At 45.1% G+C, this 103,372-nt stretch overlaps 3 protein-coding genes and 9 pseudogenes across 3 annotated transcripts; all 12 read left to right on the top strand.

The window, feature by feature from the left end:
• Nucleotides 1–4,222: 4,222 nt before the first annotated feature.
• Nucleotides 4,223–4,402, top strand: LOC132224045 (protein CEBPZOS-like). The gene has a single exon (XM_059679121.1). The coding sequence runs from the start codon at nt 4,223–4,225 to the stop codon at nt 4,400–4,402; it is 180 nt and encodes a 59-aa protein (XP_059535104.1).
• Nucleotides 4,403–7,465: 3,063 nt separating this feature from the next.
• Nucleotides 7,466–7,999, top strand: LOC132223728 (histone-lysine N-methyltransferase NSD3-like; annotated as a pseudogene).
• A 12,042-nt stretch (nt 8,000–20,041) lies between these two features.
• On the top strand, nt 20,042–39,318 carry LOC132223727 (OTU domain-containing protein 6A-like; annotated as a pseudogene).
• A 3,475-nt stretch (nt 39,319–42,793) lies between these two features.
• Nucleotides 42,794–43,816, top strand: LOC132223726 (lupus La protein homolog; annotated as a pseudogene).
• A 108-nt stretch (nt 43,817–43,924) lies between these two features.
• On the top strand, nt 43,925–45,087 carry LOC132223887 (stAR-related lipid transfer protein 7, mitochondrial-like; annotated as a pseudogene).
• Nucleotides 45,088–52,015: 6,928 nt separating this feature from the next.
• Nucleotides 52,016–52,318, top strand: LOC132225222 (protein CEBPZOS-like). The gene has a single exon (XM_059680520.1). The coding sequence runs from the start codon at nt 52,016–52,018 to the stop codon at nt 52,193–52,195; it is 180 nt and encodes a 59-aa protein (XP_059536503.1). The 3' UTR covers nt 52,196–52,318.
• Nucleotides 52,319–55,233: 2,915 nt separating this feature from the next.
• On the top strand, nt 55,234–55,767 carry LOC132223725 (histone-lysine N-methyltransferase NSD3-like; annotated as a pseudogene).
• A 10,542-nt stretch (nt 55,768–66,309) lies between these two features.
• On the top strand, nt 66,310–67,281 carry LOC132223724 (OTU domain-containing protein 6A-like; annotated as a pseudogene).
• Nucleotides 67,282–88,471: 21,190 nt separating this feature from the next.
• LOC132223723 (lupus La protein homolog) lies at nt 88,472–89,490 on the top strand (annotated as a pseudogene).
• Nucleotides 89,491–89,598: 108 nt separating this feature from the next.
• On the top strand, nt 89,599–90,762 carry LOC132223873 (stAR-related lipid transfer protein 7, mitochondrial-like; annotated as a pseudogene).
• Nucleotides 90,763–97,686: 6,924 nt separating this feature from the next.
• LOC132225053 (protein CEBPZOS-like) lies at nt 97,687–98,042 on the top strand. Its single transcript, XM_059680263.1, has one exon. It carries the CDS (start codon nt 97,715–97,717, stop codon nt 97,892–97,894), a length of 180 nt encoding a protein of 59 aa, XP_059536246.1. The 5' UTR covers nt 97,687–97,714; the 3' UTR covers nt 97,895–98,042.
• A 2,910-nt stretch (nt 98,043–100,952) lies between these two features.
• LOC132223722 (histone-lysine N-methyltransferase NSD3-like) lies at nt 100,953–101,485 on the top strand (annotated as a pseudogene).
• Nucleotides 101,486–103,372: the final 1,887 nt, after the last annotated feature.

The following is a 103,372-nucleotide window of genomic DNA, read 5'->3' as shown; positions in this document are numbered from 1 at the left end:
GCCTGACTGCCACGTAGATCGCGATCACCTTTCAAGCTGCGTGGGTAAAACCCGTGAGACTGGGTCCTGGCCTCGATGTGCTGCCACGTAGATCTCGGCAGCCAGCAGCCACCTCTTCCCTGCTCCCCGCCCCCCTCCCCCCTCCTCCGACCCCCGTGATCGGAGAAGTACCTGTATTTTTAATAATTTCTTGACATGGTAAAAGAATTTTACATTGCGATCCAAGGGTGGTGGGGTGAGGAGAAGGAGCAGCAAAACAATCCAACAGACAAAAAGGGAAACAGAAATGCATGGTGGAAGGGATTTCAAGGGTGGGTAGGGGCATTGCCCAACTAAAATGCAATTGGTTTGTTACTGAGTACTATTCATGGGAAGACAGCATCCTGACTCCTTCTCTATACAGCATACTGGGAGTAAATATGATGCATCCAGGTGGAAATGTGATTAAGGGTTGGAAGACAGACAGGGAAAGAAGAAGTCAGAAATAGACACTGAGTGAGTTACTGGCTGGCTGGCTGCAAATACTGAGTCTCCAATAGTGATAGAATAAACAAGTGGGGGATATCTCTGGAAGATTCAAGATATAGGGGGCAACTTTTCTATGGTTTTAACTTGCCCAGCAGATTTCCACATACACACGTGTACACGCCTATGTTTGCATGCACACACATATACACATAACTGACTGCCCTCCCTGGAAGCACAGAAGAAGAAGCCACCAGAAGAAGAAGCCGCCCACCCTTGGTCCAGGCGCCAGCACCTGCGGCTGGCTGCAGCCCAGGAGACGGACAAGCCACCCACCCGAGGTCCCAGGCTGCAGCCACCCGGAGAAGCTGCCAGTCCTATGGTCCAGGGCACCAGCACCTGTGGCCAGAGAAATAGGTTCCCTCTTCTCCTACTGCAGTCATTACTTCAATATTCCCCTTCTGAATTTCTCTCCTGTGCTGCAAACCAACTCCACTTTTCATCCGAAGGATACGGAACAGAGAGAGCAGTGTTAAAAGCTTACATTTTTAAGCCTGTAAGGTTGGTACTTAAACATATAAATGGAAAACTAGAGTCCTTCAGGTCACAAAGGCTACAAAGGACTGGGACAGCGCATGACCTATTGTATCCAGCAATCCATATGGGGACTGAAAACTTTGCAATGATGACAATTACTGAAGATTTGAATCAACTAAAATAGTTGACAGAGACAATTCTTCTATCTTTGAAAATATCTACATCAAATCTGTTTAAATAGATTTTCATCTGCATAATATAACACATTCTGACAAGACCACCACCACCACCAATGTGCTCAGTGTTGTACCGATAAATGTTTAGTAACTGAGGGAAACCCCCCTTATCTCCCCCCCCCCACAGTGCACAAATTTTTGTGCACCGGGTTACTAGTATAGAAATAATACCTGATGCTGGATCTGCTCCTGCCAGTGAAAATGGAAGGGGCTGACATGAGAGAGAATTGCAATTCCTCCAGCAGCACAAGAAAAGGAATGTGTTTTCCAAAGATTGCATGTAGACCCTGAAAAGGGGACAATAGTGGGTATTTTCTCCACCCTCACAAAGGAGAGACAAGGATTACTTCTCCCCATGCCTCAAGCAAATGACAAACACCTTCAGAAAGCTTGACATATGTCCCCTGGAGTTAGAGACAGTGGAACCAGTATGTGATTCAATGAAGCTGAGCCTGGGGCAGGAACTGACTGGATCTGACTGTAGAAGAGAGGGCTGGTTTGGAGCAAACAGTACTTCTAACACCTGCTGAAAGAAAGACCGTGTTTTCCATGACTGACATATGGAGTCTGAGAAAGTCAATGGACAAAGACTGTCTTAAAAGGAAAGCATCCGGACAACCAAGATGGCGGCCTAAGGCATATACCTGTACCTCCCGCCCCTCACAACCACGTTAAAACTACAACTAAAAGGCAAAACGGTTATCATCCAGAACCACGGGGAAGCTGGCTGAGTGGAAGTTCTACAACTAGAAGGAAAGAAAAAAGCGCACTAAGGCTGGGTAGGAGGGGCGGAGGCCCGTGAACAGGGCTGCACCTGGGCGTGCGGTTTTTGTCAATCGGGAGATACAAGCTCCCGACTGCACTGACCTCATTTCCAGCGAGTCTCTAGGGACCCAGACTCCTACAGGGAGAAACTGGACTGTCCAGCATCAGGCCAGAAAGTGAGGGTGGCTTTCTTGCAGAACTGCTCGCAGGGATCATTATTACTGTGGGGGCACAGGATGCAGGGACATGGAGACGCCAAGACACGGAGACACCAAGACGCAGAGACAGCTGATGGACAGCCATTGCTGTTTGCTGCACCCTGGTGATTCTCTGAGACCCCACCCCAGCCAATTTACAACCCCACCTAAGCTGTGCGTAGCGGCGCAAATGAATCACCTGTCCTTTTGCAGCCTGACCTAACAAACTGCAGCTGGGTCAGAGAACTGCAAAATTTCCAAACCCCAAACAAAGAGGAAAAATCTGCAGATCTCGCGGTAGCTCCTGCTGGGTGGACTCACACAGTGGTTGAATTTGTACCTCCTTGGAGATCCAGGAGCCAGCATACCTAGTGGTTAGATACCAGATTTCAACTCCTCACATCCCTAAGTACACACTCAAGAGGCAGACTCAGTGAGCACCAAAGCCTCACTGAAGCAAGTCCTGCCCAATAACGGTGTCCCCAGCAGAGCAATTCTTCCACTACAGACACAGAGTGTGCTTGCAGTCAATTGGCCTGGAGATCATTTCCTCCCAGGGATACCAACAGCAATCAAGGCTTAACTACAACAAAACTGTACACCCAGCCCACAAAGGGGTGCACCAAGAGTGTCTACCTCAGGTGATTGGGGAGGCTGAGCCACTGGGCCCAATAGGACACCTACCACACAAAGCCACTCTATCAACACAGGGAAGCAGCCAAAATGCAGAGACAAAGAAACATGCCACAAATGAAAGAAATGAAGGAAAGCAAATTACGGGACTTAGAGCACAAAACCACAGTTATAAGGTTATGCAAGAATCTTCTACAAACCTCCGAGGAACTTAGTCAGACCTTCAAGGATCTTAATGAGAATGCCAAAAAAAAAAAATGGAATAGAACCAGTCAAAAATAAAGCATACACTGACTGAAATAAAGAATAATATACAGAGATCCAACAGAAGACTAGAGGATCCCAAGAATCAAGTCAAAGATTTGAAATACAAGGAAGCAAAAAACACCCATCCGGAAAAGCAAAAAAAAACAACAACAACAAAAAAAAACAATCCAAAAATATGAAGATAGTGTAAGGAGCCTCTGGCACAATTTCAAACGTACCAACATCTGAATTATGGGGGTGCCAGAAGAAGAGGGAGAGCAAAGATACTTAAATCATATTAGAAGAAATAATGACAGAAAAATTCCCGTACCTGATGAAAGAAATAGACTTACAAGTCCAGGAAGCGAACAGAACTCCCAAAAAGAGGAATCCAAAGAGGACCACACCAAGACACATCATAATTAAAATGCCAAGGGCAAAAGACATAGAGAGAATCTTAAAAGCAGCAAGAGAAAAACAGTTAGCTACCTTACAAGGGAGCACCCATACGACTGTCAGCGGATTTCGCAACAGAAACCATGCAGGCCAGAAGGGAGTGGCAAGAAATATTCAAAGTGATGAATACCAAGAATCTACAACCAAGATTACTCTACCAAGCAAAGCTATCATGTAGAGTTGAAGATCAGATAAAGAGCTTCACAGACAAGAAAAAGCTAAAGGAGTTCATCACCACCAAACCAGGATTATGTGAAATGCTAAAGGGTATTCTTTAAGAAGAGGAAGAAGAAAAAGGTAAAGATACAAATTATGAACAACAAAGGGACAACAAATACATATTTATCAACAAATGAATCTAAAAATTAAGTCAATAAAAAAATCTGATGAACAGAATAAACTGGTGAATATAATAAAAGCAGGGGCATAGAAAGGGAGTGGACTGACAATTCTCAGGGGGAAGGGGGTATGAAGGGTGCGGGAAGAAACTGGACAAAAATCTTACACCTATGGATGAGGACAGTGGCAGGGGGTAAGGGCATGGGGTGGGATGGGAACCAGGTGGAGGGGAGCTATGGGGAAAAAAAAGAGGAATATCTGAAATAATCTGAACAATGAATATTTTTATATAAAAAAGGAAAGCATCCAAGGCAAGGTTGATTTGGGCTACCCAGAGTGGGTGTACGGATGGCCCAAATTCTGGAAACACTGGCAAAGAAGATCTTTAAAGGAGTTTTAGTAGCTGAATTGTGGGCATTTTTTTTAGCATATATTTTGTTTAATAAGAAGAACGCAAGTCAGGTTTATTACAAATCCATCAAATATTCTAGAATGTATGGAGTCAGACAGCAAGATCAAGAAAAATGATTGAACAACAAAAGTTAGGAATTTGGTCACTGGTACAGGTGTACCCTATTGCATAGTATCAGCCATGATTAAAATTCCAAAGTTGACATTGATAGATTTTGGAATATGTAAGGCAAAACGTAAATTCCAATTAAGCCAGAGGTTTTGTTCTTTGGACTACCTGTGAAGAAATTATGGAAGGTATGTTGATCATGTTATAAATAAAGTTTTGCTTATACTTTAAAAAGGAACACCCAAGAGTAGCACCCAGGGAGACAGAAAACCCCAACAGAAAAGAGAACAGCAAAGGCCTGGGTATTTAGGGGAGTTTAATGTCCAGACAGAAGCTGCACCCATGGAGCCCTCAGATGAAGGTGGGCATGCTCTCGTACAGCCGAGTGCAAAGTACGGCCCGCGGGCTGGATCCGGCCCGTTCGGCTGTTCTATCCGGCCCACGGAGCCGAAAGAGCGGAGGGTTCTCTTGCTCTCCCCTCCGATCCTTCACCAGCAGCAGTGTTAACATGTATTAGTTCACACAAACACTCCATCCATGCTTTGGTTCCGGCCCCCCGGTCCAGTTTAAGAACCCACTGTGGCCCTCGAGTCAAAAAGTTTGCCCACCCCTGCTCTAGTATGTGGCTCACATAGGAAGAGAAGCTAGGGATGAAGATGCCCTGAAGAGGAAAGGAATGTGTTTCCAAAGTCAATATGTACTAGTACACGCTGAGGAAGCAGTAACGGTGGGAATTTTCTCCACCCCCATGAGGAGAGGACAAGACAAGGATCACCTCCTCCTGACCTTCATCAAATGAAAACAAGCTTGAGAAAGCTTGGCTCCTGTCTTCTTCAGTCAGCTGGACCCCAGAACCACTGCCTGACTCATGCAAATGAAATCGGGAATCGGGGGCTGAAAATGCCTGGCCGGACCACACAATAAGGCTGGACTGAATAAATAGGACCTGCACTTCCACCACATGCAGAGAGGGACTGTGATGGCCATAGTCCACATGAGAGCCCTGCAAAACCAAGTGTCCTCCGTTGTCTGATAAGGAAAGCACAAAGGCAGAGCACCCAGAGAAGCAATGACCCTGACACAAGTGTGGCTCAAGGAGACTAGGAGGTGAGGGGGAGTTCGGTGGCCAGTTAGAAGAACGGCACCCGATGAGACCAGAGCCAGCAGTCTGTGGTCTCTTTAGGAAGTTCAAAATGGACCCATAAGGGCATGGGCTCGGGATTTCCTCTGTTCCCATTACACATTTAATGACCCTGCCAGGGTGTGTTCTTCTCCACGTGCACTTTTCTCCCTGGAACCACATCTGGAGTGGTGGTCAAGTGGAGGAAGGACATGACAAGAGAAAAGGCAAAAAGAAGTACTCCATTCAACCCATACACAGACACACACACCACTAGCAAGACTACAAAATCCATGAAGGGGCCAGTTTCCACTAGACAGAAATTTCCCAGTATTTAGAAGTGTAGGGTTTTGACTGGTACAGGACACTAGGCTACTAACTGCTTCAAAGGGACCACAAGATGACTGGGTATTTAAGAGGGAAAATTTGGCTAAGAGACCTTTTGGAGATTTCCTGCCAGACCAGGGAAGAGTAAATCCCAAAGGCAGCTTTCATGCATAAGTAGAAAGAGACTATGGTTACTTTCTTTTATGCTCACCAAAAGACGCTCAATGAGCCCTAGCCTGTATGGCTCAGTGGATTGAGCACTGGCTCACAGGCTGAAGTGTTCTGCGTTTGATGCTGATCAAGGGCACGTACTCAGTTGCAGGCTTGGTCCCCGGCCCTGGTCGGCGCACACACGAGAGGCGACCAATCGATGTGTCTCTCTCACAGATGTTTCTCTCTGTCTCTCCCCTGCTCCGTTGCCTTTCTCTAAAGTCAATGGGAAAATATCCTCACGTGAGCATTAATAAACAAACAAGAAAACAAAACAAAAGGATACTCAATGAATGGTTGTTAAAGACCTACTCTGCAAGAAAGCCTATCTTTTGGAAAAGTTTCTGCTTTTCCTCCAACAAATGTAATACAACAGTATCAGAAAAGTTACCCGGCCGGTTTGGCTCAGGGGATGGAGCATCAGCCTGCAGACTGAAGGGTCCCGGGTTCGATTCTGGTCAAGGGCACATGCCGGGGTTGCGGGCTTAATCCCCAATAGAGGGTGTGCAGAAGGCAGCCACTCAATGATTCTCTCTTATTGTTGATGTTTCTACCTCTCTCTCCCTCTTTCTTCCTCCCTGATATCAATAAAAGTATGTTGTTGTTGTTTTTAAAAAAAGCTACAACATTCTTAGACAGGGCTGTGCAAATGTGCAAAGGTCACTGTGGGAGAGTCGGGGTGGGAGGACTTTGTGCACAGTGGCAGGAGCAGGCAGTGGTGGCACCAACAGCCAGAAACCAGGTAGAGGCAGAGGGGACTTGTCCACTGGTAGCCATGGACAGGCACGCGAAGGCAAAATGGAGCCTCAAACCGGGAGGACCCTGCCGCCTTGGTCCAGCCACCAGCCACAGGCTACTCTCTGATAGCAGCAGCTGCACTGCGACCCACATTCCTCCACCTCCCCTGCCTATACAACCTCCTACACCAGGGGTGGGAAAACTTTTTGACTCGAAGGCCACAATGGGTTCTTAAACTGGACCGGAGGGCCGGAACAAAAGCATGGATGGAGTGTTTGTGTGAACTAATATAAATTCAAAGTAAACATCATTACATAAAAGGGTAAGGTCTTTTTTTTTTTTTTTTTTAGTTTTATTCATTCCAAACGGGTCTTATCCGGACCTAGGGCCGTAGTTTGCCCACGACTGTCCTACACTCTTCCTCCTCTGGTTTCTAGGCCAGGCCCTGTGCCTGCCGCCATGGCAGAAGCATCTGACATCAGAGAAATCTAGCCCAGAGATTTCCTATGGCCTAGGTTGGTACCATCTCCTCCCCCTGCAGCCCCAGTGGCTGTCTGTACCCAGTGACACTCTGGGCCTCGTGTCTCTCCTGTGATAATACTGACACAGCCAGCAAGTTAGAATGGAACAAACTGAAGACCTGATGAGAGAAAGGGAAAGTTGCTGGAGCAAAACAATGGATTTCCCTTTCTCTTTCAGGCAAGGGATCATGGGGAACACCATTCAGCAAGCTCCTCAACTCATTGGCTCCACCAACATCTGTCAGGAAGATGCCTTTGATGACAACAGTGACAACAGAAGATCTTCCTCCACTCACAAATGGCTTTCCACCATCAGTCGGCATGTATGAAACTCAAACCAAATACCAGTCTTCTAAGCAGTAACCCAATGCATCAGCCAATGGCTTGGGTGCAATTAGAAACTTTAGCCCCGCTATTACCATTCAGAAATCCCAAACACAAGACCACATGAACTTCTGGAAAAACCTTCTCCTCCACAGCTACCACCTCCTCCTTCGGTACTACAAACTGTGACTCCAAAGCAGATTGGCTCACCTGAAATTAAACGGAAAATAACCAAAACTCACCAGGATGTCAGGGAATTGTTTGAGTCTTCCCTCCACGGATACCTTTTCAATTAAGTACAGGCAAGTGAGCACACACAGTCAAACCATGAGCGCAGAAAAGCAGAGGGAAAGCAACAAGCATGACTCTTCTATATTAGAAGAGCACAACTCACGCAAAATCCCCAAATTGGAAACCGAGGAACAATCAAAGGGTTGCTTCTGGGGGGAAAAAACAACAAACACACAAGAGAAGATCCAGCCGGACCGGTTTGGGTCAGTGGATAGAGCGTCAGCCTGCGGTCTAAGGAGTCCCGGGTTCGATTCAGGTCAAGGGCATGTACCATGGTTGCGGGCACATCCTCAGTGGGGAGTGTGCAGGAGGCACCTGGTCGATGTTTCTCTCTCATCAATGTTTCTAACTCTCTATCCCTCTCCCTTCCTCTCTGTAAAAAATCTATAAAATATTTTTTTTAAAAAAAAAGGAGAAGATCCAGTACTAAAAGAGGAAACCTTGGTTTAACCAATATTAACTTCTGTTCCAACAACAGAAGTGCCTGCTGGACAGGGAGCCCCTGCTACCTGTACAGGCACTCCCATGCCAGGAGCGGCTCTGGTGCGGAGCCCATGACATTCTGAAGGGAGGAGCAGTGGAGGCCAGGAGTGCAGCCACAACAACACCCAGGCTGGCCTGAGACAACACGCCAAACCTGAACAGTGAGCCATGTGCCAGCAGTAACTGGCAAAGGACCCCTGCCGCACCCCTGCAGTGAGTGGCGCACTGCCTCACCACGGGCTCCCAGGTGACTGCAGTGAGCACACACCAGAGAGACCACCTCCCTGTCCTGGTTCCAGGATCCAGCGCTCCAGGACTCCGGGCTGTGAGGTCTAGCCACGGGCGCGCCTGCCCAAGACCCAGGACAGGCTGAAAGTGAGACCCAGGGGCAGCCAGCATGGTGCCCTGCCCTGGCCCCAGGACCACACTGAGGTGTGAGCCAGAGGCACCAAGCACCACGCCCAGACCCCAGGACTGTGCTGCCAGTGCGGGCCAGAGGGACATAGGGTGCCACCCTCCCACAGGCGCCGGGGCTGCACAGTGAATTGCATGCCAGAGGGCTCTGGAATCTCACAGGGAGTCGTACACCACAGCAACTATGCATGTGCCCCTACCCACCACAAACATCTGCAGCAGACAACTGAGGGACCAATCCATGGGGGAAGGGAGTACAACTCAGAGCAAAGACAATAAAGGTGTCAGACTCAAGGCAAACCCAGCCTCTGGGCTAAGGAGTCCTGGATCATTGGACCCCTGGGGGCTTCAACTTCACAGACCTCAAGCAGGTTGCCCAGGGCCACAACGAGACAGCAACTCACATTACATACAAACAAACACAAAGGCATTGCAGAAATGTAGCAGGACACAAAATTCACACCCAGAAATCTATGGCATTTTTACACACCAATAATGAACTCACAAAAAGAGAAACTAAAAACGTAATCCCATTTAGCAGTGCAACACAACAATTAAGATACCTAGGAATAAACTTAACTAAGGAGGTAAAAGACCTGTACTCAGAAAACTATAAGATGTTGGAAAAAACAGGTAGAGGAAGATATATACAAGTGGAAGAATATACAGTGTTCATGGATTCGTAGAATCAACATCATTAAAATGTCCATACTACCCAAAGCAATCTATAGATTCAACCTCATTCAAATACCAACGGCATATTGCACAGACCGAGAACTAACTCTCGAAAATTTTATATAAAATTAAAAGGGACCCCCGAATAGCCACAGCCATCCTGATAGAAGAACAAAGTTTGAGGGATCACAATACCAGATAGCAAGTTATATCACAAAGCCACTGTTCTCAAAACAGCCTGGTACTGGCAAAGAAAAACAGACAAAACACCAATGGAACAGAACAGAGAACCCAAAAATTGACCCAAGCTATCATGCTCAATTAGTATTTGACAAAAGAGGCAGGAGCATACAATGGAGTCAAGACAGTCTCTTCAATAAATGGTGCTGGGAAAATTGGTCAGATACATGCAAAAAAAATGAAACTAGACCACCAACTTACACCATACACAAAAATAAATTCAACATGGAAAAAGACTTAAATGTAAGATGGGAAACCATTAAAATCTTAGAAGAATCCACAGGCAACAAAATATCAGTCATATCTAGTGGCAATATGTTTCCTGATACATCTCCTAGGACAATGGAAACTAAGGACAAAATAAATAAATGGGACTACATCAAAATAAAAAGCTTCTGCACAGCAAAAGAAACCACCAACAAAATAATAAGAGAGTCTGCTGCATGGGAGAACATATCTGCCAATGTTAAATCTGACATGGGTTTTATCTCCAAAATTTATAGGGAATTCATACAACCTAACAAAAGGAAAAAAATGGCAAAAGGACACTTCTCAAAAGTGGACATTCAGAAAGCAAAGAGGCATATGAAAAAAACATGCTCAAAGTCACTAGTCATCCAAGAAATGTAAATCAAAATGACCATGAGATATCACCTCACACCTATCAGAATGGCGACCATCAACAAATCAACTAACGACAAGTGCTGGTGATGATGTGAAGAAAAGGGAACCCTCGTATAGTGCTGGTGGGAATGCAGACTGGTGCAGCCTCTGTGGAAAATTATATGGAGTTTCCTAAAAAAATTAAAAATGGAACTCCCATTTGACCCAGTAATACCACTGCTAGGAATATATCCCAAGAAATCAGAAACACCAAACAGAAAAGACAGATGCACGCACCCCTATGTTCCTAGCAGCGCAACATACAATAGCCAAGAATTGCAAACAGCCTAAGTGCCCATCAGCAGATGAATGGATTAAAAAGCAGTGGCACATCTACACAATGGAATATATGCTACTGTACAAAACAAAGAACTCTTACCATTTGCAACAGCATGGATGGACCTGGGGAGCATCACGCTAAGCAAAATGAAACAAGCCAGTCAGAGAAAGATAAGTATCACATGGTCTCACTCATTTGTGGAATATAATGAACATAAACTGACAAACAAAAATAGATGCAGAGACATAGAAGCATCGAACAGACAGTAAACCTCACAGGGAAGGCAGGGGATGTTGGTGGGGTGAGGGTAAGAGATCAACCAAAGGACCTGTATGCATTTAGCATAACCAATGGACACAGACAATAGAGGGGTGAAGGCCTGGGTTGAGGGTCAGGAGCGGGCTGGGAGAGGTCAATGCCGGGGAAACGGAACATATGTTAACACTTTCAACAATAAAGAATTTTTAAAATAAATCAATTAGACAGCCTGGAAAATGGCAGCAGCCAGGATATCTTTACCAGCTTCTATTACAATGCAGGACTGGAGCTTGGATGTGCAGAAGTGTGACATGTCTCCAGTTGTCAAAATTTAGTAAGTGTTAGCTCTTCAGAATGCTACAGAACATGGGAAATTAATCAATCAGTTTGTGTATTCAATGAAGGGAATGGGGAACAAAACGAAACTAAGTGTCAGGGGACAAGACACACATCATTTGTACACCAAACCACAGAAATGAAAAGGTAACTCAGAATGTTATCTTCTACGGAAACAACATCTGGTTCTGCGGGCTCAGAAAAGAAGCAATAGAAAAGGTCAATTAGAACTCGTTGTGAATCAGAGAAATCCACTGTGGATCAAAGAAGAAATTAAAAACATCCTGGAAACTAATGACAATGAAAACACAACAATCCAAAACCTTTGGGACTCAATGAAAGCAGTCCTGAGAGGGAAGTTTATAGCTCTACAGGCCTATCTCAACAAACAAGAAAAAATGGTAGTAAATCATCTAAATCTACAGCTCAAAGAATTAGAAAGAGAGCAAGAAGAAAAGCCCACAGTGAGCAGAAGGAAGGAGATAATAAAGATTAGAGCAGAAATAAATGACATAGAAACCAAAAAAACAATACAGAAAATCAAGGAAACAAAGAGCTGGTTCTTTGAAAGGATAAACAAGATTGACAAACCTCTAGCCAGGCTCACCAAGAAGCAAAGAGAAAGGACCCAAGTCAACAAAATCAGAAATGATAGAGGCGAAATAACAACAGATTCCACAGAAATACAAATGATTGTTAATAAATACTATGGACAACTCTACTCCAACAAACTAGACAACTTGGAGGAAATGGACATATTCCTAGAAAAATACAACATTCCAAAATTTAATCAGGAAGAATCTGAAAATCTAAATAGGCCAATAACTATGGAAGAAATTGAAGCAGTCATCAAAAAGCTTCCATCAAACAAAAGCCCAGGACCAGATGGCTTCACAGGGGAGTTTTACCAAACATTCAAGAACTAAAACCTATCCTCCTCAGACTACTACAAAAAATCCAAGAGGAAGGAACACTTCCAAGCTCATTCTATGAAGCCAGCATCACCCTAATACCAAAACCAGGTAAAGACAACACAATGAAAGAGAATTACAGGCCAATTTCCCTCATGAACATAGATGCCAAAATCCTCAACAAAATCTTACCAAATCGGATCCAGCAGTACATCAGAAAGATCATACACCACGACCAAGTAGGATTTATCCCAGGGATGCAAGGATGGTACAATATCCGCAAATCAATAAACGTGATACATCCCATAAACAAATCGAAAGAAAAAAACCACATAGTCATATCAATAGATGCAGAAAAAGCGTTTGACAAAATTCAACACCCATTTTTGATAAAAACTCTCAGCAAGGTGGGAATTGAAGGATCATACCTCAACATAATAAAAGTCATATATGACGAACCCACAGCCAACGTCATACTCAATGGACAAAAACTAACACCATTTCCCCTAAGAACAGGAACAAGACAGGGGTGCTCACTCTCACCACTCCTGTTCAACATAGTACTGGAAGAATTAGCCACTGCAATTAGACAAGGAGAAGAAATAAAAGGCATCCAAATTGGAAAAGAAGACGTAAAACTGTCCTTATTTGCAGATGACATGATATTATACTTCAAAAACCCTAAAGACTCCATCAATAAACTGTTAGACTTAATAAAAGAATTCGGCAATGTAGCAGGATACAAAATTAACGCCAAGAAATATATGGCATTTCTATACACCAACAGTGAATGTGCAGAAAGAGAGAATAAAAAAGCAATCCCATTTACCATCGCACCAAAAAAATTAAGCTACCTAGGAATAAACTTAACTAAAGAGGCAAAAGACCTCTTCTAGGAAAACTACAGGACGTTGAAAAAAGAGATAGAGGAAGACATAAACAGATGGAAGAACATACCATGTTCTTGGATTGGTAGAATCAACATCATTAAAATGTCCATACTGCCCAAAGCAATCTATAAATTCAACGCTCTTCCCATTAAAATACCAATGGCATATTTCACAGACCTAGAACGGACTCTCCAAAAATTCATCTGGAATAAAAAATGACCCCGAATAGCTGCAGCGATCCTGAGAAAGAACAAAGTAGGTGGGATATCAATACCAGATATCAAGCTGTATTACAAAGCCACTGTTCTCAAAACTGCCTGGTACTGGCACAAGAACAGACATATAGATCAATGGAATAGAATAGAGAGCCCAGAAATCAGCCCCAACCATTACGCTCAATTAATATTTGACAAAGGAGGCAAGAACATACAATGGAGTCAAGATAGTCTCTTCAATAAATGGTGTTGGGAAAATTGGACAGATACATTCAAGAAAATGAAACTAGACCACCAACTTACACCATACACAAAAATAAACTCAAAATGGATAAAGGACTTAAATATACGACGGGAAACCATACAAATACTAGAAGAATCCAAAGGCAACAAAATCTCAGACATATGCCAAAGCAATTTCTTCACCGATACAGCGCCTAGGGCATTGGAAACTAAAGAGAAAATAAACAAATGGGACTACATCAAAATTAAAAGCTTCTGCACAGCAAAAGAAACCATCAACAAAACAACAAGAAAACCCACTGCGTGGTAAAACATATTTGCCAATGTCATATCTGATAAGGAACTAATCTCCAAAATTTATAGGAAACTCATACAACTTAACAAAAGGAAGATAAACAATCCAATCAAAAAATGGGCAAAGGATCTAAATAGACACCTTTCAAAAGAGGACATTCAGAAAGCCAAGAGACATATGAAAATATGCTCAAAGTCACTAGTCATCCGAGAGATGCAAATCAAAACAACAATGAGGTACCATCTCACACCTGTCAGACTGGCTATCATCAACAAATCAACAAACGACAAGTGCTGGAGAGGATGTGGAGAAAAAGGAACACTTGTGCACTGGCTGGAGGGATTGCAGACTGGTGCAGCCACTATGGAAGACAGTATGGAGTTTCCTCAAAAAACTACAAATGGAACTCCCATTTGACCAGGTGATCCCACTTCTAGGAATATATCCCAGGAAACCAGAAACACCAATCAGAAAGGATATATGCACCCCTATGTTCATAGCAGCACAATTCACCATAGCTAAGATCTGGAAACAGCCTAAGTGCCCATCAGTAGATGAATGGATTAGAAAACTGTGGTACATCTACACGATGGAATACTATGCTGCTATAAAAAAGAAGGAACTCTTACCATTTGCAACAGCATGGATGGAACTGGAGAGCATTATGCTAAGTGAAATAAGCCAGTCAATGAAGGAAAAATACCACATGATCTCACTCATTTCTGGATAATACAGACCATTATAAACTTATGAACAAAAATAGATACAGAGGCAGAGCTGCCTCGAACAGACTGTCAAACTACAGCAGGAAGGCCGGGGAGGGTGGGAGGGCAGGAGGGGGGCGGGTAAGAGATCAACCAAAGGACTTGCATGCATGCATATAAGCATAACCAATGGACATAAGACACTGGGGGGTAGGGGAGGCCAGGGGATTGTCAAGGGCAGGGGGAAAAAAAGGAGACATATGTAATACTCTTTGTACTACTTTAAGCAATAATAAAAAAAAAAAAAGAACTCGGTGTGAATCAGAGAAATCCACTGTGGTTGTGCCAAAGAAGAAGACCAAAAGGGAGCAGGTTCAGACAGTTCCTCAGGCTCCATTGAAGACTGGATTACACAAAGGGTCAGTGCACAGGGGAGTGCAGGACTCTGTCAGATTCAACGACAGTGGTGTCTCTGCAGCAACTAAGGAAACTGGACTGAGATTCTTATCCAATTCCATCCCAGAAATTCCAAACTTGTCATCTCCTCCCAAGCTTTCTTTGCTGGCAGCTCTATAAACAGTTTCTTTGTTTCCAATTTTGATTTTGCCAGTCATCATTATTGACATTTTCCTGGATTGTTTCTTTGTCAAAACTCTGAACAATTGGTTCAAAGGATTGTTTTTTGTCTCAGCTGGATAGGTACAGCTTAAATCATGGAGCCAGCCTAAAACCACTCTTTACCTTATGTTGATCAATTTCAACATGGACTATCTTGGTTTTTAAATAAAGTATCAGTAATGCACATCAGCAGAGTTTTGCCAAACTGTATGCATTACAATCATTAAAAGCTTTGGTTTTTAACGTTAGTGTAGTTATGATGGAGCACAGCATAGCAGCTGTCTTTGACAGGCTGTGGTTTTTCTGTCAAAAATTAAAAAGGAACCGCATCTATGAAGCAAGACATGGTAACATCCCACATCACAGCTATGATGCTCAAAGAGAGCATCCAATTTCAGCCTACAGGAAATCACCTGTGTATTCCCAATGGAGCACTGTGACCTTAGCAGCCTCCATGAGGAAGGAGTTCAAAATTCCATGGATCATTCTGTCAAAAGTGTCTGAGAGCTGAAAAGCTTGGGCCAGGGACCACCATGAAGACAATCCACTCCAAAGCGCCTCCACTGCCATGTGTGCAAACTGAGGCTCGGGCTTCCTGGCGTGGCCAGAAGCCCATAGAGCCTGGAGGCCTGGCATTCTGCTTTACAAACAGCAAAAGGGATACAACTGTGAGAAACTAGTGTTCACCAAAATGAAGCGCTGCCTACACTGCCAGCCAGATGGACTAGTCACTAGATGCATGAAGCTGCAGTGAAATCAATAACCAGAAAACACTAAGACTTGTTAAGGGGCCTTTACAAAACAGGCTTCCTGGGAGAACCCAGTAGGCTAACCGCCCAAGACTTGAAAGTGAAGAAACAAAATCACACCAGAAATAATTCAATGTGGAAATTTTCTGAGAACAACCAAGAGAGTTCTGGTCCAGACATATCTGACAGCAGTCAAATATGCGTGGGGTCTCTATGCACTCGAACAACTCCGGTGAGGATGAAAGGAAAACTAGCTTCCCTCACTTTTCCCCAGCACCACTTCCCAATATTCTCTCCTATACCCTCTTTTCTCTCTTTCTCTGGCACCTTCCCCGTTTCCCCACTTCTCTCCTATTCTCACTCATTATGCAAAGGGATGTCTAGAAGAATGGAGTGCTTCTCTGGGTCAGGTAAGAGCCCCCAGGTCTACAAGAGGCCTTTCTTAAGGGTACCTGCACATGGCGTCCTAATGGAATCTATTTTCCCAATTTCATCTTACATATGTAGGTTTTCCTAAAATATATACACCTACAAAGAAACCTGAGCCTTAATTAGGTGTGCCTCCCTCCCTTTTTATAACCAACTTCTATTACAAACTATAAAACCCTTCACATGAAAAACAGTTCTCTTTGCAACCACGTGTTACACATCAGTTTCTTCAGTGTGACACCAAAAGCACAAGCAACCAATGGAAAAGTACTTTAACTGAAAAGTCATCACAATTTAAGAACTTTTGTGTCAAAGGGGAGTGAGTATCTACAAAGTAAAAAGACAATCCACAAAGTGGGAAAATATATTTGCAAATTATATATCTAATAAGGTTGTAGTATCCATAATATACAAAGAACTCTTAAAACTCCACAATCAAAACACAACCATATTAACCCGAGCTGGTATGGTTCAGTTGGATATTGTCCCATACACTAAAGCAGGGGTCCTCAAACTTTTTAAACAGGGGGCCAGTTCACTGTCCCTCAGACCGTTGGAGGGTCGGACTATAGTTTAAAAAAAACTATGAACAAATTCCTATGCACACTGCACATATATGATTTTGAAGTAAAAAAACCGAAACAGAAACAAATACAGTATTTATATTTGCATGTGGCCCACGGGCCGTAGTTGGAGGACCCCTGGTCTAAAGGCTTGCCGGTTCAATTCCCAGTCAGGGCACATGCCTGGTTGCAGACTGATCCCCGGTAGTGGGAATGCAGGAGGCAGCCGATTGATGTTTCTCTCTCTCCCTCTCCCTTCCTCTATCTAAAAATCAATTAAAGATCTTTTTTTAAAAAGACAACCAGCCCTAACCGGTTTGGCTCAGTGGATAGATCCTCGGCCTGTGGACTGACGGGTCCCAGGTTCAATTCTGGTCAAGGGCATGTACCTTGGTTACAGGCACATCCCCAGTAGGGGGTGTGGAGGAGGCAGCTGGTCGATGTTTCTCTCTCATCATTGTTTCTAACTCTCTATCCCTTTCCGTTCCTCTCTGTAAAAAATCAATAACATATTTATATTTTTTTAAAAAAGACAACCAAATTATACAATGGAAAGCATGAACAGATAGTTCTCCCAAGAAGATACACAAATGGCCAAAATGCACATAAAAAAGATGCTCAAAAAAGCTAACCATCATTGTCATAAGACACATGCAAATCAAAACCACAATGAGATTTCACTTCATAACTACAAGGATGGCTATATCAAAAAGACATTAACAAGTGTTGCAGAGGATTTGGAGAAATCAGAACCCTTGTACATAACCAGAATGCAATGGTGCAGTTGCTGTGGAAAACACTTTGACAAGTCTCCAATCGTCAAGCATAGTTACCTATGGTCCAGAAATTCCAGTATAGGTATATATACCCGAGAGAACTGAAAACTTATGTTCACATAAAAACTTATCTTCAAAGGTTCATAGAAGCATTATTCATCATAATAATAAAAAACCTAGAAACAACCCAAATGTCCATCAGCTCATAAATGGGTAAAACAAAATACAGTAGAGAGAAATACCACCCTTCCCCAGCAGCACCACACAGCCGGCCGCAATTCCTCGGTCCCTGCATCTCCAGGAAAACTAGGCCCCTGTATGGGCACCAAGGGGCAGTCAGTGCACAGAGCTCATCAATCGCATCCCAGGAGAGATGGAGGGTGGGCCTGCTGGAAAACCGGCAAAGACGACGAGGAAAGGCGGTGAACTACACAAGTGGGGCCAGTAACACCCAGACGCATGACCTTGCCACTCACCCATCAAGAGGAGTCAAGTTCTCCACCCCCTTGAGTCTGGGTGGACTTGGTGACTTGCTTAAACAAAGGAACGCAGGAGAGGTGACCTGGGACTTCTGAGGAGAGGCTGGGCAAGACCTACAGGTCCCTTATGGGTCATCGGGGATACTGACTCCCTCTTGGAACCAGTGCCTGCTAGAAGAAGGCCAAGCCACATGGAAAGACCAGGTGCAGACACTCTGGTCAACAGCCACGGGAGGGAGCCATCTCACATGTCCAGCCAAAGTGGACAACCGCAGTCCTGCTGTCAGCAACTGCACAACAGACCCAAGAACCACCACTGAGATTCAGCGAATTCAAAGTATTCAATAGAGGAGATCGGGCCACACACATCATGAAGACTGCGAGGTAGGCGACTTTCCAACTCCACGCAGATACATAGCACCCTCTCTAGGCGGTAGGACACGTGGCCTGAGAGGAACTCTACCCGGCCCGGATCCTGGGCCACACAGCCCTGAAATGGAGGAGTGAGTACAAAGCGACTGCTGCACCTGACTACGGCTGGTCCAGACCTATAACCTCCATGATGACGACAAGGAAGTGCCCTCACTCTCCAGGTTCATCGCTGGTTTTTTCAGCACCTGGCATTTATGAAGTTCACAATGCTTCAAAGATGAAAAGCAAGGTCCTTTCACTTCCTACCAGAATCCACAATGTGCCCACCAACCGTTAAAGTCCCCACATTCTCCCTCTGAGCCGTGCCGCCCAGCCGTGGTGCCTGCAGACTCTCAGAGGACAGAGGGCACTGGATCCCTGTGAGCATGTATAGCCTCTAGTGGTGGGTAATGGACCGTGCACAAAGTGTGGGGACAGAAAGAAACACGCTGAAAAAGTCTGCAAAACCACTAGCACCAGCAACAACCTGCTAGGTACCTTTAAGACGGTGATATTCCACGTAAAGCTCTCCACAGCTTTTTGTAGTTCTCACTCCTTCAGACCTTCCCTGGTGCCTACGCTGTGCAGGTGTTCATGCAATTCCATGGCTGAAAGAGACAAAAAGACAAAGTAGATTCCTTCTTCCTCCACTTTGTGCTAAGGAGCCAGCAATATTTCTTTTTCTAGGTATTGCTATGTGATTCCAATCCCGATGGAATTTCGTGGACATGCCCATTTAAGAATGTAATAATGGGGGAAACACTCATAATTCATGGCATCAGCAAGTCGAAAGATATGCCAGAAATCTGTGATTGTTGCACATGGATTTGAAGGGCGAAAAGGACACACGGGTTCATTCTCCTCGTTTCACAGGTGAGGAATCTGGGCTCAGCACGGTACAGAGCTTGATGCCTTTGGAGGGAGCAGGAGGAAGAGCTGGGACGAGAACCCAGGTTTTGGGAATCTCAGAGGCAGATTTCAGCTCTGTTGAGGATGCAATGCCAGCAATTATCTTTTTATTATATTGTTTCTCCACGGACCACCGGTTGGCGAACAAGGTTAGACGACCAAGTCCATTCCCCACCTCACACTTGGAAGCAAGCATTTCTCTGGATTCTACCAGGGGGGGGATATTTAAAGGCCACATCTGTCTTTTATTAAGGGGAAGAGTAAGATCTTGCTAAAGTTCCAATTCAAATTTAAATATACAGGGTTTTCACGTACTACATATATTTTTAAATTTATGCTTATTTCTTATCTGTCATGGGGAAGTCTTAATTCCTAACCGCCTCAACATTACTTTTACTAGTAAAATTGCTGAATCTAATTTAAACTATTTGTTAGCCTTGGAATGTATCTTACTGAGACTGTTGGGTAAAAATACTGTATTCTAGAGCAGCCCGCCACTGGAGGCTGAGATCAGCTACCTGTTGGAGGTTGGAGGAGTTGGGCTGAACTGTGGCGGGTCCTCTCGCTGCCACCAAATGTGGGTTCTCACCAAACACCAGGCAGATCTGCAGCTTGAGTACCAGCGGCTGAAGCGTCGCCATGTCCGCCAGAAAGAAGAGCTGCAGGAACGCATCCAGGCCATGAAGAACGCGGTCCCTAAGAACGACAAGAAGAAAAGAAAGCAGTTGCTCCTTGCCGTGGCCGCCTTGAGGCCGAAATGCAGCAGAAACAGCAGCGGGAGCTGGGGACGTTCACAGAGCTTCCCCCTGCCAGCAGCAACCTCCATTCCCTCACTGAGGGTCTGGCCAAGATGGCTCCTGAGAACCGGCCTCCTTGCCTTCGAGGGTCCACAGAAGGCGCGAAAGCAGGGCCTCGCCGCAGAGAGCGAGCCAAGAGATGGCAGCGGCCGATGCCGAGTGGGGTACCTGGCCAACTATGGCCGGACGAGGAGGAGAAGCTGGCGGTCAGCCTCGAGGCCAAGAACCTGGAGATGGAGATCCCGGCCGACAGCCACTGCATGTGCCGCGCCGTCCAAGACCAGCTGCCCTTCTCCGTGACCGTGGAGAGCCTGCGGGGCCGCACCACCAACTACATGTGCAAGCACGTCCACGAATTCCTGCCCTTCTTCAGCGACCCCGAGACCCGGGAGGTCTACACCCGCGAGGACTTCAGCTACTGCGACAACATGGTGCACCACGCATCCTGGTGAGGCCAACTCGAGCTGAGGGCCCTGTCGCACGTCCTGCAGGGCCCCATCGAGGTGATCTGTAGGGCCCATCGAGGTGATCTGGAGGACATCAAGAAGCCGCTCACCCTCGTCTACAGGCGCTACACCTCCAGCTTTGGCGGGGAGCACTATGACTCGGTGAAGCCACCCGAAGCCGAAGCCGAAGCTGAAGAAGCCGAAGCCGCAGCCGCGGCCGAAGCCGCAGCTGCAGCCGAAGCCGAAGCCGAAGCCGAAGCCGAAGCCGAAGCCGAAGCCGAAGCCGAAGCCGAAGCCGAAGCTTCTGAAGCCGAAGCCGAAGCCGTAGGGGCCTTTGCCCCGTGGTTCTCGTAAGCTGTGGGTGCCCCGCTGCTGTTGCTGTTCCCGCCTGCGCTGGAGCCGCCGCCTGGTCCCCTCAATAGGCTCTGTTATTCCCTTTGCCTTGCTGCTCTGGCTTTTCTTTTCTTTGTCTTGTTCAAAATTGAACAGCCCCGCTTTTCACCTGGTCTTGCTTCCTCCTCCCCCTTTCCGTCTTTGCCTCCTTCACAGGGTGGGGCACATGGACTAGGCACTGGGAAGGGATCTGTATTGTACCGCTTGAGGGGGTCAGTTGGAAAGTGCCAACCGCATCTTGCCCTTAAGGGTTTTTGCCTCCCTGCCCGATGAGAATTGGTTATGTTACAAACAATGTGGGGGTTAAAATGGAAACTGGGATTGATGGCGTTCTTAACTTGGGGAAAAATCAGTTTAGCTCAGCATCTTCAGACTGTCCATGCATATATTGGATTACTTAGATATACTTGGCGTTTATGTACTCGGAATGCCTTGTGAATGCCTTATGCCTTTTGCCTAGTTCTTGGTGGGGGGAGGGATTGTTTCGTGGGCTGTTTGGGGTTTCTTTTTTTCTAACTACTGTACATGTTGACATAATTAATCACCTATCTCGTCTCCAGCTGTAAGTTACAATAATATTGAAGTGCTTCAGGTTCTCTACATATGGTATTACCACTCACTACTGACTTTTGAGATCATCTCCTTTAAGAAGACTTCTATGAACTCCCTGGAGAGGATTCACTCCTCGATGTTTCTGTCACACCCTGTGTGTATCACCATCCCATGTGTCTGTCTCCCTCACCTAGTTGGTAGAGCCTTTGAAGCAGAGTATGCATATTTATATCCCAGCAGCAACCACATAACAGGTTCTCAGTAACTATTTAGTTGACTCAAAAATAAATAAATAAATAAATAAATATACATATATATATAGTATTCTAAGGTCAGTCACAATAATTCTTTTCTCTACATGGTTATGTCAGTAACAAAGTACAACTAGATTCACTTGTTTCTTTTTATTTTTTCATTTGGTGTGGTTTTTTCTGGATGTAATCTGTGCTATAATTGCCTCAAAACTTTATTCCAAAGTCATATTATATACCAAGGTGTATTCAGATAAGTTTTGCCCCCATCCTGGTCTCCTCTACCCTGACCCCTCCCACCCCCTATATAGTTTTATTTGTTCTTATTGTCTTTTTATTATATTGTTTCTCCTCGAAAATATAAGCAAATATTTGTGTACAAATATTTAAAAAATACAATATATCATTACAGTGAAATATTATCTATACTAATGAAAGGCTAATATGCTAATTAGGCCGGGAGACCTTCCAGATATCCATCCAGATAAAGCCATGGCGGCAGGGCTGAGGCAGAGGCGGTTAGGGGCGATCAGGCCAGGAGGGGAGGGCAGTAGGGGGTGATCAGGCCAGCAGGGGAGGACAGCTGAGGGAGAGCAAGCCGGCAGTGAGGTCCAGTTGGGGGCAAACAGTCTAGCGGGGTTGGGGGGGGGGCATTGGGGGATAAGCAGGCGAGCAGTGGGGGAAAGTTGGGAGTGAACAGGCAAGCAGAGGGGGGCAGTTAGAGGCAAGAAGGCCGGCAGGCAAAGTAGTTAGGGGCAATCAGGCAGGCACGTAGGTGAGCGATTAGGAGACAGCAGTTCCGGATTGTGAGAGGGATGTCCGCCTGCCGGTTTAGGCCCAATCCCACAGGGCCATGAGGGATCCCACAGGGACTGGGCCTAAACTGGCACTCAGACATCCCCCGAGGGGTCCCAGATTGGAGAGGGTGCAGGCCGGGTGACGGACAACACTCCCGGTGCATGAATTGCATGGACCAGGCCACTACTACACCTATGAAAAAGAATGCAGGCAGAGCACAGAGGATTTTTAGTGCAGTAAAAATATTCTGTATATTAAATGATGGAAATACAGGGTGGGGGGAAAATAGGTTCACATTTATGAGTACACAAAACAGTTCATTCTTGTATTATTTGTTAACTATTGTTTCTCAAAGGAATAACGGTAAACCTACTTCTGCCCCACCCTGTATGTCAGGATACATTCATCCAAACCCATTCCCTCCACACCAAAAGTGAACCCTAGGTAAACTATGGAATTTGGGTGATAATGATGAGTCAATGTAGGTTCATCCTTGGTTAAAAATGTATCCCTCTGGTTAGTGATGCTGACAGTGGGAGAGGCTATGCATGTGGGAGGGCAGCAGGTATATGGGAGTTCTCTAAACTTCCCCTGGATGTTGAAATGAACCTAGAACTACTCTAAAAGAAAGTCTGTTTTAAAGAAAGAAGAAATGATTGACCTATCCTGCAACACAGATGAACCTTGAAAACATTATGATACCTAAAAGAAATCATTCAAAAAAAAAAAAAGAAAAGGAACACATATTGTGCCCAGCTGGTGTGGCTCTGTGGTTGAGAGTCAACCCATGAACCAAGAGGTCATGGCTCAATTCCCAGTTAGGGCACTGCCTAGGTTGAGGGTTTGATCCCCAGTTGGGGGTGTGCAGGAGGCAGCCGGTCAATAATTCTCTCTCATCACTGATGTCTCTATCTCTCTCTCCCTCTCCCTTCGTCTTTCTTAAAATAATAAAAATATCTTTTTAAAAATCACAAGTTCTATGTTTCCATTTATAGCAAATGTCCACAATAAGCAAATCCTTAGAGTCAGAGAGTAAATTAACAGTTTTTAGGTGATGGGCAGTAGACAGAACTAAGGGTGACTGCTACGAGGTATGGGCTATCATTTTGAAGAGATGGAAATATTCTGGAATGAGACAGTGGCAATGGCTGCATAACAATGAATGTATTAAAGAGCACTGAACTACACACTCTAAAATGGTAATAGTTATGTGTATGAACTGTGTTTCAAAAAAACCTTCAAAATTAGGCAATAATGAACATTTTCCAAACTCACTGTTGGTGTGGGTCGTGAACTCAGGAACTGAGCTAGGTGGTTCTGGTCCAGGAGGTCACATGAGGCTTCAGTTGAGATGTCACCGGGGCGGCAGTCATCACAACTGACTGGAGCTGCAAGCTCTGGTTCCAAAGAGGTGCAGTCACAAGGCTGGCGAGTTGGTGCTGGCGGCTCCTGGGAGGTCTCAGTTTCTTCCCACCGGGGCCTTTCCAGGAGCTGCTTGAGTGTCCTGATCACTTGGTAGATGACTTCTAGAATGAGAGACAAATGTTGCTACCTCAAGCAAATGACAAAAAAGTTTCAGAAAGCTGTGTCTCCTGGTAGGATGAGGAACTAGCATCTGACTCACACAAGTAAAGTCTAGAGACCAGAGTTGGAACTGCCTGTGGCAGAAGGGACAATAAAATGATAGCCGTAGATGTAAACTGAACTGCCAGGAGACGCAGAAAAATATGTGTTTCCGGTGAATAGATAAGGACCCGACAAGAAACAGTAGGCTGAGATTGTCACAGAAGGAGAAAGAGCCAAGCAGGCCACCCAGGGAAGCAGATAAACCCAAATACAGGGGTGGGTCACTAATGGCCTGGGGACTGGGAGGTGGGGGAGTATAATGACCACTCAGGGGGACTAAAAACATAGGTTCACATGAAACCTGTACAAAACCGAATCAGGAAGAATCACAAAACCTGAACAGGCTGAAAACACCTGATGAAACTGAAGCAGTAACCAAAAGACTCCAAGCAGACAAAAGCCCTGACCTGGATGGCTTCACAGGGGAGTTTTACCAAACAGTCAAAAGAGAACTAACACCTATCCTCCTCAAAATATACCAAGACATTCCAGAGAAAGGAACACTTCCATGCTCTTTTTTTTTGCAAGCCTAGCATTATCCTAATTCCAAAACCATATAAAGACATTGCAAAGAAATGGAATTACGGTATAGGCCATACCCCTGATGAGCATAGATGCAAAAATCCTCAACAAAATATTAGCAAATCAGATCCAGCAATATATTAAAAAGATCATACATCATGACCAAGTAGGATTTATTCCAGGGATGTACGGCTGGCACAAAATTTGCAAATCAATAAATGTGATACATCACATAAACAAACTGAAAGACCAAAACACATGATAATATCAATAGACCCAGAAAAACACTTGACAAAATCCAACACCCATTTTTCATTTAAAAACAGCCCTCAGTGCCCGGCCGGCGTGGCTCAATGGTTGAGTGTCAACCTATGAATCAGGAGGTCATGGTTCCATTCCCTGTCAGGGGGCATGCCTGGGATGGGGGTGGATTCCCCAGTAGGGGGCGTGTAGGAGCAACCAATCAGTGATTCTCTCTCATCATTGATGTTTCTCTCTCTCTCTCTCCTTCTCCCATCCTCTCTGAAATCAATAAAAAAAAAAAAAGTTCTTAACAAAGTGGTAACAGAGGAATGATACCTCAGCATATTAAAGGCCATGCATGACAAACCTACAGCCAACATCATAGTCAATGGGCAAAAACTAAAACCATTGCCCCTAAGAACAGGAACAAGACAGGGATGTCCGCTTTCACCACTCTTATTCAACACAGTACTGGGAGTCTTAGCCACAACAATCAGAGAAGAAAACATAAAAGGCATCCAAATTGGGAAGGAGGAAGTAAATCTATCATTATTTTCAGATGATGTGATATTGTACTTAGAAAACATAAAGACTCCAGCAAAAAAAAGAAAAAACTACTAGATTTAATAAATGAATCCAACAATGTGGCAGGATACAAAATTAACTCCCAGAAATCGTTGGCATTATTATACACCAATAATGAACTCACAGAAAGAGAAATTAAAAAATCAATCACATTTGCCATTGCAACAAAAAAATTAACATACTTAGCAATAAACTTAACCGAGGAGGTAAAAGACATGTGCTCAGAAAACTACAGGTCACTGAAAAAAGAGATAGAGGACGATTTAAACAAGTGGGAGAATACACCGTGGTCATGGATTGGTAGACTTAGCACCATTAACATGTCCCAAAAGTAATCTACAGATTCAATGCAATCCCTATTAAAATACTAACGGTATAGTTCACAAATCTAGAACAAATATTCCAAAAAATTTATATGGAGCCCAAAAAGGACCCCAAATAGCTGCAACAATCAAGAGAAAAAAGGACAAAGTTGGAGGGATCACAACTCCAGATATCAAGTTATACTACAAAGCCACTGGCATCAAAACAGCCAGGTACTGGCACAAGAAAAAGCACATAGATCAATGAAACACAACAAGAACCCTAAAATAGACCAAGCCATTACGTTAACCTTTGACAAAGGAGGCAAGAGCATACAATGGAGAAAAGACAGTCTCTTCAATAAATCGGGGGGGAGGGGAGATGGACAGGTACATGCCAAAAAAAAAACACTGGACCAGCACACACAAGAATAAATTCGCCCAAGCTGGTTTGGCTCATTGAATAGAGCACTGGCCCACAGACTGAAGGGTCGCAGGTTTGATTCCAATCCAGGGCACGAAACTCAGTAGAGCAGGCTCGATTCCTACCTAGCCCCAGTTGGGTGCAAGTGGAAAGCAACCAATCAATGTTTCTCTCCTACTCCCTTTCATACTCTCTAAAAATCAATACAAAAATATCCTCAGGTGAGGAGTAAAAAAAAGTATAAAATAAATAAAAGTTTTTAAAAGAATAAGCTTCAAATGCATAAAAGACTTAAATGTCAGTTGGGACCTTAAAAATCCTAGAAGAAACCATAGACGGCAAAATCTCAGACATTTCTCAGAGCAATATGTCTGCCGGTACATTTCCTAGGGCAAGGGAAAGTAACGAGAAAATAAACAAATGGGACTACAGCCAAATAAAAGGCTTCTGCACAGCAAAACAAACAAACAAACAAACAAAAAACCCACATCAACATCCCGGCCATGGTGGGTCAGTGGTTGAGCGTCGACGTATGAATCAGGAGATCACAATTCAATTCCAAGTCAGGGCATATGCCCAGGTTGTGGGCTCGATCCCTGATCCTAAAAGGAGGAAGCCGATCAACAATTCTCTCATCAATGATGTTTCTATATCTCTCTCTCTCTCCTTTCCTCTCTGAAATCAATAAAAACATATTCAAAATAAATCAAGTTATCAACAAAATGAAAACGGAGCCCACTATATATGGGAGAACGTATTTCTCAATGATACTTCTAGTAAGAGGTTAATTTACAAAATATATAAAGAACTCATACAACTTAACAAAAGAAAGACAATCCAATTAAAAAATGGACAAAGAACCTAAGTAAACACTTCTCCAAAGTGAATATACAGATGGCCAAGAGACATATGACAAAATGCTCAAAGTCACTAATCCTCAAAGAGATGCAATTTAAAACCACCATGAGGTATCATCTTACACCTGTCTGAATGGCTGCCATCAACAAATGACAAGCCATGGCGAGGATGTGGAGAAAAGAGAACCCTCGTACACTGCTGGTGGGAATGAAAACTGGTGCAGCCACTGTAGAAAACAGTCTGGAGTTGCCTCAAAAAAATTAAAACTGAAACTGCCATTTGATTCAATGATTCCACTTGGAGGAATATATCCTAATATGAATGCATAAAAACAACTGTGGTACGTTTATACAATAGAATACAATGAAGCTATAGAAAAGAAGGATCTCTTACCCTTGGAGACAGCAGATAGACCTGAAGAGAATTATGTATACTAAGTGAAATAAGTCCATCAGAGTAAAACAAGTACCATATGATCTCACTCATAAGTGGAATCTAATAAACAAAATAAACTGATAATCTGAGTGGATCCAGAGACATGGAAGCAGAGAACAGAGTGTGGAATCTCAGAGGGAAGGTGTGGGAGGGTGGGTGAGGGGAGGTAACCAACCAAAGACCTTGTATGCATATATGCATATCCCTTGGACACAGACAATAGGTAGTGAAGGCCTGGGGCAGGGGGCGGGGGCTGGCTGGAGGGGGGGCAATGGGGGAATGAGGGAGACCTATGTAATACTTTTAACAATAGAGATTTATGAAGAAATAAAAATAAACGTACAAACAAAATAGATCCAGAGACACGGAAGCATGAGACAGAATGATGAATCTCAGAGGGAAGGTGGGGAGGGAGGTGGACAGATTAACCAAAGAACTTATATGTATATATGCATAACCCATGGACGCAGACATTAGTGTGGTGAAGGCCTCCGGGAAGGCGGCGATGGAGGAGGTCAATGGGGAAAAAAGGAGGACTTCTTTCATACTTTCAACAATAAAGATATATTTTTTAAAAACTTGTATGTAACAGGTTCCAAAATGGCGACCAGCAGGAAGGTAGGGAGGGAGAGAGTGTGAGAGTGCAAGGAAGTGATAGAGGAGTGTGTGGACACGTGTCGTGTGGTGTGTGTGTATGAGCTAGGGACAGTTAGATTCTGCAGGTCTTCTAAGGGGCTGCTAAACCGGGCAGTCTTAGGCGGCAGAGTCCCGCTCCCTGCGCGGACACTCCTGGGCGGCCAGCACAGGCATGGCATGTCGACCATGCCATCTTGGGAAACAGAGCTGCTTGAGACTAGGATTCTGGCCTCAGCACCACCCAGTCTGATCTGAGACGCATACCAGGACCCTGCAGCCACTGGGGACAGAGACCTGTGACCACAGCTACAGACCTGCAGACACCAAAAGTTTAGAAATCCCCACAGCAGATCTGTGAGTAACAGAGCCCATCCCCCCTTCCTGCAGGCTTGTGGGAGCACCAGAGTAACTAACTGATAGACCCACCCCTTGACTGGCCTCAGTGCTGCAGGAACTTGAGCCTGGAAGTGCAAAAGCACCTTGGAACTGATCCCGCATAGGGCTGGGTTCAGGAGTCCTGGGCTGGGAGCAAGCACGCGAACACCAGGAACTGATCCTACAGGCACTGCTGGCTTCTGAGCCCTGGGCTGGGAGCAAATGCGTGAACCCCAGGATCTGAGCCCATGCGCAATGCCGGCTTCAGAGCCCTGGGCTGGGGGCAATCACGCGAAAACCATGAATTTGTCCAGCTTAGCACAGGCCCAGGGACCCCGATTCTCTGGTCAGGAGGCAGCACCAAGCACCAGTGACTTGACTGTGTTTCTTATCACCTGTGCCTGAGATCCTGATTTCCTGTGCATTCATACTAAGAGCCAATGACTCCAATTCCTGGTGCAAGGGCACAGAGGGACTCTGATTCTCAAGGCAGGGTCGCGCCAAGCAACAGAGACTCTGATACTGGATTCTGGGGAACTCTGACTCCTGGCGCACGCTAGGGGGCTCTGGTTTTCAAAACGCTTCAGGGGGGTCTCTGTTTCAGCATGGTGCAGGCAGGGTCCCTGATTCTAAGGGCACATATGAGGCCACATTGAGCGCTGACAACACTGACTCTGAGCGAGCCTGGTTCCCACCAACCCACAACAACTACACATCTTAGTGTCAGAGCTCTTCAGTGACACTAGGGTGGTGGGAGGCGCCCACTGCACACGGCCCAGCCCACGCAACTCAACGTTTGAACCATCGGGAGATAATCAGAATGAAGAGACGAAACAACACCCAGAGGAAAGACAATGAGGAGTCGCCAAGAAAGGACATTAATGAAGTTGAAGCATGCAACATGACAGAAAAAGAATTCAGAATAATAGTTGTACAATTCATTCACCGGATGGATGAGAAAATCAACAACCTATGCAAGAATCAGGAAGAAATCAAAAGTGATATAGCTACAATCAAAAGCACCATGGAAAGTTTCAACAGCAGACTAGAAGAAGCAGAGGACCGAATTAGTGAATTAGAAGGTAAGGCAGAGAAACAAGCTCAATCTGAACAGCAACTGGAGAAAAAAATTAAAAAGCAGGAGGAGAGCCTAAGGGAGCTTCGGGACAACATGAAACGAAGTAACATACGCATAATAGGGCCGCAAGAAGGACAAGAAGAGCAGCAAGGATTAGAAAATCTATTTGAAGAAATAATGTCAGAAAACTTCCCAGATATGGGGAAGAAAAAAGTTACACAAGTACAGAGAGTCCCAGGCAAGATGAACCCCAAAAGACCCACACCGAGACACGTCATAATAACGATGGCAAATGTACAAGACAAAGACAGAATCTTAAAGGCTGCAAGAGAGAAACAGAGGGTTACCTACAAAGGATCCCCCATCAGATTATCAAATGATTTCTCAACAGAAACGCATCAGGCCAGAAAAGAATGGACAGAAATTTACAAAGTGATGAAAAGCAAAGGACTGAATCCAAGAATACTCTATCCAGCAAGGCTATCATTCAAAATTGAAGGGGAAATAAGAAGCTTCACAGACCAAAAAAGGCTAAGGGAGTTTATCACCACCAAGCCAGCAAAGCAAGAAATGCTAAAGGGACTGGTGTAAAAAGAAGAACTAAAAAGCCCACAAAGAAAACAGCCACACACAAAAATAGAAATATCTACAAACAAGTACCTTTCAATAATACCTTTAAACGTAAATGGACTAAATGGTACAATCAAAAGACATCGAGTGGCTGAATGGATAAAAAAACATGACCCATATATTTGCTGTCTACAAGAGACCCACCTCATTAGAAGGGTCTCACACAGACTGAAAGTGAAGGGATGGAAAAATATCTTTCAGACAAATGGAAATGAAAAAAAAGCTGGGGTAGCAATACTTATATCAGACAAAATAGACCTCAAAGTGAAGGCCATAACAAGAGATAAGGAAGGCCACTTCATAATACTAAAGGGATCAATACAACAAGAGGATATAACCCTGATAAACATATATGCACCCAATGCAGGAGCACCCACATACATAAGAAAACTCCTGGAAGATATCAGGGGAGAGATCGACAACAATACAATCATAGTAGGGGACTTTAATACACCACTGACATCACTGGATAAATCCGCTAGACAAAAACTAAGCAAAGAAACAGCAATCCTAAATGACTCACTAGATCAGATGGACTTAACTGACATCTTCAGAACACTTCACCCCAAAGCCACAAAATATACATTCACCTCAAGTGCTCATGGGACATCTTCAAAAATAGACCACATATTGGGTCACAAATAAAGTCTCCCCAAATTCAAGAAGATTGAAATATTACCAAGCATCATCTCAGACCACAAGGCCATAATATTACAAGTAAACTACAACAAAAACAACTCAAAATACTCAAACACTTGGAAGCTGAATAGCACGGTATTAAATATTGATTGGGTTACCAATAAGATCAAAGACGAAATTTTAAAAATCCGGGAAACTAATGACAATGAAAACACAACAATCCAAAACCTTTGGGACCCAATGAAAGCAGTCCTGAGAGGGAAGTTTATAGCTCTACAGGCCTATCTCAACAAACAAGAAAAAATGGTACTAAATCATCTAAATCTACAGCTCAAAGAATTAGAAAGAGAGCAAGAAGAAAATCCCAGAGTGAGCAGAAGGAAGGAGATAATAAAGATTAGAGCAGAAATAAATGACATAGAGAACAAAAAAAAAACAATACAGAAAATCAATGAAACCAAGAGCTGGTTCTTGGAAGGGATAAACAAGATTGACAAACCTCTAGCCAGGCTCACCAAGAAGCAAAGAGAAAGGACCCAAATCAACAAAATCAGAAATGATAGAGGCGAAATAACAACAGATCCCACAGAAATACAAATGATTGTTAATAAATACTATGGACAACTCTACTCCAACAAACTAGACAACCTGGAGGAAATGGACATATTCCTAGAAAAATACAACATTCCAAAACTTGATCAGGAAGAATCTAAAAATCTCAATAGGCCAATAACTATGGAAGAAATTGAAGCAGTCATCAAAAAGCTTCCAGGAAACAAAAGCCCAGGACCAGACGGCTTCACAGGGGAGTTTTACCAAACATTCAAGGAATAACTAAAACCTATCCTCCTCAGACTACTACAAAAAATCCAAGAGGAAGGAACACTCCCAAGCTCATTCTATGAAGCCAGCATCACCCTAATACCAAAATCAGGTAAAGACAACACAATGAAAGAGAATTACAAAAAAAGAAAAAGAAAAAAATAGAGAATTACAGGCCAATTTCCCTCATGAACACAGATGCCAAAATCCTCAACAAAATCTTAGCAAATCGGATCCAGCAGTACATCAGAAAGATCATACACCACGACCAAGTAGGATTTATCCCAGGGATGCAAGGATGGTACAATATCCGCAAATCAATAAACGGGATACATCACATAAACCAATTGAAAGAAAAAAACCACATAGTCATATCAATTGATAGAGAAAAAGCATTTGACAAAATTCAACACCCATTTTTGATAAAAACTCTCAGCAAGGTGGGAATTGAAGGATCATACCTCAACATAATAAAAGCCATATATGACAAAACCACAGCCAAAATCATACTCAAGGGACAAAAACTAACACCATTTCCCCTAAGAACAGGAACAAGACAGGGATGCCCACTCTCACCACTCCTGTTCGACATAGTTCTGGAAGGATTAGCCATTGCAATTAGACAAGAAGAAGAAATAAAAGGCATCCAAACTGGAAAAGAAGAAGTAAAACTGCCCTTATTTGCTGATGACATGATATTATACTTAAAAAACCCTAAGACTCCATCAATAAACTGTTAGACTTAATAAAAGAATTCGGCAATGTAGCAGGATACAAAATTAACGCCAAGAAATCTATGGCATTTCTATACACCAATAGTGAATGTGCAGAGAGACTAAAAAAGCAATCCCATTTACCATCGCACCAAAAAAATTAAGCTACCTAGGAATAAACTTACCTAAAGAGGTAAAAGACCTCTTCTCAGAAAACTACAGGACGTTGAAAAAAGAGATAGAGGAAGACATAAACAGATGGAAGAACATACCATGTTCTTGGATTGGTAGAATCAACATCATTAAAATGTCCATACTGCCCAAAGCAATCTATAAATTCAACGCACTTCCCATTAAAATACCAATGGCATATTTCACAGACCTAGAACGGACTCTCCAAAAATTCATCTGGAATAAAAAACGACCCTGAATAGCTGCAGTGATCCTGAGAAACAACAAAGTAGGTGGGATATCAATACCAGATATCAAGCTGTATTACAAAGCCACTGTTCTCAAAACTGCCTGGTACTGGCACAGGAACAGACATATAGATCAATGGAATAGAATAGAGAGCCCAGAAATCAGCCCCAACCAACACGATCAATTAATATTTGACAAAGGAGGCAAGAACATACAATGGAGTCAAGATAGTCTCTTCAATAAATGGTGTTGGGAAAATTGGACAGATACATGCAAGAAAATGAAACTAGACCACCAACTTACACCATACACAAAAAATAAACTCAAAATGGATAAAGGACTTAAATATACGACGGGAAACCATACAAATACTAGAAGAATCCAAAGGCAACAAAATCTCAGACACATGCCAAAGCAATTTCTTCACCGATACAGCGCCTAGGGCATTGGAAACTAAAGAGAAAATAAACAAATGAGACTACATCAAAATAAAAAGCTTCTGCACAGCAAAAGAAACCATCAACAAAACAACAAGAAAACCCACTGTGTGGGAAAACATATTTGCCAATGTCATATCTGATAAGGGCCTAATCTCCAAAATTTATAGGGAACTCATACAACTTAACAAAAGGAAGATAAACAATCCAATCAAAAAATGGGCATAGGACCTAAATAGACACCTTTCAAAAGAGGACATTCAGAAAGCCAAGAGACATATGAAAACATGCTCAAAGTCACTAATCATCCCAGAGATGCAAATCAAAACAACAATGAGGTACCATCTCACACCTGTCAGACTGGCTATCATCAACAAATCAACAAACGACAAGTGCTGGAGGGGATGAGGAGAAAAAGGAACACTTGTGCACTGCTGGAGGGAATGCAGACTGGTGCAGCCACTATGGAAGACAGTATGGAGTTTCCTCAAAAAACTACAAATGGAACTCCCATTTGACCCTGTGATCCCACTTCTAGGAATATATCCCAGGAAACCAGAAACACCAATCAGAAAGGATATATGCACCCCTATGTTCATAGCAGCACAATTCACCATAGCTAAGATCTGGAAACAGCCTAAGTGCCCATCTGTAGATGAATGGATTAGAAAACAGTGGTACATCTACACGATGGAATACTATGCTGCTGTAAAAAAGAAGGAACTCTCTTACCATTTGCACCAGCATGGATGGAACTGGAGAGCATTATGCTAAGTGAAATAAGCCAGTCAATGAAGGAAAAATACCACATGATCTCACTCATTTCTGGATAATAAAGACCATTATAAACTTATGAACAAAAATGGATACAGAGGCAGAGCTGCCTCGAACAGACTGTCAAACTACAGCAGGAAGGCCGGGGAGGGTGGGAGGGCAGGAGGGGGGTGGGTAAGAGATCAACCAAAGGACTTGTACACATGCATATAAGCATAACCAATGGACATAAGACAGTGGGGGGTAGGGGAGGCCAGGGGATTGTCAAGGGGGAAAAAAAAAGGAGACATATGTAATACTCTTTGTAATACTTTAAGCAATAAAATAAATAAATAAATACATAAATAAATACATAAATAAAAACTTGTATGTGAATATTCATAATATCATTAATCATAAGTCTAAAAGTATAATCAACCTGAATATCCAACAATTTATTAATTTGTAAACAAACACTGGTATATCCACACAATGGGATATTATTCAGCCATAAAAAGGAGTGGCTTTGCCCACCCACTTGGCTCAGTGCTTGAGTGTAGACCTATGAACCGGAAGGTCACGGTTTGATTCCTGGTCAGGGCACATGCCCGAGTTACAAGCTCGATCCCCAGTTTGGGGCATTCAGGAGGCAGCCGGTCAATGATTCCCTCTCATCATTGACGTTTCTCTCTCTCTCTCTCCCTTCCCCTCTAAAATCAATAAAAAATATATATTTTTTTAAAAAGGAGTGGCTTAATAGTTTCAAGGTTGATCCAATACATGCCACAACATGGATGAACCTTAAAACTATTAAGCCTAAAAAAAAAATTTTAATTATAAAAATAAAAACTATTACGCTTAGCCCTAGCCCATTTGGCTCAGTAGATAAGAGTGTCAACTGCGGCTTGAAGGGTCCCGGGTTCAATTCCGGCCAAGGGCACACCTCGATCCCCAGTATGGGGCTTGCAGCAGGCAGCCTATCAATGATTTTCTCTCATCACTGATGTTTCTATCTCCCTCTCCCTTCCTCTCTGAAATCAATAAAGAATACATACATTTAAAAATAAGTAATGAACCCGTTAAAAAAAAACAACAACTATTAAGCTTATGTGAAAGAAGACAGACACAAAAGGACAAATATTGTATGATTCTACTTATGAGAGGCACTTAGAGTAGTAAAATTCAGAGACAAAAAGTACAATGGTGGTTTCCACAGGCTGGGAGGAGTGGCGAATGGGGAGTTATTGTTTAGAGCAGTGGTTCTATTTGCGGCGACCTTCCTAATGCTGCCACCCTTTAAGAGTTCCTCATGTTGTGGTGACCCCCAATTTCATTGTTACAAATTGAATATAATTAAAGCATAGTGATTAATCACAAAAACAATATGTAATTATAGAGGTGTTCTCCAATGGTCTTAGGCGACCCCTGTGAAAGGGTCGTTCGACCCTCAAAGGGGTCGCGACCCACAGGTTAAGAACCGCTGGTTTAGAGGCTCTAGTTTCAGTTTGGGAAGATGAAAATTCTGGGGGAAGATGATGCTGATAAGTGCACAATAATGTGAATGTACTTAATGCCACTTGACTATAAACTTAAAAATGGCTAAAATAGTATGTATATTTATCACAATAAAAAGACTGAAGTCCCAATATATACTACAACATAAATGAACTTTGCAAACATTATAGTTAAGTGAAAGAAGCCAGACACAATAGGACACATACTGTTTGATTTTATTTATATGAAATGTCTACAACAGGCAAATCCTATATAATATATAGGGAATATGCAAATTGACCATCACTCTGCCACAAAGATGAAGGCGCCCACAGTGGAGGCCGAGTTCCCCTAATGAGCCTTAATGAGCAATCAGCAGGGACCTGAGGCTTTGCCCCCCCTCTCCCTCCCGCTTCCACCATGGGGCTTGATAAGGGACCTTAGGCCACTGCCCCCGCCCTGGTGCCAGGCCAGGGGACCTCAGGCTGTGCCCCCCACCCAGCACCGCTTCACAGGTGACCTCAGGCCATGCCTTCCCCCCCCAGCGGGGCTCAACATGGGGACCTCAGGCCACATCCCCAGTCCCAGCGCCAGGCCAGGGGACCTCAGGCCGCACCCCCCCACCCAGCGGGGCTTGACGGGGGACCTCAGGACGTGCCCCACGACCCTGCACCAGGCCAGGGGACCAAAGGCTTGGCACCCCGCCTGGCAGTGCTTGACGTGGGACCTGAAGGTGCGCCCCCGACCTGGTAGAGCTTGACGGGGGACCTCAGGCCGCAACCCCCACCCAGCGGGGCTTGGTGGGGACCTCAGTCCACACCCCAGGCCCCAGCACCAGGCCAGGGGACCTCAGGCCTCACCCCTCTGCCCAGCAGGGCTTGAAGGGGGACCTTAGGCTGTGCCCCTCTCCTGGAGCCGGGCAGGGGAACCTGAGGCTGCATCCCCCACCCAGTGGGGCTGGATGGGGAATCTCACACCACGCCCCCGACCCAGCAGGGCTTGATGGGGGATCTCAAGGCACACCCTCCACCCCGGACCAGGGAACCTCAGGCTACACCCCCCACCCAGCGCCCGGCCAGGGGACCTGAGGCTGCCACCCTGCCTGGCCAGGCTTAACAAGGGTGGGACCGGTCAGGGATCTGGATCTAGCCCAATGGGGGTGAGCCCGGCCGGGTCTGGGTTTGTGCGATTTCAAGGAGCATGTGGGTGGGCAGGGACTTGACTCTGGGTCCCGTGGTGCGCCCCAGACTCTGACAGGAGGAAGATTTTCATATACATTTTACTCTTTTTTTTTTCATCTCTGACACTATTATAGAGAAAGGGTAAATAGCAGTATTAAAATACTTCCTCTAATTAATCCCCTTTGAATGTGCACAAATTTCATATACCGGGCCACTAGTGTATGTGTGCATATATATGTATGTATATGTGTGTGTGTGTGTGTGTGTATACACACACACACATACATACACATAAATATCAGATTCGTTTTAGCCAGGGGCTTGGGGAAAGGGAGGAATTCACTGCTAACAGACATGAGGTTTCTTTTTGGAGATGACAGAAACGTTCTGGAATTAGACAGTACTGAGCACAAAGAAGAACAATAGGACTATACTAACAATCACTGAATTACACATATTGAAAGGATAAATTCTATGTCTTGTGAATTTCATCTAAAAAAATGTCTGGACAAAAAGTGATCTATATCCAAGACAGATGAAAGCAATCCTTTTTATGATTTGGCCTCAGAAGTCACAAAGCATTCCTCCTGACCTGTGCACCAGAAGTGAGTCCCTAAGTCTGGCCCACATTTTAAGTTAGGTTTTACACTTATATCATGAAACTCATTCTCCTTTCAGTCTCACACGGGGAGGGTATTAACGTCACCCATTACAGATGAAAATCAGGCTCAGAGAGATTCAATACCCTTCCCAAAGCCACAAGGACAGCGGCGGTAGAATTCACATTGGGACCAAGAACCAGCTGACTCCAAACCCGTGCTATTAACCTCCATCCGCCAGTGGTGGTTTTTCAGCCGACACATCGTTTGTGAAACCATAGACACTTGCGACCACCCCCCTGCCCCAGGACCTCTTAAATCATTTCTGGGGCTTGTTCCATACACTTGAATGTTTTCCAGCTCCCCAGGTGTTCCTCAGGTGCATTCTACATATAGAACCACCCCTATGTGTCTGATGGTTTTACACTATTAACATGGGTAACTGGCTCCAGCTGGGTGGTGACTGCTTTGGGGACAGTGCCCCTGCCCAAGCTTCCTGTGACTGCCACTGTGACAGCACAATGCCTGCCAGCAGGAGGCAGGCACTCAGGCAATATCATTGGACAGAAGGATTCAGAGCAAACTGCCACTCAGAATGTCAACTGCCAAAGGATTCGGCAGGAACTGAGGGGCGCACAGTTGGCGCTTGGGAGCTGGCCTATCTGGCCATTCTCTCCAGGGGGCAGGAGGTTCACAGGCCCACTTGGTGGGCAAGCCCTGCTGCCAACTGGGGCACCTCAGCTCAGCCCAGAGCAGAGGTGTTAGGAAGCAACTCTCTACCCAAGCTTCCTCTCCCAGTTCCCAAACTTAGAGCCCCAGCATAGGGCCTAGAATTCACTGAGGCTGTTCATTCAACAGCCACTCAATCAACATGGATCACCAAAGCCGATCTCGCAGCAGAGGCCTGAGCCGCATCCCTGGGACACAGCCCCGAACCCCCAGTGCCCCACTCCTCCTGCATGTGGAACGGGAGGCCAGGGAAGGAGAATGGGAGCAGCGAGAGCTCCCTGGTCAGAGGACTGCTACCTACACGCCCGCGGAAACTGAAGACTTGCCAGACAGTGTTATGGGTAAGGACAAGCTCTCCCCTTCTAGGCAAAGGGAGGTGGCTTCATATTTTTCTTCCTTTACCCACAGAAAACGGGGGTCAGGGAACAGAAAGCACAACTTACAATGGACAGGACTGGGGTGAGGGATGAGTTGGGAAAGGCAGGTTCCTATCTGCCTCAAAGGGCTGCCACAGGACCAAAGATATAATACGTGAAAGTAACTGAAACCGGGACAGGCGGTTGGGAACTTTATTAGGTGTTATTTACAAAACCAAGTACTTACAATAGCAAATCCCATGTGCCAGGAGCCTTGGGAAACAGATGAGTTGGACATCGACTTCGACCCCAGGTCGCTGACAATCTAATAGAGAAAAGTCAAACAGTTAGGATAGCTTCTGTGGGATTCAGAAAGATGGCAGGGGCAGGAAAAGAAATGCTAAAGGTATAAAAGGCACACATTTCAGAGGCAGAGGGTTCATTTCACCTTTGGGGAGGAGGCAGGCTGGTGTGCTGCAGTGAGGCTCTTTAGGAGAGGGCGTGGGCAAGGATGAGAGGCTGTAAAACAGGCTGAGTGCAAACCCCCGCATCTGTAGGGGCGGCAGGCCCGGCTCCTGTAATGGCCGCAGGCCAGTCTGCAAGGGCGCTTGTTGGAAGAGATGGGCCTAGAAGGGCGAGCAGGGCCTAAGACGATGCTGGAGCCCCCAGAAGAGAGGGCAGGAGAGCGGGAGACCGGGCAGAGTCGACGCCATGAAGGCATCTCCCACCACTTAGACTTCCGGCTGGCCGCAGCCTAGGCATGCGCATTGCGGTCTGCCCCAGGGCGCATGCGCACGTTGCCGTGAGGGCGGGGCATAGAGCGGGCAGGGCCAGGATGAGGGACAAGGGTGAACAGGGCAGGTTTCCTCTCTGCCTCCAAGGGTCCTCGCAGGTGTAAGGACATAATACATGAATACAGCTTGACACTGAGACAGGCTGCGGGGACTATTAGGTGTTCCTTATAAAATCAAGTGCTTACAGTAGCAAATACCATGTACCAGGTGCCTTGGGAAGCAAAGATGGAGTCGACATCGAGCTAGATCCCAGGAAGCTGACAGTCTAATAGACTCCTGCGGGATTCAGAAACATGACAAGAGCTCACAGGAGGATAAAAGGGATTCTGGCCCCTGTAATGTCATGGGATAATTGTCATAAAATGGAACAATAATGTGCTGGGACAAAGTCTGGTCCTCTGGGAACTTTTCAAATCTTGATGGAAAAAGAGAGAGAAAAGAAACCTTGAGACAGGCTTAGGTCACCTAAGTGCCTGGCTGCCCTTGCTTGCTGGAGAATAAATGATTAGGCCTTTCTACTCCCCAGTTTCTCAGGACTTAAAAGATCTGCAACTAGAGGGGGTAGTCATGGCACTGTCACACAGATCACTTCAAGGAAAAACCTGTTAGAAGTATAAAATGCAAGAGTTCAAAGGCAGATAGGTTACTTTCACTTTGTTAAGGAGGATGGTGTGCTTGAGGTGTTGAGGCTTTTTAGAAGAGGTGGGCTTGGAACCCTTGCAGATGGGAGCACTTGAGGCGTCACTCAGTCACTGGACAGGCCAGCCACTGGCCACTCCAGAAAAACTGCAGAGTTGGGCTGAGCGCCAGGCTGGTCCGCCCCAAGGCGCAGGCGCAAAAGTGGGCAGGGGCCAGCAAGCCATGCGGTGGGCTTAGAGGTGGGGGTGCAGTGAGGGTGGGTGTCAGGGCAGCCTGGAATCTCTAGAGGGGAGAGGGGAGAGGGGAGAGGGGAGAGGGGGGAGGGGGGAGGGGGGAGGGGGGAGGGGGAAGGCCGTGAGGGAGGGCGGGGCAACTCTCACAAGGCCAAGCCCAGTCTAGCAGGGGCTTCCAGCCAGGGACTGTAACTGCCTGGTGGCAGGAGAAGTAGCACTGGAGCCAAAGAACGTATGTCTGTGCTCGCGTGGTCATGGAGGCGCCGGTGCACAACATGAAGGGCTCCCCACAATGAGAGACCTAGTTTGACAAGGTGCCTGAAGCTGCAGTGACACAGACAGCCGACAAATACCAAGACACTGTATGTGGCTTTTAAATATACAGAACAGGCTGCCTCAGAACATCCCCAAGTCTAAATACCCAGGTTTGAAAGTGCAGGGACAGTATCATGCTGGAGCTATTCCAATACATAAATTCTCTCTAACAACAATCGGGAGGACTCAGGCCTAGAGAGAAATGAAAGCACTCCCAGATGTGGAAGGTCTGCATTCTCCTTGACTACTATATGGATGAGAAAAGACACTGGGTTTTCCCCACTTTACCCCATCACAACCTTCCTGGTATTCGTACCCATCTCCTCTTTCCTCTTCTTTTCTCCACTTCACTCCACAAATTCCCTTTCTCTGTTTTTCACCACTCCTATTTTCACTCATTCTGTCTAGTTGTATTTATGAAGTATGCAGTGTTTCTCTGACGTGGGTCAGGACCCCAAACCTACAAGGAAGGCGGCTGTGCTACGTGGACAAAAAGGCGCCACATGCTAACCTGACTAGCTCAGGGAAGGCCTGCATGGCAGCCTTGCAAACTCAGAGGCCTAAAGCAATCACAAAAATAGGTCTGAAATTAAAATATTTTTAACTAAGAGCAGCTTATGGTGAGTAGTCATGTCCTAAGCCAGTATTTTCCCTGACAAAGGTCAATCTTTACCTCAACTGAGTCTGTCTTTGTCTTTTTACAACTATCATAACATATCATTGGAATATCAAAAGTAATTTTCCTTTGCTCACACTCCTCAAAGCATAGGCACCACTCTGCAGAGACCACAAATCCCCTCAATGTTATTGAGTTAACTGTTGACTCTTAACCATCCATAACCAACCTATGTAAAAGAAGTATGTCTATCATTTTACTTTTTATCCCAGAGGTTTCCCTGCTTTGCTTTCTCCTGCCCCCTAACCTATCACCAATAGATTTCATGTAACCCACAAACGTCTCCTCTTTTGATTGTAAGGTATAATAAAATAAAGTACAAAACTGCCAGGCTCTGGGGTATTATCTCAATTCACTGAGATTTTGCTCCCCGGCAACTGTCGACAGTTTTGGCTTAGATAAACTCACAAAAATTCTTCACAGGTTTGAATGTCTTATGTTAACAGGTGTATGATACCAAGAGCTGTACCAAGGCTACATATTTATCATCTCATTTCATCTCACACATGGTGAGGGTCATGAAATATCTCCCACCCACACTAGAAGAAAGTGAGGCTCGGAGAGAAAATAAGATTAAATACCTCACCTGCTGACACAGGGCCAATAAACAGTAGGTGTCAACTGCAAGTAGGAGAGAATTTTTCAATAATCAGGAGTTGGGGTTATTAACTCTAGATTGGGTTGCTAATTTCTTGGAAGTGATCACAGGATAGGTTCTTTAAGAGCAACCATGTCACTATGGGAACTTCCTGAGATTGCTTCCCATACATAGAAAGAACAGATACCTAAGCCAATTTTCATACATAGAAAAAAAGAACTTTCTCTTCATGCCCATGAAGGCAAGCTCAACAATCACACAATTGCAGACAGAGTGAACAAATTCCCATCGAAGACACTGCAGAGGAAGTCAAAGTTAGGTCATCGTAGCAAGAACTGCAGGAGACCTTCCACTCTGGACTTTCTGCTAGCCCAAGACAGTAGATTGTGACACACGGTGACTTCTCAGCTAGGAACAAGGCTAGTGTTCTAGCATCTTTAATTAAACATAGAAAATATGGAGGAGGGAACTGCATGAACTGGGCTAGGTTCACAGCCCTTCCTGCTGCCAGGCCCTGGCCCCTGAGGTGGCACCCTTAGTCCTCCGCCCAGAAACAGAGCCACTGAAACTATGGCTCCAGAGTGGCTGTGGCAGAAAAGATGAAAAACAAAACTGCTACCATTGTCTTCTTTTCACAAGGTTAGTTCAAAAACAAGTTGAAAAAAGAAGCGTTTGAGAGGTTTGCTGAGAAACTGACTCTAATACTGCAATAAAAATATAACAAAGGGTCCTGTGTCAAAATGGGCTGCATCTGGCAGACGCACTGGGTCCCCTGGGAGGAATGCTGGAGCCTGGGGTTCCGCACATGCACGTGGCCGGGACCCAAGTGGGCCAGTGGTTGCACTGGGATGGGTCCCTGGTTGGGTCTTTGGACAGAGGCTGCCCACATCCTCACTGTGCGCATTTTTCAAGTTTCCTACCCTCACTGGCTTCCAGTGTAGAGGAAGGAAGAGGTTTGGAGCCACCTGTTTAGCCACAATGGCCGAAAATGGTGATGAAAAATAGCTGCTCTGGAGGCCAAAATCTGTCATAAAATTGAGTATCATTTTGTGACTTCAATTTGCCACAGGACAAATTTTTAAAGGGATAAGTCAAACTGGATGAAGCCTGGTGACCTTTGGAAATAATGATCAAATTCAATCGGTTAAACCATCTAACAGACTTTACTGTAATAGTAGAAACATTGAACAAATCAAAGGCAGAACTCATGGAAATAAGTGAAGATAAAACTAAACTCCAAAGATCTCCAGACAAGACCCTTCCTGAACTTACTGATGAGTATAAACGTGATGTAAAACAGATCTATTTAAGAAAAAAGAAAAACAGATCTGTTTAAAGGCCTCCCTACTGATACAACACTTAATGACATAAAAGAATAGTTAGAACTGAAAGGTCAAGCACTAAATATTCAGATAAGAACATGGCACAAAGCATTTAAGGGATCAATATCTGCTGTGCTTGACAGCATTGAATCTGCTTTAAAAAAAAAAAAAAAAACTTATGGAGACACCTAAACAAAAGTACAAAGACGTAGATCTGCTAACACTTTTCAAGGAAGATTACTTTGCAAGAAATAATAAAGAAAACAAAATAAAATGGAAGCTAAATTATGAGCTAAACAAGAGCAAGAAGAAAAACAAAAGTTAATAGAAAATGCTGAAATGAAATATCTGGAAGAAAAGACTTTGTGCATGCTGAAATTTTCAGGGAACCTAGATGATCACACCTGCAGAGGAGATTTGCACATCCTTTTCTCAAATCATGGTGAATTAAAATGGAAAGACTAAGGGAAAAAAAGGGAAGATTGTCAGAGGAGCAAGAGGGAATAATCCCATTTAGAGAAAAAGCCAAGGAAGCACAAGATAAAGCCAAAGATCCAAATAATGGTAACCTACAATTAAGGAACAAAGTGACAGGGGAGTACTAGACAAATATGTGGGAAAAGAAACATTGAAGGAAGTCACAGAAGGTGCAACTCTATGGTCGCCTCTACTCAGATAGTGCCTGCTGCATCCTCCTGGGCCGCCTGTACATGCCTGGGCAATGACTGTGGAGATGGCAGGCATCTTCATGTGAGACAAAGAGCAGATCCAGGAGGAGGAGCTGCAGAGATCCATTCATGAGATGAAACTGCTGGAGGAAATGTTTCAGAGCCCTGAGCTTGAGCGCCACCCTGGAGAACCACAATCCCAAACAGAAGGGAATGAAGACTCAGGGGGCAAAGAGGAACCATGGGAAATGGTGATGGATAAGAAACACTTGAAGCTGTGGCGGTGCCCTATTACAGGCACCCATCTTTATCAGTACAGAGTTTTTAGAACCTACACAGATGTGACACCCCAGCAGTTCTTCAATGTTCAGCTGGTTAGAGCACAGAAAAAAGGTGGGATGCCCTGGTAATCAGGTTGGAAGTGATTGAGAGGGACGTCTTTGGTGGTTTGGAGGTTCTTCACATTTTCCTTACTCACTGTACTCGTGGGATTATGTTTATGTTTACTGGTACAGCGTGGATCAGGAAAACATTGTGCTGGTGTTGGTGTCACGTGCTGTGGAGCACCCTAGTGTGCTGGAGTCTCTGGAATTTTTAAGAGTTAGTTCATGTGAATCCCAAATGGCTATCCATCCCCACAACTCATCTGACTACTTGTGACAACCCCCAGACTGTGTTTCCTCACTGCTGTTAGTTGGATGGTTCCCAGTGGCATGCCAGAGTTCCTGGAGAAGCTGCACACGGCCACCCTGAAAGTCAAGGACATGCAGATCAAAGTAAAGGACTACATCACATGTGGAAATGGGTGAGGCCAAGGCCACCACGCCATCTTCCGAGTGGAAGAATGAGGGTAGTTGTGGCCCTGCCCGGATCAAGTATGCTTGAAGGACTTTGGGATAAGAAGGGACAGGCTGCTTCTAGCCCTGTCTCGGTCCCTAGCACTCTGCTACAGAGCAGGGACAGGTACTACAGAACATCTCTGTAACTACCAGTGCAAGATAATTCAACAACTGGTGTCTGACTTCATTCACAGCCTTCTTTGTTCTTTATCAAAACAGAGATTAAGGAGGCATCCCTAGGGGCACTGTCATACTCTCAGGCCAAGCATTTTTCAATTCAGTATTCCACTGAGCTCATGGGGAACACAGCGCAGCTCAGGCCAGAAGGGAACGACTTGTTTTTGCTACCTCTGAAGAGTTTCCTCTACCAACATTCTAGTTTCCACCATCAGTTCTGCAGCATTTGGACTTCCTTTAGTCTGAAGGTCCAACTGGAAAGTGAAGGTGGCCAGTTGATGGTTCAATGAGGAGTCATTTGGCAGTGCTCTTGGAACTGTGATTGTCCTATGTTGAATGGATGGAAACTGTTGCTTGACAGTGTAAATGCCTAGAGCGGTGGTTCTCAACCTTCTGGCCCTTTAAATACCGTTCCTCATGTTGTGACCCAACCATAAACTTATTTTCTTGCTACTTCATAACTGTAATGTTGCTACTGTTATGAATCGTCATGTAAATATCTGATATGCAGGATGGTCTTAGGCGGCCCCTGTGAAAGGATACTTCCACCACCAAAGCGGTCGCGACCCACAGGTTGAGAACCGCTGGCCTAGAGGGACATAAAGTTTGTACCAGGAAATTTCTCTCTTCCTCTCCCAAATACCACCCATTGACTACCCAAAGCCGTTTCCTTTAGACTGGCCAGTTCTTCTACATTCATGCACTATGTTAACCTGGCTTAACGCCTCGTTCCTTGGCCCATTTACCAAGACACAGGGAAACCAATCCTCTCAGACAATAGCTTTATGTACTATTACTGTCTTGACAGGATCAGTGGAGAAATGTTCAAAACATCCCACATTAAATAATTTATATATGTGTGTGTGTGTGTGCGTGTGTGTGCATGTATGTAAAATTTATTTCAGAGAAAAAGGGAAAGGGAGAAAGACAGAAATGTGATGAGAAAGAATCGCTGATGAGCTGCCTCCTGCACTCTCTCAACTAGGGACTGAGCCCGCAACCCCAGCATGTGCCGTGACCTCCTGGCTCATAGGTCGACACCCAACCACCGAGCCACACTGGCCAGGCTTATATTTTTTTATGTTAAAAGTTTATTAGTTCCGGGTTTCACTTACTGAATTTGAAATATATTTTTAAATCTTTCTGTCAAAAAGTAGGGATTTGGGAGTTGAACAGAATTTCAATAGTCCCACTGCCCAGAAAACAACATTTTATTTTGACAGTATTTTTCATACTTCACATCTGACTGAATGCCGAGGACTTGTCCATCTCAGAAGGCTAAATAAAGGTGGAAGAGTAAGGTTGGGCCACTCCCTGGAGCTTACAGAGCTGTAGACAAGCTGTGTGAAGCAACAGATAAAATCTTGCCCCAAACACTAATGCAATGAGCTTATGTGACTCTCTTGTTCCTCTGAAAGTTTTGCCTCCTCTCTTCAGAGCTCAAATAAAAGCAAACTATGCTCTTTGAATGAAGTCACAGTCAAATGGTATCAGCTTGGCCTCACTGATTCTGCTTATGGTCATGCTGCCATCTGGTGGGAGAATAGGCATCAAGTTTTAAGTCCTCCTCCCTCCACCCACCCACCCTTTTTAAAAATAATTTAAATGATCACATTTTCCCCTTTTTTCCTACTTGGATCAAAACCTGAGACTAACTTAAGCCCATGGAACTCTTTGTTGCCTGTGAAGTTTTGTGCCAAATAAATAACTGTCTAGTCCTTTCTGCCTTCCTTCTCTGAGTCTGGCAGAGCAGAGATACATTGAGCAGCCCCAGCTTCTCTCATTGATCAGATCTCTTTTCTCATCTCTAGGACCTGACAAGCCAAGGAGAGGTCCTGGATTATGTCTTCACTTAGGGCCTGTGATTGCTGGGCATGAATAGGTGTGGACAATAGTGCCTGTGTGAGTGCAGAAGTGTTAAGGAGGTGGGTGTTGCTCATGTTCTGATTTGGGGGCATTTGACTGCTGTGGGGTAGGTCTGTACAGTTACTAATGTCATCATAATGATTTTACTTCTGATATTTTTTTTTTCTTCAACGCATATCAGGGTCTCTTAAACTCTAGACACTTGCTTCTATTCTATTACAAACTCCCAAACGTGCCCAAATTACCTTCGGGCTTTCCCCCAGTTCTCACCCCTGAGGTTCTTCTGAGGTGTGCTGAAGACACCCTCCTAATCCTCCCGGGGCAGTGGTTCAACCTTCCTAACTCCGAGAACCTTTAATACAGTTCTTCATGTTGTGGTGACCCCCAACCATAAAATTATTTTCGTTGCTACTTCATAACTGTAATTTTGCTACTGTTATGAATCGTCATGTAAATATCTGATATGCAGGATGTAATTTTCATTGTTACAAATTGAACATCATTAAAGCATAGTAATTAATCACAAAAACAATATGTAATTATATGTGTGTTTTCCAATGGCCTTAAGCGACCCCTGTGAACGGGTCGTTGGACCCCCAAAGGGGTGGCGACCCACAGGTTTAGAACCGCTGCCCTAGAGCTTGGTCCCAACACCCTCCTTCTAGGACAAGTCCTCACCAAGCACCCTCACCCCCTTGCAGAAACGGTGCAGCCCCCCAGCCAAGATCTGAGAACCAAGCAGCCTTTGCCCGACCCCCAGCCGTGATCGGAGAAGCCGTGAGGGGCAGGACAGAAGCGGCACTAAGCCCCAAGTAGATCGTGAGCACCGTTCAAACTGCGTGGGTAAAACCCCCTGAGACCAGGTTCTGGCCACCATGTAGATCACGAGCACCTTTTGAACTCTGAGGGTAAAAACCCTGAGACCGGGTCCTGGTCGCCACGTAGATCGCAGCACCTTTCAAACTGCAAACCTCATGAGACCCGGTCCTGACCCCCACGTAGATTGAGAGCACCTTTCAAACTGCATGGGTAAAACCCCCTGAGACCGGGTCCTGGCTGCCACATAGATCGGGAGCACCTTTCAAACTGCAAACCCAATGAGACCGGGGCCTGACTGCCACGTAGATCGCGAGCACCTTTCAAGCTGCGTGGGTAAAACCCGTGAGACTGGGTCCTGGCCTCTATGTGCTGCCACGTAGATCTCGGCGGCCAGCAGCCGCCTCTTCCCTGCTCCCCGCCCCCCTCCCCCCTCCTCCGACCCCCGTGATCGGAGAAGTACCTGTATTTTTAATAATTTCTTGACATGGTAAAAGAATTTTACATTGCGATCCAAGGGTGGTGGGGTGAGGAGAAGGAGCAGCAAAACAATCCAACAGACAAAAAGGGAAACAGAAATGCATGGTGGAAGGGATTTCAAGGGTGGGTAGGGGCATTGCCCAACTAAAATGCAATTGGTTTGTTACTGAGTACTATTCATGGGAAGACAGCATCCTGACTCCTTCTCTATACAGCATACTGGGAGTAAATATGATGCATCCAGGTGGAAATGTGATTAAGGGTTGGAAGACAGACAGGGAAAGAAGAAGTCAGAAATAGACACTGAGTGAGTTACTGGCTGGCTGGCTGCAAATACTGAGTATCCAATAGAGATAGAATAAACAAGTGGGGGATATCTCTGGAAGATTCAAGAGATAGGGGGCAACTCTTCTATGGTTTTAACTTGCCCAGCAGATTTCCACATACACACGTGTACACGCCTATGTTCGCATGCACACACATATACACATAACTGACTGCCCTCCCTGGAAGCACAGAAGAAGAAGCCACCAGAAGAAGAAGCCGCCCACCCTTGGTCCAGGCGCCAGCACCTGCGGCTGGCTGCAGCCCAGGAGACGGACAAGCCACCCACCCGAGGTCCCAGGCTGCAGCCACCCGGAGAAGCTGCCAGTCCTATGGTCCAGGGCGCCAGCACCTGTGGCCAGAGAAATAGGTTCCCTCTTCTCCTACTGCAGTCATTACTTCAATATTCCCCTTCTGAATTTCTCTCCTGTGCTGCAAACCAACTCCACTTTTCATCGGAAGGATACGGAACAGAGAGAGCAGTGTTAAAAGCTTACATTTTTAAGCCTGTAAGGTTGGTACTTAAACATATAAATGGAAAACTAGAGTCCTTAAGGTCACAAAGGCTACAAAGGACTGGGACAGCGCATGACCTATTGTATCCAGCAATCCATATGGGGACTGAAAACTTTGCAATGATGACAATTACTGAAGATATGAATCAACTAAAATAGTTGACAGAGACAATTCTTCTATCTTTGAAAATATCTACATCAAATCTGTTTAAATAGATTTTCATCTGCATAATATAACACATTCTGACAAGACCACCACCACCACCAATGTGCTCAGTGTTGTACCGATAAATGTTTAGTAACTGAGGGAAACCCCCCTTATCCCCCCCGCCCCACAGTGCACAAATTTTTGTGCACCGGGTTACTAGTATAGAAATAATACCTGATGCTGGAACTGCTCCTGCCAGTGAAAATGGAAGGGGCTGACATGAGAGAGAATTGCAATTCCTCCAGCAGCACAAGAAAAGGAATGTGTTTTCCAAAGGTTGCATGTAGACCCTGAAAAGGGGACAATAGTGGGTATTTTCTCCACCCTCACAAAGGAGAGACAAGGATTACTTCTCCCCATGCCTCAAGCAAATGACAAACACCTTCAGAAAGCTTGACATATGTCCCCTGGAGTTAGAGACAGTGGAACCAGTATGTGATTCAATGAAGCTGAGCCTGGGGCAGGAACTGACTGCATCTGACTGTAGAAGAGAGGGCTGGTTTGGAGCAAACAGTACTTCTAACACCTGCTGAAAGAAAGACCGTGTTTTCCATGACTGACATATGGAGTCTGAGAAAGTCAATGGACAAAGACTGTCTTAAAAGGAAAGCATCCGGACAACCAAGATGGCGGCCTAAGGCATATACCTGTACCTCCCGCCCCTCACAACCACGTTAAAACTACAACTAAAAGGCAAAACGGTTATCATCCAGAACCACGGGGAAGCTGGCTGAGTGGAAGTTCTACAACTAGAAGGAAGGAAAAAAGATCACTGAGGCTGGGTAGGAGGTGCGGAGGCGCGCGAACAGGGCTGCACCTGGGCGTGCGGTTTTTGTCAATCGGGAGATACAAGCTCCCGACTGCACTGACCTCATTTCCAGCAAGTCTCTAGGGACCCAGACTCCTACAGGGAGAAACTGGACTGTCTAGCATCGGGCCGGAAAGTGAGGGCGGCTTTCTTGCAGAACTGCTCGCAGGGATCATTGTTACTGTGGGAGCACAGGATGCAGGGACATGGAGACGCCAAGACACGGAGACACCAAGACGCAGAGACAGCTGATGGACAGCCATTGCTGTTTGCCGCACCCTGGTGATTCTCTGAGACCTCACCCCAGCCAATTTACAACCCCACCTAAGCTGTGCGTAGCGGCGCAAATGAATCACCTGTCCTTTTGCAGCCTGACCTAACAAACTGCAGCTGGGTCAGAGAACGGCAAAATTTCCAAACCCCAAACAAAGAGGAAAAATCTGCAGATCTCGCGGTAGCTCCTGCTGGGTGGACTCACACAGTGGTTGAATTTGTACCTCCTTGGAAATCCAGGAGCCAGCATACCTACTGGTTAGATACCAGATGTCGACTCCTCACATCCCTAAGTACACACTCAAGAGGCAGACTCAGTAAGCACCAAAGCCTCACTGAAGCAAGACCTGCCCAATAACGGTGTCTCCAGCACAGCAATTCTTCCACTACAGACACAGAGTGTGCCTGCAGTTAATTGGCCTGGAGATAATTTCCTCCCAGGGATACCAACAGCAATCAAGGCTTAACTACAACAAAACTGTACACCCAGCCCACAAAGGGGTGCACCAAGAGTGTCTACCTCAGGTGATTGGGGAGGCTGAGCCACTGGGCCCAATAGGACACCTACCACACAAAGCCACTCTATCAACACAGGGAAGCAGCCAAAATGCAGAGACAAAGAAACATGCCACAAATGTAAGAAATGGAGGAAAGCAAATTACTGGACTTAGAGCACAAAACCACAGTTATAAGGTTATGCAAGAATCTTCTACAAACCTCCGAGGAACTTAGTCAGACCTTCAAGGATCTTAATGAGAATGCCAAAAAAAAAAAAAAATGGAATAGAACCAGTCAAAAATAAAGCATACACTGACTGAAATAAAGAATAATATACAGAGATCCAACAGAAGACTAGAGGATCCCAAGAATCAAGTCAAAGATTTGAAATACAAGGAAGCAAAAAACACCCATCCGGAAAACCAAAAAAAAAAAAAAAAAAAAAAAACAATCCAAAAATATGAAGATAGTGTAAGGAGCCTCTGGCACAATTTCAAACGTACCAACATCTGAATTATGGGGGTGCCAGAAGAAGAGGGAGAGCAAGATACTTAAATCCTATTTAGAAGAAATAATGACAGAAAAATGCCCGTACCTGATGAAAGAAATAGACTTACAAGTCCAGGAAGCGAACAGAACTCCCAAAAAGAGGAATCCAAAGAGGACCACACCAAGACACATCATAATTAAAATGCCAAGGGCAAAAGACATAGAGAGAATCTTAAAAGCAGCAAGAGAAAAACAGTTAGCTACCTTACAAGGGAGCACCCATACGACTGTCGGCTGCTTTCTCAACAGAAACCATGCAGGCCAGAAGGGAGTGGCAAGAAATATTCAAAGTGATGAATACCAAGAATCTACAACCAAGATTACTCTACCAAGCAAAGCTATCATGTAGAGTTGAAGATCAGATAAAGAGCTTCACAGACAAGAAAAAGCTAAAGGAGTTCATCACCACCAAACCAGGATTATGTGAAATGCTAAAGGGTATTCTTTAAGAAGAGGAAGAAGAAAAAGCTAAAGATACAAATTATGAACAACAAAGGGACAACAAATACATATTTATCAACAAGTGAATCTAAAAATTAAGTCAATAAAAAATCTGATGAACAGAATAAACTGGTGAATATAATAAAAGCAGGGGCATAGAAAGGGAGTGGACTGACAATTCTCAGGGGGAAGGGGGTATGAAGGGTGCGGGAAGAAACTGGACAAAAATCTTACACCTATGGATGAGGACAGTGGCAGGGGGTAAGGGCATGGGGTGGGATGGGAACCAGGTGGAGGGGAGCTATGGGGGAAAAAAAGAGGAACATCTGTAATAATCTGAACAATGAAAATTTTTATATAAAAAAGGAAAGCATCCAAGGCAAGGTTGATTTGGGCTACCCAGAGTGGGTGTACGGATGGCCCAAATTCTGGAAACACTGGCAAAGAAGATCTTTAAAGGAGTTTTAGTAGCTGAATTGTGGGCATTTTTTTTAGCATATATTTTGTTAAATAAGAAGAACGCAAGTCAGGTTTATTACAAATCCATCAAATATTCTAGAATGTATGGAGTCAGACAGCAAGATCAAGAAAAATGATTGAACAACAAAAGTTAGGAATTTGGTCACTGGTACAGGTGTACCCTATTGCATAGTATCAGGCATGATTAAAATTCCAAAGTTGACATGGATAGATTTTGGAATATGTAAGGCAAAACGTAAATTCCAATTAAGCCAGAGGTTTTGTTCTTTGGACTACCTGTGAAGAAATTACGGAAGGTATGTTGATCATGTTATAAATAAAGTTTTGCTTATACTTTAAAAAGGAACACCCAAGAGTAGCCCCCAGGGAGACAGAAAACCCCAACAGAAAAGAGAACAGCAAAGGCCTGGGTATTTAGGGGAGTTTAATGTCCAGACAGAAGCTGCACCCATGGTGCCCTCAGATGAAAGTAGGCATGCTCTTGTACAGCCGAGTGCAAAGTACAGCCCCCGGGCTGGATCCGGCCCGTTCGGCTGTTCTATCCGGCCCACGGAGCCGAAAGAGCGGAGGGTTCTCTTGCTCTCCCCTCCGATCCTTCACCAGCAGCAGTGTTAACATGTATTAGTTCACACAAACACTCCATCCATGCTTTTGTTCCGGCCCTCCGGTCCAGTTTAAGAACCCACTGTGGCCCTCGAGTCAAAAAGTTTGCCCACCCCTGCTCTAGTATGTGGCTCACATAGGAAGAGAAGCTAGGGATGAAGATGCCCTGAAGAGGAAAGGAATGTGTTTCCAAAGTCAATATGTACTAGTACACGCTGAGGAAGCAGTAACGGTGGGAATTTTCTCCACCCCCATGAGGAGAGGACAAGACAAGGATCACCTCCTCCTGACCTTCATCAAATGAAAACAAGCTTGAGAAAGCTTGGCTCCTGTCTTCTTCAGTCAGCTGGACCCCAGAACCACTGCCTGACTCATGCAAATGAAATTGGGAATCGGGGGCTGAAAATGCCTGGCCGGACCACACAATAAGGCTGGACTGAATAAATAGGACCTGCACTTCCACCACATGCAGAGAGGGACTGTGATGGCCATAGTCCACATGAGAGCCCTGCAAAAGCAAGTGTCCTCCGTTGTCTGAAAAGGAAAGCACAAAGGCAGAGCACCCAGAGAAGCAATGACCCTGACACAAGTGTGGCTCAAGGAGACTAGGGGGTGAGGGGGAGTTCGGTGGCCAGTTAGAAGAAAGGCACCCGATGAGACCGGAGCCAGCAGTCTGCGGTCTCTTTAGGAAGTTCAAAATGGACCCATAAGGGCATGGGCTCGGGTTTTCCTGTGTTCCCATTACACATTTAATGACCCTGCCAGGGTGTGTTCTTCTCCACGTGCACTTTTCTCCCTGGAACCACATCTGGAGTGGTGGTCAAGTGGAGGAAGGACATGACAAGAGAAAAGGCAAAAAGAAGTACTCCATTCAACCCATACACAGACACACACACCACTAGCAAGACTACAAAATCCATGAAGGGGCCAGTTTCCACTAGACAGAAATTTCCCAGTATTTAGAAGTGTAGGGTTTTGACTGGTACAGGACACTAGGCTACTAACTGCTTCAAAGTGACCACAAGATGATTGGGTATTTAAGAGGGAAAAGTTGGCTAAGAGACCTTTTGGAGATTTCCTGCCAGACCAGGGAAGAGTAAATCCCAAAGGCAGCTTTCATGCATAAGTAGAAAGAGACTATGGTTACTTTCTTTTATGCTCACCAAAAGACGCTCAATGAGCCCTAACCTGTATGGGTCAGTGAATTGAGCACTGGCTCACAGGCTGAAGTGTTCTGCGTTTGATGCTGATCAAGGGCACGTACTCAGTTGCAGGCTTGGTCCCCGGCCCTGGTCGGCGCACACACAGGAGGCAACCAATCGATGTGTCTCTCTCACAGATGTTTCTCTCTGTCTCTCCCCTGCTCCGTTGCCTTTCTCTAAAGTCAATGGGAAAATATCCTCACGTGAGCATTAATAAACAAACAAGAAAACAAAACAAAAGGATACTCAATGAATGGTTGTTAAAGACCTACTCTGCAAGAAAGCCTATCTTTTGGAAAAGTTTCTGCTTTTCCTCCAACAAATGTAATCCAACAGTATAAGAAAAGGTACCCGGCCGGTTTGGCTCAGGGGATAGAGCATCGGCCTGCGGACTGAAGGGTCCCGGGTTCGATTCTGGTCAAGGGCACATGCCGGGGTTGTGGGCTTAATCCCTAATAGAGAGTGTGCAGAAGGCAGCCACTCAATGATTCTCTCTTATTGTTGATGTTTCTATCTCTCTCTCCCTCTTTCTTCCTCCTTGAAATCAATAAAAGTATGTTGTTGTTGTTTTTAAAAAAACCTATAATATCTTAGACAGGGCTGTGCAAATGTGCAAAGGTCACTGCGGGAGAGTCGGGGTGGGAGGACTTTGTGCACAGTGGCAGGAGCAGGCAGTGGTGGCAGCAACAGCCAGAAACCAGGTAGAGGCCTAGGGAACTTGTCCACTGGTAGCCATGGACAGGCACGCGAAGGCAAAATGGAGCCTTAAACCGGGAGGACCCTGCCGCCTTGGTCCAGCCACCAGCCACAGGCTACTCTCTGATAGCAGCAGCTGCACTGCGACCCGCATTCCTCCACCTCCCCTGCCTATACAACCTCCTACACCAGGGGTGGGCAAACTTTTTGACTCGAGGGCCACAATGGGTTCTTAAACTGGACCGGAGGGCCGGAACAAAAGCATGGATGGACTGTTTGTATGAACTAATATAAATTCAAAGTAAACATCATTACATAAAAGGGTACGGTCTTTTTTTCTTTAAGTTTTATTCTTTTAAAACGGGCCGTAGTTTGCCCACGGCTGTCCTACACTCTTCCTCCTCTGGTCTCTAGGCCAGGCCCTGTGCCTGCCGCCATGGCAGAAGCATCTGACACCAGAGAAATCTAGCCCAGAGATTTCCTATGGCCTAGGTTGGTACCATCTCCTCCCCCTGCAGCCCCAGTGGCTGCCTGTACCCAGTGCCACTCTGGGCCTCGTGTCTCTCCTGTGATAATACTGACACAGCCAGCAAGTTAGAATGGAACAAACTGAAGACCTGATGAGAGAAAGGGAAAGTTGCTGGAGCAAAACAATGGATTTCCCTTTCTCTTTCAGGCAAGGGATCATGGGAAACACCATTCAGCAACCTCCTCAACTCATTGGCTCCACCAACATCTGTCAGGAAGATGCCTTTGATGACAACAGTGACAACAGAAGATCTTCCTCCACTCACAAATGGCTTTCCACCATCAGTCGGCATGTATGAAACTCAAACCAAATACCAGTCTTCTAAGCAGTAACCCAATGCATCAGCCAATGGCTTTGGTGCAATTAGGAACTTTAGCCCCGCTATTACCATTCAGAAATCCCAAACACAAGACCACATGAACTTCTGGAAAAACCTTCTCCTCCACAGCTACCACCTCCTCCTTCAGTACTACAAACTGTGACTCCAAAGCAGATTGGCTCACCTGAAATTAAACGGAAAATAACCAAAACTCACCAGGATGGCAGGGAATTGTTTGAGTCTTCCCTCCACGGATACCTTTTCAATTAAGTACAGGCAAGTGAGCACACACAGTCAAACCATGAGCGCAGAAAAGCAGAGGGAAAGCAACAAGCGTGACTCTTCTATATTAGAAGAGCACAACTCACGCAAAATCCGCAAATTGGAAACCGAGGAACAATCAAAGGGTTGTTTCTGGGGAAAAAAAAAAACAAACAAACAAGAGAAGATCCAGCCGGACCGGTTTGGGTCAGTGGATAGAGCGTCAGCCTGCGGACTAAGGAGTCCCGGGTTCGATTCCGGTCAAGGGCATGTACCTTGGTTGCGGGCACGTCCCCAGTGGGGAGTGTGCAGGAGGCAGCTGGTCAATGTTTCTCTCTCATCAATGTTTCTAAATCTCTATCGCTCTCCCTTCCTCTCTGTAAAAAATCAATAAAATATTTAAAAAAAAAAAAAGGAGAAGATCCAGTACTAAAAGAGGAAACCTTGGTTTAACCAATATTACCTTCTGTTCCAACAACAGAAGTGCCTGCTAGTGTTAAGTGCCATTTGGTGATCATGTTTAGTCTCAGGAGGCAACCTATCCTTGGTGGCCTTGTATGGTTTCAAGAGATCCCAGCTCGAGGTTCATACCAAAATTAACAGAAGAGGTGCTCGGGAATAGCACGTCCAAATTTTTTTTAGCAACCAACCAGAGAGGGCATGGGTTCATAAAAAACGGGTATGAAAGAAAAAAGGTCACAGACAGCATGAAGAATTACTGACTGAGGCAACCAAACAAGCCAGCAACCACACTGAGAAACACAAGATGTGGATACCCCGACCACAGAGAGACGCGCACAATGGGAAACTGACATTCCCCATGCAGAGAAAGCGTGGAAAATGATTGGAGAGGAAAGAATAAAAAAGTTACTTTGTACATACTGATGAACATCCTGAGGCGGCTTTATCGCAAACGAAAAAGAATGCTGCCCCTAAAGCCGAAGTTTAAAACCAACAGAAAAAAAAAAACAGAGACCAAGATCAATGCTGAGTACTCAGCCAGAACAGACCAACGCAAGTGAAGTGGCCTCCTCACTATCAAGTGCTGACATTCAGAGACATAGCCAGTAGCAGCACACGAGTGTGAAAGAAGAACCACCTCCATTAAAATAGCCTGGAAAGGGAGGATCCCAACATGGTGGCCAGCAGGACGGCAGTGAGGAAGAGAGTGTGAGTTAAGGAGAGGGGAGTGTGTGGACGTATGTGCTGTGTGTGTGGGTGAGTGAGGGACAGTTAGACCTCCCAGGAGTCTGGGGACTGGAGGATCAGGCCCTGCTGGACAGGGAGCCCCTGCTACCTTTACAGGCACTCCCAGGCCAGGAGCGGCTCTGGTGCGGAGCCCGAGACATTCTGAAGGGAGGAGCAGCGGAGGCCAGGAGTGCAGCCACACCAACACCCACACTGGCCTGAGACAACACGCCAAACCCGAACAGTGAGCCACGTGCCAGCAGTAACTGGCAAAGGACCCCTGCCGCACCCCTGCAGTGAGTGGCGCACTGCCTCACCACGGGCTCCCAGGTGACTGCAGTGAGCACACACCAGAGAGACCACCTCCCTGTCCTGGTTCCAGGATCCAGCGCTCCAGGACTCCAGGCTGTGAGTTCAAGCCAGGGGCGCGCCTGCCCAAGACCCAGGACAGGCTGAAAGTGAGACCCAGGGGCAGCCAGCATGGTGCCCTGCCCTGGCCCCAGGACCACACGGAGGTGTGAGCCAGAGGTACCAAGCACCACGCCCAGGCCCCAGGACTGTGCTGCCAGTGCGTGCCAGAGGGACATAGGGTGCCACCCTCCCACAGGCGCCGGGGCTGCACTGTGAATTGCATGCCAGAGGGCTCTGGAATCTCACAGGGAGTCGTACACCAGAGAAACTATGCATGTGCCCCTACCCACCACAAACATCTGCAGCAGACAACTGAGGGACCAATCCATGGGGGAAGGGAGTACAACTCAGAGCAAAGACAATAAAGGTGTCAGACTCAAGGCAAACTCAGCCTCTGGGCTAAGGAGTCCTGGATCATTGGACCGCTGGGGGCTTCAACTTCACAGACCTCAAGCAGGTTGCCCAGGGCCACAACGAGACAGCAACTCACATTACATACAAACAAACACAAAGGCATTGCAGAAATGTAGCAGGACACAAAATTCACACCCAGAAATCTATGGCATTTTTACACACCAATAATGAACTCACAAAAAGAGAAACTAAAAACGAAATCCCATTTAGCAGTGCAACACAACAATTAAGATACCTAGGAATAAACTGAACTAAGGAGGTAAAAGACCTGTACTCAGAAAACTATAAGATGTTGGAAAAAACAGGTAGAGGAAGATATATACAAGTGGATGAATATACAGTGTTCATGGATTCGTAGAATCAACATCATTAAAATGTCCATACTACCCAAAGCAATCTATAGATTCAACCTCATTCAAATACCAACGGCATATTGCACAGACCTAGAACTAACTCTCGAACATTTTATATAAAATTAAAAGGGACCCCCGAATAGCCACAGCCATCCTGATAGAAGAACAAAGTTTGAGGGATCACAATACCAGATAGCAAGTTATATCACAAAGCCACTGTTCTCAAAACAGCCTGGTACTGGCAAAGAAAAACAGACAAAACACCAATGGAACAGAACAGAGAACCCAAAAATTGACCCAAGCTATCATGCTCAATTAATATTTGATAAAAGAGGCAGGAGCATACAATGGAGTCAAGACAGTCTCTTCAATAAATGGTGCTGGAAGATAAACAATCCAATCAAAAAATGGGCAAAGGATCTAAATAGACACCTTTCAAAAGAGGACATCCAGAAAGCCAAGAGACATATGAAAACATGCTCAAAGTCACTAATCATCCCAGAGATGCAAATCAAAACAACAATGAGGTACCATCTCACACCTGTCAGACTGGCTATCATCAACAAATCAACAAATGACAAGTGCTGGAGAGGATGTGGAGAAAAAGGAACACTTGTGCACTGCTGGTGGGAATGCAGACTGGTGCAGCCACTATGGAAGACAGTATGGAGTTTCCTTAAAAAACTGAAAATGGAACTCCCATTTGACCCTGTGATCCCACTTCTAGGAATATATCCCAAGAAACCAGAAACACCAATCAGAAAGGATATATGCACCCCTATGTTCATAGCAGCACAATTCACCATAGCTAAGATCTGGAAACAGCGTAAGTGCCCATCAGTAGATGAATGGATTAGAAAACTGTGGTACATCTACACGATGGAATACTATGCTGCTGTAAAAAGGAAGGAACTCCTACCATTTGCAACGTCATGGATGGAACTGGAGAGCATTATGCTAAGTGAAATAAGCCAGTCAATAAAGGAAAGATACCACATGATCTCACTCATTCATGGACAATAGAGACCATTATAAACTTTTGAACAATAATAGATACAGAGGCAGAGCTGCCTCAAACAGATTGTCAAACTGCAGCGGGAAGGCCGGGGAGGGTTGGGGGGCAGGAGGTAGGGGGGTAAGAGATCAACTAAAGGACTTGTATGCATGCATATAAGCATAACCAATGGACATAAGACACTGGGGGATAGGGGAGGCTAGGGGACTGTCTAGGGCGGGGGGATAAAATGGATACATATGTAATACCCTTTGTAATACTTTAAGCAATAAAAAAAAGAAAATAAAAATAAAATAAAAAAAATAAAATAAAATAAATGGTGCTGGGAAAATTGGTCAGATACATGCAAAAAAAAATGAAACTAGACCACCAACTTACACCATACACAAAAATAAATTCAACATGGAAAAAGACTTAAATGTAAGATGGGAAACCATAAAAATCTTAGAAGAATCCATAGGCAACAAAATATCACTCATATCTAGTAGCAATATGTTTCCTGATACATCTACTAGGACAATGGAAACTAAGGACAAAATAAATAAATGGGACTACATCAAAATAAAAAGCTTCTGCACAGCAAAAGAAACCACCAACAAAATAATAAGAGAGTCTGCTGCATGGGAGAACATATCTGCCAATGTTAAATCTGACATGGGTTTTATCTCCAAAATTTATAGGGAATTCATACAACCTAACTAAAGGAAAAAAATGGCAAAAGGACACTTCTCAAAAGTGGACATACAGAAAGCAAAGAGGCATATGAAAAAAACATGCTCAAAGTCACTAGTCATCCAAGAAATGTAAATCAAAACGACCCTGAGGTATATCACCTCAAACCTATCAGAATGGCGACCATCAACAAATCAACTAACGACAAGTGCTGGTGATGATGTGAAGAAAAGGGAACCCTCGTACACTGCTGGTGGGAATGCAGACTGGTGTAGCCTCTGTGGAAAATTATATGGAGTTTCCTAAAAAAATTAAAAATGGAACTCCCATTTGACCCAGTAATACCACTGCTAGGAATATATCCCAAGAAATCAGAAACACCAAACAGAAAAGACAGATGCACGCACCCCTATGTTCCTAGCAGCGCAACATACAATAGCCAAGAATTGCAAACAGCCTAAGTGCCCATCAGCAGGTGAGTGGATTAAAAAGCAGTGGCACATCTACACAATGGAATATATGCTGCTGTACAAAACAAAGAACTCTTACCATTTGCAACAGCATGGATGGACCTGGGGAGCATCACGCTAAGCAAAATGAAACAAGCCAGTCAGAGAAAGATAAGTATCACATGGTCTCACTCATTTGTGGAATATAATGAACAACATAAACTGACAAACAAAAATAGATGCAGAGACATAGAAGCATCGAACAGACAGTAAACCTCAGAGGGAAGGCAGGGGATGTTGGTGGGGTGAGGGTAAGAGATCAACCAAAGGACCTGTATGCATTTAGCATAACCAATGGACACAGACAATAGAGGGGTGAAGGCCTGGACTGAGGGTCAGGAGCGGGCTGGGAGAGGTCAATGCGGGGGAAAGGGAACATATGTTAATACTTTCAACAATAAAGAATTTTTAAAATAAATCAATTAAACAGCCTGGAAAATGGCAGCAGCCAGGATATCTTTACCAGCTTCTATTACAATGCAGGACTGGAGCTTGGATGTGCAGAAGTGTGACATGTCTCCAGTTGTCAAAATTTAGTAAGTGTTTGCTCTTCAGAATGCTACAGAACATGGGAAATTAATCGATCAGTTTGTGTATTCAATGAAGGGAATGGGGAACAAAACGAAACTAAGTGTCAGGGGACAAGACACACATCATTTGTACACCAAACCACAGAGATGAAAAGGTAACTCAGAATGTTATCTTCTACGGAAGCAACATCTGGTTCAGCGGGCTCAGAAAAGAAGCAATAGAAAAGGTCAATTAGAACTCATTCTGGTCGAAACCGGTTTGGCTCAGTGGATAGAGCGTCGGCCTGCGGACTGAAAGCTCCCGGGTTCGATTCCGGTCAAGAGCATGTACCTGGGTTGCGGGCATATCCCCAATAAGAGATGTGCAGGAGGCAGCTGATTGATGTTTCTCTCTCATCGATGTTTCTAACTTTCTCTATCACTCTCCCTTCCTCTCTGTAAAAAATCAATAAAATATATTAAAAAAAAAAACTCATTGTGAATCAGAGAAATCCACTGTGGTTGTACCAAAGAAGAAGACCAAAAGGGGGCAGGTTCAGACAGTTCCTCAGGCTCCAGTGAAGACTGGATTACACAAAGGGTCAGTGCACAGGGGAGTGCAGGACTCTGTCAGATTCAAGGACAGTGCTGTCTCTGCAGCAACTAAGGAAACTGGACTGAGATTCTTATCCAATTCCATCCCAGAAATTCCAAACTTGTCATCTCCTCCCAAGCTTTCTTTGCTGGCAGCTCTAGAAACAGTTTGTTGGTTTCCAATTTTGATTTTTCCAGTCATCATTATTGACATTTTCCTGGATTGTTTCTTCGTCAAAACTCTGAACAATTGGTTCAAAGGATTGTTTTTTGTCTCACCTGGATAGGTACAGCTTAAATCATGGAGCCAGCATAAAACCACTCTTTGCCTTATGTTGATCAATTTCAACATGGACTATCTTTGTTTTTAAACATCAGCAGAGTTTTGCCAAACTGTATGCATTACAATCATTAAAAGCTTTTGTTTTTAACGTTAGTGTAGTTATGATGGAGCACAGCATAGCAGCTGTCTTTGACAGGCTGTGGTTTTTCTAGCAAAAATAAAAAAGGAACCGCATCTATGAAGCAAGACATGGTAACATCCCACATCACAGCTATGATGCTCAAATGAGAGCATCCAATTTCAGCCTACAGGAAATCACCTGTGTATTCCCAATGGAGCACTGTGACCTTAGCAGCCACCATGAGGAAGGAGTTCAAAATTCCATGGATCATTCTGTCAAAAGTGTCTGAAGGCTCAAAAGCTTGGGCCAGGGACCAACATGAAGACAATCCACAACTAGTGTTCACCAAAATGAAGCGCTGCCTACACTGCCAGCCAGATGGACTAGTCACTAGATGCATGAATCTGCAGTGAAATCAGTAACCAGAAAACACTAAGACTTGTTAAGGGGCCTTTACAAAACAGGCTTCCTGGGAGAACCCAGTAGGCTAACCGCCCAAGACTTGAAAGTGAAGAAACAAAATCACACCAGAAATAATTCAATGTGGAAATTTTCTGAGAACAACCAAGAGAGTTCTGGTCCAGACATATCTGACAGCAGTCAAATATGTGGGGGCTCTCTATGCACTCCAACAACTCCGGTGAGGATGAAAGGAAAACTAGCTTCCCTCACTTTACCCCAGCACCACTTCCCAATATTCTCTCCTATACCCTCTTTTCTCTCTTTCTCTGGCACCTTCCCCGTTTCCCCACTTCTCTCCTATTCGCACTCATTATGCAAAGGGATATCTAGAAGAATTGAGTGCTTCTCTGGGTCAGGTAAGAGCCCCCAGGTCTACAAGAGGCCTTTCTTAAGGGTACCTGCACATGGCGAGCTAATGGAATCTATTTTCCCAATTTCATCTTACATATGTATGTTTTCCTAAAATATATACACCTACAAAGAAACCTGAGCCTTAATTAGGTGTTCCTCCCTCCCTTTTTATAACCAACTTCTATTACATACTATAAAACCCTTCACATGAAAAACAGTTCTCTTTGCAACCATGTGTTACACATCAGTTTCTTCAGTGTGACACCAAAAGCACAAGCAACCAATGGAAAAGTACTTTAACTGAAAAGTCATCACAATTTAAGAACTTTTGTGTCAAAGGGGAGTGAGTATCTACAAAGTAAAAAGACAATCCACAAAGTGGGAAAATATATTTGCAAATTATATATCTAATAAGGTTGTAGTATCCATAATATACAAAGAACTCTTAAAACTCCACAATCAAAACACAACCATATTAGCCCGAGCTGGTATGGTTCAGTTGGATATTGTCCCATACACTAAAGCAGGGGTCCTCAAACTTTTTAAACAGGGGGCCACTTCACTGTCCCTCAGACCGTTGGAGGGTCGGACTATAGTTTAAAAAACACTATGAACAAATTCCTATGCACACTGCACATATATTATTTTGAAGTAAAAAAAACAAAACAGGAACAAATACAGTATTTGTATTTGTATGTGTCCCGCGGGCCGTAGTTTGAGGACCCCTGGTCTAAAGGCTTGCCGGTTCAATTCCCAGTCAGGGCACATGCCTGGTTGCAGACTGATCCCCGGTAGTGGGAATGCAGGAGGCAGCCGATTGATGTTTCTCTCTCTCCCTCTCCCTTCCTCTATCTAAAAATGAATTAAAGATCTTTTTTTAAAAAGACATCCAGCCCTAACCGGTTTGGCTCAGTGGATAGAGCCTCAGCCTGTGGACTGACGGGTCCCAGGTTCAATTCTGGTCAAGGGCATGTACCTTGGTTGCAGGCACATCCCCAGTAGGGGTTGTGGAGGAGGCAGCTGGTCGATGTTTCTCTCTCATCATTGTTTCTAACTCTCTATCCCTTTCCGTTCCTCTCTGTAAAAAATGAATAAAATATTTATATTTTTTTAAAAAAGGCAACCAAATTATACAATGGAAAGCATGAACAGATAGTTCTCCCAAGAAGATACACAAATGGCCAAAATGCACATGAAAAAGATGCTCAAAAAAGCTAAACATCATTGTCATAAGACACATGCAAATCAAAACCACAATGAGATTTCACTTCATAACTACAAGGATGGCTATATCAAAAAGACATTAACAAGTGTTGCAGAGGATTTGGAGAAATCAGAACCCTTGTACATTACCAGAATGCAATGGTGCAGCTGCTGTGGAAAACACTTTGACAAGTCCCCAAACGTCAAGCATAGTTACCTATGGTCCAGAAATTCCAGTATAGGTATATATACCCGAGAGAACTGAAAACATATGTTCACATAAAAACTTATCTTCAAAGGTTCATAGAAGCATTATTCATCATAATAATAAAAAACCTAGAAACAACCCAAATGTCCATCAGCTCATAAATGGGTAAAACAAAATACAGTAGAGAGAAATACCACCCTTCCCCAGCAGCACCACACAGCCGGCCGCAGTTCCTCGGTCCCTGCATCTCCAGGAAAACTAGGCCCCTGTATGGGCACCAAGGGGCAGTCAGTGCACAGAGCTCATCAATCGCATCCCAGGAGAGATGGAGGGTGGGCCTGCTGGAAAACCGGCAAAGACGACGAGGAAAGGCGGTGAACTACACAAGTGGAGCCAGTAACACCCAGACGCATGACCTTGCCACTCACCCATCAAGAGGAGTCAAGTTCTCTACCCCCTTGAGTCTGGGTGGACTTGGTGACTTGCTTAAACAAAGGAACGCAGGAGAGGTGATCTGGGACTTCTGAGGAGAGGCTGGGCAAGACCTGCAGGTCCCTTATGGATCATCGGGGATGCTGACTCCCTCTTGGAACACAGTGCCTGCTAGAAGAAGGCCAAGCCACATGGAAAGACCAGGTGCAGACACTCTGGTCAACAGCGACAGGAGGGAGCCATCTCACATGTCCAGCCAAAGTGGACAACCGCAGTCCCTGCTGCCAGCAACTGCACAACAGACCCAAGAACCACCACTGAGATTCAGCGAATTCAAAGTATTCAATAGAGGAGATCGGGCCACACACATCATGAAGACTGCGAGGTAGGCGACTTTCCAACTCCACGCAGATATATGGCACCCTCTCTAGGCGGTAGGACACGTGGCCTGAGAGGAACTCTACCCAGCCCGGATCCTGGGCCACACAGCCCTGAAATGGAGGAGTGAGTACAAAGCGACTGCTGCACCTGACTACGGCTGGTCCAGACCTATAACCTCCATGATGATGACAAGGAAGTGCCCTCACTCTCCAGGCTCATCGCTGGTTTTTTCAGCACCTGGCATTTATGAAGTTCACAATGCTTCAAAGATGAAAAGCAAGGTCCTTTCACTTCCTACCAGAATCCACAATGTGCCCACCAACCGTTAAAGTCCCCACATTCTCCCTCTGAGCCGTGCCGCCCAGCCGTGGTGCCTGCAGACTCTCAGAGGACAGAGGGCACTGGATCCCAGTGAGCATGTATAGCCTCTAGTGGTGGGTAATGGACCGTGCACAAAGTGTGGGGACAGAAAGAAACACGCTGAAAAAGTCTGCAAAACCACTAGCACCAGCAACAACCTGCTAGGTACCTTTAAGACGGTGGTATTCCACGTAAAGCTCTCCACAGCTTTTTGTAGTTCTCACTCCTTCAGACCTTCCCTGGTGCCTACGCTGTGCAGGTGTTCATGCAATTCCATGGCTGAAAGAGACAAAAAGACAAAGTAGATTCCTTCTTCCTCCACTTTGTGCTAAGGAGCCAGCAATATTTCTTTTTCTAGGTATTGCTATGTGATTCCAATCCCGATGGAATTTCGTGGACATGCCCATTTAAGAAAGTAATAATGGGGGAAACACTCAGAATTCATGGTATCAGCAAGTCGGAAGGTATGCCAGAAATCTGTGGTCGTTCCACATGGATTTGAAGGGCGAAAAGGACACACGGGTTCATTCTCCTCGTTTCACAGGTGAGGAATCTGGGCTCAGCACGGTACAGAGCTTGATGCCTTTGGAGGGAGCAGGAGGAAGAGCTGGGACGAGAACCCAGGTTTGGGGAATCTCAGAGGCAGATTTCAGCTCTGTTGAGGATGCAATGCCAGCAAATATCTTTTTATTATATTGTTTCTCCACGGACCACCGGTTGGCGAACAAGGTTAGACGACCAAGTCCATTAGCCACCTCACACTTGGAAACAAGCATTTCTCTGGATTCTACCAGGGGGGGATATTTAAAGGCCACATCTATCTTTTATTAAAGGGAAGAGTAAGATCTTGCTAAACTTCCAATTCAAATTTAAATATACAGGGTTTTCACGTACTACATATATTTTTAAATTTATGCTTATTTCTTATCTGTCATGGGGAAGTCTTAATTCCTAACCGTCTCAACATTACTTTTACTAGTAAAATTGCTGAATCTAATTTAAACTATTTGTTAGCCTTGGAATGTATCTTACTGAGACTGTTGGGTAAAAATACTGTATTCTAGAGCAGCCCGCCACTGGAGGCTGAGATCAGCTACCTGTTGGAGGTTGGAGGAGTTGGGCTGAACTGTGGCGGGTCCTCTCGCTGCCACCAAATGTGGGTTCTCGCCAAACACCAGGCAGATCTGCAGCTTGAGTACCAGCGGCTGAAGCGTCGCCATGTCCGCCAGAAAGAAGAGCTGCAGGAACGCATCCAGGCCATGAAGAACGCGGTCCCTAAGAACGACAAGAAGAAAAGAAAGCAGTTGCTCCTTGCCGTGGCCGCCTTGAGGCCGAAATGCAGCAGAAACAGCAGCGGGAGCTGGGGAGGTTCACAGAGCTTCCCCCTGCCAGCAGCAACCTCGATTCCCTCGCTGAGGGTCTGGCCAAGATGGCTCCTGAGAACCGGCCTCCTTGCCTTCAAGGGTCCACAGAAGGCGCGAAAGCAGGGCCTCGCCGCAGAGAGCGCGCCAGAAGATGGCAGCGGCCGACACCGAGTGGGGTACCTGGCCAAGTATGGCCGGGACGAGTAGGAGAAGCTGGCGGTCACCCTCGAGGCCAAGAACCTGGAGATGGAGATCCCGGCCGACAGCCACTGCATGTGCCGCGCCGTCCAAGACCAGCTGCCCTTCTCCGTGACCGTGGAGAGCCTGCGGGGCCGCACCACCAACTACAGGGGCAAGCACGTCCACGAATTCCTGCCCTTCTTCAGCGACCCCGAGACCCGCGAGGTCTACACCCGCGAGGACTTCCACTACTGCGACAACATGGTGCACCACGCATCCTGGTGAGGCCAACTCGAGCTGAGGGCCCTGTCGCACGTCCTGCAGGGCCCCATCGAGGTGATCTGTAGGGCCCATCGAGGTGATCTGGAGGACATCAAGAAGCCTCTCACCCTCGTCTACAGGCGCTACACCTCCAGCTATGGCAGGGAGCACTACGACTCGGTGAAGCCGCCCGAGGCCAAAGCCGAAGCTGAAGAAGCCGAAGCCTAAGAAGAAGCCGCAGCCGAAGCCGAAGCCGAAGCCGAAGCCGAAGCCGAAGCCGAAGCCGAAGCCGTGGGGGCCTTTGCCCCGTGGTTCTCGTAAGCTGTGGGTGCCCCGCTGCTGTTGCTGTTCCCGCCTGTGCTGGAGCCGCCGCCTGGTCCCCTCAATAGGCTCTGTTATTCCCTTTGCCTTGCTGCTCTGGCTTTTCTCTTCTTTGTCTTGTTCAAAATTGAACAGCCCCGCTTTTCACCTGGTCTTGCTTCCTCCTCCCCCTTTCCGTCTTTGCCTCCTTCACAGGGTGGGGCACATGGACTAGGCACTGGGAAGGGATCTGTATTGTACCGCTTGAGGGAGTCAGTTTGAAAGTTCCAACCGCATCTTGCCCTTAAGGGTTTTTGCCTCCCTGCCCGATGAGAATTGGTTATGTTACAAACAATGTGGGGGTAAAATGGAAACTGGGATTGATGGCGTTCTTAACTTGGGGAAAAATCAGTTTAGCTCAGCATCTTCAGACTGTCCATGCATATATTGGATTACTTACATATACTTGGCATTTATGTACTCGGAATGCCTTGTGAATGCCTTATGCCTTTTGCCTAGTTCTTGGTGGGGGGAGGGATTGTTTCGTGGGCTGTTTGGGGTTTCTTTTTTTCTAACTACTGAACATGTTGACATAATTAATCACCTATCTCGTCTCCAACTGTAAGTTACAATAATATTGAAGTGCTTCAGGTTCTCTACATATGGTATTACCACTCACTATTGACTTTTGAGATCATCTCCTTTAAGAAGACTTCTATGATTTTGAACAATAATAGATACAGAGGCAGAGCTGCCTCAAACAGATTGTCAAACTGCAGCGGGAAGGCCGGGGAGGGTGGTGGTGCAGGAGGTAGGGGGGTAAGAGATCAACCAAAGGACTTGTATGCATGCATATAAGCATAACCAATGGACATAAGACACCGGGGGATAGGAGACGCTAGGGGACTATCTAGGGCGGGGGGGGGGGGGGTAGGAAATGGACACATATGTAATACCCTTTGTAATACTTTAAGCAATAAAAATAAATAAATAAATAAAAAAGAAGACTTCTATGAACTCCCTGGAGAGGATTCCCTCCTGGATGTTTCTGTCACACCCTGTGTGTGTCACCATACCATGTGTCTGTCTCCCTCACCTAGTTGGTAGAGCCTTTGGAGCAGAGTATGCATATTTATATCCCAACAGCTACCACATAACAGGTTCTCAGTAACTATTTAGTTGACTCAAAAATAAATAAATATATATATATATATATATATATATATATATATATATATATATATATATAGTATTCTAAGGTCAGTCAGAATAATTCTTTTCTCTACATGGTTATCACCAACAAAGTACAACTAGATTCACTTGTTTCTTTTTCTTTTTTCATTTTGTGTGTTTTTTTCTGGTTATAATTGCCTCAAAACTTTATTCCAAAGTCATATTATATACCAAGGTGTATTCAGATAAGTTTTGCCGCCATCCTGGTCTCCTCTACCCTGACCCCTCCCACCCCCTATATAGTTTTATTTGTTCTTATTGTCTTTTTATTATATTGTTTCTCCTCGAAAATATAAGCAAATGTGTACAAATATTAAAAAATACAATATATCATTACAGTGAAATATTATCTATACTAATGAAAGGCTAATATGCTAAATAGGCCGGGAGACCTTCCGGATATCCTTCCGGATAAAGCCATGGCGGCAGGGCTGAGGCAGAGGCGGTTAGGGGCGATCAGGCCAGGAGGGGAGGGCAGTAGGGGGTGATCAGGCCAGCAGGGGAGGACAGCTGAGGGAGAGCAAGCCGGCAGTGAGGTCCAGTTGGGGGCAAACAGGCTAGCAGGGTTGGGGGGGGGCATTGGGGGATAAGCAGGCGAGCAGTTGCGGAAAGTTGAGAGTGAACAGGCAAGCAGAGGGGGGCAGTTAGAGGCAAGAAGGCCGGCAGGCAAAGTAGTTAGGGGCTATCAGGCAGGCACGTAGGTGAGCGATTAGGAGACAGCAGTTCCGGATTGTGAGAGGGATGTCCGACTGCCGGTTGAGGCCCAATCCCACAGGGCCATGAGGGATCCCACAGGGACTGGGCCTAAACTGGCAGTCAGACATCCCCCGAGGGGTCCCAGATTGGAGAGGGTGCAGGCCGGGTGACGGACAACACTCCCGGTGCATGAATTTCATGTACGAGGCCACTACTACACCTATGAAAAAGAAAGCAGGCAGAGCACAGAGGATTTTTAGTGCAGTAAAAATATTCTGTATATTATAATGATGGAAATACAGGGTGGGGGGAAAATAGGTTCACATTTATGAGTACACAAAACAGTTCATTCTTGTATTATTTGTTAACTATTGTTTCTCAAAGGAATAACAGTAAACATACTTTTGCCCCACCCTGGATGTCAGTATACATTCATCCAAACCCATTCCCACCACACCAAAAGTGAACCCTAGGTAAACTATGGAATTTGGGTGATAATGAGTAAATGTAGGTTCATCCTTGGTTAAAAATGTATCCCTCTGGTTAGTGATGCTGACAGTGGGAGAGGCTATGCATGTGGGAGGGCAGCAGGTATATGGGAGATCTCTATACTTCCTCTGGATGTTGAAATGAACCTAGAACTGCTCTAAAAAAAGTCTTTTTTAAAGAAAGAAGAAATGATTGACTTGTCCTGCAACACAGATGAACCTTAAAAACACTATGATACCTAAAAGAAATCATTCAAAAAAAAAAAGAAAAGAAAAGGAACACCTATTGTGCCCAGCTGGTGTGGCTCTGTGGTTGAGAGTCAACCCATGAACCAAGAGGTCATGGCTCAATTCCCAGTTAGGGCACTGCCTAGGTTGAGGGTTTGATCCCCAGTTGGAGGTGTGCAGGAGGCAGCCGGTCAATAATTCTCTCTCATCACTGATGTTTCTATCTCTCTCTCCCTCTCCCTTCGTCTCTCTGAAATCAATAAAAATATCTTTTTTAAAAATCACAAGTTCTATGTTTCCATTTATAGCAAATGTCCACAATAAGCAAATCCTTAGAGTCAGAGAGTAAATTAACAGTTTTTAGGTGATGGGCAGTAGACAGAACTAAGGGTGACTGCTACGAGGTATGGGCTATCATTTTGAAGAGATGGAAATATTCTGGAATGAGACAGTGGCAATGGCTGCATAACAATGAATGTATTAAAGAGCACAGAACTGCACACTCTGAAATGGTAATAGTTATGTGTATGAACTGTGTTTCAAAAAAAACCTTCAAAATTAGGCAATAATGAACATTTTCCAAACTCACTGTTGGTGTGGGTCGTGAACTCAGGAACTGAGCTAGGTGGTTCTGGTCCAGGAGGTCACATGAGGCTTCAGTTGAGATGTCACCGGGGCGGCAGTCATCACAACTGACTGGAGCTGCAAGCTCTGGTTCCAAAGAGGTGCAGTCACAAGGCTGGCGAGTTGGAGCTGGCGGCTCCTGGGAGGTCTCAGTTTCTTCCCACCGGGGCCTTTCCAGGAGCTGCTTGAGTGTCCTGATCACTTGGTAGATGACTTCTAGAATGAGAGACAAATGTTGCTACCTCAAGCAAATGACAAAAAAGTTTGAGAAAGCTGTGTCTCCTGGTAGGATGAGGAACTAGCATCTGACCCACACAAGTAAAGTCTAGAGACCAGAGTTGGAACTGCCTGTGGCAGAAGGGACAATAAAATGATAGCCGTAGATGTAAACTGAACTGCCAGGAGATGCAGAAAAATATGTGTTTCTGGTGAATAGATAAGGACCCGACAAGAAACAGTAGGCTGAGATTGTCACAGAAGGAGAAAGAGCCAAGCAGGCCACCCAGGGAAGCAGATGAACCCAAATACAGGGGTGGGTCACTAATGGCCTGGGGACTGGGAGGTGGGGGAGTATAATGACCACTCAGGGGGACTAAAACCATAGGTTCACATGAAACCTGTACAAAACTGAATCAGGAAGAATCACAAAACCTGAACAGGCTGAAAACACCTGATGAAACTGAAGCAGTAACCAAAAGACTCCAAGCAGACAAAAGCCCTGACCTGGATGGCTTCACAGGGGAGTTTTCCCAAACAGTCAAAAGAGAACTAACACCTATCCTCCTCAAAATATACCAAGACATTCCAGAGAAACGAACACTCCCAAGTTTTTTTTTTTTTTTTGCAAGACTAGCATTATCCTAATTCCAAAACCAGATAAGACATTGCAAAGAAATGGAATTACGGTATAGGCCATACCCCTGATGAGCATAGATGCAAAAATCCTCAACAAAATATTAGCAAATCAGATCCAGCAATATATTAAAAAGATCATACATCATGACCAAGTAGGATTTATTCCAGGGATGTACGGCTGGCACAAAATTTGCAAATCAATAAATGTGATACATCACATAAACAAACTGAAAGACCAAAACACATGATAATATCAATAGACCCAGAAAAACACTTGACAAAATCCAACACCCATTTTTCATTTAAAAACAGCCCTCAGTGCCCGGCCGGCGTGGCTCAATGGTTGAGTGTCAACCTATGAATCAGGAGGTCATGGTTCCATTCCCTGTCAGGGCGCATGCCTGGGATGGGGGTGGATCCCCAGTAGGGGGCGTGTAGGAGCAACCAATCAGTGATTCTCTCTCATCATTGATGTTTCTCTCTCTCTCCTTCTCCCATCCTCTCTGAAATCAATTAAAAAAAAAAAAGTTCTTAGCAAAGTGGTAACAGAGGAATGATACCTCAGCATATTAAAGGCCATGCATGACAAACCTACAGCCAACATCATAGTCAATGGGCAAAAAACTAAAACCATTTCCCCTAAGAACAGGAACAAGACAGGGATGTCCGCTTTCACCACTCTTATTCAACACTGTACTGGGAGTCTTAGCCACAACAATCAGAGAAGAAAACATAAAAGGCATCCAAGTTGGGAAGGAGGAAGTAAATCTATCCTTATTTTCAGATGATGTGATATTGTACATAGAAAACATAAAGACTCTAGCAAAAAAAAGAAAAAACTACTAGATTTAATAAATGAATCCAACAATGTGGCAGGATACAAAATTAATTCCCAGAAATCGTTGGCATTATTATACACCAATAATGAACTCACAGAAAGAGAAATTAAAAAAACAATCACATTTGCCATTGCAACAAAAAAATTAACATACTTAGTAATAAACTTAACCAAGGAGGTAAAAGACATGTACTCAGAAAACTACAGGTCACTGAAAAAAGAGATAGAGGACGATTTAAACAAGTGGGAGAATACACCGTGGTCATGGATTGGTAGAATTAGCACCATTAACATGTCCCAAAAGCAATCTACAGATTCAATGCAATCCCTATTAAAATACTAACGGTATATTTCACAAATCTAGAACAAATATTCCAAAAATTTATATGGAGCCCAAAAAGGACCCCAAATAGCTGCAACAATCAAGAGAAAAAGGGACAAAGTTGGGGGGATCAAAACTCCAGATATCAAGTTATACTACAAAGCCACTGGCATCAAAACAGCCAGGTACTGGCACAAGAAAAAGCACATAGATCAATGAAACACAACAAGAACCCTAAAATAGACCAAGCCATTACGTTAACATTTGACAAAGGAGGCAAGAGCATACAATGGAGAAAAGACAGTCTCTTCAATAAATGGGGGGGAGGGGAGATGGACAGGTACATGCCAAAAAAAAAAACACTGGACCAGCACACACAAGAATAAATTCGCACAAGCTGGTTTGGCTCATTGAATAGAGCACTGGCCCACAGACTGAAGGGTCGCAGGTTTGATTCCAATCAAGGGCACAAAACTCAGTAGAGCAGGCTCGATTCCTACCTAGCCCCAGTTGGGTGCAAGTGGAAAGCAACCAATCAATGTTTCTCTCCTACTCCCTTTCATACTCTCTAAAAATCAATACAAAAATATCTTCAGGTGAGGATTAACAAAAAAGTATAAAATAAGTAAAAGTTTTTAAAAGAATAAGCTTCAAATGCATAAAAGACTTAAATGTGAGTTGGGACCTTAAAAAATCCTAGAAGAAACCATAGACAGCAAAATCTCAGACATTTCTCAGAGCAATATGTCTGCCGGTACATTTCCTAGGGCAAGGGAAAGTAACGAGAAAATAAACAAATGGGACTACAGCAAAATAAAAGGCTTCTGCAAAGCAAAACAAACAAACAAACAAAAAAAAACCACATCAACATCCCGGCCATGGTGGCTCAGTGGTTGAGCGTCGAAGTATGAATCAGGAGATCACAATTCAATTCCAAGTCAGGGCATATGCCCAGGTTGTGGGCTCGATCCCTGATCCTAAAAGGAGGCAGCCACGCAACAATTCTCTCTCATCAATGATGTTTCTATATCTCTCTCTCTCTCCTTTCCTCTCTGAAATCAATAAAAACATATTCAAAATAAAAAAAGTTATCAACAAAATGAAAAGGGAGCCCACTATATATGGGAGAACGTATTTCTCAATGATACTTCTAGTAAGAGGTTAATTTACAAAATATATAAAGAACTCATACAACTTAACAAAAGAAAGACAACCCAATTAAAAAATGGACAAAGAACCTAAGTAAACACTTCTCCAAAGTGAATATACAGATGGCCAAGAGACATATGACAAAATGCTCAAAGTCACTAATCCTCAAAGAGATGCAATTTAAAACCACCATGAGGTATCATCTTACACCTGTCTGAATGGCTGCCATCAACACATGACAAGCCATGGCGAGGATGTGGAGAAAAGAGAACCCTCGTACACTGCTGGTGGGAATGAAAACTGGTGCAGCCACTGTAGAAAACAGTCTGGAGTTGCCTCAAAAAAATTAAAACTGAAACTGCCATTTGATTCAATGATTCCACTTGGAGGAATATATCCTAATATGAATGCATAAAAACAACTGTGGTGCGTTTATACAACAGAATACAATGAAGCTATAGAAAAGAAGGATCTCTTACCCTTTGAGACAGCAGATAGACCTGAAGAGAATTATGTATACTAAGTGAAATAAGTCCTTCAGAGTAAAACAAGTACCATATGATCTCACTCATAAGTGGAATCTAATGAACAAAATAAACTGATAATCTGAGTGGATTCAGAGACATGGAAGCATAGAACGGAGTGTGGAATCTCAGAGGGAAGGTGTGGGAGGGTGGGTGAGGGGAGGTAACCAACCAAAGACTTTGTATACATATATGCATATCCCTTGGACACAGACAATAGGTAGTGAAGGCCTGGGGCATGGGGCGGGGGCTGGCTGGAGGGGGGGCAATGGGGGAATGAGGGAGACCTATGTAATACTTTCAACAATAGAGATTTATGAAGAAATAAAAATAAACGTACAAACAAAATAGATCCAGAGACACGGAAGCATGAGACAGAATGACGAATCTCAGAGGGAAGGTGGGGAGGGAGGTGGACAGATTAACCAAAGAACTTATATGTATATATGCATAACCCATGGACACAGACATTAGTGCGGTGAAGGCCTCCGGGAAGGCGGCGATAGAGGAGGTCAATGGGGGAAAAAGGAGGACTTCTTTCATACTTTCAACAATAAAGATATATTTTTTAAAAACTTGTATGTAACAGGTTCCAAAATGGCGACCAGCAGGAAGGTAGGGAGGGAGAGAGTGTGAGAGCACAAGGAAGTGATAGAGGAGTGTGTGGACGCGTGTGGTGTGTGTGTATGAGCTAGGGACAGTTAGATTCTGCAGGTCTTCTAAGGGGCTGCTAAACCGGGCAGTCTTAGGCGGCAGAGTCCCGCTCCCTGCGCGGACACTCCTGGGCGGCCAGCACAGGCATGGCATGTCGACCACGCCATCTTGGGAAACAGAGCTGCTTGAGACTAGGATTCTGGCCTCAGCACCACCCAGTCTGATCTCAGACGCATACCAGGACCCTGCAGCCACTTGGGACAGAGACCTGTGACCACAGCTACAGACCTGCAGACACCAAAAGTTCAGAAATCCCCGCAGCAGATCTGTGAGTAACAGAGCCCATCCCCCATTCCTGCAGGCTTGTGGCAGTGCCAGAGTAACTAACTGATAAACCAACTCCTTGCCTGGCCTCGGGGCTCCAGGAACTTTAGCCTGGAAGTGCGAGAGCACCTTGGAAGAGATCCCAGGTAGGGCCGGGTTCAGGAGTCCTGGGCTGGGAACAAGCACGCGAACCCCAGGAACTGATCTTACACACACTGCTGGCTCCTAAGCCTGGGCTGGGAGCAAATGCGTGAACCCCAGGAACTGAGCCCATGCACACTGCCGGCTTCAGAGCCCTGGGCTGGGAGCAATCACGCAAAAACCATGAATTTGTCCCGCTTAGCACAGGCCCAGGGACCCCGATTCTCTGGTCAGGAGGCAGCACCAAGCATCAGTGATTTGACTGTGTTTCTTATCACCTGTGCCTGAGATCCTGATTTCCTGTGCATTCATACTAAGAGCCAATGACTCCAATTCCTGGTGCAAGGGCACACAGGGACCCTGATTCTCAAGGCAGGGTCGCGCCAAGCAACAGAGACTCTGATACTGGATTCTGGGGAACTCTGACTCCTGGCCCATGCTAGGGGGCGCTGGTTTTCAACACGCTTCAGGGGGGTCTCTGTTTCAGCATGGTGCAGGCAGGGTCCCTGATTCTAAGGGCGCATACGAGGCCACACTGAGCGCTGACAACACTGACTCTGAGCGAGCCTGGTTCCCACCAACCCACAACAACCACACATCTTAGTGTCAGAGCTCTTCAGTGACACTAGGGTGGTGGGAGGCTCCCACTGCACACGGCCCAGGCCCATGCAACTGAACGTTTGAACCATCAGGAGATAATCAGAATAAAGAGATGAAACAACACCCAGAGAAAAGACAAGGAAGAGTCGCCAAGAAAGGACATTAATGAAGTTGAAGCATGCAACATGACAGAAAAAGAATTCAGAATAATAGTTGTACAATTCATTCACCGGATGGATGAGAAAATCAACAACCTATGCAAAAATCAGGAAGAAATGAAAAATGATATAGCTACAATCAAAAACACCATGGAAAGTTTCAACAGCAGACTAGAAGAAGCAGAGGACCGAATTAGTGAATTAGAAGATAAGGCAGAGAAAGAACTCAATCTGAACAGCAACTGGAGAAAAAAATTAAAAAGCAGGAGGAGAGCCTAAGGGAGCTTCGGGACAACATGAAACGAAGTAACATACGCATAATAGGGCCGCAAGAAGGACAAGAAGAGCAGCAAGGATTAGAAAATCTATTTGAAGAAATAATGTCAGAAAACTTCCCAGATATGGGGAAGAAAAAAGTTACACAAGTACAGAGAGTCCCAGGCAAGATGAACCCCAAAAGACCCACACCAAGACACGTCATAATAACAATGGCAAATGTACAAGACAAAGACAGAATCTTAAAGGCAGCAAGAGAGAAACAGAGAGTTACCTACAAAGGATCCCCCATCAGATTATCAAATGATTTCTCAACAGAAACACATCAGGCCAGAAAAGAATGGACAGAAATTTACAAAGTGATGCAAAGCAAAGGACGGAACCCAAGAATACTCTATCCAGCAAGGCTATCATTCAAAATTGAAGGGGAAATAAGAAGCCTCACAGACAAAAAAAGGCTAAGGGAGTTTATCACCACCAAGCCAGCAAAGCAAGAAATGCTAAAGGGACTGGTGTAAAAAGAAGAACTAAAAAGCCCACAAAGAAAACAGCCACACACAAAAATAGAAATATCTACAAACAAGAACCTTTCAATAATACCTTTAAACGTAAATGGACTAAATGGTACAATCAAAAGACATCGAGTGGCTGAATGGATAAAAAAACACGACCCATATATTAGCTGTCTACAAGAAACCCACCTGATTAGAAGGGACTCACACAGACTGAAAGTGAAGGGATGGAAAAATATCTTTCAGACAAATGGAAATGAAAAAAAACCTGGGGTAGCAATACTTATATTGGACAAAATAGACCACAAAGTGAAGGCCATAACAAGAGATAAGGAAGGCCACTTCATAATACTAAAGGGATCAATAGAAGAAGAGGATATAACCCTGATAAACATATATGCACCCAATGCAGGAGCACCCACATACATAAGAAAACTCCTGGAAGATATCAGGGGAGAGATCGACAACAATACAATCATAGTAGGGGACTTTAATACACCACTGACATCACTGGATAAATCCGCTAGACAAAAACTCAGCAAAGAAACAGCAATCCTAAATGACTCACTAGATCAGATGGACTTAACTGACATCTTCAGAACACTTCACCCCAAAGCCACAAAATATACGTTCACCTCAAGTGCTCATGGGACATCTTCAAAAATAGACCACATATTGGGTCACAAATAAAGTCTCCCCAAATTCAAGAAGATTGAAATCTTACCAAGCATCTTCTCAGACCACAAGGCCATAATATTAGAAGTAAACTACAACAAAAACAACTCAAAATACTCAAACACTTGGAAGCTGAATAGCACGGTATTAAATATTGATTGGGTTATCAATGAGATCAAAGAAGAAATTAAAAACATCCTGGAAACTAATGACAATGAAAACACAACAATCCAAAACCTTTGGGACGCAATGAAAGCAGTCCTGAGAGGGAAGTTTATAGCTCTACAGGCCTATCTCAACAAACAAGAAAAAATGGTACTAAATCATCTAAATCTACAGCTCAAAGAATTAGAAAGAGAGCAAGAAGAAAAGCCCACAGTGAGCAGAAGGAAGGAGATAATAAAGATTAGAGCAGAAATAAATGACATAGAGACCAAAAAAACAATACAGAAAATCAATGAAACCAAGAGCTGGTTCTTTGAAAGGATAAACAAGATTGACAAACCTCTAGCCAGGCTCACCAAGAAGCAAAGAGAAATGATCCAAATCAACAAAATCAGAAATGATAGAGGCGAAATAACAACAGATCCCACAGAAATACAAATGATTGTTAATAAATACTATGGACAACTCTACTCCAACCAACTAGACAACCTGGAGGAAATGGACATATTCCTAGAAAAATACAACATTCCAAAACTTGATCAGGAAGAATCTAAAAATCTCAATAGGCCAATAACTATGGAAGAAATTGAAGCAGTCGTCAAAAAGCTTCCAGCAAACAAAAGCCCAGGACCAGACGGCTTCACAAGGGAGTTTTACCAAACATTCAAGGAAGAACTAATACCTATCCTCCTCAGACTACTATAAAAAATACAAGAGGAAGGAACACTTCCAAGCTCATTCTATGAAGCCAGCATCACCCTAATACCAAAACCAGGTAAAGACAACACAATGAAAGAGAATTACAGGCCAATTTCCCTCATGAACATAGATGCCAAAATCCTCAACAAAATCTTAGCAAATCGGATCCAGCAGTACATCAGAAAGATCATACACCACGACCAAGTAGGATTTATCCCAGGGATGCAAGGATGGTACAATATCGGCAAATCAATAAACGTGATACATCCCATATACAAATTGAAAGAAAAAAACCACAGTCATATCAATAGATGCAGAAAAAGCATTTGACAAAATTCAACACCCATTTTTGATAAAAACTCTCAGCAAGGTGGGAATTGAAGGATCATACCTCAACATAATAAAAGCCATATATGACAAACCCACAGCCAACATCATACTCAATGGACAAAAACTAACACCATTTCCCCTAAGAACAGGAACAAGACTGGGATGCCCACTCTCACCACTCCTGTTCGACATAGTACTGGAAGGATTAGCCATTGCAATTAGACAAGAAGAAGAAATAAAAGGCATCCAAACTGGAAAAGAAGAAGTAAACCTGTCCTTATTTGCAGATGACATGATATTCTACTTAAAAAACCCTAAAGACTCCATCAATAAACTGTTAGACTTAATAAAAGAATTCGGCAATGTAGCAGGATACAAAATTAACGCCAAGAAATCTATGTCATTTCTATACACCAATAGTGAATGTGCAGAGACTAAAAAAGCAATCCAATTTACCATCGCACCAAAAAAATTAAGCTACCTAGGAATAAACTTAACTAAAGAGGTAAAAGACCTCTTCTCAGAAAACTACAGGACGTTGAAAAAAGAGATAGAGGAAGACATAAACAGATGGAAGAACATACCATGTTCTTGGATTGGTAGAATCAACATCATTAAAATGTCCATACTGCCCAAAGCAATCTATAAATTCAACGCACTTCCCATTAAAATACCAATGGCATATTTCACAGACCTAGAACGGACTCTCCAAAAATTCATCTGGAATAAAAAACGACCCTGAATAGCTGCAGCGATCCTGAGAAAGAACAAAGTAGGTGGGATATCAATACCAGATATCAAGCTGTATTACAAAGCCACTGTTCTCAAAACTGCCTGGTACTGGCACAGGAACAGACATATAGATCAATGGAATAGAATAGAGAGCCCAGAAATCAGACCCAACCAATACGCTCAATTAATATTTGACAAAGGAGGCAAGAACATAAAATGGAGTCAAGATAGTCTCTTCAATAAATGGTGTTGGGAAAATTGGACAGATACATGCAAGAAAATGAAACTAGACCACCAACTTACACCATACACAAAAATAAACTCAAAATGGATAAAGGACTTAAATATACGACGGGAAACCATACAAATACTAGAAGAATCCAAAGGCAACAAAATCTCAGACATATGCCAAAGCAATTTCTTCACCGATACAGCTCCTACGGCATTGGAAACTAAAGAGAAAATAAACAAATGGGACTACATCAAAATAAAAAGCTTCTGCACAGCAAAAGAAACCATCAACAAAACAACAAGAAAACCCACTGTGTGGGAAAACATATTTGCCAATGACATATCTGATAAGGGCCAAATCTCCAAAATTTATAGGGAACTCATACAACTTAACAAAAGGAATATAAACAATCCAATCAAAAAATGGGCAAAGGACCTAAATAGACACCTTTCAAAAGAGGACATTCAGAAAGCCAAGAGACATATGAAAACATGCTCAAAGTCACTAATCATCCGAGAGATGCAAATCAAAACAACAATGAGGTACCATCTCACACCTGTCAGACTGGCTATCATCAACAAATCAACAAAAGACAAGTGCTGGAGAGGATGAGGAGAAAAAGGAACACTTGTGCACTGCTGGAGGGAATGCAGACTGGTGCAGCCACTATGGAAGACAGTATGGAGTTTCCTCAAAAAACTACAAATGGAACTCCCATTTGACCCTGTGATCCCACTTCTAGGAATATATCCCAGGAAACCAGAAACACCAATCAGAAAGGATATATGCACCCCTATGTTCATAGCAGCACAATTCACCATAGCTAAGATCTGGAAACAGCCTAAGTGCCCATCTGTAGATGAATGGATTAGAAAACTGTGGTACATCTACAGGATGGAATACTATGCTGCTATAAAAAAGAAGGAACTCTTACCATTTGCAACAGCATGGATGGAACTGGAGAGCATTATGCTAAGTGAAATAAGCCAGTCAATGAAGGAAAAATACCACATGATCTCACTCATTTCTGGATAATAAAGACCAGTATAAACTTATGAACAAAAATGGATACAGAGGCAGAGATGCCTCGAACAGACTGTCAAACTACACCAGGAAGGCCGGGAAGGGTGGGAGGGCAGGAGGGGGGTGGGTAAGAGATCAACCAAAGGACTTGTACACATGCATATAAGCATAACCAATGGACATAAGACAGTGGGCGGTAGGGGAGGCCAGGGGATTGTCAAGGGGGAAAAAAAAAGATTACGCTTAGCCCTAGCCCATTTGGCTCAGTAGATAAGAGTGTCAGCTACGGCCTGAAGGGTCCCGGGTTCAATTCCGGCCAAGGGCACACCTCGATCCCCAGTATGGGGCTTGCAGCAGGCAGCCTATCAATGATTTTCTCTCATCACTGATGTTTCTATCTCCCTCTCCCTTCCTCTCTGAAATCAATAAAGAATACATACATTTAAAAATAAAAAATGAACCCGTTAAAAAAATAAAAACAAGTATTAAGCTTATGTGAAAGAAGACAGACACAAAAGGACAAATATTGTATGATTCTACTTATGAGAGGCACTTAGAGTAGTAAAATTCAGAGACAAAAAGTACAATGGTGGTTTCCACAGGCTGGGAGGAGGGGCGAATGGGGAGTTATTGTTTAGAGCAGTGGTTCTATTTGCGGCGACCTTCCTAATGCTGCCACCCTTTAAGAGTTCCTCATGTTGTGGTGACCCCCAATTTCATTGTTACAAATTGAATATAATTAAAGGATAGTGATTAATCACAAAAACAATATGTAATTATAGAGGTGTTTTCCAATGGTCTTAGGCGACCCCTGTGAAAGGGTCGTTCGACCCTCAAAGGGGTCGCGACCCACAGGTTAAGAACCGCTGGTTTAGAGGCTCTAGTTTCAGTTTGGGTAGATGAAAATTCTGGGGGAAGATGATGCTGATAAGTGCACAACAATGTGAATGTACTTAATGCCACTTGACTATAAACTTAAAAATGGCTAAAATAGTATGTATATTTATCACAATAAAAAGACTGAAGTCCCAATATATACTACAACATAAATGAACTTTGCAAACATTATAGTTAAGTGAAAGAAGCCAGACACAATAGGACACATACTGTTTGATTTTATTTATATGAAATATCTACAACAGGCAAATCCTATATAATATATAGGGAATATGCAAATTGACCATCACTCTGCCACAAAGATGAAGGCGCCCACAGTGGAGGCCGAGTTCCCCTAATGAGCCTTAATGAGCAATCAGCAGGGACCTGAGGCTTTGCCCCCCCTCTCCCTCCCGCTTCCACCATGGGGCTTGATAGGGGATCTCAGGACACTGCCCCCGCCCTGGTGCCAGGCCACGGGACCTCAGGCTGTGCCCCCGACCCAGCACAGCTTCACTGGTGACGTCAGGCCACGCCTCCCCACCCCAGCGAGGCTTGACATGGGGACCTCAGGCCACATCCCCAGTCCCAGCGCCAGGCCAGGGGACCTCAGGCCGCACCCGCCCACCCAGCGGGGCTTGAAGGGGGACCTTAGGCTGTGCCCCTCTCCTGGAGCCGGGCAGGGGAACCTGAGGCTGCATCCCCCACCCAGTGGGGCTGGATGGGGAATCTCACACCACGCCCCCGACCCAGCAGGGCTTGATGGGGGATCTCAAGGCACACCCTCCACCCCGGACCAGGGAACCTCAGGCTACACCCCCCACCCAGCGCCCGGCCAGGGGACCGGAGGCTGCCACCCTGCCTGGCCAGGCTTAACAAGGGTGGGACCGGTCAGGGATGTGGATCTAGCCCAATGGGGGTGAGCCCGGCCGGGTCTGGGTTTGTGCGATTTCAAGGAGCATGTGGGTGGGCAGGGACTTGACTCTGGGTCCCGTGGTGCGCCCCAGACTCTGACAGGAGGAAGATTTTCATATACATTTTACTCTTTTTTTTTCATCTCTGACACTATTATAGAGAAAGGGTAAATAGCATTATTAAAATACTTCCTCTAATTAATCCCCTTTGTATGTGCACAAATTTCATATACCGGGCCACTAGTATATGTGTGCATATATATGTATGTATATGTGTGTGTCTGTGTTTGTATACACACACACACACACACACACACACATACATACACATAAATATCAGCATTTGTTTTTGCCAGGGGCTTGGGGAAAGGGAGGAATTCACTGCTAACCGACATGAGGTTTCTTTTTGGAGATGACAGAAACGTTCTGGAATTAGACAGTACTGAGCACAAAGAAGAACAATAGGACTATACTAACAATCACTGAATTACACATATTGAAACGATAAATTCTATGTCTTGTGAATTTCATCTAAAAAAAATGTCTGGACAAAAAGTAATCTATATCCAAGACAGATGAAAACAATCCTTTTTATGATTTGGCCTCAGAAGTCACAAAGCATTCCTCCTGACCTGTGCACCAGAAGTGAGTCCCTAAGTCTGGCCCACATTCTAAGTTAGGTTTTACACTTATATCATGAAACTCATTATCCTTTCAGTCTCACACGGGGACGGTATTAACGTCACCCATTAAAGATGAAACTCAGGCTCAGAGAGATTCAATACCCTTCCCAAGGCCACAAGGACAGCGGCGGTAGAATTCACATTGGCACCAAGAAACAGCTGACTCCAAACCCGTGCTATTAACCTCCTTCCGCCAGTAGTGGTTTTTCAGCCAACACATCGTTTGTGAAACCATAGACACTTGGGACCACCCCACTGCCCCAGGACCTCTTAAATCATTTCTGGGGCTTGTTCCATACACTTGAATGTTTTCCAGCTCCCCAGGTGTTCCTCAGGTGATTTCTACATATAGAACCACCCCTATGAGTCTGATGGTTTTATACTATTAACATGGGAAACTGGCTCCAGCTGGATGGTGAGTGCCTTGGGGACAGTGACCCTGCCCAAGCTTCCTGTGACTGTCACTGTGACAGCACAATGCTTGCCAGCAGGCACTCAGGCAATATCATTGGATAGAAGGATTCAGAGCAAACTGCCACTCAGAATGTCAGCTGCCAAAGGATTCGTCAGGAACTGAGGGGCACACAGTTGGCGCTTGGGAGCTGGCCTATCTGGCCATTCTCTCCAGGGGGCAGGAGGTTCACAGGCCCACTTGGTGGGCAACCCCTGCTGCCAACTGGGGCACCTCAGCTCAGCCCAGAGCAGAGGTGTTAGGAAGCAACTCTCTACCCAAGCTTCCTCTCCCAGTTCCCAAACTTAGAGCCCCAGCATAGGGCCTAGAATTCACTGAGGCTGTTCATTCAACAGCCACTCAATCAACATGGATCACCAAAGCCGATCTCACAGCAGAGGCCTGAGCCGCATCCCTGGGACTCATCCCCGAACCCCCAGTGCCTCACTCCCCTTGCATGTGGAACGGGAGGCCAGGGAAGGAGAATGGGAGCAGCGAGAGCTCCCTGGTCAGAGGACTGCTACCTACTCGCCCGCGGAAACTGAAGACCTGCCAGACAGTGTTATGGGTAAGGACAAGCTCTCCCCTTCTCGGCAAAGGGAGGTGGCTTCATATTTTTCTTCCTTTACCCACAGAAAACGGGGGTCAGGGAACAGAAAGCACAACTTACAATGGACAGGACTGGGGTGAGGGATGAGTTGGGAAAGGCAGGTTCCTATCTGCCTCAAAGGGCTGCCACAGGACCAAAGATATAATACGTGAAAGTAACTGAAACCGGGACAGGCTGTTGGGAACTTTATTAGGTGTTATTTACAAAACCAAGTACTTACAATAGCAAATCCCATGTGCCAGGAGCCTTGGGAAACAGATGAGTTGGACATCGACTTCGACCCCAGGTCGCTGACAATCTAATAGAGAAAAGTCAAACAGTTAGGATAGCTTCTGTGGGATTCAGAAAGATGGCAGGGGCAGGAAAAGAAATGCTAAAGGTATAAAAGGCACACATTTCAGAGGCAGAGGGTTCATTGCACCTTTGGGGAGGAGGCAGGCTGGTGTGCTGCAGTGAGGCTCTTTAGGAGAGGGCGTGGGCAAGGATGAGAGGCTGTAAAACAGGCTGAGTGCAAACCCCCTCATCTGTAGGGGCGGCAGGCCCGGCTCCTGTAATGGCCGCAGGCCAGTCTGCAAGGACGCTTGTTGGAAGAGATGGGCCTAGAAGGGCGAGCAGGGCCTAAGACGATGCTGGAGCCCCCAGAAGAGAGGGCAGGAGAGCGGGAGACCGGGCAGAGTCGACGCCATGAAGGCATCTCCCACCACTTAGACTTCCGGCTGGCCGCAGCCTAGGCATGCGCATTGCGGTCTGCACCAGGGCGCATGCGCACGTTGCCGTGAGGGCGGGGCATAGAGCGGGCAGGGCCAGGATGAGGGACAAGGGTGAACAGGGCAGGTTTCCTCTCTGCCTCGAAGGGTCCTCGCAGGTGTAAGGACATAATACATGAAAACAGCTTGACACTGAGACAGGCTGCGGGGAGTATTAGGTGTTCCTTATAAAATCAAGTGCTTAAAGTAGCAAATACCATGTACCAGGTGCCTTGGGAAGCAAAGATGGAGTCGACATCGAGCTAGATCCCAGGAAGCTGACAGTCTAATAGACTCCTGCGGGATTCAGAAACATGACAAGAGCTCACAGGAGGATAAAAGGGATTCTGGCCCCTGTAATGTCATGGGATAATTGTCATAAAATGGAACAATAATGTGCTGGGACAAAGTCTGGTCCTCTGGGAACTTTTCAAATCTTGATGGAAAAAAAGAGAGAAAAGAAACCTTGAGACAGGCTTAGGTCACCTAAGTGCCTGGCTGCCCTTGCTTCCTGGAGAATAAATGATTAGGCCTTTCTTCTCCCCAGTTTCTCAGGACTTAAAAGATCTGCAACTAGAGGGGGTAGTCATGGCACTGTCACACAGATCACTTCAAGGAAAAACCTGTTAGAAGTATAAAATGCAAGCGTTCAAAGGCAGATAGGTTACTTTCACTTTGTTAAGGAGGATGGTGTGCTTGAGGTGTTGAGGCTTTTTAGAAGAGGTGGGCTTGGAACCCTTGCAGATGGGAGCACTTGAGGCGTCACTCAGTCACTGGACAGGCCAGCCACTGGCAACTCCAGAAAAACTGCAGAGTTGGGCTGAGCGCCAGGCTGGTCCGCCCCAAGGCGCAGGCGCAAAAGTGGGCAGGGGCCAGCAAGCCATGCGGAGGGCTTAGAGGTGGGGGTGCAGTGAGGGTGGGTGTCAGGGCAGCCTGGAATTTCTAGAGGGGAGAGGGGGGAGGGGAGAGGGGGGAGGGGGGAGGGGGGAGGGGGGAGGGGGAGGGCCGTGATGGAGGGCGGGGCAACTCTCACAAGGCCAAGCCCAGTCTAGCAGGGGCTTCCAGCCAGGGACTGTAACTGCCTGGTGGCAGGAGAAGTAGCACTGGAGCCAAAGAACGTATGTCTGTGCTCGCGTGGTCATGGAGGCGCCGGTGCACAACATGAAGGGCTCCCCACAATGAGAGACCTAGTTTGACAAGGTGCCTGAAGCTGCAGTGACACAGACAGCCGACAAATACCAAGACACTGTATGTGGCTTTTAAATATACAGAACAGGCTGCCTCAGAACATCCCCAAGTCTAAATACCCAGGTTTGAAAGTGCAGGGACAGTATCATGCTGGAGCTATTCCAATACATAAATTCTCTCTAACAACAATCGGGAGGACTCAGGCCTAGAGAGAAATGAAAGCACTCCCAGATGTGGAAGGTCTGCATTCTCCTTGACTACTATATGGATGAGAAAAGACACTGGCTTTTCCCCACTTTACCCCATCACAACCTTCCTAGTATTCGTACCCATCTCCTCTTTCCTCTTCTTTTCTCCACTTCACTCCACAAATTCCCTTTCTCTGTTTTTCACCACTCCTATTTTCACTCATTCTGTCTAGTTGTATTTATGAAGTATGCAGTGTTTCTCTGACGTGGGTCAGGACCCCAAACCTACAAGGAAGGCGGCTGTGCTACGTGGACAAAAAGGCGCCACATGCTAACCTGACTAGCTCAGGGAAGGCCTGCATGGCAGCCTTGCAAACTCAGAGGCCTAAAGCAATCACAAAAATAGGTCTGAAATTAAAATATTTTTAACTAAGAGCAGCTTATGGTGAGTAGTCATGTCCTAAGCCAGTATTTTCCCTGACAAAGGTCAATCTTTACCTCAACTGAGTCTGTCTTTGTCTTTTTACATCTATCATAACATATCATTGGAATATCAAAAGTAATTTTCCTTTGCTCACACTCCTCAAAGCATAGGCACCACTCTGCAGAGACCACAAATCCCCTCAATGTTATTGAGTTAACTGTTGACTCTTAACCATCCATAACCAACCTATGTAAAAGAAGTATGTCTATCATTTTACTTTTTATCCCAGAGGTTTACCCGCTTTGCTTTCTCCTGCCCCCTAACCTATCACCAATAGATTTCATGTAACCCACAAACGTCTCCTCTTTTGATTGTAAGGTATAATAAAATAAAGTACAAAACTGCCAGGCTCTGGGGTATTATCTCAATTCACTGAGATTTTGCTCCCCGGCAACTGCCGACAGTTTTGGCTTAGATAAACTCACAAAAATTCTTCACAGGTTTGAATGTCTTATGTTAAGAGGTGTTTAATACCAAGAGCTGTACCAAGGCTACATATTTATCATCTCATTTCATCTCACACATGGTGAGGGTCATGAAATATCTCCCACCCACACTAGAAGAAAGTGAGGCTCAGAGAGAAAATAAGATTAAATACCTCACCTGCTGACACAGGGCCAATAAACAGTAGGTGTCAACTGCAAGTAGGAGAGAATTTTTCAATAATCAGGAGTTGGGGTTATTAACTCTAGATTGGGTTGCTAATTTCTTGGAAGTGATCACAGGATAGGTTCTTTAAGAGCAACCATGTCACTATGGGAACTTCCTGAGATTGCTTCCCATACATAGAAAGAACAGATACCTAAGCCAATTTTCATACATAGAAAAAAAGAACTTTCTCTTCATGCCCATGAAGGCAAGCTCAACAATCACACAATTGCAGACAGAGTGAACAAATTCCCATCGAAGACACTGCAGAGGAATTCAAAGTTAGGTCATCGTAGCAAGAACTGCAGGAGACCTTCCACTCTGGACTTTCTGCTAGCCCAAGACAGTAGATTGTGACACACGGTGACTTCTCAGCTAGGAACAAGGCTAGTGTTCTAGCATCTTTAATTAAACATAGAAAATATGAAGGAGGGAACTGCATGAACTGGGCTAGGTTCACAGCCCTTCCTGCTGCCAGGCCCTGGCCCCTGAGGTGGCACCCTTAGTCCTCCGCCCAGAAACAGAGCCACTGAAACTATGGCTCCAGAGTGGCTGTGGCAGAAAAGATGAAAAACAAAACTGCTACCATTGTCTTCTTTTCACAAGGTTAGTTCAAAATCAAGTTGAAAAAAGAAGCGTTTGAGAGGTTTGCTGAGAAGCTGACTCTAATACTGCAATAAAAATATAACAAAGGGTCCTGTGTCAAAATGGGCTGCATCTGGCAGACGCACTGGGTCCCCTGGGAGGAATGCTGGAGCCTGGGGTTCCGCACATGCACGTGGCCGGGACCCAAGTGGGCCAGTGGTTGCACTGGGATGGGTCCCTGGTTGGGTCTTTGGACAGAGGCTGCCCACATCCTCATTGTGCACATTTTTCAAGTTTCCTACCCTCACTGGCTTCCAGTGTAGAGGAAGGAAGAGGTTTGGAGCCACCTGTTTAGCCACAATGGCCGAAAATGGTGATGAAAAATGGCTGCTCTGGAGGCCAAAATCTGTCATAAAATTGAGTATCATTTTGTGACTTCAATTTGCCACCGGATAAATTTTTAAAGGAATAAATCAAACTGGATGAAGGCTGGTGACCTTTGGAAATAATGATCAAATTCAATCGGTTAAACCATCTAACAGACTTTACTGTAATAGTAGAAACATTGAACAAATCAAAGGCAGAACTCATGGAAATAAGTGAAGATAAAACTAAACTCCAAAGATCTCCAGACAAGACCCTTTCTGAACTTACTGATGAGTATAAACGTGATGTAAAACAGATCTATTTAAGAAAAAAGAAAAACAGATCTGTTTAAAGGCTTCCCTACTGATACAACACTTATTGACATAAAAGAATAGTTAGAACTTAAAGGTCAAGCACTAAATATTCAGATAAGAACATGGCACAAAGCATTTAAGGGATCAATATCTGCTGTGCTTGACAGCACTGAATCTGCTAAAAAAAAAAAAAAACTTATGGAGACACCTAAGCAAAAGTACAAAGACGTAGATCTGCTAACACTTTTCAAGGAAGATTACTTTGCAAGAAATAATAAAGAAAACAAAATAAAATGGAAGCTAAATTATGAGCTAAACAAGAGCAAGAAGAAAAACAAAAGTTAATAGGAAATGCTGAAATGAAATATCTGGAAGAAAAGACTTTTTGCATGCTGAAATTTTCAGGGAACCTAGATGATCACACCTGCAGAGGAGATTTGCGCATCCTTTTCTCAAATCATGGTGAATTAAAATGGAAAGACTAAGGGGACAAAAGGGAAGATTGTCAGAGGAGCAAGAGGGAATAATCCCATTTAGAGAAAAATCCAAGGAAGCACAAGATAAAGCCAAAGATCCAAATAATGGTAACCTACAATTAAGGAACAAAGTGACAGGGCAGTACTAGACAAATATGTGGAAAAAGAAACATTGAAGGAAGTCACAGAAGGTGCAACTCTATGGTCGCCTCTACTCAGATAGTGCCTGCTGCATCCTCCTGGGCCGCCTGTACATGCCTGGGCAATGACTGTGGAGATTGCAGGCATCTTCATGTGAGACAAAGAGCAGATCCAGGAGGAGGAGCTGCAGAGATCCATTCATGAGATGAAACTGCTGGAGGAAATGTTTCAGAGCCCTGAGCTTGAGCGCCACCCTGGAGAACCACAATCCCAAACAGAAGGGAATGAAGATTCAGGGGGCAAAGAGGAACCATGGGAAATGGTGATGGATAAGAAACACTTGAAGCTGTGGCGGTGCCCTATTACAGGCACCCATCTTTATCAGTACAGAGTTTTTAGAACCTACACAGATGTGACACCCCAGCAGTTCTTCAATGTTCAGCTGGTTAGAGCACAGAAAAAAGGTGGGATGCCCTGGTAATCAGGTTGGAAGTGATTGAGAGGGACGTCTTTGGTGGTTTGGAGGTTCTTCACATTTTCCTTACTCACTGTACTCGTGGGATTATGTTTATGTTTACTGATACAGCGTGGATCAGGAAAACATTGTGCTGGTGTTGGTGTCACGTGCTGTGGAGCACCCTAGTGTGCTGGAGTCTCTGGAATTTTTAAGAGTTAGTTCATGTGAATCCCAAATGGCTATCCATCCCCACAACTCATTTGACTACTTGTGCCAACCCCCAGACTGTGTTTCCTCACTGCTGTTAGTTGGATGGTTCCCAGTGGCATGCCAGAGTTCCTGGAGAAGCTGCACACGGCCACCCTGAAAGTCAAGGACATGCAGATCAAAGTAAAGGACTACATCACATGTGGAAATGGGTGAGGCCAAGGCCACCACGCCATCTTCCGAGTGGAAGAATGAGGGTAGTTGTGGCCCTGCCCGGATCAAGTATGCTTGAAGGACTTTGGGATAAGAAGGGACAGGCTGCTTCTAGCCCTGTCTCGGTCCCTAGCACTCTGCTACAGAGCAGGGACAGGTACTACAGAACATCTCTGTAACTACCAGTGCAAGATAATTCAACAACTGGTGTCTGACTTCATTCACAGCCTTCTTTGTTCTTTATCAAAACAGAGATTAAGGAGGCATCCCTAGGGGCACTGTCATACTCTCAGGCCAAGCATTTTTCAATTCAGTATTCCACTGAGCTCATGGGGAACACAGCGCAGCTCAGGCCAGAAGGGAACGACTTGTTTTTGCTACCTCTGAAGAGTTTCCTCTACCAACATTCTAGTTTCCACCATCAGTTCTGCAGCATTTGGACTTCCTTTAGTCTGAAGGTCCAACTGGAAAGTGAAGGTGGCCAGTTGATGGTTCAATGAGGAGTCATTTGGCAGTGCTCTTGGAACTGTGATTGTCCTATGTTGAATGGATGGAAACTGTTGCTTGACAGTGTAAATGCCTAGAGCAATGGTTCTCAACCTTCTGGCCCTTTAAATACCGTTCCTCATGTTGTGACCCAACCATAAACTTATTTTCGTTGCTACTTCATAACTGTAATGTTGCTACTGTTATGAATCGTCATTTAAATATCTGATATGCAGGATGGTCTTAGGCGACCCCTGTGAAAGGATCATACCACCACCAAAGTGTTGGGGGTATAGCTCAGTGGTAGAGCATTTGACTGCACCACCAAAGTGGTCGCGACCCACAGGTTGAGAATCGCTGGACTAGAGGGACATAAAGTTTGAACCAGGAAATTTCTCTCTTCCCCTCCGAAATACCACCCATTGACTACCCAAAGCCGTTTCCTTTAGCCTGGCCAGTTCTTCTACATTCATGCACTATGTTAACCTGGCTTAACGCCTCGTTCCTTGGCCTATTTACCAAGACACAGGGAAACCAATCCTCTCAGACAATAGCTTTATGTACTATTACTGTCTTGATAGGATCAGTGGAGAAATGTTCAAAACATCCCACATTAAATAATTTATATATGTGTGTGTGTGCATGTATGTAAAATTTATTTCAGAGAAAAAGGGAAAGGGAGAAAGACAGAAATGTGATGAGAAAGAATCGCTGATGAGCTGCCTCCTGCACTCTCTCAACTAGGGACTGAGCCCGCAACCCCAGCATGTGCCGTGACCTCCTGGCTCATAGGTCGACACCCAACCACCGAGCCACACTGGCCAGGCTTATATTTTTTTATGTTAAAAGTTTATTAGTTCCGGGTTTCACTTACTGAATTTGAAATATATTTTTAAATCTTTCTGTCAAAAAGTAGGGATTTGGGAGTTGAACAGAATTTCAATAGTCCCACTGCCCAGAAAACATTTTATTTTGACAGTACTTTTCATACTTCACATCTGACTGAATGCCGAGGACTTGTCCATCTCAGAAGGCTAAATAAAGGTGGAAGAGTAGGGTTGGGCCACTCCCTGGAGCTTACAGAGCTGTAGACAAGCTGTGTGAACCAACAGGTAAAATCTTGCCCCAAACACTAATGCAATGAGCTTATGTGACTCTCTTGTTCCTCTGAAAGTTTTGCCTCCTCTCTTCAGAGCTCAAATAAAAGCAAACTATGCTCTTTGAATGAAGTCACAGTCAAATGGTATCAGCTTGGCCTCACTGATTCTGCTTATGGTCATGCTGCCATCTGGTGGGAGAATAGGCATCAAGTTTTAAGTCCTCCTCCCTCCACCCACCCACCCTTTTTAAAAATAATTTAAATGATCACATTTTCCCCTTTTTTCCTACTTGGATCAAAACCTGAGACTAACTTAAGCCCATGGAACTCTTTGTTGCCTGTGAAGTTTTGTGCCAAATAAATAACTGTCTAGTCCTTTCTGCCTTCCTTCTCTGAGTCTGGCAGAGCAGAGATACATTGAGCAGCCCCAGCTTCTCTCATTGATCAGATCTCTTTTCGCATCTCTAGGACCTGACAAGCCAAGGAGAGGCCCTGGATTATGTCTTCACTTAGGGCCTGTGATTGCTGGGCATGAATAGGTGTGGACAATAGTGCCTGTGTGAGTGCAGAAGTGTTAAGGAGGTGGGTGTTGCTCATGTTCTGATTTGGGGGCATTTGACTGCTGTGGGGTAGGTCTGTACAGTTACTAATGTCATCATAATGATTTTACTTCTCATATTTTTTTTTCTTCAATGCATGTCAGGGTCTCTTAAACTCTAGACACTTGCTTCTATTCTATTACAAACTCCCAAACGTGCCCAAATTACCTTCGGGCTTTCCCCCAGTTCTCACCCCTGAGCTTCTTCTGAGGTGTGCTGAAGACACCCTCCTAATCCTCCCGGGGCAGTGGTTCAACCTTCCTAACTCCGAGAACCTTTAATACAGTTCTTCATGTTGTGGTGACCCCCAACCATAAAATTATTTTCGTTGCTACTTCATAACTGTAATTTTGCTACTGTTATGAATCGTAATGTAAATATCTGATATGCAGGATGTAATTTTCATTGTTACAAATTGAACATCATTAAAGCATAGTAATTAATCACAAAAACAATATGTAATTATATGTGTGTTTTCCAATGGCCTTAGGCGACCCCTGTGAAAGGGTCGTTGGACCCCCAAAGGGGTGGCGACCCACAGGTTGAGAACCGCTGCCCTAGAGCTTGGTCCCAACACCCTCCTTCTAGGACAAGTCCTCACCAAGCACCCTCACCCCCTTGCAGAAAGGGTGCAGCCCCCCAGCCATGATCTGAGAACCAAGCAGCCTTTGCCCGACCCCCAGCCGTGATCGGAGAAGCCGTGAGGGGCAGGACAGAAGCGGCACTAAGCCCTAAGTAGATCGTGAGCACCGTTCAAACTGCGTGGGTAAAACCCCCTGAGACCAGGTTCTGGCCACCATGTAGATCACGAGCACCTTTCGAACTTTGAGGGTAAAAACCCTGAGACCGGGTCCTGGTCGCCACGTAGATCGCAGCACCTTTCAAACTGCAAACCTCATGAGACCCGGTCCTGACCCCCACGTAGATTGAGAGCACCTTTCAAACTGCATGGGTAAAACCCCCTGAGACCGGGTGCTGGCTGCCACATAGATCGGGAGCACCTTTCAAACTGCAAACCCCATGAGACCGGGTCCTGACTGCCACGTAGATCGCAAGCACCTTTCAAGCTGCGTGGATAAAACCCGTGAGACTGGGTCCTGGCCTCTATGTGCTGCCACGTAGATCTCGGCGGCCAGCAGCCGCCTCTTCCCTGCTCCCCGCCCCCCTCCCCCCTCCTCCGACCCCCGTGATCGGAGAAGTACCTGTATTTTTAAAAATTTCTTGACATGGTAAAAGAATTTTACATTGCGATCCAAGGGTGGTGGGGTGAGGAGAAGGAGCAGCAAAACAATCCAACAGACAAAAAGGGAAACAGAAATGCATGGTGGAAGGGATTTCAAGGGTGGGTAGGGGCATTGCCCAACTAAAATGCAATTGGTTTGTTACTGAGTACTATTCATGGGAAGACAGCATCCTGACTCCTTCTCTATACAGCATACTGGGAGTAAATATGATGCATCCAGGTGGAAATGTGATTAAGGGTTGGAAGACAGACAGGGAAAGAAGAAGTCAGAAATAGACACTGAGTGAGTTACTGGCTGGCTGGCTGCAAATACTGAGTCTCCAATAGTGATAGAATAAACAAGTGGGGGATATCTCTGGAAGATTCAAGAGATAGGGAGCAACTCTTCTATGGTTTTAACTTGCCCAGCAGATTTCCACATACACACGTGTACACGCCTATGTTTGCATGCACACACATATACACATAACTGACTGCCCTCCCTGGAAGCACAGAAGAAGAAGCCACCAGAAGAAGAAGCCGCCCACCCTTGGTCCAGGCGCCAGCACCTGCGGCTGGCTGCAGCCCAGGAGACGGACAAGCCACCCACCCGAGGTCCCAGGCTGCAGCCACCCGGAGAAGCTGCCAGTCCTATGGTCCAGGGCGCCAGCACCTGTGGCCAGAGAAATAGGTTCCCTCTTCTCCTACTGCAGTCATTACTTCAATATTCCCCTTCTGAATTTCTCTCCTGTGCTGCAAACCAACTCCACTTTTCATCGGAAGGATACGGAACAGAGAGAGCAGTGTTAAAAGCTTACATTTTTAAGCCTGTAAGGTTGGTACTTAAACATATAAATGGAAAACTAGAGTCCTTCAGGTCACAAAGGCTACAAAGGACTGGGACAGCGCATGACCTATTGTATCCAGCAATCCATATGGGGACTGAAAACTTTGCAATGATGACAATTACTGAAGATATGAATCAACTAAAATAGTTGACAGAGACAATTCTTCTATCTTTGAAAATATCTACTTCAAATCTGTTTAAATAGATTTTCATCTGCATAATATAACACATTCTGACAAGACCACCACCACCACCAATGTGCTCAGTGTTGTACCGATAAATGTTTAGTAACTGAGGGAAACCCCCCTTATCCCCCCCGCCCCACAGTGCACAAATTTTTGTGCACCGGGTTACTAGTATAGAAATAATACCTGATGCTGGAACTGCTCCTGCCAGTGACAATGGAAGGGGCTGACATGAGAGAGAATTGCAATTCCTCCAGCAGCACAAGAAAAGGAATGTGTTTTCCAAAGGTTGCATGTAGACCCTGAAAAGGGGACAATAGTGGGTATTTTCTCCAGCCTCACAAAGGAGAGACAAGGATTACTTCTCCCCATGCCTCAAGCAAATGACAAACACCTTCAGAAAGCTTGACATATGTCCCCTGGAGTTAGAGACAGTGGAACCAGTATGTGATTCAATGAAGCTGAGCCTGGGGCAGGAACTGACTGGATCTGACTGTAGAAGAGAGGACTGGTTCGGAGCAAACGGTACTTCTAACACCCGCTGAAAGAAAGACCGTGTTTTCCATGACTGACATATGGCGTCTGAGAAAGTCAATGGACAAAGACTGTCTTAAAAGGAAAGCATCCGGACAACCAAGATGGCAGGCATAAGGCATATACCTGTACCTCCCGCCCCTCACAACCACGTTAAAACTACAACTAAAAGGCAAAACGGTTATCATCCAGAACCACGGGGAAGCTGGCTGAGTGGAAGTTCTACAACTAGAAGGAAAGAAAAAAGTGCACTGAGGCTGGGTAGGAGGTGCGGAGGCCCGCGAACAGGGCTGCACCTGGGCGTGCGGTTTTTGTCAATCGGGAGATACAAGCTCCCGACTGCACTGACCTCATTTCCAGCGAGTCTCTAGGGACCCAGACTCCTACAGGGAGAAACTGGACTGTCCAGCATCGGGCCGGAAAGTGAGGGTGGCTTTCTTGCAGAACTGCTCGCAGGGATCATTGTTACTGTGGGGGCACAGGATGCAGGGACATGGAGACGCCAAGACACGGAGACACCAAGACGCAGAGACAGCTGATGGACAGCCATTGCTGTTTGCTGCACCCTGGTGATTCTCTGAGACCCCACCCCAGCCAATTTACAACCCCACCTAAGCTGTGCGTAGTGGCGCAAATGAATCACCTGTCCTTTTGCAGCCTGACCTAACAAACTGCAGCTGGGTCAGAGAACTGCAAAATTTCCAAACCCCAAACAAAGAGGAAAAATCTGCAGATCTCGCGGTAGCTCCTGCTGGGTGGACTCACACAGTGGTTGAATTTGTACCTCCTTGGAGATCCAGGAGCCAGCATACCTAGTGGTTAGATACCAGATTTCAACTCCTCACATCCCTAAGTACACACTCAAGAGGCAGACTCAGTGAGCACCAAAGCCTCACTGAAGCAAGTCCTGCCCAATAACGGTGTCCCCAGCACAGCAATTCTTCCACTACAGACACAGAGTGTGCTTGCAGTCAATTGGCCTGGAGATCATTTCCTCCCAGAGATACCAACAGCAATCAAGGCTTAACTACAACAAAACTGTACACCCAGCCCACAAAGGGGTGCACCAAGAGTGTCTACCTCAGGTGATTGGGGAGGCTGAGCCACTGGGCCCAATAGGACACCTACCACACAAAGCCACTCTATCAACACAGGGAAGCAGCCAAAATGCAGAGACAAAGAAACATGCCACAAATGAAAGAAATGAAGGAAAGCAAATTACTGGACTTAGAGCACAAAACCACAGTTATAAGGTTATGCAAGAATCTTCTACAAACCTCCGAGGAACTTAGTCAGACCTTCAAGGATCTTAATGAGAATGCCAAAAAAAAAAAAAATGGAATAGAACCAGTCAAAAATAAAGCATACACTGACTGAAATAAAGAATAATATACAGAGATCCAACAGAAGACTAGAGGATCCCAAGAATCAAGTCAAAGATTTGAAATACAAGGAAGCAAAAAACACCCATCCGGAAAACCAAAAAAAAAAAAAAAAAAAAATCCAAAAATATGAAGATAGTGTAAGGAGCCTCTGGCACAATTTCAAACGTACCAACATCTGAATTATGGGGGTGCCAGAAGAAGAGGGAGAGCAAGATACTTAAATCCTATTAGAAGAAATAATGACAGAAAAATTCCCGTACCTGATGAAAGAAATAGACTTACAAGTCCAGGAAGCGAACAGAACTCCCAAAAAGAGGAATCCAAAGAGGACCACACCAAGACACATCATAATTAAAATGCCAAGGGCAAAAGACATAGAGAGAATCTTAAAAGCAGCAAGAGAAAAACAGTTAGCTACCTTACAAGGGAGCACCCATACGACTGTCAGCTGATTTCGCAACAGAAACCATGCAGGCCAGAAGGGAGTGGCAAGAAATATTCAAAGTGATGAATACCAAGAATCTACAACCAAGATTACTCTACCAAGCAAAGCTATCATGTAGAGTTGAAGATCAGATAAAGAGCTTCACAGACAAGAAAAAGCTAAAGGAGTTCATCACCACCAAACCAGGATTATGTGAAATGCTAAAGGGTATTCTTTAAGAAGAGGAAGAAGAAAAAGGTAAAGATACAAATTATGAACAACAAAGGGACAACAAATACATATTTATCAACAAATAAATCTAAAAATTAAGTCAATAAAAAAATCTGATGAACAGAATAAACTGGTGAATATAATAAAAGCAGGGGCATAGAAAGGGAGTGGACTGACAATTCTCAGGGGGAAGGGGGTGTGAAGGGTGCGGGAAGAAACTGGACAAAAATCTTACACCTATGGATGAGGACAGTGGCAGGGGGTAAGGGAATGGGGTGGGATGGGAACCAGGTGGAGGGGAGCTATGGGGGAAAAAAAGAGGAATATCTGAAATAATCTGAACAATGAATATTTTTATATAAAAAAGGAAAGCATCCAAGGCAAGGTTGATTTGGGCTACCCAGAGTGGGTGTACGGATGGCCCAAATTTTGGAAACACTGGCAAAGAAGATCTTTAAAGGAGTTTTAGTAGCTGAATTGTGGGCATTTTTTTTAGCATATATTTTGTTTAATAAGAAGAACGCAAGTCAGGTTTATTACAAATCCATCAAATATTCTAGAATGTATGGAGTCAGACAGCAAGATCAAGAAAAATGATTGAACAACAAAAGTTAGGAATTTGGTCACTGGTACAGGTGTACCCTATTGCATAGTATCAGGCATGATTACAATTCCAAAGTTGACATGGATAGATTTTGGAATATGTAAGGCAAAACGTAAATTCCAATTAAGCCAGAGGTTTTGTTCTTTGGACTACCTGTGAAGAAATTATGGAAGGTATGTTTATCATGTTACAAATAAAGTTTTGCTTATACTTTAAAAAGGAACACCCAAGAGTAGCACCCAGGGAGACAGAAAACCCCAACAGAAAAGAGAACAGCAAAGGCCTGGGTATTTAGGGGAGTTTAATGTCCAGACAGAAGCTGCACCCATGGAGCCCTCAGATGAAAGTAGGCATGCTCTTGTACAGCCGAGTGCAAAGTACGGCCCGCGGGCTGGATCCGGAACGTTCGGCTGTTCTATCCGGCCCACGGAGCCGAAAGAGCGGAGGGTTCTCTTGCTCTCCCCTCCGCTCCTTCACCAGCAGCAGTGTTAACATGTATTAGTTCACACAAACACTCCATCCATGCTTTTGTTCCGGCCCTCCGGTCCAGTTTAAGAACCCACTGTGGCCCTCGAGTCAAAAAGTTTGCCCACCCCTGCTCTAGTATGTGGCTCACATAGGAAGAGAAGCTAGGGATGAAGATGCCCTGAAGAGGAAAGGAATGTGTTTCCAAAGTCAATATGTACTAGTACACGCTGAGGAAGCAGTAACGGTGGGAATTTTCTCCACCCCCATGAGGAGAGGACAAGACAAGGATCACCTCCTCCTGACCTTCATCAAATGAAAACAAGCTTGAGAAAGCTTGGCTCCTGTCTTCTTCAGTCAGCTGGACCCCAGAACCACTGCCTGACTCATGCAAATGAAATCGGGAATCGGGGGCTGAAAATGCCTGGCCGGACCACACAATAAGGCTGGACTGAATAAATAGGACCTGCACTTCCACCACATGCAGAGAGGGACTGTGATGGCCATAGTCCACATGAGAGCCCTGCAAAACCAAGTGTCCTCCGTTGTCTGAAAAGGAAAGCACAAAGGCAGAGCACCCAGAGAAGCAATGACCCTGACACAAGTGTGGCTCAAGGAGACTAGGGGGTGAGGGGGAGTTCGGTGGCCAGTTAGAAGAAAGGCACCCGATGAGACCGGAGCCAGCAGTCTGTGGTCTCTTTAGGAAGTTCAAAATGGACCCATACGAGCATGGGCTTGGGTTTTCCTGTGTTCCCATTACACATTTAATGACCCTGCCAGGGTGTGTTCTTCTCCACGTGCACTTTTCTCCCTGGAACCACATCTGGAGTGGTGGTCAAGTGGAGGAAGGAGAAGAAAAGAGAAAAGGCAAAAAGAAGTACTCCATTCAACCCATACACAGACACACACACCACTAGCAAGACTACAAAATCCATGAAGGGGCCAGTTTCCACTAGACAGAAATTTCCCAGTATTTAGAAGTGTAGGGTTTTGACTGGTACAGGACACTAGGCTACTAACTGCTTCAAAGTGACCACAAGATGATTGGGTATTTAAGAGGGAAAAGTTGGCTAAGAGACCTTTTGGAGATTTCCTGCCAGACCAGGGAAGAGTAAATCCCAAAGGCAGCTTTCATGCATAAGTAGAAAGAGACTATGGTTACTTTCTTTTATGCTCACCAAAAGACGTTCAATGAGCCCTAGCCTGTATGGCTCAGTGAATTGAGCACTGGCTCACAGGCTGAAGTGTTCTGCGTTTGATGCTGATCAAGGGCACGTGCTCAGTTGCAGGCTTGGTCCCCGGCCCTGGTCGGCGCACACACGAGAGGTGACCAATCGATGTGTCTCTCTCACAGATGTTTCTCTCTGTCTCTCCCCTGCTCCATTGCCTTTCTCTAAAATCAATGGGAAAATATCCTCACGTGAGCATTAATAAACAAACAAGAAAACAAAACAAAAGGATACTCAATGAATGGTTGTTAAAGACCTACTCTGCAAGAAAGCCTATCTTTTGGAAAAGTTTCTGCTTTTCCTCCAACAAATGTAATACAACAGTATCAGAAAAGTTACCCGGCCGGTTTGGCTCAGGGGATGGAGCATCAGCCTGCAGACTGAAGGGTCCCGGGTTCGATTCTGGTCAAGGGCACATGCCGGGGTTGCGGGCTTAATCCTCAATAGAGGGTGTGCAGAAGGCAGCCACTCAATGATTCTCTCTTATTGTTGATGTTTCTATCTCTCTCTCCCTCTTTCTTCCTCCCTGATATCAAGAAAAGTATGTTGTTGTTGTTTTTAAAAAAAGCTACAACATTCTTAGACAGGGCTGTGCAAATGTGCAAAGGTCACTGTGGGAGAGTCGGGGTGGGAGGACTTTGTGCACAGTGGCAGGAGCAGGCAGTGGTGGCAGCAACAGACAGAAACCAGGTAGAGGCCGAAGGGACTTGTCCACTGGTAGCCATGGACAGGCATGCGAAGGCAAAATGGAGCCTCAAACCGGGAGGACCCTGCCGCCTTGGTCCAGCCACCAGCCACAGGCTACTCTCTGATAGCAGCAGCTGCACTGCGACCCACATTCCTCCACCTCCCCTGCCTATACAACCTCCTACACCAGGGGTGGGCAAACTTTTTGACTCGAAGGCCACAATGGGTTCTTAAACTGGACCGGAGGGCCAGAACAAAAGCATGGATGGAGTGTTTCTGTGAACTAATATAAATTCAAAGTAAACATCATTACATAAAAGGGTAAGGTCTTTTTTTTTTTTGAGTTTTATTCATTCCAAACGGGTCTTATCCGGACCTAGGGCCGTAGTTTGCCCATGGCTGTCCTACACTCTTCCTCCTCTCATCTCTAGGCCAGGCCCTGTGCCTGCCGCCATGGCAGACGCATCTGACATCAGAGAAATCTAGCCCAGAGATTTCCTATGGCCTAGGTTGGTACCATCTCCTCCCCCTGCAGCCCCAGTGGCTGCCTGTACCCAGTGACACTCTGGGCCTCGTGTCTCTCCTGTGATAATACTGACACAGCCAGCAAGTTAGAATGGAACAAACTGAAGACCTGATGAGAGAAAGGGAAAGTTGCTGGAGCAAAACAATGGATTTCCCTTTCTCTTTCAGGCAAGGGATCATGGGGAACACGATTCAGCAAGCTCCTCAACTCATTGGCTCCACCAACATCTGTCAGGAAGATGCCTTTGATGACAACAGTGACAACAGAAGATCTTCCTCCACTCACAAATGGCTTTCCACCAAAATCGGCATGTATGAAACTCAAACCAAATACCAGTCTTCTAAGCAGTAACCCAATGCATCAGCCAATGGCTTGGGTGCAATTAGAAACTTTAGCCCCGCTATTACCATTCAGAAATCCCAAACACAAGACCACATGAACTTCTGGAAAAACCTTCTCCTCCACAGCTACCACCTCCTCCTTCAGTACTACAAACTGTGATTCCAAAGCAGATTGGCTCACCTGAAATTAAACGGAAAATAACCAAAACTCACCAGGATGGCAGGGAATTGTTTGAGTCTTCCCTCCACGGATACCTTTTCAATTAAGTACAGGCAAGTGAGCACACACAGTCAAACCATGAGCGCAGAAAAGCAGAGGGAAAGCAACAAGCGTGACTCTTCTATATTAGAAGAGCACAACTCACGCAAAATCCCCAAATTGGAAACCGAGGAACAATCAAAGGGTTGCTTCTGGGGGGAAAAAACAACAAACACACAAGAGAAGATCCAGCCGGACCGGATTGGGTCAGTGGATAGAGCTTCAGCCTGCGGTCTAAGGAGTCCCGGGTTCGATTCAGGTCAAGGGCATGTACCTTGGTTGCGGGCACATCCTCAGTGGGGAGTGTGCAGGAGGCAGCTGGTCGATGTTTCTCTCTCATCAATGTTTCTAACTGTCTATCCCTCTCCCTTCCTCTCTGTTAAAAATCAATAAAATATTTTTAAAAAAAGAGAGAAGATCCAGTACTAAAAGAGGAAACCTTGGTTTAACCAATATTACCTTCTGTTCCAACAACAGAAGTGCCTGCTGGACAGGGAGCCCCTGCTACCTGTACAGGCACTCCCATGCCAGGAGCGGCTCTGGTGCGGAGCCCATGACATTCTGAAGGGAGGAGCAGTGGAGGCCAGGAGTGCAGCCACAACAACACCCAGGCTGGCCTGAGACAACACGCCAAACCTGAACAGTGAGCCATGTGCCAGCAGTAACTGCAAAGGACCCCTGCCGCACCCCTGCAGTGAGTGGCGCACTGCCTCACCACGGGCTCCCAGGTGACTGCAGTGAGCACACACCAGAGAGACCACCTCCCTGTCCTGGTTCCAGGATCCAGCGCTCCAGGACTCCGGGCTGTGAGTTCAAGCCAGGGGCGCGCCTGCCCAAGACCCAGGACAGGCTGAAAGTGAGACCCAGGGGCAGCCAGCATGGTGCCCTGCCCAGGCCCCAGGACCACACTGAGGTGTGAGCCAGAGGCACCAAGCACCACGCCCAGAACCCAGGACTGTGCTGCCAGTGCGTGCCAGAGGGACATAGGGTGCCACCCTCCCACAGGCGCCGGGGCTGCACAGTGAATTGCATGCCAGAGGGCTCTGGGATCTCACAGGGAGTCGTACACCAGAGCAACTATGCATGTGCCCCTACCCACCACAAACATCTGCAGCAGACAACTGAGGGACCAATCCATGGGGGAAGGGAGTACAACTCAGAGCAAAGACAATAAAGGTGTCAGACTCAAGGCAAACACAGCCTCTTGGCTAAGGAGTCCTGGATCATTGGACCGCTAGGGGCTTCAACTTCACAGACCTCAAGCAGGTTGCCCAGGGCCACAACGAGACAGCAACTCACATTACATACAAACAAACACAAAGGCATTGCAGAAATGTAGCAGGACACAAAATTCACACCCAGAAAACCATGGCATTTTTACACACCAATAATGAACTCACAAAAAGAGAACCTAAAAACATAATTCCATTTAGCAGTGCAACACAACAATTAAGATACCTAAGAATAAACTTAACTAAGGAGGTATAAGACCTGTACTCAGAAAACTATAAGATGTTGGAAAAAACAGGTAGAGGAAGATATATACAAGTGGAAGAATATACAGTGTTCATGGATTCGTAGAATCAACATCATTAAAATGTCCATACTACCCAAAGCAATCTACAGATTCAATGCAATCCTCATTCAAATACCAACGGCATATTGCACAGACCGAGAACTAACTCTCGAACATTTTATATAAAATTAAAAGGGACCCCGAATAGCCACAGCCATCCTGATAGAAGAACAAAGTTTGAGGGATCACAATACCAGATAGCAAGTTATATCACAAAGCCACTGTTCTCAAAACAGCCTCGTACTGGCAAAGAAAAACAGACAAAACACCAATGGAACAGAACAGAGAACCCAAAAATTGACCCAAGCTATCATGCTCAATTAATATTTGACAAAAGAGGCAGGAGCATACAATGGAGTCAAGACAGTCTCTTCAATAAATGGTGCTG

Source organism: Myotis daubentonii, chromosome X (genome assembly GCF_963259705.1).
Source record: "Myotis daubentonii chromosome X, mMyoDau2.1, whole genome shotgun sequence".
NCBI classification, from domain to species: domain Eukaryota; kingdom Metazoa; phylum Chordata; class Mammalia; order Chiroptera; family Vespertilionidae; genus Myotis; species Myotis daubentonii.
Note: the sequence above shows the minus strand (reverse complement) of the source record. Positions and strands in the feature narration are given on the sequence as shown.

What these genes read in the sequence shown, in the direction of transcription:
- LOC132225053 (XM_059680263.1), top strand. Translation starts at nt 97,715, where the DNA reads ATGGCCCAAATTTTGGAAACACTGGCAAAGAAGATCTTTAAAGGAGTT.
- LOC132225222 (XM_059680520.1), top strand. Translation starts at nt 52,016, where the DNA reads ATGGCCCAAATTCTGGAAACACTGGCAAAGAAGATCTTTAAAGGAGTT.
- LOC132224045 (XM_059679121.1), top strand. Translation starts at nt 4,223, where the DNA reads ATGGCCCAAATTCTGGAAACACTGGCAAAGAAGATCTTTAAAGGAGTT.